The sequence below is a fragment of the Drosophila montana genome, unplaced genomic scaffold (genome assembly GCF_035044405.1).
Source record: "Drosophila montana isolate Dmon_TW-CO22-7 unplaced genomic scaffold, ASM3504440v1 contig_2583_1, whole genome shotgun sequence".
Taxonomy (NCBI): domain Eukaryota; kingdom Metazoa; phylum Arthropoda; class Insecta; order Diptera; family Drosophilidae; genus Drosophila; species Drosophila montana.
In genome coordinates, this window is record NW_026997446.1 from 430,604 (window position 1) to 533,998 (window position 103,395).

The 103,395-nt window shown below is 42.0% G+C and overlaps 4 protein-coding genes across 4 annotated transcripts; all 4 read right to left on the reverse strand.

The window, feature by feature from the left end:
- Positions 1–30,101: 30,101 nt before the first annotated feature.
- Positions 30,102–42,701, reverse strand: Rh50. Its single transcript, XM_064683272.1, has 8 exons — positions 42,159–42,701; positions 39,292–39,460; positions 38,827–38,992; positions 37,076–37,337; positions 32,126–32,316; positions 30,748–30,942; positions 30,583–30,676; positions 30,102–30,522 (listed from the first exon to the last, which is right to left on the reverse strand). The coding sequence occupies exons 1-8, from the start codon at positions 42,325–42,327 to the stop codon at positions 30,419–30,421; spliced, it is 1,350 nt and encodes a 449-aa protein (XP_064539342.1). The 5' UTR covers positions 42,328–42,701; the 3' UTR covers positions 30,102–30,418.
- A 6,324-nt stretch (positions 42,702–49,025) lies between these two features.
- On the reverse strand, positions 49,026–51,731 carry hoka. Its single transcript, XM_064683223.1, has 3 exons — positions 51,649–51,731; positions 50,125–50,208; positions 49,026–49,370 (listed from the first exon to the last, which is right to left on the reverse strand). The coding sequence occupies exons 1-3, from the start codon at positions 51,692–51,694 to the stop codon at positions 49,108–49,110; spliced, it is 393 nt and encodes a 130-aa protein (XP_064539293.1). The 5' UTR covers positions 51,695–51,731; the 3' UTR covers positions 49,026–49,107.
- A 275-nt stretch (positions 51,732–52,006) lies between these two features.
- LOC135429055 (uncharacterized) lies at positions 52,007–53,631 on the reverse strand. Its single transcript, XM_064683231.1, has 2 exons — positions 53,521–53,631; positions 52,007–53,248 (listed from the first exon to the last, which is right to left on the reverse strand). The coding sequence occupies exons 1-2, from the start codon at positions 53,629–53,631 to the stop codon at positions 52,061–52,063; spliced, it is 1,299 nt and encodes a 432-aa protein (XP_064539301.1). The 3' UTR covers positions 52,007–52,060.
- Positions 53,632–55,249: 1,618 nt separating this feature from the next.
- Positions 55,250–102,318, reverse strand: Dnah3 (dynein heavy chain 3, axonemal). The gene is made up of 53 exons (XM_064683191.1): positions 101,988–102,318; positions 101,473–101,676; positions 99,382–99,423; positions 99,017–99,286; positions 98,806–98,957; positions 98,052–98,149; positions 97,836–97,983; positions 95,738–95,854; positions 94,681–94,847; positions 94,328–94,619; positions 93,856–94,275; positions 93,633–93,798; positions 93,360–93,574; positions 91,210–91,400; positions 90,345–90,529; positions 89,445–89,562; positions 88,542–88,689; positions 88,315–88,472; positions 87,465–87,531; positions 85,340–86,230; positions 85,159–85,263; positions 84,925–85,095; positions 84,491–84,638; positions 84,330–84,431; positions 84,157–84,271; positions 82,476–82,644; positions 77,014–77,207; positions 75,642–75,844; positions 74,435–74,622; positions 73,112–73,282; positions 71,842–73,050; positions 71,642–71,785; positions 69,106–69,288; positions 68,604–68,809; positions 68,203–68,517; positions 67,357–67,588; positions 64,962–65,087; positions 63,801–64,867; positions 63,424–63,735; positions 63,215–63,362; positions 61,816–62,026; positions 61,628–61,762; positions 61,322–61,494; positions 60,542–60,709; positions 59,453–60,012; positions 59,216–59,390; positions 58,967–59,139; positions 58,232–58,714; positions 57,985–58,164; positions 57,761–57,920; positions 57,291–57,700; positions 56,741–56,951; positions 55,250–56,111 (listed from the first exon to the last, which is right to left on the reverse strand). The coding sequence occupies exons 1-53, from the start codon at positions 102,214–102,216 to the stop codon at positions 55,761–55,763; spliced, it is 13,176 nt and encodes a 4,391-aa protein (XP_064539261.1). The 5' UTR covers positions 102,217–102,318; the 3' UTR covers positions 55,250–55,760.
- Positions 102,319–103,395: the final 1,077 nt, after the last annotated feature.

A 103,395-nucleotide genomic window follows, 5' to 3' on the forward strand; every position in this document is an offset into this window, starting at 1 on the left:
TCTGGAACCGGGCGCTCTCCTAGCAGTTAAGATTGCTTTTTAGAAATAAGCCAAAGACATACACATACACTCTGCCCTTCGCTCTGAGCCCTGCTGCTTGAGAAAGGGTATCTGCAGCCTGCAACTGTCGCCAAATATTTCCATTTCCATGAGCTGAGAGAAATTCTCATTCGAATCGCTTAACTTGAACTTTTACTTTCGCCGCACACACAACCAGACAAACTAAGAGAATATAAATAATTCAAATAAAATTGCGAATTTAATACTCTCTCATTTGAATTGATTCGAATTTTAGCAGATGGAATAATAATATGAAAAAAAAAAGAAAGCAGAAATATGCATAACGATTTTTGTAGCTTAAGACTGAATAAATAAAGGTAAATTATGCTTATACGCCATATAAACACATATATATGCACACATATAGATATGTCTGTATATGTTTGTGTATGTGTATATGTATTGTACGTTTAATTGTATTGTAATAAACGCAAGCTGGGGGAAAGGGTAATTCAATTTATATAGAGCACGCGAATCGAATATCGAGTAAATGAAATCCAAAATTCATGCATAAATGCACACACACTCATAAATACATAGAGAGTTAATATACATAAGTGCATATTTGCAATTTATTTAAGCTCGTCGATAAATTTATTGCCAATTTAATTATGCACAAAATATATATATAATTTGCATATGCAAAAACCGAAACGCTGAATCTCTACCACGTTTGATTAATGTCTGTGTTTTCAAGAACAAAATACAAGTAAATAATATGATGAATAAAATACAAAAACCAATTGCGAATTACAACTAACTGTAATAAAAAAAAGAAGATAACTCAAATAGAGCAGAAATAAAACTCGACAGCATTAGAAGCAAGCATAGTTTTTAGTGGACAATCAAGCAGATAAAAGAAGGAAAAGCGCAAAGCGAAAAGGAAACGGAGAAAACTGACACAGAGAGAACGTGGAAAATTGGTCAATCGCCAAAAAAAAAGTGAATAACTTGAACAGTTTAGCGGCGAAAATTGAGCAGCACGCAAAGCAGAAACGTAGACAAAAAAAAAACACACACACTTCAGCTAAAATTAAATAAACAAAAAACAAAATATATATATACAAAGAAAAAAAGGATTAAAAATATAAAGAAAATTAAGTTTAAGCTAAATGTATTTAGAGTTTTCATTAGAGCTAAGCGCATCGGAAAGTTTAAATAAAAGTGCAACAAAAACAAAAAAAAAAAAAAAAAAACGAAAAGTGAAACTTGATTAAAATTTCCAAGAAGCAAACAGCACATTTTACTGGTGTTGTTTGCGTTCTCTAGAAGCATTTTTTAACCCAAAATTCAATTATGTTCCCAAAAGTTTTCTAGCGTTAGATGATCTTTCATTTGGTCGAATTCGCAAATGGCCTCTAAAGTAAACTTGATTAGTTTAGTGACTCGAATCTAATGCATTAAATGCTTTGTATTTTGTAATAAATTAAACTTAATTATTATTTCATATTTAGCCTTAAGCGTTCTTAACCAAAGAGTCTTGAGTTCCTGATGCTTGCCAGTTTTGTTTTAAGTACGCTTTACTATTTATATATATATATATATATATGTTCTATCTCTCAGTTCGAACTACTTATAATAATAATATGAATGGCACCGAGTAACGTAATTTTAAATATTTAACAATTTAATGTAGCTTACATAATTATTTTAACTTAAATGTACACAACAAACGATACAGTGAAATATTTACCAGAAAAATGCATTGTAAAAGAAATACCAAAAAAAAAAAAGTAAGAAAAAAACATAAATATATAAAAAAAAATATACTTATATAAATGTACTTGATGTAAGAAAGTTTGCTAAAACGATAAAATGTCAAGAAATTCCCCCAAAAAAATGAAAAGCTGGCCCCCGTCTGTGGCAAATGTGGGCGTTGGCGCAATGAGGGCGTGGCGCAATAGCGAAACGCAAAAGAAAAAGAAAACCCGAAAATAGCACCGACAACAAACATTCCAACTGCAATATTTTGTTTAACATTTTACCTAGAAAAACCCTAGAAAGAAATCCTTGCGCTCATTGCGCCCCACATTTGCGTGACAAAAACAATTTTCGAATGGAAAAACGTCTAAATATATTTAATGTATAAAAAAAAAATAATATATGAAAATTTGTGTTTTCACTTCCACTCGACAGGGATGCGCATGCAAATTAAAATCAACAAGAAAGCGAGACAAAGCTGCGGCACGCCGAAGCTCAAATACTCTGTAGACAAATAGATAAATGTTTTATGGCCTCAAAGATCATATCATTCTGTGCGTTACATATTTCATTTAAAATGCATAATATCCTTTGTTAGGGGTAGAATAAAGGCCAGCGTTTGCCCTGTTTTATGCACATCCGCAATTTAATCGCGCGCGCGCTGAAAAACATTTTTTTGGCACGCGGCAAAGTATGCAACATATTTTGCAATGTAAAGGACACAAAGGCTGGCGCCTAAACGACAAAGTATGCGCCGCAGGACATGCACCGCAGGAGCAATATTTTGTTAAATTTCATTATTGATCGATTGACGGCGGTTGCGGGATGGTGGGGGGTGAACGGAGGGGGGAGGGGTGGGCGGTGCGAGGTGGGCGTGTTGCAACGCTTTGCATAAGAAATTGCTGTAAGGCGTGGGCGTGCCTGTACAGTGCAGCGGGGCGGGAGTGCGGGGGGCCATAATGCGACACACACATTACTCATACGCCGCGTGCGTGTGTGTGCGTGTGTGTGTGCCTAATGAAGTTGTATTGCATATGGAGCGCGAATAAGCTACCAATCGGCGACGCCTGTTTGCCACTTCATAAATGGATGATTGTCGGGGCGCGGGGGCTGGGGCGGGGGCGTTCTTCCCCTGCTTGTGGGCGTGTCGCTGCTTGTCTGTGCGGTTGGTGGTACAAAAAAAAAAATAGTGAAAAGTCTGCAAAGTGATAAATTGGATTCAAACAGTGGAGCAGATTTATTGATTTCGTTGCAAGGCACAGGCAGGGGGGAAAGGGAAAGGGCTACCGGCGCAGAGCCCGTCAAATTGAATGTACGCCATAAGCGACAAAAATCAAAAACAGATATGCAAATATGCACACACAGACGAGCACACACACACAAACACGCACACACATGCAAGAAAATGGCGCTGAAAAATGGCAAAAACTGGGAAAAGAGCAGCCGAACGCGTTTTTTTTTCGCCAAACCATGTGCGACGTGTCAAATTTTTGCAACTGATTATGCCAAAGGCGAGCGCAGAGTGGGAAAGAGAGGGGAAGAGAGTGCACTGTGCGTATGTGTGTGTGCGTGGCAGACGCGTTGCTAGACGACAATATCAAGCAAAACGACAACAACAACGAAAACAACAACAGTCGCAGTCGGTGCTTAGTGCCCGCGGCTCAAGCTGAAGTGCCCGCGAAACCAGGAGCCAAGAGTCAGCCCCACCGAATTCTGGACTATTATAAAGCGGTTGTGTGCCAGGCAACGGCCACGACGAAGTCAACAGTAAATGCGGCGCAAAAAATCAATCAAGCGTCCAAAAACACTGGAAACAAGAAAGTTGCGTTTTCCTCTGGCAGCAGAAGATAAGATACGCTGACAAAAAATACGACAGACTTGTGATCAGTTTCTGTTCTTGGCTAAAAGACGCACTTTTCATACCTTTATGGAAGAGATTTCCAATGGGAGCTCTTGGAAGAGCAGGTGGCCAACGGCGCGTATGAGTGATAAAAAGCATTGAGCATAGAATTCATTGCATACTTTTTGGGGAATTCAGTTTTCTATACGGAACTGGAAAGCATTAAGCTTAAAAAGCACAAAAAAGGTTGACGCATATGTTGGGATTTATTTGGTTATTATGTTGTTATTTGTTAATTTTTAAGTTGAAGCTTGTAATTCTCAACAAGTTAAGGTTTCGTGATCTTAAAACGTTCTGCTGAACTTTAAGCTATAAATTCTAATATAAGGCTGTCAGGATTGAGCTCAATGTTGTTTATTTATTTGAAATATATAAATTATTCATTAATCAACAAAGTATAGGCACATGCTGAGAAAAAAGCACATTGTCTGCATACCCATTTCAAAAACATCCCAGTTCTATAAAGAGTAACACTTTGCTATCGATCCCAGGATTTCACACGCCGTGTTCCCTTACAAAGCTTCAACTTGTTGAGAATTGCAAGCATTTTACATTTTCTGTGCACTTTCCCAAGAGCAACAACTGTGCTCGTATTCAGTTTATTCGATAAGAATTGGTATATATACTTTATGGACTCAAATTTGTCTCCTTCTCCAACTATCTGCTGGTCCAACTAAAGCTGCGTTACATAGCCCCAATCCACCTGCTAATTTTATAAAAGCAGCTAGATTTTTCGCCAAGTGTAACGACAGCGAATTGCAAGCCCAACGTCCATGTTCCATGTGGCTTATGGCGACGAGGCTTTCAGCTCGTACATTTGATTGACATCTGTCTGGGCGGCGACTAGGCAACCTGTTCTGCGACCTGCGTGCCTTTGTAACCTGATTGTTATTATAATTTCATATATATGTGTGGCAACCATGTGCATTGGCAGTGCTCGCTCGCAAATTGCGAATTGCAAATTGCATTCCACGGCAGTTGAAAGCAACCTGCTAGCTAATCAAATACAACAGACTGTCGTATCGATGGCGGCCCCATATGGCTATTTTCCAATAGCATGTTGTTGCCTTTGCCAAAGGGAGGAGTGGGAGGGGGGAGGGGGGTGGCACTAATAAAGTTAACATGGCAAACAACTTGTCAATGATGTGAACTTTATGCTAAATGTCCTTTGATGCATCGAGCCAAGCATCAAACGAGGCACGCTCCACCAGCTACGTCCAGCTAAAAGCTTTTTGCCAAAACGCACAAAGACAACAACTTGCAACAGTAACTGTAGCTGCAGCTGCAGCTGCAGCTGGAGAGGTCAAATGTAACGAGCCAGGTGAAGCGTATCGAAAAAAATGAAGAAGTCACGTTTAACTATGCCAAAGACCAAATACACTTGTTGGCATAAAGTAGATATGTGATATCGTCTATACTTTGCCAAAGAACTGGGTTGACTATGTGCTGCCGAAGACTAAATACACTTGCAGGCATAAAGTAGATATATTTCTATCCCATGCAAAAGAGCTGGACTTAAATAGAAACCGATTTCTGGGAGATTGAATCAGTAGGAACTTATAGTTATAGTACTTCGATTAAGGTAGGATTTATTTAATTTACTGACAGCACAGTTCTGCTCATTCTTACCTATTTTATCTGAATATCTAAATATCTGAAAAAACACACAAGTTGATCTGATTGCAATCAATCCGTCCAATACTGGATATATGGTGGTCCGATCTGCCTGAATGCGACCTATTTATTGCCTGCTTTATAAACTGATAAAGCAACAGGCAGCGAGCCTACTTTGACTTGGCTGTTTATGCTTAACAAGAAAATTCCTTATATTTTATACTTTGCAAAAATAATTACCCGGCATTCCCCGGGTGACACAACCAGTACATTCGTCGCCGAAATTGTTTTTGCAATTTTGAGTAAACTTCAGGCATAATCAAAACCCGGTCAAATTGATAGCACGTCTCTATACAATCGTTCCATTGATGTTTTTTCTTTTAAACTTCTTTTCCCGAAACTTCTCGTTTTTAGAAAACGTTCTCCAGACGTATATATAGATATGGTATCTTAATTTTATGCTGTTTTTATTATCCTGAGTGAACAATAGAACATTCACAAAAAATATACAAAAATTCAATATTTATGCTGAATTTGAACCAGCGACTTCACGCAACTTAGTTCAACGCTCAGGCATCAAGCTGCGTTATCGTTGAGGTTTTGTCATACGACCTCAGACCACACACTTTTCCCACTAGGAGTTCGAGTTTTTCCCTGTCCTTTATTCACACTTTCGATCCAAAATAGGAGTTCAGCTTAAGTTCAGCTTCGTATTTCTTACGGCTTGGGCAGTTGGTCATCAATGAGGACAAATTCTTTAATATATAGTGATGGGAAATGCCTTCCCCTGAGATAAGTTGAAGTAAGTTGATGACCAGTCTAAAGTACCCAATTGAAGCGTATTAAATACGCAAGGCAACTGCAAATGTTAAGTGAAAATTCCGTTTATAGCTGCCTCACGTTCACTATTCAATTATACAAATTCTCGGACATATGTCCAAATCGTTTAAAAGGTTGCCGAAGCGAATCGTTTCCATTTTTCGGGCAATTGCAATAGTTTGTTAATGGACTTGCCAAATATCCAATAACGTATACTTTTGAGCCTGCTTCATGTGTTTAATATATTGTCAAATTTTGTTTTTTTTTTATTGGCATTTTTTAAATTTACCCAACTTTTCTTGCTGCACACCAAAACTTTACCAGTCAATTTTTTGCAGCTGCAGTTGTTCTTGTTGTTTTTGGTAAGTTCAAACTTTACTCATTGGGATTATTTTATAGCTGCAACTATAACCCGATTTGTTTGAATGCACATGCACAAAATGCTGCGGCATGTCCGGACAGTCCGGCATTGTTTTGTTTAAATTAAAACCGCAAAGTGTTTGGCAAAAACTGAGTTGGGCCTCTGCCAATAAGGGGAAAACGCTTAGAAATGTCTCAAAAATGCAAAATCGACAAAATACAATATGACCACAATTCCGAAATGTGGCCAAGCAGCCAGTCAGCCAGACGGGCTCAGCCCACAGAGGCCGACGCAACAAAACAACAAAAGGAGCCAAGGGATCATGGCCCAAAAAGGTTGTCACATAAAAAGCTAACAATGTAAACAAACTACTTAGCCACTTATCGGAGCATATTTATACCCTGTGCCCGAAGCGATTGGTAAAAAATACAAACAAAAGGGGGATATAATACACTGTAAGAAATGATAAAGTATTCCTTGTAAGAAGCTTTGAAAAACGTACATGATTTGGATAAATGTAGGCATTTAGTTAGCCAATTGTTGGCCCATATTTATACCCTGCGCCCAAAGCGATTGTTAAAAAGGGAACAAAAACAAACAAAAGGGTATAATACACTGTAAGAAATTGTAGAGGTTTTCTTGTAAAAATTTAACTGATTTGGATGAATGAAATAAATTTACTTTGCCAATTGTTAGCCCATATTTATACGCTACGCCCAAAGCGATTGGTAAAAAGGGAGCAATACACTGTGGGAAATTATATAGAATTCCCCTTAAGTATGAGAAGCTTTGCTGAAACTTAACTGATTCGAATAAATGAATGCATATTGATAATAAGTTGTCTTCAAGATTGGCTCTACATTCATTTGCAATTTGTGCAAATGTATGTAACAGGCAGAAGGAAGCAACTCCGACCCCATAAAGTATATATATTCTTGATCAGCATCAACAGCCGAGTCGATCTAGCCATGTCCGTCTGTCTGTCCGTCTGTTCGTCCATCCGTATGTATGAGCGCAAGGATCTCAGAACCTATAAGAGCTAGAGACCTGAAATTTTAGCTGTAGGTCCTCCTAGTCCATGCGCAGATCGAGTTTGTTTCCGATATTCGATAACTTGCCCCGCTTCCAAGTTATCGATAAAAATCGATATCGAAATCCTGTTTTTTGAGCAATTTCGGCAAATATGAGCAAAAGTCACCAAACTTGACATGTAGATTCTAGAAGTATATATATATAGTATATATATATTCTATAGTATATATATATCAAGTATATTTCATTTTATCGCTTATCGCCTGTTGGAAGAAGAGGGTCCAGGGTATCCCCTAGTCGGGAGCTCCCGACTAGAACCTCTTACTTGTTTTAACTTGGAATATTACAATTTTGTTTTTAGTCGATTGTGGCTGTAATAATTAGAATAAAATGATTTTCCAAAGAAGATTCTGAAGGAGTCAGAATTTGGTAAAAAATCAAGTCAAAGATGGGTAAAAATATTGGCTTGCAATGTCCCGTATAAATTTCAAGGTTCAATGATCTTGATATATTTCATTTTGATTCTCACGTTTGATGGCATTTTGCTTATGTTATTACCCAAATATTCCATTGGAATATTATTATTTATTTATTGTTTAGTTGTTCTTTCAATTTGTCTGTGTGTGGTATACTTGACATTTTCTTGATACATTTCTTTGCTTACCATTTTGCTCGGCTCTTGTGAAAGATATTTAATTATTTGTGATTTCGTTTGATTTTATGGGAGCCCCCCTGCCGGTCGGCAATATTAATAACCTTTTTCACAGTTGCCAGGGCAGCAAATCGAAACTGGCATCTTAATTAGGCGCCAACTGACAGGAACAGGCCGTCCCTGAGCATTGGCAGCAAATAGCCGACTGCCACTGCTAATGTGTCTAATGAAGTCCTTGGCTGATTGATGGCCAAGCATTTCAGGCAGACCCGAACGGGCAAGACACCATACGATTAATAGATGTGACTCAATATGTTAGGCCGGGCCTGCATGGAGGCGCCAATTCTCGAAAACTAGCAACTGGGCCACGACTCGGTCCTTGCACAGTTTAATGGCCCCCAACTTGATGGCCTGTCCGTCCATTGGCCAAGTTTATTACTTTAAAATCGCAAAATGCACCATAACATTAACATGAGCTGCCGATGCGTGGAGGCGGCGGGGCCTACTGCGAGGTTGCCAGCTCATAAAATGGCTTTTAAAGGTCATAAATATAAATTGAAATTGCGTTGACGACAACAAAAAAAAAAACATTAAAAGAAAAACACCAAAAACAAAAACAAACTTTATCACTGGCCACTCAAACAGCGCAAAACGCGCACGAGCACGACTTAGAGCGGAATTTTTATATATATTTTTATTTCACACTTTATATACTCTTATATGTATATGATGTACGCACATATACTTAACAAACATGTTTCACATTATTAATCAGCATACTCAAAACAAAAGTTAATAAAAATATGTTACTCTTGCTGAGGGTAGTATAATTTTGTCACGACATGTGTAACACATTGAAGGAGAGGTTTATAGAAAGTATATATAAAGGTGTGACCCCTGACGAAAACATAGTATTCTCATGGTGTGTTTTAAACTTTGACATTTGATTTAGTTAATAAAATTGTACTTTACACAATCGTTAGTTATATATTGCCCTTTGTACCCATGTCTATATACGAATCCTATGGGTAAGATTTTGACATGTGTTCCGAGTCCAAAATGTGTGGTCAGATTTAAATGCCAGATTATTTAAGAGGGAAACCCATGCACAAAAATCCAAGCCTTATCAAAATCGGATGATTTTTGACTGAGTTCTGCGATTAGGAAATTTGGACCCATGTCTATATGCGAATCCTAGGGGTAAGATTTTGACATGAAATTCGTCTAAAAATTAGGTAGTAATATTTAAACGCCAGATTATTTTAGAGGGAAAACCATGAACAAAAAGCTATTCCTCATGAAAATCAGATGAGTTTTGACCGAGTTATGGGGATGGGAAATTTTGACCCATGCCTATATACAAACCATGACATGAATTTCGACTCAAAAATGTGTGGTCAGATTTAAATGCCAGATTATTTTAGAGGAAAAACCGTGAACAAAAAGCCAAACCTCGTGAAAATCGATTGAGTATTAGCCGAGTTATGGGGATGGGAAATTTTGACCTATGTCTATATACAAACCTAGAGGTAAGATTTGGACATGAATTTCGACTCAAAAATGTGTTGTCAGATTTAAATGCCAGATTATTTTAGAGGGAAAACCATGAACAAAAAGCCAAACCTCGTGAAAATCGATTGAGTTTTAGCCGAGTTATGGGGATGGGAAATTGTCTTGTACAAACCTAGTGGTAAGATTTTGACATGAATTTCGACTCAAAAATGTGTGGTCAGATTTAAATGCCAGATTATTTTAGAGGGAAAACCGTGAACAAAAAGCCAAACCTCGTGAAAATCGGTTGAGTTTTAGCCGAGTTATGGGGATGGGAAATTTTGACCCATGTCTTTATACAAACCTAGTGGTAAGATTTTGACATGAATTTCGACTCAAAAATGTGTGGTCAGATTGAAATGCCAGATTATTTTAGAGGGAAAACCGTGAACAAAAAGCCAAACCTCGTGAAAATCGATTGAGTTTTAGCCGAGTTATGGGGATGGGAAATTGTCTTGTACAAACCTAGTGGTAAGATTTTGACATGAATTTCGACTCAAAAATGTGTGGTCAGATTTAAATGCCAGATTATTTTAGAGGGAAAACCATGAACAAAAAGCCATTCCTTGTGGAAATTGGTTGAGTTTTGACCGAGTTATGGGGATGGGAAATTTTGACCCATGTCTATATACGAATCCTGGATATAAGATTCTGGCATGAATTTCGACTAATAATTATGAAGTCAGATTTAAATGCCAGATTATTTAAGGGGGAAAATCATGAAGAAAAAGCCAATCCTCGTGAAAATCGGTTGAGTTTTGACTGAGTTATGATAATGGGAAATTTAGACCCATGTCTATGCGAATCCTAGGGGTAAGATTTTGACATGAATTTCGACTCAAAAATGTGTGGTCAGATTGAAATGCCAGATTATTTTAGAGGGAAAACCATGAACAAAAAGCCAAACCTCATGAAAATCGGTTGAGTTTTAGCCGAGTTATGGAGGTGGCAAATTTTGACCCATGTCTATATACGAATCCTGGGGTGAGATTCTGACATGATTGCGGACTAAAAACATATATTAAAAAAATATATTATTATTTATATGATTATACTTCTACGTATCATCTATATAATATAATACATAATACAAATAAGCTTTGTCACTCGGAATTTCTTTTTTAATTCAAAGTATTCCTGCTGTAAATGATGTTCAGCCTTTTGTTGTATTCAGATAGTTTATTGTGTGGATTGTGAGGCAGACTGACATTTGAGATGCTTTAAGCGGTTTTTCACGCAATTTCCTTTATTAAGTCGCCGTACGGCTGGCAGTTAGATTTTATTTTTAGCAAATAAGCCCAGACAAATAACAACAGCGCAAAGGCTTACCCGGTGGACACCAATGGCAATGGCAACCAATGACCCTTGCCTGGGAGGTTGCCTGGTTACGCAGCTGCGCCCCGCCCCCCCTCCACCCACCGATTCGACGAGCAATCATTTCTACGGTCATTTGGCCGGGCGCCGTGAGCGCTGCTCAGCCTTAAAATTGGAAAAATGTGTTGGCCAAGGCTACGCCCAGCTCGAGCTCCAGCTTCAGCTTCAGCATCCGCGTCAGCTCCAGCGCCAGTTCCATCTCCAGTGGCGGCTTACTGCTCGTCGCTTTTTATGACTGGCGTTAAAAATGTGCAGCGCGCCCGTCGGCTCGAGTGCAATAAAAGTAAAACACATTGCCAAAGCAGCTTGCAGCAATATTTGCGCAATATGCCAGCCCCGGCTCCCGCCCACTCCTGCTGCAATGGTTTAGCTAGCTCTCTGGCTGGCATCCTTCGTTTGCTGCGTTCATTATTTATTTTATTTTATTAGAAATTATTTAGTGCAGCAGCAGCAAATGCCGCCGCCTACTACCACAGTGCTTCATTTTGCCATCGCTGGCCGGATTCCTTTTTATTGTTATCTCCCAGCCATTCAGCATGGTGCACTGCGGCCGCAGGACGAGGCGGCGCACCCGAAGTGCATTAAAGCTGATTAATTTTATTACTAGTGCAGCCAGCTGAAGGAAAGCCAACTGCGATTCAAACCAAAACAACAAATCGGCCTAGCAATAGAGATTTAAGTAGTTGGCTCGAGATTCTAGCAGATGCCCATCAACAGCATAGTCGGATATTTTCTGATATAAAGCAGCAAGTGCTACCTGTTGTCCTTGGGCAAAGAATTTTCCATAGAAGTTGCAATAGGCTTTCTCCCTGGTATACTTTGAAATTTACTTTAAAACCAACCAGAAAACAGTTTAACTGTCGTCTTGGAAAACTTGTAGTCACACAATTTCCACCCATCTGAAAAGTGTAAATCACATCTTCAATTTTCCCCTTTCCAGGTGAAATTTTTGATAAACTTCACTTCTGCAGTTTTACATACACAACAAAATCTAACTTTTGTGTAAAATTCAGCTTTCTAGCACATGGGGCTTAGGCTGTGCGTTGATCATCAATCAATCAGTCAGTCAATCACTATCAAATGCTTGTGTATATTGAGATATTTCTTGTAAAGTGTATCCTCATTATAGGATACAGAAATCTTAGCTATCTGTTAATTTTTTATATATATAATTAGAAATATATATATCATCAATCATTCAGTCAGTCAATCAGGAGAAATTTTGTATATATGCATAGAGTTTGATAATATTGCATATTTCAATTTGATTATTATACATATATTCAACAAAGAAATATTATTAAATTTTGACTGTAGATTGATCATTCGATTTTTCAGCAATCAGTCAGTCAGGTAAAATTGCTAACATATATAAAGAAGCTTGAGAATATCTAAATTTTAATTTAATTTAAGGAACACATGTTAAATTCATAATAATTAGGCTCAAAGTTGGCCTCTAGATCGATCGTCAATCAGTCATTCAGTCAATGAGTAAAATATATACATATATATATATATACATGACGTTTACCTGTGATGGACACCTGCAACTATTCTTACTATTTCTACACACATAACAGGGTACAGAAATATTTGCTACTTGAAAATGTAATTTATATTTAACTAATGATATTTTACATCAATCAGTCAGTCAGTCAATCAGTGTTTATTATTATGAATATATAGATAAGTTTGAAATGTCTTCTATACATATATTCAACATAAAATAACTTGATATTTGAGCTGTAAGTTGAGCATCAATCAGTCAGTCAGTCAGTGTAAATAGATAATGTTTATCTGTGGTGCACACCTACAAGATTTTTCGACAACTTTTTTACGCATTTCCATGGCTCAGAATATACAAATATTTGGTATTTTATTTTTAAATAAAGTGCTCTTTAATTTATTGGGCATTTCTTTCGTTTGCGCCCATTTATTGGCAGGCAACTTTGTGTTTTTTTTTTATTAATTACTTTGCCAGGCCGAGTTGCCGAAGACGTAAGTGGATCAGACCATAAAAATGCCATTCAGTCAATTTGCTGCCTCTTCTGAAATATATTTAAAATGCCTGGCATCATTTGCATGTAATTTTCACTTAACAGCCGCAAATCAGTTTTGGGCTGTGGAAAATCGCGAAAATCGCCCCATCATAAAAACGGCAGCAAGAAGAGGCGCCGCGGCGTCTGGCCGCAAACGCGATGTTGTTATTGTTGTTGTTGTTGTTGTTGTGCATTTGGCAAGCCCGATTTTGGTGATTGTCATCGATACGGATGCGCATTATGCCGGCTCCGGGTGCGTTGCCTGTCCGGTGCAGCCAATCAGCCGCCGGAAACGGCAATTGCCAATTGGGCGCCATTTTACAGTGCAACACATACAAAGGGACGACAGTAGCCCGAAAAAAAAAAAAGAACCTCATCATTTGTTTCCATTTGTCTGGGGCTCGGGCAACGTTTATGCGCTTGTTTGCGCACATTTGCGTTGCGATTCTTGCAGCACCACGCACTCCATTACAGTCGCGCACAAAAGTATGCAACAGTCATTGGCAAACGGCGCCGCTTTGATATTTAGCCAAACGTTCCATTTGACGGACGCCGGCTACGGCTGGGACTCGCATTCAGCTTTGGTTATTCGGGTTGCGCACCTGAAAATGACCATAATTAATTGCATGTACTACCTGCGGCCATTGGCCCCCATCGGCTGCCAATTAGCGCCAGCTGAACGGGCAGCATGAGCTGCAATTCTGTGTCTCTCTTTCTCTGTGGGTTCTTCTGGCGCCCTATTCACAAAGTTTCAAACGGGCATATTGGCTTCTCTCTTCTTCGTCTGGTGACTCAAAGATTTGAATATGTTCTCGCGCAAAGGTTTTTTGATAATGTAATACGAAATCCTAGGAGTGCCTACCAAGGATTCATCTAAGCCTCTCGCAGTTTTGAAACTATTGCTGAACTTGGCAAGCAGCTAACTTCACCTTACTTACCTTACAGTTTGCGAGTCACCAATGCGATAATCAAAGAAATCTCATTCAAAATAAATCAAGTTTACACTCAAAAAGCCACTTCCTTGGCCTTAAAATTTGAGATTCACCAGCGAGTTTCTAGCAAACTCTTCTTCAACACTTCTCAACTATTTTAAGCTGTAAACAGAGTATGGCGCAGTCGACTACAGCCCAATTAGTACTTGCTTATGCCACTTGCTGCATTGATTGATGGCCGAAACCGTCGCGGCGAGGGGCAGGGCTGACGAGATAAAAGACACTGACCACTGCAACTGGCAGCCCATTCAAATAGTGCGCCTCATTAGCTGGCCTGGCATGCAGAGCAGCGCAGTTGGCTCCAGTTAGAGTATTGGCATGTCGGTCACACACACACACACGCACACACACGCACACACACACATTCGTGCGAGTGTTTCGCAATGTTTTACAACTTAACAACACTTCACTTGGCCACACTTCACTCGGCCGCATATTTTCATTAACAAAAGTGGCAGCCACTTGGGCACTTTTTTTTCTGCCCAACAGCAACACACACACGCACACGCATACGTATATGTACAGCACTTGAGCATTGTGTTGTAGCATTATAATCGAAGCAGCAGCAAATCGGTTTCGCATGAAACGCAATTGTCTATAATTACATTATCCCAACTATCAATTAAACCAAATTGTCTGACGGCCGCGCCGGGGCCTAGCCCCGGAACTCCGGCAGACACAACGCATAGCCCATGAGCAATGCTCATTTCCCACACTCCACACACACACACACACGCACACACACACACGCACACTCGTTTACTCACCGCACACACCACAGCTGCAGCATAATGGAAGGCTGTTATGTGTATTTGTGATTGTATAACAAGGCCCCAGTGCGTGTGTATCCTTCTGAGTTTCAGTCTGTTTATCTATCTCCGTGTGCGTGTTTGTTTGTTTCTGTGTGTGTGTGTGTGTGTGTGTGTGTGTGTGTGTGTGAACACTCGTAATCCCCGCACACAAAGGCATTTAAATAATTTTACTGGTGCTGTCGTCGCAGAACGCTGATATCGGAGTATTTTTCAAGTAATTGTTATAATAACAAGCACAAAAACAACAACGCACACACAGTCATGGCAATTACATGCACACACACACACACACACACACACATACACAGGCACATTCGCATTGAAATATGGAAGTCACAATTACATTTAGGCACACGCACACAAACACACTGCCAAAAAAACAAAGTTTATGTTTATGCGCCGCAATTCGCAATTCCCGCAAATTTCGCGAATTACTCAATTTTTATTATGGCTTTTCCTTAGAAAATGTAACAAAGGGGTTTAATTATATACATATATAAGTTTAAATAGAACTTAAGAAATATGTTTGGAATCAACCGAATTGAAAGTTCCCTATATTATTATAAAAGTTAACTACTACCACATCCAATTAGTTCTTACCTTCTGAACAGTGCCTCGATCATCAGTCAATCAATCATTCAGATATTTTCTGCTAATTCTTTAAGCAAAATTTTGGAAAAACCAGTCTTAGTATTAATAAATGGTTTCTTCCTAGTTTTGACCTGCTCATTAGTTAGTCAGTCGCTCAATCAGTCCATCAATCAATAAGTTTTTCAAAACCTTGTCTCGATATTGATAAAAGGTTTTAACAGCTAGCTAAAATCATCAATCTGTCAGTCAATCAATCAATCAGTCAGTCAATCAATCAATCAAACAGTTTAACAGTCAATTGATACTGAAGGAGCGAACCCGTCTTGGTATTGTATGTGCCTCAATCATCAGTCAGTCAGTCATAAATGCGTCAATCAATCAATCAATTTAAAAAAAACCCTCTCTCTCGAATGTTTCTACAGCCAAACTCTACCAAGCTCTTCCGATGGTGATCAGTCAGTCAATCAATCAATCAGTCAATCTTCCAGTATAACAATTATCTTTTTCACGGTTTTGAGCCGCATAAACTGTTTTGGCCAATTGGTACTGAAGTAGCGAACCCGTCTTGGTATTGTATGTGCCTCAATCATCAGTCAGTCCGTCAGTAATACAATGAGTCAATCAATCAATCAATTCTTAAAAATCCCTCTCTCTCAGAGATTTTTACAGCCAAGCTCTAGCGCTTCGGATGGTGCTTAGTTAAACAACCAGTCAGTCCATCAATCAATCAGTCAATCTCACAGTATGACAATTACCTTTTTCACGGTTTCGAGCCGCATAAACTGTTTTTTGGCCAATTGGTACTGAAGCAGCGACGCGTTTGTCGTCCAACTCTCGGGCGGAGTGCGAGTGCGAACAAAGTTAAAATTTGTTTTGCTTTCACATTTAATTGAAATTTACGCCGCTTTGTCGGCGTCTCGTTGTCGCGACAAGCGGCGACTTTTATCATTTTAAAAGCCGCCCGCCCGCTGTGCTGCCCGCCGCCCCCCTGCTGCTGCTCCTGCTGCTGCTCCTGCCATGGGCGCTGCTGACGGTGCCGCCGCGACTGGAGCCGTGCCCGGAGCAGCGCCTGGCCAGTGTCTGAGGCCCGACAGTCACTTTTGCAGCAAATTAAATGCATTTTGCACGCACGCGTGTGTACGCGAGTGTGTGTGTCAGTGTGTGTGTGTGTGTGTCGGTTTGTCATTTAATTTTAAAAAGTTTCGCTGCACGAGATTTACAGCGCCCGAATGACTAAAGAGTTTTCACACACACACACACACACACACACACACACACGCACAGCCTTCAACGGCTGCTCCCCTCTTTAATTTCACTTAATTGAGAAGTTGTTCGACTGACTCCGCCCTGCAGCTCACCTCACCTTGCCGCCAGGTGAGCGAATTGCTGACAGCGCTGCAATCAATAAGAAATTTGTTTACACAATGGCTAAAAAATAAAATGAAATTAAAAAGGAAAAGTGCCTGCTCAAGGATTAAGTCGAGCCAATATGTTTTATGGGAAATGAAATTAATACGAATTTCCTTCAAATAACATAAGTATTTCCTATATTTATGCACTGCGTGGAAATCCAAGGCTGCATTTTATAATGAGCAGCGCAGCAAGCCAAAGAATGTAGGTCCCTTTTTCAGTTCACAATTCGAACCAGCTTCCTGCTTTTAGGTTCGATTGATGTACTTCGTTTTCCACATGCACGAACCCAGCTTTTAGTTAAAGCCAGAATTAAGGAATAAAATAAAATTATAAAACCTTTTGAAAGGCGAAACAAATTTCAACCTTGTCCGAATTTCGACAGCGTTCATACATGCTTAAGCTTTAAAATTCTGCACTCTTTTTCTCAACATTCACAAGCCTCTTAAATTATTAGGGACTTTTATTGAATATTTGATAAATCTCTTAGATCTTATATAAAGTCAAATGCAGGCGCCCCAATGTATGCAATACAAGTACAATAGGCAACACACACACACACACACACACACTCACACACACATTGGCACACACACAAAAATGCAACAAAGGCAAAGTGCAATGTTGTTTGTGGTCAAATACAAAAGGACATGGACTGCGACTGCGACTCCGGACAGCGGGTGATGGTCAAACGTTGCCTAGGGCGGAAAATGCTCTAGCCACATTTTACGCATTTGCGCCGGGAATTTATGAAATTGCAAAGGAACAGCAGAGCAGCAGAGCAGCAGAGCAGATCAACGCACAGGTCCTGTCGAAGGGACAATGGACTGCGGCAGTGGCAAAAACAAAAATGCCATTTATTTGTTAATTTACCCACGCAGCATCAAATATGTGAAGTCAACAAAAACAAAACAAAAAGGGGGGCGCACCTGGGAGCTCACCTGCGACTGGATTCAGGAAGCGAATCACAAAACAGAAACCATGGACTCCAGCCATGGCAACGAGGAACAACCCCGCAAGCGTTTTTAAGCTACTTGTTTGTTGGTTTGCTTAATCCGCCCCCGGACTGGGCTCCATACTACTGGGCTTATTTACGTCTGGCTGAGACTCTGGACGGGATCTGTCTGTGTGTGTGTGTGTGTGCTCTCTCTAGTTTATTAGTCCACAAACCAAGCCAGCCTAATGATGCCTGTCCACAACAGCGGCCTAGGCATCCATTTGAGTTCGTTTGATTCGGTTTGTCTGTCTGTCTGAGCAGCCCTTTGCTTCACGCTACAATGGCTACACACGTTATACCCTGCCATTGAGCGGGCATATGCCCAATTGCAGCTGAGTGCGGTTAGCATATTCCATATTCCACATTTAAAGATTCCCTTTCATAAAATCTGTTTGACTTGGGCAAGGTATTTGTTTAATTTATAAAGGCCCTCCATTTATGCCCTGTATTTATTAGCAGAAAGGGTATATTTCAGTCTGTGTATGGCTAGCAGAAGGAATCATAGGAGAATACTCGCAAAATATATAAAATCTTGATCTATATCGACAGACGATTGTTTGTTCAAACTTGGTTTGAAACAGGAATCTCACATTATTTCTTACTACGAACAGAACTTAAGCCGGTTATCCCAATATTATCCAAATTGTGAGCCGAAGCGAACCGCATAGAAAATCCTTTCAAAGCGTAGACCGAACCGCCGATCATTTAATAGCCGTGTCTTTCGGTTCATCCATTCTTCAGTCCCTTTAAGACCCTTCGATATCAGCGACTATAACAACTAAATACTTTCAATATAGAAGCTATCGAATATCATACGAACTCCAGCTTAACTCTTTTGTCGATAAATCGATAAATATCGATTTCGAATTCCCAGTTGTAAGGCGTAGCTGAAGGATTATAAGTCCAAGAGGCTTCAAATTGAAGCTTATCGCATCGTAAACAAAGCCCAAGAATTTTCACTTTTCGAATACATCGAAGACCCTTCGATATCAGAGACTATAAGAAATAAGCACATTCAAGATAAAAATTCTCGAATAACATTCGAAGTCGAGCTTATCTCTTTTTCAATATAAGATTTCTCGAATATCATACAAAGTCAAGTTTATAACTTTTGTCAATAAATGAATAAAAATCAATTTAAATACGTTCGATATGTAAATATCGAGTTAAAGTTATCGGTTAAAGGGTATCCCGCAACTGTGCATACCCGCCCGAGCAGTTTTACTTGTACTTGTTTAGGTTTTTTGTTTTTTTTTAGCCGATGTTAACAATGTTTTCAACTTGTTGCCCGTTCTCTGTTTTTAATTTACTTTGGCATTGTATAAATATTTAGACAAGCTGCCGGGCCAGCGAGCGCAGCTGCTGCCCCCCACTTGATTTATGCAGAGCGAGAGGGCGGAATGGAGGTGGGCGTGTGTAGCTGGTCTGGTTGGCGGGCATCAGCCCGCATCTAATGTTGATTTTGCGTCTTTTTGCGCTCTCAAGGCGAGTCGCGGCGCGCAATGTTTGTGCAAATGCTTTTTCAACAATTGCATGCCAGGACTCGCTGATCCCCCAGAGATTAACGTGACTGCCAGCGTGTGTGTCTATGTGTGTGTGTGTGTTCGCTTGTTAGATAATCCAATTAATATGCACACAAAAACGCAACTAGACAACAATAACTAAGCGCCATGTTGAATATCTGGCAAACCGGAAGCGCTGCAGCAGCAGCAGCAGCAGCAGCAGCAGCAGCGGCAGCGGACAAAGAGCTGCGGCGCGACTGCGGCAGCGGTGAAAGCTGTTCAAACATTTATGAGCCTGGCTGGTGGTTAACGGCAGCTCGGCAAACAGGCTAAAGGCTGCCGGCTACAGTCTAAAGGCAACAGGCAGCGGAGCAGACCGGGCACACATCCTTGCCTTGGAGTAACCCTCGCAGGATTCGCTGCGGCGCCGAGTCGAGTGCAATGCATAAAACTAATTTGCGGCCGGGCAATTATGCAGCAGCAGCAGCAGCGGCAGCAGCCGAAGTTTAGCCAGCGTGAAGGTGCCTGCTGCCAGGTGCAGACGACCAGGCCAGCTGCTAATTTCTTTATTTGGCTCCCATTGAGCCTGATCCTGATTCCCAAGCACATGAAAGTGCAGTCAATGCTAAGCAGCAGGCGAGGCGAATCATTAAATCAACTGCAAACAAGTGTTAATGTGGCGCACAACTGCTTTATACTCTGTTCACAGTGTGAAGATAGCTGAGAAAAAAGAATAATTAACAGGGGACTCTAAAACTGTATGTCGCAACCAGTCACTGTCAAACTCTGTTCACAGTGTAAAGACCGCTGAACAAAAAGGATTAATACATTTGTTCTCATTTTTTAAGGTATGTGACTCTAAAACTGTAAGTCGCAGACAATGCCTCTCAAACTGTGACGAAGATTTAACTATTTATGTCATCTTTTTGGCTTCGGCTTTAGAGGCATTTCAAAACTGTTGAATGCAGGCCCTGACTTTCAAACTGTGACTAAGATATGTGTATTTTTGCTATTCTTTTTGGGTCCAGCTTTGGAGGCTCTAAAACTGTAAGCCAAAGACAAAGACAACAATATTGTACACACATTTTTGGATCGAGCTTAGGAGAATAAATAGTATTCAAGTTTTATGAGAGCGTGACTTTCAAACTGTAAGCCACAAGACAGGGTCTCTTAATCCAACCCATTAAAAGGGTTGAATTAAGTCTATTTTAATTGGGTGACTCCAAAACTGTAGCAGCCTTTCAAGCTGTGCCCAAGAAGATTGAATAAATTCATTGGCATATTTTCTTGTTGACTCTACCACTGTAAGAAACTGAAAGCGACTTTCAAACTGAATAAATCCAATGTCATATTTTTGTGGTGACTGTAAAACTGTAAGACACTGAAAGACACTGAAAGCAACTCCCAAACTGTATTTAGGGTGCATCAATTTTGCATCAACTTTTCTCTCGAGTTCAGAAGGAGAAGGAATCCATGTTTGTCATGGAGCGTGACTTTTAAACTGTAAGCCGCTAACAGTGACTCTTAAACTGTGACCTTAGGAAGTCTAGCTCTACAATTGTGCGAGACGTAGATTGTAGCGATTATTGAAGACCTCTGGACGACGTCTCCAAATGTTTTGAATTATTAAACAAACAATCCATGAAAAAAATTAATGATAGGGGCTTCGGTTCGGGTTAAGGTTTGGCTCACGGACTCAACAAAGATTCTAAGAAAGTCAATATACTCCTCTTGCAGTTAGCGAACAGAGTATAAGCCAGATATATCATATTCTGCTGAATAGCGACCATTTCCTTTGTAAGCCGACGCACACATGAGCTCTCCATCTTCCCAGCGCCTTATTGTGTACTCATTTTCTATGCCAGAACTCCCCGCACACACACACACACACACACACACACACACACACACTGAGCTCTCTTTCACATACTCTCGACTCTTGCATTATCTAGATTATCTTGTCAGAGAGAGAGAAGTTAATTTTTCTTTCATTAGCGCCTGACATCAGTGTCGCCCGCTGCTTCCATTTAGCAATGAAACTTTGCTTATTATAACTATGTGAAAGTGTCGCTCCCCCCTCTCAATCCCTCCCCCCTCCCCTCACACACACACACACACACACACACTCGCGGTATTCATTCAGGCATATTCTAATATCCATGGCACAGCTGGGGGGCGGCTGGCAAATGCAAAGCCGCACACGTATTGGCGTGAAAACTTTTTATTAGCGTCGAAAGTGCCCCACCACACTCCTAGCACTCGAAAAATCACAGAGCGAAGTCTGTTTAGCGGCACGTTGCGTATGATTAATATGCTGCACACGTATCACCGCAAATATTGATTTTTAAATAAGCTGACGCCACGAATGTGGGCCAAGAGCAGCAGCAGCAGCAGCAGCAGCAGGAAACTTTGTTTGTCCAAGCAATGGCAAAATCAACAACGAAATTATATAATTTGCAGTGTAATCAGCTAAGTTTAAATGTGAAATGTGCGGCGGCAGCAGAGGCGTCGTGATTTCGACTGATGGCTGATGCGGCGTATGAGTAATGCCCGCCTATAAGATTACTCATACGTAAAAGCCGCAAAAAAGTGTTCGTCATATGACGACGCCGCCGCCGCCGCCGCCAAGCACTTTGACAAATGAAACATGGCCAAAACAGGAGGAGCTGCCTGGCAAGGGGTTGGACCCGGACCCGGATACGGGCATGGGTATGGGCTGGAAAAAGGAACGCCGTAATGCCATTGATGGCTTATTTCAGGTTTACGACTTTGTTTTTGCTACCTAGCCAATGTTTGCCTCCCTTGGCAGTCTTCTGTCCGTCTGTCTGATCGGCGGCATTCACTCACGGTGCACGTTTGTAACTTTTGACTATGGCAACCCCCCGCCAGCAACCGGTTCCCCCCGTCCCCCCATCAAACAACAGTCGTCAGCGACTGAGAGTATGCTTGAGTGGTTTTTAGGCGCAGTTGTTTCTATTTTCTTTCTGGTTTTTTCATTTTTATTTTTCTTTATTGCTCTGGCGAATTCCACGCTTTTTATGGCAACTCCATTGAAGTCAGGCAGGCATTGAACTGTTAAGCTTTTTATTGAGCCGCATGCCCTGTAAAACAAAAGGGATTCAAGTTGCCCCGCAACGACAAAAAACGGATCGCGCATTATCTTTCCTGACTTTCGGAGATATGCGTGGGGCTTAGAAATGTGGAGCAAAGCTAATAGAATATTCTGGCTACAAGGCTTGGGATCAGCTAAAGTTAAAGTTCAAGATAAAGTTAAAGTTAAAGGTAAAGTTAATGTTAAACTTAAAGTTAATGTTAAACTTAAAGTTGAAGTTAAACTTAAAGTTGAAGTTAAAATTAAACTTAAAGTTAAAGTTAACGTTAAAGTTAAAGTTAAAGTTAAAGTTAATGTTAAAGTTAATGTTAAAGTTATAGTTAAAGTTAAAGTTAAAGATAAAGTTAAAGTTAAAGTTAAAGTTAAAGTTAAAGTTAAAGTTAAAGTTAAAGTTAAAGTTAAAGTTAAAGTTAAAGTTAAAGTTAAAGATAAAGTTAAAGTTAAAGGTAAAGTTAATGTTAAACTTAAAGTTAATGTTAAACTTAAAGTTGAAGTTAAACTTGAAGTTACAGTTAAAGTTAAAGTACCAGTAAAAGTATTTCTCTAGCTTATAACATAGACTAGTACAAAAGTAATCTACCCATTTCTTAATCAACCTCATATAAGCACAGGGTAAAGAATATATATGCCTTTCTACGATATAATCTTCTGTCTAAAACATGCACTGGGGTCGCAGCATTCTACCCATTTTTTACCCACTTTTCAACAAGTACAGGGTATAAAGGCAGCAGTATACTTACCCCTTCATAAGTTTCATATGAACTCAAACAAAGATATCATATCTAGCTTATAACATAATCTGGCAGCACAAAAATTAATCCATTTCCTACCCAACCTTACAAAAGTACAGGGTATATATGCTTAGTGATAATTTAGATATCATCCTCTGTCTAAGACATGCACTGTGATCGCAAGAATACTACCCAATTTCATACATGAACAGGGTATAAAAAAAGTTTACTATGCAGCAGTCAACTTTTCCCTTCACGAGTTTCATATAAACTCGCATGCCGGTAAACTCTATTGGCAACTGTCTGTCTGTCTACCTGTCCTTTCTGTCCGTCCGTCTGTCTGTCTATCTGTCTTTCCTTCCTCCTGTCCGTCGTCTGTTCGCTCGACTGTGTCTGCGCTGCCGGCGGCTGTGCAACAGCATGTTGCATGCTGCTGAGCCGCTCAGCCGACAACAAATTTTTATTGTCAGCATATTTTTTATGTTTTAAGCATGCCACACGCTCCGCACACACACCCCGCACACACACCACCCGCCCCGCACACCCTCCCACCCGTCGGCTTGTCAGAGAATACAGACTGAAGCGCTTCTGTGTGATGTGACGAGCGCGGCGTGCACATTGACATTGTCTGCCTCTGCCTGTCCCTTGGCTCTTCGGGTTCTGTCTCTGCCGGTAAATAAAATATCGTTTCATATAAAAATACAAGTGCTTGCCCCTCCCCGCAGACAACCGCCCGCCCGCCCGCCGTTGCATCGATTAAGCGTGTCTAACCGTTGGGGCATGGCCCCAAACCCCGCGCGATTCCCAATCCATCCCAATCCTTTCGCAGCAGTCAACAGGGCAGAATATTTGTTGTTTTCCCTATACGTAAAAAAATAGATATATTTTTTGTTCCCTTTTTGATATCCGTCTTTTTTTTATTTTATATATATATTTTGTTGGTTGAAATGGAACACTACACGTGTTGGTAACATATTTTTGGACATTATTACAATGGTTGCTTTTTGTTATGCCCCGCATCCGCAACCCGCACATATTGTGCCTCCCCTCATTCTCTCTGACAGTGTGGATTTTATGTGTGTGTGTGTGTGTGTGTGTGGACTTTTTATGGACACTTGAACGTATTCAAGTTCGCAGCGTGTTTTGAATGTGTTTCGGGGTGGCCCCCAATCCCCGAGCTGGCACAGACAAGTGGCAAATGCATTTTATTCACTGCATATTTGATTCGGACGAAAAATTCCAGCAAAGGTGAAGTCAAGTGCGTTGCGATGCCATGAATCAGCCTTGAATGGAGGCATCATCGAAATGTGCGCCCAACAAAAAATTGAATGGCACAAATATGTATACATTTTTTTGGGCCCAAACTTGATGATGGGCATTATCATTTTGCATACATTATAACGAACGGAATCGTATTACATTTATTAAAATAAATTCAATACTATTCACATTTATATGCACATAAAGGAATTTGACATGTCTGTCTGGGAGTTGAACTAAGAGGCAGCAGAGCGCTGGCTCAAATTCAGTTTACACATTTGTTTAAATTCGCTTAAAGAAGAAGATAATTTATGGAATATATACAGGTGAATCGGGCTAAGCATGAGCTGAACTAGAAGAAGTTTGAATGATTTCTTTTTAAGCTCAAAATATATATTCATAAATTATAAATTAATTTAAATGAATTTCCATAAATTGTCTCGCAAATATGCATTTGCAAAATTGCACATTTCAACCCGTCGATGCCGGGTAATTTCTGTAATTATTTATGATATCGAATGCCTTTCACATTTTATTTTTGTAATATGAAAATTGAGACGGCAAATGCGAACAGATTAAAATGCAGCTATAAAATATACAAATTTATATGAGCCGCCTTAATGAAAAGCGCTTACGAAAGCATCAACATTTCACAGATGCGACAACGAGCTGGCGAATGTTCCTGGAGCTGGAGCTGGGGGGAGATGGAGAAGGAGGAGCTGGAGGCGGAGGCGGGGCATCCCAAACCGAATTTCATGCTTAAGCTCTGTAAAATTAACATTTAATTGAAGCCTACATTTCGGCGCCACGGGCTCTGCGTAAAATTAACAAAAAATAATGCCACGCCCACGCCCACGCCCCCTGGCATCCTGGCCAGGATGCGCAAGGCAAGTGCAAATCCCTGGATACAGTCCAAACGATATGCAGCCCAGGCGGACGGACGGTCGGACGGACGGACGGACGGACGGACAGGCCGCGGTGAGTGCATGTTTTGATAGCGTAAATTATGTTATAAAATTTATTTAATTTCACTTTTGCTGCTGCTGCTCCATCCGCACGCTGAACGTTTTGTTGCCAGGCCCCGCAGCCAAAATGGGCGCCTGCCATGCGAGGCACACACACACTCCACACACACACACACACACACATGACCCTCTCAACTGGTCGCCCTCTGTTTTCCCCAGTGTATTGCAAATTGTGCAGAGTCCTCTGCCGCCTGCCATTTGCCCCTTGCCCCTTGTTGCCCCGGCTTGTTGCTCCCGGGTCCAACTGCTGCTTGGCTTCGCGTGCCCGGCGCGCATATTTATGTCTGGCAAGAAACATGCAAACATTTCGTTGGCATTGGCCAGAAATGAAATGGAAAGCGCAGCCAGGTGAGTAAACAACACACACACGTGTGCGAGCATGTCTGTGTGTGTGTCTGTGTGTGTGTCACAGATATTGGCAATCCTTAACTGCATGCCTTAATCTCTGTGCGACGAGAGCCAGAGATGACATCGTGATCTTGTTGCTCTAATCAGGAATAACTCCTGGTGGTATCTCATCTCTTCCCCAACACGCCAATTTTATAAGAGCTCATATTTTACTTAACTTATTTGATTAATCTGTCAGGTTTCTCCCTTTGCTGTCAAAAACTTCTCGATAATTGAACTCTAATTAATTTAAATTAAAACAAAAAATACTTTCTCTCAGTAGGAGGCTATCTTCGAGGACTTCGAACCAAAAGAAAGCTTCAATTAGCTCGTCAGTTAGGATTAAAACTCTTTTGCTTATACAGAAGAAATGTTTCCAGATCTTAACTGTACTCAAAGTACACTCATTCCGTCCACTCTAATAAAGGACAACTCCTTGGTCCGTGTTAGTTCATCTCTTTTTGGAATGAACAAACAAATTTCTCGTGTCAAACATTTTACTCTAATTGGTCTCTAATTTATTTAAGTTAAAACAAAAAATACTTCCCCTCAGTAGAAGGCTGTCTTAGCGTTTGCTTTCGAACCAAAAGAAAGCTTCAAAGAGCTCGTCTTTGAAGACAAACTCTTTTGTATATATAGAAGAATTGGTTCTACTCTCGTCTTAGGATAAGAACTCCTTATTATATATAGAAGAATTGTTTCCACTGTCCAGATCTTCACTCCATTCAAAGTATTCGCATCACGCGCTCATCTCTAAGCTGGGCAATCGTTCAGCTGCTTTCGATTGGGCGGGGCGCAGGGCTTAAACGACTGGGGTCCGTTTAAATAATTAAATACCAATGACACTTAAACGTAAATCATGAATTTTGCAAGGGTTTCACCGAAGGGCCACGTGCAGGACACGCTGCTGCTCGATAAGACACATTTACGAAATGGCAAAGACGTGGAGGTAGCTCCAGTTTTGGGCCAGCTCGCCGGACCGTTAACAAAGACGGAAAATGTCAACGCCGCCGGAAACAACACCACCAAAAAATTACTGTTGCAAAATGCTGGACAAGTTTCCGCTCCCAGCTCGGAGCTTCCTGCAACGGCAACGGCAACTGCAACAAATCCCCAGCTGCTCAGCTCTAACATTCCATGCAACAACAACAACAACAACAATGGCAACAAGAGGCTCTAGTCGGGAGCTCCCGACTAGGGGATACCCTAAACTCTCTTCTTCCAGCAGGCGTATAAAATGAAAGATACTTGATATATATAAGCAATTCTAGAAGCTACATGTCAAGTTTGACGACTCTAGCTCTTATAACTTACGAGATTTGCTCAAAAAACAGGATTCCGATATCGATTTTTTTCGATTACTTGGAAACGGGGCAAGTTATCGAATATCGGAAACAAACTTGATCTGCGCGAGCACTAGGAGGACCTTCAGCTAAATTCAATTTCAAGTCTCTAGCTCTTATAGGTTCTGAGATCCTTGCGTTAATACATACGGACGGACGGACGTACGGACAGACAGACGGACAAACGGACGGACGAACATGGCTAGATCGACTCGGCTAGTGATGCTGTTCAAGAATATATATACTTTATGGGGTCGGAGATCGGACGGACATTTGCACAAATACATTATACCCCCTTTACTCATTTTCAATGATTACAGGGTATAACAACAATGTGTGTGTGTGTCCAACAATTTGTTGCCGCAGACAAAGGCAAAGTCAATGTCGCCAGAGTTGTCAACGTTGTTGAAAGTTGCCTTAATTGCAGTTGTTGTTACTGCTGTTCTTTTTACGGTTGTCGTGCATAAAATATGCTGCATACTTCGTGGGCCCCCCCCCCCCCCCCCCCCCGGCGCTCGGCAAAAAAGGTTGCCACTGCCATTGGCGTTGCCACCGTGTCCGCAGGCCGCCTTTCATGCTGTTAATTATTATTATAGACGTGCGAGCGTCCATCTGTCTGTCTGCACAAGCACAAGCGACCACATGCAATAAAACAGCACTTAGACACACACGCACACACACACACGCACACACACACACACACACTTGCACACACACATGGACATGGGGACAACTACATGGATGTCTAGTCCGTTTGAGCCATCGCCCAGGCAAATAGCCAAACGGCGCACCGGGGAATACTTTACCAAATTGCACTACCCCTCAGTCTCACAGTCTCCCCCTGCTCCCGCTCCAGCTCCAGCTCCAGCTGGCATCCTTTGGCCAACTCATTTGACTGCACGCTTTTGTCGTCCTTTCATCTCACTAAATATTTTTGCTCATAGACGCCTTACACGTGTGCGCCCGTGTGTTTATTTGTGTGTGTGTGTGTGTGTGTCTGCGAGCTGCTTTTAGGCATTTAACTTCTTTTTTTCTGTTGCTTTAATATATAAGAAGAAAGAACGAAGATGGAATACTCTTAAAAAAAATTTGACTTAAAAGTTCTAAGATTCATTTTCGAGCGATATTTCCAATAGTTTCCATATTATATATTAGACCGATTTAATAGGGCTTTGCTGATAGTTGCCAAGTTCGGATTGGATATCTTGAGAGTCAAAAAGTTATTTATGTATATAAAAACTCTTCCTTCGACCGATTCTTCCCAAGGCAGATATATAGTAGTATAGTAGTATAGTATATAGATTATATAGTAATCCATTCCTGATACGATTTTTCTTATATTCAAAAAACAGAGTAAAAACAATAAACGTCAAGTTTGGTCAACATACCCACATAAAACAAAACAATTTTTCATACAATAACTTAATTTTCGACCGATTGTTCCTAGGGCAGCTATATGATATAGTGGCCAAATTCGGCCAATTCCGACAAGTGTACTCCCAGCTACAGATGAACGCAACAAAATTTTTAATTTCATCAAGACAGTTTCAAAAGCTGAGTGTCAAAACAGTCGGGGCTGCTCTTGATACTGATCAAGAATATATATATTTTTATGGAATTAGAGTTCTGGTTTAGCATTACAATATCCAAGATCCCTCTGTTACATCCTAATTAAAGCTACTTTGGAACCTGCGGGAAGCAGGACTATTGCTAGGCATTCCAGAATTTCCAGGAATCGACTAAAAACTGTATGAAAAATGTTAAAACTCAAATATCTCGGATAAATAAGGAACGATTTTCGAATGCATTTTGGAAATATATATATATATCACGGAAATCGATTGACATTCAAAAACTTCCATTCTAAAATTTGACTAAATTTGATAAATATATCAAAGGGGTTACATTAAAAATTTTGATTAAATTGAGTCGTTTCTGAAATGAAATATTTTTTGATTTCTATATATTCCATAGTCTTACGAGTCCAAAATGACATATCTGTCCAGGATCGGACCTCTAAATTGAAACATTTTTAATTCCTTTATATTCTATAGACTCTTACGAGTCTAAAATGCCATATCTTTCCCAAGATCCGACTTCAATTAAGCGAGTTGTGTACACTTAAAGTTTTTCTAATTATTCGAATATGTCTCAATCTAATTGATTTATTTATTTTATCTATAAATAATTGTAATTTCCACTGCCTCTCCAATCCGTCCAGTCTGCAAGGTGTGCTCCAATCTCTGCTGATCCACTCGAGCCTAGGTCTTGGGCGCAAATCCGTCTAAGAAGTTGGCTGCCAGCTTATCATGAGGCGAGCTGCTCGGAGAATAAAAGGGGGATTGCATTTAAAAGACATTATTGCGTTTGCTTTTGTTTTATTTGTGGATTTGCTGCAAGGTGCGCTAATCGCCGGCTAAGCTGACCCGGAACCGAGCAAGTGGCTAAGCCAAAAATCAGCTAATTAGCTGACACTTTGTCTTCGGGGCCACTTAATTAGCCGCTGCTTGGATTTGCGTCCCGCACCTACAGTTGGTTGGCGGGGACAATTGCATTCCAGTTGCGTAACAGAAATGGGCGCCAATTAAAGTTGGACCCAACTGACTCCCAATTGGCGCCAGACAAAAGTTCGTGGCGCATATTCAAACTTTTTGTGTGTGTGTGTGATTTAATTCCATTAAAATTTGCGCGCAGCATGAAAAAAAACGCATTTACAAAAATAACAATTGCGCGAGAGAAACGAAAGAGAGAGGGAGAGAGAGAGAGAGAGGGAGAGAGTCAGTTGAGACCGTTGTCAGAATGAAAATATTTCCATTGCTAATACAATTTTGGCTCGTATTTTATACAGATTTCTCGTTTGCACTAATTAAATGTGTAAATTTTGCAACGTTTTTTAATTGAATGCGACAAAATGTCTACAAAAATTAAGCGAAACAAATTGCGTGGACAAAGTATTGTCCGATTCGGCTAGTAAAATTGTTGCAAATGTTAACAAAAGTTGACAACAATTTCGAAATGCTAAGCAAACATTTGGTGCGCAGGCAAGTGCAACTTATGCATTAGATTAGTTAGAATAGAATGTTATAAAAAAAAGAGAATAATATTCGACAGGTCAGACAATAAAGCAGGGTATACAAGCAAAAGTTCCTCCTACTATTCCTCCTTGTTCTCCAGCGCCGGCACCTCCCAGTACTGTTCGTCCTGGTGCTGCTCGTCCTTTTGCAGATTCCGAAAGCTGGTGTACTTTAAGACGGCACCTGTTTCGGTTACCAAAATTTAATTATACGCTCCTTGACGTTAACTAACTCGCTACGCACCTGTCAAAATGCCGCCGCCGATGGCTATGAGCAGGGTCAGGGCAATGCCGAAGAGTTGATAGCCCGCCTGTGTGCTGGCATTGCGTCCCAGGCCCTGCAACATGGTCGTGGATTAGCTTGTGTTTGTGTGAAAGTAAATAACAATTGCAGCTGGCGCCAACTTACGCCCATAATTTGGCTCGACGTGCTGTTGCTGCCGACCATGGCTGGGAAAATGTCCTGCAGCTCCGATTGATAGTCGTCCGCGGTGGCCAGCGAGGCGTAGATGGCCGAGGCGATGGCCGATATCAGCGCCGGCATGCCGTGCAAATTGTGTACGCCACACGTGTCATGTAGTCGCAGCTGGCTGGTCAACCACGGCTGCAATTTACAGAGTATAACATATTAGATTAGGGTATAACATATTAGATACATGCGTTCTATGAAAGTTCTACAAACAGATGTCTCCCAATCTCCCATAATTCATATACAAATTGCACTAGCAACAATTAGAGCTTTGTTCCTTTGTCATTTATCCCCAACATTCATAAGAATATTCACAAATTTGAAGCTTAATTATTAATTTGACTGAGAATGTGAAGTATGTTCTGCTAAAAGGACTTTTGGAATGCTAAGCAAAGTTCTTTAACCCCGCTGCTGCAATGCATGTCAAAGTTCAAAGGGAATCTACCATTTCTTTTTGTGCCCCGAACTGCTTAAAAGGGGTAGCTTGTTTTTGTGCTAATTTATGTAACAGACAGAGGACAGCAAGTCATAAATATAGGAGGAGGCAAAGACTTGACATAAGAAATATATATAATATCTTATGACAAAAGCATTACAATTATATTTAGAGGTCGTTGGATCTTTCCAGTTTCGGATTAGCATTAAATATTTTACAGCTTGGCTTTAAAGACATGCCGAAAATTATAAGACACAAGCATGTAGGTTAGTTTGGGTTCCATATATAAATAGGAGTATAATTGGAGAAGCTAATCAAGAACGCATTTCCCATGATGTGGGACAAAGGGAAAGCTGGCTAACATGCTTGCAACGGCAGCTTGGCCCGGCTTGGCCTGGCTTTAGGGTACCTACTAGTCGAGCATACCCCTACATGTTCACTTTGGCGTCTAATTAAACGTTATTAAAGTGCAAAATGTGCAACTGGACCGCGGCCGTTGGTCATTTATAAAAGTGTGTACATTTATTTACACACACACACACCTCCGCCGGAATGGCACAGCGCATACGGACGGACAGATGGGGGGAGGGGGATGCAGCCGAGGCCGGCGGGCAACAAACTTTACTCATTAGCGTCACACATTTTTGCTAGGCGCACTAATTAAAACGCAACAGACGACACCACGGTCCAGTTCCAGAGTGCAGCAGAGCCTAATGTTGGTTGCAGCCAGCTAGCTTCCCTTCCAGCTGCAGACTCCATTTTGAATAACGCCTCGTGTTTGCATGGATTACATGCATAGATAGTCCAGGTGTTCCTCCTCCCATTAGTGTGCAGCTTTCTCTCTGAATTCTTTTTTTTTTTTGGTGGGGCAGTTGAACTTACGGTTAAATAGCGATAGCCGAGCACCGAAACCGTGCCGGCGATAATGCCAATTAAGACTGCGCCGTGCGCGCCGAGCAGCAAGTTGCAAACGGTGCCAACGGCAACGCCGCCGGCGAGCGTCGAGTTCTGCACGTGCACCATATCCAATTTATTCTCATGGCTGACAAGTGCCGATACAACGAAGGTGGTCACTGCAAACGGAAGAGAGAGAGAGAGAGAGGGGGTTACAACAACATACAACAGAAAGGCGCACATCAACTCCACTCCAGTATTTCAAGTGTCCCAGTCCCAGTGAGGCTATGCCTGGTGTAGTTTTCATTGTTTTGGCCCCCAATTCATGCTGCATCTTGTTTAATTTTTGAGTAGTTTATAAGTGAGCATCCAATTTCAATTGAATGCAATGCAAACACATTTTCAACGACTTTTGCAATTTTGGCGTTTTCGATTATTCTGCTATGAGTACTTATTGGTTTTTGGCCACTGTCGATAGTTTTGCACGATCATCGATAGTTGTTTGGCAATAATAGTAGCGTGTGCTCTGGTCACACTGTTTCGCTCTCTCGCTAGCGAAAGAGCGGCTTAGCCGCCAAAATTATTGTTAATGGCGCGATTTATAGTGCGTGAGTGCTTTTAAATATTCAGTTCGCTAATTTATCTACGATTTCGGGCAAAATAGGGATTACATCGGTGTAAAGCTTTCTTACTGGACATCAGTAGAGGCCATTGCAGGCTGTGGTTGTGTAGTGCAAGCCGCAAAATATAATTAAAAGTGCGTAACGGCGAATGTGTATGTGTGTGTGTGTGTTTTTTTTGTGTATTTTTTTGTGTGTTCATTAATTGGATTAAAAGCAAAGTAAATAATGTCTAACTGCTGATGCCTTATGGGACAGTAATGAAATATGAGTTGATGGTAAGTTCTGATAAGATTGTTTTAAATATATAACTTATTAAAGCACAAGCCTCAAGAGGTATGGATATATATGTATGCATGCATGTACATATGTATGTATATATGTGGTACATACTGGAAGGTGTCTAATGGGAATGTGTGTCTGTTATTTTTTCGTATCCATTAATTGGATTAATAGAAGCACAAATATTATCTTATTGGGAAATGCATGTCTTATTGGCGAACGATGTTATGAGCATGTTGAGCATGGCTAGTTCAGATAAGAAACTTGAAGATTATCAACTTTTTAATGTGAATTTGTATATGTGTGTGAGTGTGAGGCTTATAAGCATTAATAAAATAACAAATATCGTCCAATAAGAAAATGGACTGGTAAACTTAAAAATTATGAGAATGCGGGCTAGTTCATATAAGATTGTTTAAGATTCGCAACTTTTTAATGTGCATATGTATATATGTGTGAGTGAATGTATGTAAATGCTTAAGAGCGTGAATGGGAAACAGAGTTGCCAACTCAGCTACTTTCTGATTAGCAGCCCTGCTTATTCCCAATATGTGTTTTCTTTAGTATTGGGTACGGCTATTTTTTGTAGCGACAGTTGGCAACAATGTTGCCTCAGCTTAGAGTTGGGAGTCTGTCGTGTTTTTTTTTCGTGACACGAATTGTTTGGGGCTTAATATTGAAATTTTCGAGCATCTCAGATTAGTTGACTGCGTTGCTTATCGTATTGCTGCGTGTTTCCCAACTTTTTTGTCGTCTTCTAAAAATACCTTAATGGGCGCCATCTCTAGCTGAGCTCCATTTGGTAACGACAGGATTCTCTCTTAAATCATCCAAGCGAAGCAAATGGGAATCACAGGCCACAATGCTCGATGCCACAACCGCAGTTCATAAACACAAAACTAATAAAAATGTAAACAAGGCAACGGACGAGTCCCCGTCCTCCTCTCCGTCCCTGTCCTCGTCTCCGTCTCCGTCCCTGTCCTCGTCCTCGTCCTGTGTCCGGCTGTCGTCCGGGCAACAACAGCAATGGGGCACACTTCAGTTTATTGGACTGGCAAACATAAATCTCCGCAAAAATAACACTAAATACTTAAAAATCTTCATTTTATGGCGAAACATATGTTGCAGCAATAATAATTTGCATAAATTAGTTAATACGGGACACCGCTCGGTTTCTGTGGCAACTGCAAATAAGCAAATCACAGCCGGAGCAGCAACAACAACAACAACAACGAGAACAACAACAACAATCCGAACCGCAACAATTTTAGAAACAGCTTTTGACATTGTCCAGGCGACACAGAATTACGAGTACTGCAAATTCTGGCTTAAAAATCAATTAAACAGTATTTTTACTGCCGGGTGGGGCGAAAAGCAAAGTTAAACCAGAGCCAAGTCGAGATTTCGGGGCGTCAGTTGTTTCTAACTTGTTGTTAAAGTCCATACCCCTTGAAAATGGACAACAATCGGGTATGTTGCAGCTGGGTTAAGGTATGTGACAGGCCGAAAGGCGACATTTGGCACTACGAAAGTTATATATATTCGGGGTCAGACGGATCGAAGACTTTAAGAACTGGAAATAACAATTTTTAGAGTATAAATCCTCATTTATAGAGCATGTGAAGCATACGCATTTCCAGGGTATTTTACTTTTTTAAGGGCATTAAAAATAGCCTCCAATCAGGGAAGAATATTGAATGTTACAGCAGCTCGAAGTTGTGTACAGGGTATGCCCTAGTTGAGCACTGTCGACTGTTGTAAAAAATACATATTTCCAGGGTATTTTACATTTTTTCAACATATTAAGATTTATCAACAGTTGGAAAGTAATTTATATATGTTACAGCAGCTCGAGGCTGTGTACAGGGTATGCCCTAGTCGAGCACTGTCGACTGTTGTAAAGCATACAGAAATCGAGGGTGTTTTACTTTTTTCAGGGTATTGCGAATTTTCGACAATAAGAGAAGAGAATAATATATGCTACAGCAGTTCATAGCTGTGTACAGGGTATGCCCTAGTCGAGCACTGTCGACTGTTGTACAGAAATCCAGGGTATTTTACTTATTTTCAAGGTATTCAGAATTTTCTACAATAAAGAGAAAAGAATATTATATGCTACAGCAGCTCGAATCTTTTTACAGGGTATGCCCTAGTCGAGCACTGTCGACTTGTGTTGTTGTTGCCTGCATATTTAACAATTTAAATTAACGCCAATGGTGTCACTTGTGACTATAAAATGTGTTTTGCCCAATGCGGGCGACGGCGACACAAACTGACCAGGACTCGGACTAGGACCAGGACTTGGCCGGGGACGGAGGGAGGGAGGAGGGGTCCAGAACAGGGCGGGGCGGGGCCCAGGCTCGTTTTGAAGTTGGTGTGAAAACAACAACTGGGGCGTATTTTGCTGTTGGCGCCGCATTTGAACACCAAATGGCGTCGTCTGCTGTGCATGTCGCAGCGCCCGCATACACACACACACGCACACACACACACACACACACAGACACACACACACACACGCCTCTAATTTCAGCATTGAACTGAATGCCCAGCTTTAGTTTAATTAAGGCAACAACTAGCGAGCCAAGCAACCAGCCAGCCACTGAACGGTGGGATACGGCCCAAAGCGATATGCCAGGGTCCACGTTGACTCAACTAATCGCACATCCTTCCGCATAAAATGTCCTGCTTGCCACGCTCATAGACACTTTTTACAACATTACAATGGGGTACATAGAATACTGTATGCTCTTTGTCTTAATCAATTGTGATTTTTGACTTGTTCTTGGAAGTGAAATTACTGCGTGATTCTTTTGATCAATGGACATTATTATTCAGTATATTGAACATGAAATAAATAAACAAGTTTTTGGTAAATAATTGTGTATGAAAAACTGAGTTTCATATGGAAAATCAGTGAACAGGAGAAGGCGGAGTATTTCTTCGAACTGTGAACTGAATTATAAAACATTTTAGTTTAGCCTAAAAACCAAACGCATCTAAAACTGAACAGAAATATATTTCTTTCAAAAAAACCTGCCTTTCAATTAGAAAGCTTTTTGGGGTAGATTTCTTGATCTTTGTTAGCTAATTTTCAACTGAATTATTTAATTTCAACTTAGGCTAAATTGAACGGAAAAGTTCTAATCAAACGAACATTTTTATGTGGAAAACTAAGCACACAAGCCGCTCGCTTGGGGGAGGTCTTAAAAGTGCCTCGACCTGCCGACAGCTTTTCCAAGCCTTAAAAGAGTATTACAAGTGCGTTCTGTCTGGTTCTCAGTTTTCCTTTAACTTGTGCTCATATGGTCTATTGCGCTGTTTAGGTGTCGCCTCCGTGTTGCTGTAACGTGAGGGCTTTAGTGTCCATGGCAAGGATCTGGCCACAGACGCCCCAGTGTCGCCGCCAGAGAGAGTGAGCCGCAATTTCAGACCAGAGTCCCAGCTCGGCTTATCTCAGCTGCTGTTGCTCCACTTGCTGTTGTTGTTGTTGTTGTTGTTGTTGTAGTCATTGCCGGTCGCCCTTTGTATACATTTAATTTGTGTTTTGTTATTTACATTAACCAAGGCAACGGCCAGAGCAGAGACTGCCCACCAACCAAACCCCCAAACCCAACCCTGGACTTTGGCTCTCGGGTTGTTTTTGCTTTTAGCACATTTTCTATATGTTGTGTAGGACATGGCCATAGTTGACCCACACACATACACCCACAGGGATAAACACAGGGAGCTAAATGCTGGACAGAGGCTCCTGCCCTTCGGGCCGTTTTTATGTGCGCTACGTGCTCAAAATAAATTTTCAAATGTGTTAACGAAACTATTTGACATTTAATTAGTTTGTGAGTTGCATGCATAAAGATTTGAAGAACGTAGCTCGGGACCTTTTCAATTTTAGCGGCTGCCGCCTTAGTTAATAGCTGCGCCAACATTATAATTAACGCGGCCCACGAATATATATATGCAGAACTAGAAGACAGTAGGCCGTTACTTGAGCCAGCTAATTGCTGACTGGGAATCGCAGTCGCACGTGACTCACCTGTTGCCGCGGCTAATGCGAGAAACGTGTTCAAAATGGCGCGCTCGCCGCCGGAGCCCGAGGCCAGCACCGAATTGAAGCTGGGCCAGTATACCCAGAGGAAGGTGGTGCCGATCATAGCGAATATATCGGATGCATAGTTGGCACCCTCGTGCTTGCCGGCCTCGTTCTGGTCACTCGATGGGCGCAGCATCAGGGCCACGGCCAGGCCAAAGTAGGCGCCAAATGCGTGCACCGTAATGGAGCCTCCACAGTCGCAGATCTGTCGAGTAAATGCAAATAATTAAAGCGCTGATAAGGGCTCTATTTATACTCTATTCATACTCTAGCAGAGGGTCTTTTAGTTTTGTAACGACTTATGTAACCTTTGGAAGAAGACGCATGCGATATTTTTCGACAATCCTGGCTGGATCTATCGAAACTCGATATAACATATTTTCAAATAATCCCATCGAGTGGAATTTTATTTTAAAAAATCTTTCTTCATTTGAGACGTGTTTCACATTTTGTGAGAAATTTACCTCCGAATGAGAAAAGTATGAAGAAAAGGTCAAAGTTTGTAGGCGCAAAGTTTTCTTTCAATTAACTTTATTTTATTAGAGTTAATTTCAAAACTGAATTTTGGGCATTTTGTGAATCCCATTTTAAGAGATCTTTGTAGAGCTTCATTTGAGACGTGTTTCACATTTTGCGACAAAATTTACCTCCGAATGAGAAAGGTTCGAAGTTTGAAATTTGAAGAAAAGGTCAATGTTTGTAGGGGCGAAGTTTTCTTTAAATTAACTTCGTTTTATTAGAGGAAATACCAAAACTGAATTTTCTGGAAAATAAATGAAATTTCATGATAAATATATTGTCTATTAATGGAATTAATATCCTCACATCTAGTGGGAAAGTCATCAGGGCGAATCATTTTCAGGATTGTTAACGCATTTTCAAGTTTATTTTCAGTTTTGATAATGAATGAAAAATGGTATATTATTTATCTGATATGTTGTTTGACTTGGAGCTTATTTATTTATATATTTTTTTTAAATATTTCACTTTTTATTTTGCACTGGAATGGATCAGTACCTTCTGATCTCTAGCAAGCGAAGAAGTGTACTGTAGTGTAGTGTATATCTTGTAGCCTTTGGAGGCGCATCTCTCTCTGACTTGGACATTAATGTAGCATGACTGAATGGGAAATCTGTAAAATCTGACTACGTTCTCGATTAGTATAAATAGTGGAATAGTAGTAGCCAGACGGTCTACTTTATCGCATAGCTATATCCCATCAAACTTACATAGGAACAATCGGTTAGAGATTAACTAACTGCCTACCTACGAATAACCTTTGAGTTATTCAATAAAGCCCAACAAAACTCACCAATTTAGAGCTTCATCAAGCTTCTATAGTCTTTAAATTACGCTATGCCCTTTCAGTTTTTATATTAATACATTGCTGTTTATTCAATTGATACATTTATGTCTTATTGAACGTGGATAAGTTTTCCTATTACACTAAACGTCCTAACCCGACCTCCTAATGCCCTAATGCTCCTCTTATCACGGTCTATTGCTTGAAATGTGTTTTGTCAGCCGCTACAGGCTCTAGACGATATCTCCATCCGTCAGAGTTACCAGCCCTATATATCCATAATCATAATATAATCTAAATCGAAGAGAATTGTTCAGATTGCAACTGCAAGTGTATTTGATATTCGGCAAACCGAAGAGAACTGCTCTGTCTCTAATCTCGTTTCACTTACGCTGAGCACATTTAGGGCCAGATATTCGTTGGCCGCAAACAGGGCCACCTCAAAGATGGACATGCACAGCAGCTGAATGGGCGTGGTCCGGCCCAGAAGTGCGCCCATGCTGATTAGCGGCACGGCGGCGGCAATGTCCGCATCGATGATGCTCTCCAGCGAAAGGCTGCAATGAAAGACGAGCGTCAATACGGCAAATGGAATGTAAAGCAAATAGCTAAAAGTGTGTTTTATTTATTTTATTTTTTATTCACAAGACCTTGCCCCCTGGCCGTGTTTGCTGTGGCACTTAGTCGGAGTACGTCCGCCTGGCCCGACTCAAGTTAAAGTAATTGCATGAATTCATTATATCTTGGGTATATATTTTTCTCTTAATTTCTTTAACTTATTGTTTGGCGGGGGAAGCAACCCACACGAATGCAATTAATTAATGGGCAATTACTTAGATTAGAGTTGCAAACTCACCTGATCTTGCCGCCTTCCATGTGCAGGAAACCCTTCATCAGGACGGACCATTGCACGACCAGGGCGGACATGAACAGCGTATAGCCCGTGGCGCTGTAGCCGTATTTGCGCAGAAAGGTCATCAGAAAGCCAAAGCCAATGAATATCATGACCTGAACATCCTGAAATTCTGTAAAGAGCAAAGGTTTTCCGGTGGGTCGATTAGTGAGACGAGACGGCACGGCACGCCTTGGCACGCTTATTAATTGAGTCAAGTCGTTTCAATTAGTTGCCCAATTGTCTGCTGCCAAAAGTCAATTGCATTGAGATTGATGTCACCGGGCCCGGCGGAGTCGCAGCCAGAGCACGGCGCAAGCCCGAACACGGACACGGACACGTTAGCCGATCGTGTGCATGTGTGCGGGTGTGTGTGTGTGTGCGGGTGCAATTAGTGTGAAATACGTTTTAATTTATTTATTATGAATTGCAACAAGTTGTTTACAGACGCATTTGCATAAATTGAAATTAATGACTTTAATTATTCATTTGTGTGTGTGTGCGGCTTCTCGTTCAATTTCTGGCTGGCAAAAGTAATTAATGCAATTGCTGCCGCGGCACTTTAAGGAGACTATGCGAATCGAAAAATAGCTTTATTTATTTATGAAATGCCAGCACTTGCCAAATGCATGCCACTCACAACTTATTCGCCAACATATTTGTGTGAGATCTTTGGCATGGGTTATGGGCATCTGACAGACCCAAAGCTATTTTAATATGTAGGCTTAACTGAAGCTGGGGCCTTGCTCTTTCTTTTAGTTGTAATTAATTTTTAAATATTATATTAAGCAAGCATTGCAAATTATTTTTTATGCTACCTACGCCCAGGGAGTAGTAGGTGATTTTGACAAAGTACGAACTGACGAATGTCGGAACATGGGTCGAAAGTCATTTCAGATATTCAGAGGGAAGAGCTGAACATTTTGGAGGATGATACGCGTAGGCTTTGCCTTAAGAGAGGAGAAATTGCAGAGCACATTCTGGGAAGACTCTCTCAGCTTGGGGTCAAGTTCTTTAAGCTTACTCTCTCTCATGAGATCTTTTTATTCGGCGAAAATCAGTGCACCTTTGCTTATGATGGGACAGCACAAAGGGCTATATCCATTCTATATCGATTCCAGCGAAAAATGAAACATATTAGAATGCTTAAAAAAAAGATAATTTTTTACAAGGCAAAATGCATCCAAGTGTTCGCATATTACCTAAATTTGCAAAACGTCAAAGTTTGTAGGAAAATATCAACAGCTACGTGGCTTAGATGTCTGAGCATCGGACTATTGAGAGGTTGCTGGTTCTAATTGTAAAGAAATTGTAGATTTTTATATAAATGTGCTTTGCGGACGCCAGCGTGGCTCAGACATCTGTCTGAGCATCGGTCAAAGAATTGAGAGGTTGCTGGTTCTAATTGTAAAGCAATTGTAGGTTTCCTATATTTGTTCACTTAGTTTGTTATGCATTTATTTATTTATTTATCTATTTATGGTTGATAAAAACGAGTGTCTCCCCAATTATTTAATACATAAAATTATGAAAATTAAATGCAAAATCTTGATGGAAGTTTCATTTGCCCGTCTGCCCAGCCTGTTCCCTTTTCACAGCTAATTTTGTCAGTTACGTTATTAGAGCCTACAGCTAAGAAAGAAGCTGTTAGTAGAGAAAATATTTACAAGCCAAAAAGTAAACTAACATATTTATATGAAAACCATATTTTTATTCACGTGTTGTGAATTTGAGCTGTGTTATGTGCTTCCCTAAAAAAAAGCGTGAAAAACACAAACAATTTTCATACAACTTCCATTTTTAAAAAAATTCATTTGATCGCGTCTCTTGTTAATTCTCTTAATAACAATAATATATCATATGAGGATTTTTGTTTCTTTTTTGTTTGGTGACAGCGAGCTTCTACCTTCTAGTGCTCATAAATTCTTGGCGTTACATTTTTCTTTTAATAGTTATCTGGCTGTGCGCCCATTTAGTTGGTTGTGTCTCTCTCGGAAATTGTCCATAAAAGCTTATCAGCTATAGATGTCACGCAATCGCATCAAGACAAGTGGCGTTGATATTGTTGCCCCCATTGACTGACAGCTCCCCCGGACCGGACCGGACCGGACCGGACCGAAAGTAAAGTGCGGATAAAATGCCAATCTTGCTGACAAGTCAACATTAAGTCACCAGGCTCAGTCATTAGCGGTCACTCGTTCCGTTTGTCCCCCTTTTCTGAGTCGGCCGCTTGTCAATTAGCTGTTGATTATAAACTAACTATTTATGTGTTGTATCAGCTGGAAATTGTATATAGGGCATGGCGAGGCACATGGAGCATATTCTTGGTCAAGTTCAAATAAAGTTTCTTTCTCTAAAATTGCCTCTTGGTATATACAAAAGTTTGTGTGTCACACGAACACATGGAGCATATAGATTTTTGATCGAGTTCAAATAAAGTTTCTTCCTAAAAAATTGCCTCTTGGTATATACAAGACTTGAAGGTCACACGAACACATGGAGCTTATATATTCTTGGTCAAAATCAAATAAAGTTTCTTCCTCAAAAATTGACTTTTTGCTTTACTCTATACAAACATTTGACTGTCATCTTTAAGTACTGCAATCGGACGACAGGAGAAAGGTTTTCCTTCAGAGCTGTCTATAGGGTATCTGCTAGTCAAATACTCTCCCTTAAATCACACTCACTTGTGTTTTCAACGCGCTTAGTCACATTATGAACAAACTTTAACGTGTTGCGTCTAAACAATGAGTTGGCGATGACAACAGGCGGTAACAGGTGCAACCGGAGCACAATAGAAACAAATGGAAATTGCGATGATAGCTACTCACGCGGATATTTTGAAACGTGTTCGTTTGCTGATCCGGCGTCTTCAGCGCCGAGCTGCGACGGCATGGCGGACTTTTCGTAACGCACGAAAAGCCAGAATAGCAACAGGAAAACTATTTGCACAATCAACAGGACAACGTAGCCCGACACTTTTGCAGCCGGCGTATGCATGTCGCAGTTCGTAAAACGTAAAGGAAAAAAAAACACGAAAAAAAGTGTACAATAACCCGCAGCGGATGCCGTTGGAGTCGTTGTCGATTGGAGTTGTGCTGGTTCAAATCCGCGTCGTAGCCGTTGCAGCACGCGTGTGGATACGCTGGGGAATTAGCAGCAGACAGGAAGTCTCTCTCCCTCCCTCTCTCTCTCTCTCTCTCTCTCTCTCTCTCTCTCTCTCTATCTCTCTGTTTCTCTGCCACAAATATTTTTGCGCTGTTTAGTTTTCGCACAGCCAAACGCGAGGGACTGGAGGAGGCGGCGGAGGAGGCAGCACGTTCTTTACATGGACGATCTGCTGCCGCTGAGCGCAAAGCGTGTACTGATGCCCAGCGCTTGGTGCGAGCCTCGCAAGTAGAGTTGGCTGTCCGTTTCCGTTCGAGGCAGCGCTGCTTTTGCGCTCGACGGGGCGTATGTGCGATATATCCACGGCGATTTATTCGCATGATATAACTATTTGATTTCATTTGCCGCCGCTTCAGCCTCAGCTACAGCTACTGCTACTGCTACGGTTGCCTCCATTTCTGCACTCGCTGAATTATTTAGCGCAAAGCTCCCCCTCCCCGCTCAAAACCAACCCCCTGGCCACAAAATTTACATTGTACGTTCGCGTAGCTTCTAATTTATTTAAATTGTTTTGTTTTAGTTGCATTCTAATTTCAATTTGAAATCGTTGCGTGGTTGCCTTTAAATGAAAAAGTGGTCATGTCTTTGCGGTGTTGGCACACTGCGAGAAAAATATAGAGAATTCTCTTCCCAAATCAAGTTCGAACTTTGTCAAAAGTAAGTCCAGTTCGTCTTTACTTGGGCTGAGCATGAAATTTAAATGCCAAGTCCATTCTCATAGAGTTCTCTGAGAGTATCTAAAGAAGAGAACAATCTCATCTACTGAATTAATATTCTTAGCTGCTTTTATCTTATCTTCAGATTCTCGTCTTATATGGCAAACAATTTTGTCTTATCTTCGAGTTCATGCTGTTTTTTGGTCTTCTGCAAAGCACTTTATCTTTCTTATTATTACCCACGAAGTGAGGCATTTTATGGCACTTAAAAACAAATTAGTTTCAGTTAATTAAAATATTCTTATATCATAAGAAGGGTATGATGCTTTTGGGGCTAATGATGTAACAAGCAGACTGAAGCATTTCTCTGAACCCATAAAGCATATTTAATCTGGATCAGGGGGATCTACCCATGTTGTACTACCGTCAGTTCTTTTCTGAGACCAAAGCAGTTTTGTTAAATTTTGCATCTCGATCTCAATCAAGTTTTTCTCTTAGTGTATTAATTCGTCAGGCATGCGTGCAACTTGCAACTGCTTAAAGTTTGATATTATGATTGCCGTGGCCCAAGGAAAATTTCGCTGCCTTTTGCCGGAATCGACAAAGAGACTCAGCTGAGCACTTGCTGTGGTTAGATCTAATCGCATTGTTGTCTTTGGCTGCTCGCCACAAGGCAATTAGCAGGCTGTCAGCAACAATTGCCCATAAAGTGCTTTAACTACGGCGCACAACTGGAGCAGCTGATCGGCCATTGATGATGAGAATGCTCCACAGACGGCGGGCCCCCTCGCCAAGCTGACCAGCCCAGCCCAGGCCAGCCGTGCCCCATCCCCGAAACAACAATTGTCATTAACAGTTTTTAGTAGTTTAGTGCGAAATTAATGGGCACAATACAGCCCGACCGAGTCACACATCTATGCGAAAGAGCCGCGAACTCAAATTGGGTTTCGGGCATAAATATAAAACCTAATGTGTGAATGGGCTACAGTTGGCCTTACGAAAAGATATCGTATAATAAATATTTTATGAAGTTTATAAATGAGATAAGCTAACATAAAGTTTATATAGTTTAGCAAAAAGAATATTACATTGGACTAGAGCAGAAGCATAAATATCGGATCAATTGGCCGAGATTAAAGCCCGAGTGGTATTAATAATCCCTTCCTTTTATAGTCATCTATCTATATCGGAGTGTGTTATCAGAGATAGTTTTATACCCTGAACCCATTGAAAATGGGTAAAGAGGGTATAATGTATTTGTGCAAATATATGCAACAGGCAGAAGGAAGGAAGCATCTCCGACCCTATAAAGTATATATATTCTTGATCAGCATCAACAGCCGAGTCGATCTAGCCATGTCCGTCTGTCTGTCCGTCCGTCCGTATGAACGCAAGGATCTCAGAACCTATAAGAGCTGAAATTTTATCTGAAGGTCCTCCTAGTGCTCGCGCATATCGAGTTTGTTTCCGGTATTCGATAACTTGCCCCGTTTCCAAGTAATCGATAAAAATCGATATCGAAATCCTGTTTTTTGAGCAATTTCGGCAAATAATAAGAGCTAAAATCACCAAACTTGACATGTAGCTTCTATAATAGTATACATATATCAAATATCTTTAATTTTATACCTATCGCCGGTTGGAGGAAGAGGGTTCAGGGTATTCCCTAGTCGGGAGCTCCCGAATAGAACCTCTGACTTGTTTCATACAAAGTTTGATCACATTTTCTCACTTGCAAGTCGAATTTTCTAGGCACCATTTAAGTGCCATTTTTTTTGTACATATAGAATATTTAATTAGATTTCTTTATTATTATTCTATTGCATCCATGGCCTTCGGCTAAAACAATAACCCATCCATATACTCTAGCTTGGGACTCCCAACCGAAACCGGAGCCTTTTTGTTAATTTCTCATATTTGCTTTTCATTATTTCTATCTTTATCATCTCTGCGAACTGCTCTCTAATATATTAATAGCACTTATATAATGGACTAATGATAAAAATCAACAACATTTAACTAATTACCAAAGAAAATAGTATAAAAATTAAAAAGTGCGCGCTAAAACAGAAATAAACTCAAACAAAATAACTTGTCGCAAGCCAAAAAGGGGGAAGAAGCTTTTTGTGTGGGGCTGCTGCTGGGGCGTATGATTGATATTTATTTTTTCAACAAACACAAGCACCTGTGCTAAAAATTGAAATTCTCATGGCAGGGCAACAATAATAAATAAAAAAAAATAAAGCAAAGCAAAGCAAATCGAGAAACCGACATAAGAAAATGTGTGAAGTTGGCGCAAAAACCGCAAATGTTGCCAGGCACGCGCTGGTAAACGCTCTCGGATCTGTGAAACCGAGCAAAAAAAAACCCTAAAAAAAGAAAAGCAAAGGCAAAGCAGGGTAGTTGGTAGAGAAGTGGGACTTGGTGTACTATATCAGAGCCATTTGGTTCTACGTTTTGTCTGTGTGTGTGTGTGTGTATTGCTCCGGCTGCCTACGCTACATACTTGGGCAAAAATTTGCATCCGCAATCACTTTAAATGTTTCCGTTTGAATACGCAAATAAATCGAAAAGGATTTCCAATGAATGCTTATGAGTGTGCGCGTGCCCCCCTCATCCCTCCTCACCACAACTCTGGCACCTGCCCCTCGCTTGAAACCCTTGTTAATGTTGTTGTTTACAACAAGTGTACATGGCTAAATCCGTGCCAAAGCACACCAACAACAACAGCAACAAAAATTGATAACATTGTAAAACGGCTGCCAAACTGTCAGCTGCTGCTCTGCTCCAAGATGCAGCCCCCCGTCGCAGCCCCCCTCTAGCTCCATCTCCATCCACATCTTCATGCGGCTTGTGGTCAGTCTGGGGCTAACAAAAATATATGTATATACTTGGGGGCTTATGCTGAGCCATAAATAAATATGAGCGAGTCTTTCCTGACATTGCAACGGGGGCCAGCAGCAATGTTGACGATATGTTGATAAACTTTAACACTACCGGCTCAGAGACACACACACTCACAAACACACACACAGCCTGGCAGAGACATACAAAGGGTATTGCGAGTTGCCATGCCTCACGTAAATCGACATACATATACATATTTAACTTCATTTTTCTACACTTGCTGAGGCTAATAAATTGTTAAATGTGTAACGTATATAAGAAAAGAGCTTGGATATCATTATCTATATATTTTTTTGAGATCTGACTACTTTCTCACCATATAAAGTGTTCGGCAGAACTCTTCTCTCCAAAATCAGAAGTTTGCTCTGTCGAGTTTTCTTACCAAAGAACCAACTCGAGCTGAGGATTTCTTTGCCAATCTTTCTGGTTCCGAAGAGAACGGAATGTAGTCTACAATGGATCCATATTGGTCTTACTGAGTCGAGAGTAAACGGCCTTCGCCTCATGTGTTAATCAAACCTGAGCTAGGATCAGTTTTTAAAGTCTATTATGCTGAAACTTTCAATACTCGTATTACAAAATCCTCCCGAATGATCTGATGTACCATATAGATTGTTTAATCATGATTGGAACAGAATTTTATATCAAAAACCTTTGTTTTCAAGATATCCAAAAGTTTCTGAACCTTGCATTCACTTGTATAAAAAGATTCTCTCATAAAGGACTGCCTGATCAACGCGCATTTTACTGGGTCAAGTGTATGAGCGCCGGACTAACGAAAAGAAAGTCGCCGATTCGAATCCAATAGCACATATGTCACATATTGGAGAAAAATTCGTATATAGTAAAAAGAAATGTTAGAAGTATCAAGCGTTATGCAAGCACTTGTCCGTGAAAGCGATTGTAAAAACACGTTTGGCTATTTTTTAAAACGCGCTGCAGCTCTTACCATAGCACAGCAGCATCCGTCTATAGCAAGAGCAACAAGAAGAGGAGCATCAGAGCCAAACATCGTCGCCGATGTGCAGGGCCAAGTCTTTTGTGTGGCTTTGTTATGCCGACCCAAAGTATCCTTCAGGCTCTCGCTGCCTGACTGGCTTTGCTGGCATTTGTATCGCCGGCTCTTTGCCCTCTTTTGGGGCGGGGGCTTTTTGGGAACTTGGCTCCGTTACACAAATTTCGACTGGCCCCCAGACTCTGCCCCAGCGCCTGCCCCACTGCCTGCCTGCATGTGTGTGTGGTGTAGCCTGCTATTGTGGCTGCTTCTGCTGCTGCTGCTGATGCTGCTTCTGCGGGTGGTTGCGCCTAAACGATTTGCTTTTTGTCTGTTTTGTGTCAATTTGAAATCCGCTTTGGTTATGCGGCTGCAGCGGCAGCTCTACCAGCCACGCCCCTTTCGGGCCCCCTTATCCCTTGGATGCCTCGACGATGTCGTGTTGCCATAGCAAAGCTTTGTTGGCATTTACAGCTACTTGGCTGCCATGGCAGCGCATACTCTACTCCAGCTTCAGCTTCAGCTTCAGCTGTAGCTCAAGTGCCGCTCGGGGATTTATCAATTGCGTTTATAACAAATTTCGATTTGTCAGCGCAAAGCGGGCAACTTGCGTTCGTTTACAGCCAAGTGCCGTCGAGTGCCCGCCGCAAGTGGCATCAGTATCGGGCGATGTTCCTCCCACGGATCAGTGTTGCCCACCAAAGCTGTACCAGATGCAGCAAAAATGCTTAGCAACAATCTATGTATAGAAAAGAGTTTGTACTGACTGACTGGTGATCAACGCAAACTAGGGAGTAGGTCGCTGGTTCAAATCTAGCAGCAAGTTTCTTATATGTTTACTTAAATTGATAATAATAATGATTAGGCGTATGGAGGCTCAAGAGAAGATCGTTTAAGCAATTCCTCCAACTACGACAGAGGAGACAACTTACGTGACGATGCAGTCTTATTCAAAAAAAAAACCTTAACAAAAAAAACTTTTGACCACGATAAAGCCTGAGGACCCAACCAATCTTGGCGAAACATAACCTCAGCCAACTTTGTTGTTATAAAAATGTATGCTATTTTTGATCCAATACAATAATAATTTAAAAAAAATATAAAAAAAAGTATGGTACATTTTTGAGCAGCTTTTTAGTTGTCTGTAGCTGCCGAGAATTGTCCAAGCGATGCCGGGTAATTTATTTTACCATTAAATATAAAGGCTAGAATATGATCTTAATAAACTTACATCAATATATATGGTAATTCGTTGGTCCGGACTGATGTAAAGATTGACTGACAGATTGATGTAGATTGTATGCAATTTGATTGGTTTTTCATTTAAACTAATTTTTAAAGATCTACAGTAAATATTCGTGAATAATTGCTTAAACGATTTTGGGTGGAAATAGTTCAGAGATTCAAGAAACTGCGCTAGCCCGTGGAAAACCAGGCTTAACTTCTTTTTGCTTGGCAAAATAAATGCATTTATATTTATTAGCTCACCCAGCTTGAAAAAAACATTCAGCTATAAGCTAGCTGATGTGTCATCTCTGATTTGTGGCTATCATATACAGTGGCGCTCAAAAGTCTGCCACGAATTGCGCCAAACTTGAAGGCAATTTTACTGGCATCCGCAACTTATGCCACGGCCTAAGCCAGAGCAAGTCGAGCGAAGACCAGTTTCAGTTGACAACAAAAAGCACCTCAATTAATAGTTAAGACAACTTTCAATCGGTCGCTTAGAGACGATACACATATACGTATATATATATATAGATTAGAAGACAAACTGGATCACAAATCGGTGCCGTTAAATAGCATCAATAAAAATATCAAAAGCCAAAGCAAACTGAAGAAGCCCCAAACAAACAAAGCGTCAGCTGGTCGATTAGATGGCCACACGATTTACATATTATTTGTAACAAAAGTTTATTCGATTTATTAATAAGACAAGCGGATAATAAAATAAAATAAAAAAACGCAAAGAATTTACGAAACGTGTGACGTACATTTGTATATTTATGTCTACTTTGGTTTAGTCAATGACAAGAGGTCTAGCACTTCCGGCTTCTAGGCAATGCTTGTGGCATGCGTTGGCGCCACCTGTACAGGTTGCACGGGCTGCACGGCATGTGTTGTGTCCGGCTGTACGGTATGTGCCGGCTGCACGCCCGCCGACGAATCGTGCGTCGGGGCGGGCGTATAGGTGCTCGCCTGCTCCGGCTCCTTGTCCAATATGATCTTGTACATGGCAAAGTAGAGAGCTGCGCCCAGCAGCAGCTCAGCGACAGCGACGCAGGCAACCACGACCCAGCCGGGTATGGCAAGTCCGGCTGCAAAACGAATAGATTGGGATTCGATTAGTATTGTACTCATATGTAAGAACGCCTAATAAAATGTTGCTATTATCAAGCATGTTTATTGGAAGAAGTTAAGGGGTCGAACTCCTGGAAAGACGGACTAACAATGCGCTGGTGAATGCTTAGTTGCATTTAACTAAAGCGACTTTGTATATGCCTTTATAGTTTTTCCTAGTTCCTTAAACTTGTTCTTTATATGAGAAAGGAAAAATTAAGTATAAATTACTAAATGCTTGCTGGACAGGCTATAAATTTTCCCCCACCGGGTCGGTGATTTCCCACCACTATCTCTTTATCCTATCTACTTAACACTCTATACATCTAGTATAAGGGCTCTAATAGATTCATTGACAAAATTAACTGAAAAGGGGCCTAGCTGGTCGGAGGGGCAAATAAAACACCTCCATCGTGTCGCTGATGCTTTTAGAAAATTGTGTATTCTAATAAGGCTTTTAGCATTGAATTTTTTTATAATTTGATGTATTGAATAAATGGGTAGACACTCGTAAATAGATAATTAAATGAAATCAAATTGTAAGAGTTAATATATGACAATTACCAGTATGAGTACCATAATTAAAGAAGTTCCTGAAATGTGAACTACGTTCTCTTAGAATTTTGTGGTTTGTCTTTGACTTTGTCGTGGATATATGTTCACTTTTTACCAAATTTAAGTTAAATGTTCTCAATTTCTGACCAGATTTTATACATATTTTGTTTGACTTACAAAAGTATCTGCGTGTGAGAGTGCGTCGTCCGCGATTCACGCGTCGCGTGGCCTCCGTTTCCTGCATGAAGCATGCCAGTAGAACTGTAAACAAATCGAAAATAACAAATTATATTTAACACCTTGTCGAATACGCAAAAAACAACAAAAAAAAAATACATAAATATTTGATGAACGCGCTTTGTGTGTGGTCCATCAAACGGAGCGAGTCGCTAGAACGGAACTCATTGAAAGCGACGGCTGAACATTCATCAAACGGATGGGAACTGGCGTGCTTGTTATTTGCTCGCCGACTTGTTTAAATATTAATAATTAATTATTGAGAAAAGATTAAACAGCAAAGCGAATAGCAAAATATGATTAGCAAAGACATAAACAAATAGAGAGATATATGCGCGCGCGCTCGCTCTTAGATCGATGATAAATCAGTTTGAGCTCAGCGCGCGAGCGGGTCGCTGCTTGAGGGGGGTTCCCTATTTTGGCATATAGTCTGCTATTGTTTCATTGCGGATGTCAGTTTCGATTATTATTTTTGGTTTTTTTAGAGATTCTCCATATGATTTTGGTTGACATTCAGCTTTGTGCGCCTTTTGAAATTGAATTGTACAGTAAAACAAATAAAATGCTTGGTCCAAAAGGAATGCCAGACACCGCGACCAATATATATACATTGGGCCGACCGCTTAACCAAAAATAATTGTTTTTGCCCGTGTATTTCATAATTTATACGGTGTAATAATTATTGAGCTTAGGCCACATCCGGCATTAGCAACTGTGCATTACATTAAGCTTTAAGCAAATAAAATATTTATCAAATAAATTGAAAATATGTTCGGCGCAAACTGTAATTAATTTTAGTCGTTCGCTGGCAAATTATCTGCGCTTGCATCTAGATGTTATAAATTTACAATGAAGATGTTATTGTGCCTAATTTAAACTGTGCCCATTACTCATTGCCAACAAACACGATTGGGTCAACGATGAGTAAACCAAGCTTATCAGCTTTCGCTTATATCGCAAGGCAACTGATAAGCGCACATTTTTCCAGAGTCTACACAAATTGTGGACTCTATTTGTGACACACACACACACTCACTCCACTTTTTTTGTTACTCATAGATACGCTCCCCTGTTGGGACTTTAGTACTTTACACAATTTGTGTGCACTTTGTTGCAGCTCACAAACTTATTAAAATTTCATGACTCTGCACTGTTCCCACACTCGCGAAGTTTTGTTCTTCAAAACTTCAGGTACATTTCCTTGATATTCATCAAATTATTATGAAAAATCCTTGAGTTCAATAGCAATTTATTGTAAGAGTTTATATGCTTGAAATAAGCGAAGAACGTTCACTATTAAAGCACAAAATTATTTTGATAGACTCTGCTGTATTTGAGCTTAAGAAACATTCACAATTTTGGCTGGACTTAGGCAATGTTTTTACTTAATTTAAGCACACAATTTCTAGCATTTCTTCAGAGTGTAGGCAATCTCTCGCATCACATTCCCTGACTAAACTTTACCCAAACATATCACCAAGTAGGTGGAGCACTTCTTGGGCCACATCATTTTCGTTTTGTATCGTGTTCGTCGCTAATTGTAAAATGAAACTGAAATACGCTGCCTGATTTTGCCGAGCTACAGGTGCGTGTATCTTATCTACAGACCTCTGACGGTATTAAATTGCCAGTGTCAGATAAGATAAGATAAGCTGGGCCGCACACAATCTTCGGAGTTTGCGCAACGCAACCAGAGAGCAGAGATAAAAGAAAGAAATGTTTTGTTTTTTTTTCTTTTACATGTTTTATTGTTGTCTCATTTTTTGTACTCGGACTATTGATAACTCGTTCTCATTGACTAATACGCTTACGTTAACTTCAAATGACATTGCCATAGCCTTTTTTTCTGGCAAGCTCGATTCCTGGGGCGGTTGCTTTAGTGGCGACGGAACTTCAGGCGACGCACAGTCTTGTAGCGGTAGCCATCATCGGCCAGGATGTTCTGCTCTGCGGGCACATCGATCACGGCCTGCTCAACTGGGGGCAGGTATTCGTTGGCCAGCTCGCTGACGTCACGACGACGACGGACAACACGGCGGACGGTCTTGTAACGGTAGCCATCATCGGCGAGAGCTGCGGATTCCTGGACGGGAGCCTCGATAGCGAAATCCTGGGAAGCCTCAGCAACAGGAGGCAGATATTCGGAGGACAGCTCACGACGACGACGGACAACACGGCGGACGGTCTTGTAACGGTAGCCATCATCAGCCAGGACAGCGGCCTCCTGGACGGGAGCCTCGATCGCAAAATCCTGCGAAGCCTCAGCAACAGGGGGCAGGTACTCGGAGGACAGCTCACGACGACGACGGATCACGCGACGGACAGTCTTGTAACGGTAGCCATCATCAGCGAGGACAGCGGATTCCTGAATGGGAGCCTCGATAGCGATATCCTGGGAAGCCTCGGCGACAGGGGGCAGGTACTCGTTGGCCAGTTCGTTGACGTCACGGCGACGACGGACCACACGGCGGACGGTCTTGTAACGGTAGCCATCATCAGCCAGAAGAGCGCCTTCCTGGACGGGAGCCTCGATAGCGAAATCCTGGGAAGCCTCAGCAACTGGGGGCAGGTACTCGGAGGACAGCTCACGACGACGACGGATCACACGGCGGACGGTCTTGTAGCGGTAGCCATCATCGGCAAGAGCAGCGGATTCCTGGATGGGAGCCTCGATAGCGATATCCTGGGAAGCCTCAGCAACAGGCGGCAGATACTCGGGGGACAGCTCGTTGACATCACGACGACGACGGATCACACGGCGGACGGTCTTGTAGCGGTAGCCATCATCAGCAAGGGGTGTCTCAACGGCGATTTCCTGGGCGGCCTCAGCGACCGGGGGCAGATACTCGTTGGCCAGCTCGCTGACATCGCGACGGTGGCGCAACTTGAGGCGGCGGACGGTCTTGTAGCGGTAGCCATCATCGCTGAGCAGACCCTGGTCGACTGGTGCATCAATTGATTCGACGCCGACTTCGAGGTTATTGTCTACGGGCGGCAGATACTCCGTGGAGATGGATGTGGCCGCAGCAGCTGCGATCACAGCGAAGGCAATAACAAAGAATTTCTGTAAGAGAACGCCACGAAAGGCAAAGGGTTAGTCCTGTGTGATCCAGAGTGTGGGCCAGGCCAGACTAACCATGATACGTAGACGATGCTCCCAGACGATGCGTGTCTATGAGATTAATCCAAATTTGATTCTGTTTTCAAACCAGACCTTACGACACTATTTATACGCAGCAAATTTGCGAAAAGTTCTCGCCGGACAGCGGCAGCAAACAGCGGACAGCGGCCAGCGCCATTCACTTTAGAGACGATCCAAAAAATGAAACCGGTTACTGATCGATCGATCCATGCGGCTCCAACTACCGCATCATATGTAGAGTTTTGGCTGCCGATGTCGATCGACTGCTTGGGCCCCGCCACTTCAACTCCATTGATGGCCGGCATTAGCCGCGCTTTTAGTGGTTTGTCTTGTCTAGTTGCTATTGTCAAAAATTGTATCTCAAGACGCGCGCACACACATCAATTGTACGGAGACACAAGATACTAATAATGCAAATACATATACATATCTAGAGCTATAGACACAAAAACGAAAGTCAACAATGGATCGCGAGACCGAAAAACTTCTACCAACAACATCATGTTGAACGTGGCGGCCACGATTTTTGGATTGTCTCAAAACGTTGTTCGGCAGAATCAACAATGGTCGAGGGCTCTTTGCTCATTCTTCTCCGTGAGCTTTGATAGTCTCGATTATTTGTATCAAATTATGGTCCGACTGTATTGCATATGAATAGCTGGGGTCAGTCCAATGAGCCATCGCCTGGTAATTGCAAGCGGAAGTTGTTGTTATTATTATTTTTCGTTGTTATCGTTATGGCCGCGTTTCTTCAGTTTTATCGGCTGATGGACAGCTGCGTGTGTTTTTTTTTTGGCGACTCTCGATCAACGCTTAAGGCCAAGCTGTGTGTGCCATGATGGACACAAGCTCAAGCTCTTGACTGTTGCTATTTTCGGTTACGCCACATTTGGCGTCTATTAATAGCCAGATGATATAATGGATCTTCAAATCGCAATCTTTGGCATATTTAAATTTTTTTCGCGTTTTCAAATATATGTGTGGCAATTTAAATTTAAATTTAAATCTTGTGCGCTGCTCCAATTGTACACAAAACACGCAATAAATCTCTCAAATGTTTTGCATGCTAAAACCGATTATCATCATCAATAACAACAATCACATTATTATCATTGTCTCAACATCTAAGCCATTCGGGTAGGCGGCTTAGAATGTCGAGATGCGAGTGTGGGCTCCATTAGCTTAGAATGTGCTGAAGCATTGTCGATCGCGTTGAGAAATCGCGTTGAGAAATCTCGTTTAATGGGATATTTCTGGTGCCGAGACCTTGACGCATCTATTTTTGCCCAATCTAAAACTATATATTCTCGATATGATGTGCATATGGATGTGATTGTATCCACATTTGCAACCAGTTTGAAACGTAACAAGAGGTTCTAGTCGAGAGCTCCCGACTAGGAGATACCCTGAACCCTCTTCTTCCAACAGGTGATAGGCGATAAAATGAAAGATACTTGATATATATATATACTATTCTAGAAGCTACATGACAAGTTTGGTGACCCTAGCTCATATTATTTGCCGAAATTGCTCGAAAAACGGGATTTCGGTATCGATTTTTATCGATTACTTGGAAACGGGGCAAGTTATCGAATATCGGAAACAAACTCGATCTGCGCGAGCACTAGGAGGACCTACAGCCAAAATTTCAAGTCTCTAGCTCTTATGGGTTCTGAAATCCTTGCGTTCATATATACGGACGGACGGACAAACGGACGGACGGACAGACGGACAGACGGACAGACAGACGGACATGGCTAGATCGACTCGGCTGTTGATGCTGATCAAGAATATATATACTTTATGGGGTCGGAGATGCTTCCTTCTGCCTGTTACATACATTTGCACAAATACATAATACCCTTTTTACCTATTATCAATGGGTACAGGGTATACAAATAAATCTAGTAAAAATACATGCTACCGTTTTTATTTGTCATTTATTCATTTGTAAATGGCGCGCACATAAAAAATATATTTATTTTCAACCATTGCTATACAATATTCTGCATATTTAATTTATATCTGGCAATCAACATCATCATCAAAATGCCACTGCCCGCTGCCGCTGCCGCTGCCCAATGCACAACGACGCGCTGCAACGCGAAAAAACGGACAAAAATAAATAGAATCGCAGTTCGCTATTGGCATTTCCTGGCAGCGCCCCATCGAGCAAAAAAAAACAAAATATATATATATACACACATATACAACACAAGAATCAAAGTATATCTGGATATGTTTGGTTCCCAAAAAGGTCTGCCGCTCCTTTGTGCCAGTAAAACATGCTTTTTATAACGAATAGGCAGTCGCCCCTGTCCAAGCTCAGTTTCAGTTTCAGTTCCAGTTCCCATTCCCATTCCCCTTGCCATGCCCCCATCCCCACATCCGGCCCTCGACTCCGGCCTGGAGGACGACGCCCGCGGGTCAATTTTCAATCATCCAGCTGGCACAGGCAAGCGGTGCCACGATTAATCCAATGCATCGCATTCTGGGAGCATCTCAGCTGCAGATACATCACAAAATTCGTCGAATGGCCGGTTGTGGACAGAATGCCACGACGTTCGCTCGTCTTGTACACGGGACAGTCGTAAATTGGAAGGGTATCGGTGCCGCCGGTGTCCCGCTGCATCTGGGCACCGCCGCTGCTGCGCGGTATCTCATCCGGCAATCTTAACACCGGACGCAGATAGATTACCGGCAGGGTATCAAACAAAATTTTGGAGAACGATTCATCCACTTCGCGCGTCTTGCGATTCCAACGCGCGCCCTCTATGAAAATGCCCTGTGTCAAGCAATAAAAAAATGAGATATTAAAGAAATGTTCACAGATTAAAAGTGAAGTCAAAACCACTTGTAGTCTAAATGAAAAAGAGAATGTGCTTTCGTTGTGATTGATCAGAGAAAAAACCAAGAGATGTTTAAAGATGTTTATAGATGAAAAGTAAAGAATATTACCTAATGTATAATATTTCTTTTATGCTTAAATTAATGGTAAAGAAAAGTATCGAACGGAAGATGTGAAAAAACTAAAATGAGATATAAAAATCATGTTTACAGATGAAAAGAAGTAAAGTTAAAAGAACTTCTAAATTAAAAAGAGAATGTGCGTTTCGTTGTGATAGATCAGAGAATAAACCAAGAGCTGTTTATAGATGAAAAGTAAAAAATATTACTCAAGGAATTTAATCTCATTTATGCTTAAGAAAACTATCAGACGGAAGATGTGAAGAAACAAAAGTAAACTCGGAATTTAATTTGAATTCGACGCAAAGTCGTTCTTACTTGTATGAACTTTGTCTCATCATTTATCTCTTTCTGTTCCTAACGAGTTCATTTAACAAATATAGATTTTATGTGTGTTACGTATCTTTTCAATATTATTTTGAATACGAGAAAACTGCTTCGACTTACCCTGATATAGGCGCCCACATCGGCTAGCTGTGCGGTTTGATTCTCAAATTTGGTGACTGCAAATTCAATGAAAATCATGTCAATCTGAAAGCGATTCTTGCGCGAATAGTTCTGCAGGACGCCCGTAATGAACGATTGGGTGAAGTAGAAGCCAGATATCCAGTAGACATTCGGCTCGCCGTTCTCTAGCCAATCCTGAAAGAAGGCCAAGCTGGACGCAACAGAAAATGGCTAGATGAGTTATCTTATTTTTCAATTTGTTAATAAATATTAAATATTTGATCACAAAGGGACAAAGCACGGGCAGCAGCACACAAACAGCGTCGTCCTTTGATGTCAATGGCAAATAAGATTTTCGCTATGAATGGCAGCAGCCGCATTGAACATGGACAACAAGCAGGGGGGGGGAAAGGAAAGGGGGAGGGGATTGCTCATGTGTGCCATACACATTTATTATATTTGCACAATTGCAGCAAAGGACGTGGCTGCTGCCCGGGATACAATGGCCATTGATGGCTGCAAAAATAGAATTGTGACATGGGGAACTCACCGCGCCAGAAAGTCGCTCACGTAGCTGCCCAAAGACTTGAGCGAGGGATAGCTCTTCTTTAGCCAATCCGCCGGCAGTTTGCCTATAATCATCGAGGCATGCGTCCGCTCCAGTTCGGGTATCATCGCAATCTGGCCGACCACAGCCTTGCTCACGTTCACCAAACTCTTTCGTATATACGACAACAGACGATTGAAGCGTATTAGCTCCTGACGCAGCACCGTGTTCATCGAATTGGTATAGATAACCGGATACTTCTTGGACACCTCATCCAAGTTGAACTCTTCGGGCAGCCGACTCAATAGCTCCTTGCATATGGCTATGGCGGGATCCTCCTTAGCCCCACCCGCCGAGCTCGCCTTCACCGATGCCATCAGATCGGTCTGCGTGAGCAGCACGCCGTTAATGAGCTGTCAGGGGAAGATATATACTATATATAATATACGAATGAAGTTTTTTTTAAAATTTACCGCATTGGTTTCCTTCACATTGCGATTGATGTCCGCATTCTCATGCAGACCGTATACCTCCGGCTGTGGGCTGAGCGGAAATGTGGCTATGTACTCAATGGAGTTAAATTTCGTTGGACTCAACGGCACGCAATAGTTGCCCGACTGCGACAGAGCATAGCTATACGAAAGGATTTTAAATAATTAAATAAATGGGCAGGGCAAACGATAGCACATTGTCTTACTTATCGCTTTCAATGGTATTGTTATTGTAGATCATATTTAGGAGGGACAATATAAGACGACGATCCTTGTCGTCGGTCACACGACCACCATAGTTGCATTCGCCGGTGAGGTAGACATGGCCACGGAACGGAATGCTGTGGCTCTGCGCAATGAACATCTTCAGCTGCAGCAAAGAGATTCTGCGAGGAGAAGTCAATGTTAGACATATGAGGGTCGGCAGTTTCTCCTAAGCTAAACACAACTCACTTGAGATCCGACTCATTGAACTCGTATGGGATATTCCAGCCTAGGGGACCGAATTCGCGTCGCTCCTGGACGACGGCATGGAAGAAGACCAAGGCGAAGACGCCCCGCAGCCAGCACTTATTAGCCTGGTCGGAGAAGAGGAACGCGTTTGTGAAGAACTTGTCGCGCATCAGCGGATCCGACGTGAACGAGCGATGCATATTGGCGCGCAGACCCTTCGGCGGTTCGTTTGTCATCTTCACCGAGTTCTGCAGCACGGAGACGGGAAAAACAGAGCTCGGATATGAGGTGCACCACAGCCGATAGTCGCTGTTTGCGCCATCCGTTAGCGTTGTGTCATTGCAAATTCGCTCCAGGTCGCCCATCCAGCTGAAGGCGACATGACAGTTCTGCAGGACGACCCACTGGCCGTGACGCGCCGCCTCCGTGATCATCTTTTCCGCGCGCGGTCCTTGACCCTGACCCAGCGAAATGGTTTTCAATCTAAACGACAAGAGAGCAAACCACGCGCTTAGCATAAATTCGGTTTAAAGCTGCAGCGATGTCCAATCGTTGCCACTGCTCCTCCCTCACATCCCCCCCGCCCGCCCGGGCTGGAGAGTACATGCAGCCGGTACAAGGCGCACATGTCGCGCTTAATCGAAAACAAGCCGTCCCCAGCAGCGGGGGGAGGGGGGGGGGGGGGGGGGGGTACACGGAAATATGAGGCACTCTCCTGCTCGTTAATTAACTTACTTTTCGTACATGTTGCGCTGTTTGGCGAACATGAAGAGGCTAGCCATGGGATCAGAGCCAGCTGATAGCAGAAACACTAGCGGAATTTTCGGTGAGCTGTCCGCGAACGAGGCGCCCAAATCGAACGGCGGCGGCTCCACAAACGACTTGTCCAGGTTGCGCGTGATGAAGGCCTGTGCCAAAACAATGGAAAGATATGCCCGTGAGATATGCACGTGCCTCTGGCGCGGAGGGTATCGATGTACTTACACGCACGGCGGGCACCAGCTTGTCGGGTCTCATGCTCTTCAGTATGATCAGGTGCAGCATTTCGCTGACCTTATCATAGGGCTCCGGCAGTGGCAAATCCTGCGGATTAGCTGTATCGTAATAGTCATGCCAGGCCTGTATGTTGCTTTCGATTTTACTATGGAAGTTCTTCATGCTGCCCGACAGAAATATCAGCTAGTGAATGGAGGAATATATATATACCCTATTATGTCTTACCCGTCTAGATCGCTGGCGCGATAGATGCCCGCCCAGGCCTTGTCTGGGAGCCATTCCTTGTACGGATTGTTTATGATACTCTTGAAGCCAATGCCGCCGGTGAGGAAGAACAAAAGCTCCTCCCTGGCCAGACGACCCTGCGAGACCAGAATGCCCAGGCACATGACCAGCGAGATAACCAGTTTATCCTTCTCGAACAGCGAACGGCAGACATTCGTATAAATGGATTTGGTAAAGTAATCGTTAAGATTGTTTAAACGCTCCGCAAGCACATTTGACTTGGGCGCCTTTAAGATGGTATTCACGAAGAGATTGAGAAACCAGGCCAGCGAATATTGGTACATCGGATCCACATTGGCCAGCTCGCTGATGCAGAAGAACAGAATGGCCGAGTGCTTGGCCACGGGAATATATTGCTGTCGTGCCGCATCGATTTCAATTTCAGTGGCCACGGCAATAACCTGCTTCTCCTGTATATCCTCCGATAGGATTTTACTCGACGAGAGTATGTTGATGGCGTTCTCATCCTCCAGCACATTGCCCTCTGACGTGGACAGCACCTGTGGATGTGCGCAACGATGAGCATAAAGAACTAAATAAGTTTTCAGATTTAAACGATTTTATTTCCAGTTAATTGAATTGTCATTGGCCGGGCACGGAAACATAAATAAAATGTGTGTTCCGGCTCTAATTGAAACGCTGTAGCCAATCCAAAAGGATGCTACAAAGCAAACAAGTCGCAGTGCTCCAATCGGGCATGCCCGACCGGCAGATGCTCTGGATCAAGCGATGAGCTGTACCTGAGCTCCACACTATGGAAAGTTCCGATAAACATGAAATGTTCTGGACTATAATATGGCACACAAAAGTGTACATTCATCCTCCTATTTCTAGCTTTCTAATAAAGCCTCTAGATTTTGTAGAAATGGACATCACAGACATACAGAGGGATATAGATAGATCGTTCCGATCAAGAATATATTCCTTCTGCCTATTACACACACTTTTTAATGAAAGCATCATACCCTTCTTACCCATATTAAGGGTATAAAAACATAAACTAGGATTGGGACTGGGAGTGGAACTTACCTCTAATATCTTGGATTCAATGGTGTACAATGCATCACGATTCCTTGCGGATTCAATAATCAATTGTTCCTTCTTCTCTTGCAAATCGGGACGTTCGTGTGCCACAACAATCGCCAGCAATTGTTCGCGTAATCCTTGTTCCGTTATCATGAAATTTAATACGGTTACCTAAACAGGGAGCCGGAATGGAATAGCACGTAGTAAAAATGGGCAAAATGAAACTCCAAAATAAGCACACACACAAACACGAAATGTGCCGCAGCAGGAAAAATAAAGAAAACGTAGAGAAAACTGCTGACAACAGTTGCAGCATAAAAAGCAATGGAAACGCCAACAGAAGCGAAATGCTGGAAAATTTTATAAACACGCCATCGGGCAGAACTGCGACTGGGACTGGGACTGGGACTAGGACTAGGGCATGGGTTTGGGTTTGGTTATTGAGACTGGGACTAAGACTGGGCTGCAGCCAACAGACAACCGTCAGCCTCGCACGTACATCAATGGAGAGTCCTCAACATTGTCGTCCTTCCTTAGCCTCGTCGTCATCGTCATCGTCAATGCCATCGAAAATTTGCATATTGCCAGCGCCTGCTGCGCTGCAGCGCATTTTCCAAATATCAATTTAAGTTCGTCGTTTTATTACACAACACACTAACGTCATCATTGGCTCGGCTTGCCGCAAGCTTCCAGCTCCGGGCTTCCAGCTCCCAGCAGCAGGCACTGCCGTCTAGTCCCAATCCCCCCTTGCCTATCGCTACTTCGATGCATATGTCAACTTACCATAACCATCACTTCCGGCGGATAGTGCGGATTGCGCAGACAGGTCGTTATGTAAAGACGAAAGTCGGGATTGTATTCAATCATTGTGTCGCCGCTTCTTATGAACAGCCCGCCCTTGTGCTTGATAATGTTCTTCTCCAATATGGGCGTCAGATTTGAGTCCAGTTTCTCGCCTAAGGTGGGAATATATGATTAGAAAGTGAGACTAAAATTGCTTCATTGTGATGCTGCAGTAAACTGTTGCACCCCCATTTCCGAGAAAATAAAGGAACACCTCCATCTCGTTGCCTCGGCGCCCTGACTCACCCACGTTCTCAATGAGCACCGGCTGACCGTAGGTTAGGGCCAGCTCGAGCACTTGCATATAGTTGGAATCACTTTGCTTGACCACCTTCAGATGATTGTTCTTCTCCATATTCTTGATCCACTTGTTCGCTTGCACTATAAACCATAGATTATCACATGGATTGCTCAATGTCTGCCCCTGTACTTACCCTGCGGATCGATGAGCAAAGAATATCGACTTGAATTGGTCACAATTATGCCGTTCTCCACGGAGAAGTTATCGGCCGGCAGTCCGGCCAACGACCAGGCTCTTATGGTCATCGGATGACCCAGCGTGGTCGCCAGCGAGAACGTCTCGCTGCGGGGTATATGCCGGCGTGCGCATACCGCCATCCATTCATCCAAGATGTTAACGCGGTACTAAAGATATTGATATATTAAAAACAAGTAAGAACAGATGCCGAATATTAAATACCCTAACTAAGTATATACTTCTTTACACGTCCAAGAAACTGTGATTTTAAGCAAGAACTCAATAACTGACCGAATTTGTAACCATGACTGATTTATAATTAACTGGACAGATCCTATACACTCTTCTTTATTGTGTTACATACTTAGCTAACAAGTTGTAATACCCTTTGTCAGGGTATAATTAGAACAAAACAAATTGCATGGATTTTTTGCCCCTGTTAGGTGTTTGATAAAGTTAACAGATCTCATACTTTCTTTATCATCATGTTACATAATCTGCTAAGAAATCGTTATACCCTCAGCCAGGGTATAATAACAACAAAACAAATTGCTTAGCTGGTTAGGGGGCGACGTTTATTTGAATATTAACATGTCAGCATTTGTGCATTTTCTGCGAGCTTCACATACAAAATATCCCCATATACTTTATTCATATACTATATATACATATACATATATGTATGAACTATGTATAAAAATGTCACGTCAGCCGTAAAACTAAGCGCAGGGCAAATTGAAAAAACAGCGCGAAAAGCAACAAAAATAAACAAAGACCGGGTTAGATAGAGTGTGGCATCAGGAAGTGTGTATACCCTATTTGTAAAACTGTTTGTCATGATGATATTGTAGGGTATTTATCAGTTGTGATTTATGTGAATAGGAATAAGAAAGGATTTTGTAAAATTTCTTCCCCCAATTTTCTCTACCTCCTTGAATGAAAACTGGAGGATTAATGTAGTCTGGGGCAAAGTTAACTTTTCTTTTATCGATTGGAAGAAAACCAACTCAAAGCTTTTTCCAGTAATAGACATGTTCACATTTATTAATTGAGACTTCAGCCTATGTCGGGGCTGTCCAGGACATAGTCAGGATAACGACTGATATGCTCATCAGTGAAGCTACTCTATATATTTTTATTCGCACCAAGTATAGACAGAAAAAAATAAGAGAGAGAGTGAGAAAAAAAGAAAGGAAAATCAATGCAACGTGCTCATGCATATTAAAATCCTTTATGGAAACTCGCACGGACCGAGCCCGACGGCCATTAGCTGTACGTCGGAAAGCGCACAGATTTTAGTTTTTCCGCGGTAATGGGAAAAGAGCAGCATTTGCTGCAATGTTTGAACAACTCACCTCGGTGGTAAAGAAGCCCAGGTAAGCGGTGCAGCCGCCAGCAAGCAGCACATCGCCCACAATGTTGCTGATGGACTCGTGCAAATTCTTTGCCGCCTCAGACCAGCGCGTCTTCTCACCTCCCAGGCCGCCCAGCAGCTTTTCGGCTCTGCGTTGAACGGAGAAATTAGTAGGCGAAAAAGAAAATGGAACCAAGAGTTCCGACCCACCTTGTTAGCTTTTTCTCGCAGTTCTCGATGTCGTCCTCGAGACGTTTCTTCTCGCGCGACTTTTCCGCAAAGAAATCGTTTAGCTTCTGCAATTTGTCCAGAATGACCTGCAGCTCGGCGCGCTTGCCATTGAGCTTCTCCATTTGCTGAGACAGGTCACCCTCGGCCTCGGCCAGGGCCGCCTTCTTGGGCATGACAATGCGGGCCACCTTGTCGTAGACATCCATGGCGCGCACCCAGCGGCAAATGCCCTCGCAAGCCATGGACGCCGCCTTGATCTTCTCCGGCACAAAATCTCGATCAGCTATATACCTAAAATTATATAGAAAACAGATTAATATAGAACATGGCATGGTCGGGTCGGCAAAGTCACGCACTTATCGCGAATCTTTTTGATGATGGCCGGCGGAATGTTGTCCTTGTCGAACGCCTTGAGCGACTCGAGGAACTTCATGTCGCTGAGCATGCGCATGGACGCGCCCCAATAATCCTCCACCATGTGTCCGCTGGCATCTGGTTTGCGATCTGGCTTAATGCCCTTCAGCACGCACACCGCCTCCAGGGTTAATTTGACGCCATAGGGCGGATTCTTCATGGACTTGACCACACCAATGTCAGCCGGTTTCAGTGTGTTGAGCGCCTCGAGTGCCGCCTCCATGGCGGGTATAGCCTCGGCCAGATCCGTTTCGCAATCATCCTTGATGGCCTGAGCCGCGGCAGCTGCCTCATTGGCCGCCGCTTCATCGGCACCGACCACCTCCTTCTTCTTCTCGGCCTCTGCCGTCTCGCGTTCTATGTTTACCATAATGCGATCCGTTTCCTCGGACAAGACCTTCAGCTTGGGCTGCAAGTCGTACAGATTGGCCTGCATTTCACCCACCTGACTGGCGGCAAAGTCCAACTTCTCCAGGCCCGTCGTGTATCTGTCGCGCAGTCTTGTAATCTCGTCCAGCTTGCGGGCGTAGAAGGTGCGAAAGGCTTTAAGCAACTCCAGATATGCTGAGGGCGTGACATAGTTGCGTCGACTCAACTCCAGATAACACTTTTCACTGGCATCCACCACAGATTGATGGAAGTACATGACACAAAAGACCAAATCTGCCTCCAGTTGGGTTAGTTCACGTTCCACCTCGCCCATGGTCTCGCGCTTTTCGCCCTCCTGCACTACGGGTACTTCCTCAGAGACACGTGGCGTTTCCTCTTCGTGCGGCTTGTTGAGATTCATGGAGATAACAAAGTAGGTGCCCACGCGGGAAAGTGCCTCCTCCGGCCAAGGCATATACCAGTCGATGGTGCAGCAATTGATCAGCGAGGGATACACACGAATGCGCTCCTTAAAGGAATCCCCGATGGGCGAGAAGGCGAGTGCAATATGCAATTGCTCCCTAATACGCTCGATATAGTAGGCATACACCTCGCTCGGCAGCGAGTCCAGCACTTTGCCCTGCAGTTAGGTTGAAATATAAATAAATGCACATCGAGAACGAATTCCATTGAGCCGGCCAAGCTGCCTAATGATGCCTGCAAACGCTACTCACCACTTGCTTGGCCACATTTGCCATATTCTCCATGATGGTTGCCTTGTCCTCCAGTTGATAGAGATTGGGCAAATCACCGGTATTAAGTATGCCATTGATATCCTCCACATAGCCCTCATCCGTTGCCTGTAAATATACGAGTACCAAGAGAATTGCCATATTGTCCCAACTACATTTTTATACCCTGAACTCATTGAAAATGGGTAAAAAGGGTATTATGTATTTGTGCGAATGTATGTAACAGGCAGAAGGAAGCATCTCCGACCCCATAAAGTATATATATTCTTGATCAGCAGCAACAGTCGAGTCGATCTAGCCATGTCCGTCTATCTATCCGTCCATCCGTCTGTCCGTATGTATGAACGCAAGGATCTCAGAACCTATAAGAGCTAGAGACTTGAAATTTTATCTGTAGGTCCTCCTAGTCCCCGCGCAGATTAAGTTTGTTTCTGATATTCGATAACTTGCCCCGTTTCCAAGTAATCGATAAAAATCGATATCGGAATCCTGTTTTTTGAGCAATTTCGGCAAATAATATGAGCTAGACTCACCAAACTTGACATGTAGCTTCTAAAATAGTATATATACATATATGTATATCAAGTATCTTTAATTTTATACCCATCGCCTGTTGGAAGGAGAGGGTTCAGGGTATCCCCTAGTCGAGAGCTCCCGACTAGAACCTCTTACTTGTTATATGCAGAATTTGGCAACAGGCTGCACAAATGCAATTGCAACTACACCTGCAGCTCGAGTTGTTACATGCATTTTGCATTCGGTCTAAGTGCCATAGGATTTGATTCTACCAAATAATCCACACTGAAATTTGACAGCCACAGTCCCGAGGCGGAGTAGCAATCGAATCGAGAGTCGGACTCGGAGTCGGAGTTGTAGGCTCTTTGAAACATTTTAGTGTAATTGTTAATTAATGTGTGCAGCACCGAGATTTGTGTGTGCACAACGGACGAATCACAGCTGTGAGGGGGGCTGGGGCCCCGGGGCGAAGGAAGCCCAAATACGGCATTGATTGATTTGCCAGGGAGTAGCTGAATTTGCTCATCGCTTTCATTTGCACAGGTTGCATTCAAATGTTGCTTTAGCCAAGCAAAAGGTATACATAATCACTTTATCATCATCAGCAAAATGCAGTTGAACATATCGCATTTCTGGCCTCGGCTCGAAGGCACCAATAGATAGCCACAATTAACATTAAAGTTGCAAATACCCGTAGCAGACAACTTTCATATCAAATGAAGAACAGTTGCCTGAAGATTAATTACCCTTGCGATTTATTCTTAGACTAGCCACGGGGCTTTAGTACATAAAAGTTAATTTCCGGTAGATTGATGCTACATGAAGAGATTGTGGTCCAATGTTGGGAGCTCAATATCTTTACTGACTTTGATTTAAATACTCTAAAAAAGATATATGTACATACTAGAAAACAATATTCAGACCGATATGAAGGGAATTACACATATATACCTAAAACTATTTATCTTGACGGACTGAACGCCCAAACCGAAAGAGTTTAATTTCTGGAATCTTTCTTCCAAACTTTAGGAGAACGTTGGGCAATGTTTTCTATGAGATATCATAGCCATATACACGACCGGGGCTTAGGTGTCTGGGCGTCGAACTAGCAAGCGACAGGTCACCAGTTCGAACTCAGCATTAAATATTACACATGTTCTTTTCATTTTATTAAATTATTTAAACATGTATGAGTGCTCTTGTAATGTTTTAAAAATCCCAAACATTTTTAAAACCAAACCTGGAAAGAGTATTAAAGTTTCTCTATATTTATGGCTATTAATATGTTGGTATATAATTGTACATCGAAACTAACACAAATGTATTTGCAATTTCGTAAGTATTGTTTTATCGTATCGATTGGGTTTTTGGGCATGTTATTTATTAGCTTTTATTCTGATTATGAGCTGCGCTCAAATCTTGTATGCGCCGCAAATGCTCTTCATTTTGGCATAATTGATAGCTGCTGCGTATGCAAATTATTTGGCAATAATCAAAGTTACATAGTTCAACAATTAACCTAATTATAAATGTAAATTTTGGCACAAACAATGATGCTTGCCTTCCGCTTGGCTTACAAGCCCAAAATTTAATTTTTGCTGCACTTCAAGTGTGTGTAAGTGTGAGTGTGTGTGTGTGTGTGTGTGTGTCACGCCTGACTATCGTCAGGCATGTCAAGAATATTAAAATTAATTTAGATTAATTTCCAGTTCCTATCGCCGAGATCTTTATGGGTTTGTTGTACCCCGCTGGCATTGATGTCAATTCGGTTTACAACATTATTAAAATGTTTTTATGGGTCCAACTGGTTGTCTGATGTTTATGCAGATAGTTTTGACTAATGGGTCGAGCCACCACTCACCTGGGCGTCGGAGAAGAGAAAGACGGTGTGATTCAAATTGAAACTAGCGGCCATTAGTATTTTCTTGAGATCATCGCGCCAGTCGGCTATGGTATACGACTTGGACACCTGCACGGTCATCAGGCGACAGTCGGCTATGTGTGCGGCCAGCCGGCAGGAGCTGCGCCGTCCGGAGCCACCCATGCCCACCATTAGGATGTTGCCTCTGGGCATTTGCAACACACGAGAGACCCTGCAGGATGGATGATAATTAAAGTAGCACTTTCAGAAATCAAGAAGTCAAGTAAGGTCTAGTAAGGGTCGATATTTATAAGGCTGAGAACATTATTATGACCAAACCATTAGAATTAGGTATAAAGGGTATAATGGCTTATTGAAAATGTATGTTTCGGACCAGAAAGAAGCATCTCTGATCTCATAAAGTCTACATATTCTTGCTCAGCATCAAAAGTCGAGTCGATTTAGCCATGTCAGTCTGTCTGCTCTCCGTCTGTGCATAGTACAAAAGTCTGATCTGAAAGTAGATCTTCCACAAAATCGACAAAAATCGATTTCCAAACCCTGTTTATTGAGGCAAAAATTTGGTGTATAAACTCTGGTATAGTACACAGATTCATAATACATCCCCACGTTCTCCCCGAAAAAGAAAAAACGTATTATTGGAGGTATAATCTTGGGAATTGATATAAACACATATTTGGAAGATATATGTATGCCCTGAAAATATTATAAATATCAGACAATAAGCACCTAAGTTTATGAAGAATGCATTTCAAATAGTGTGTAATAGAGGTTAAAAGAAGCTTAGCAAATTATTACCTTTTTATTCAACTCAATTTAATTTACCTGCTGACATGCTCGATGGCAAAGCGAAACATGACCAGATCCATGGGCGTGCTGGAGAACGAATTGTAGTCGCGCAGATAGTACTTCATGAGCTTCTCCAGTTTGTGGTAGCTGTCGCATTCGTCATAGAACTTGGGCTCGGCATCCGGTTCCATGTAGTTGCCGTAGAAGAGATTGCGCAGATCATTATCGCTCAGTTTCTCGCCCGGTTCAATGCGCTCGGCAAAGGCGGACTCCAGCGAGAAGCGCAGACAGTTCTTGCACGCATCAATGGCCATGACCAGGAGACGGTCACGATCCAGCTGGTCGACCAGACTGCAAAATTGGCGACAGCCAGACGACACAATAAAAATCCACGGACAGCGGGTCATAAATGGCGATTCGGACAAAAGGTTACGTACCGGTCATAAAACACACGATATGTTTCATGCGCCCACAAACGACCCAGCTTTTCCGGATCCGGCATACGCTTCGGCGGCACCATCACGATGCCCTGAAAGACGCGCGTTATATCCCGCAAAGAAAAGGTATAGTGCGACTTGGCCGGCGTGGGCAGGAAGATGCGCATTGCCTCCCGATAGACGCTGACCATTGCCTCCGCCAGGCCCTGCAAGGGTCACACACACACATATGAAAATGTAGGCACTTGTACAAATGCAGCAGCAGGAGCAGCAGCAACAACAAGAAAAACAGATACACGCAGGACACACAGGACATGGCCAGTCGAACTTTTTGCGAAATGAAGTTATAAAATTCGCCATTTTAATTTTATTATGCGCCAGCGCCTGGAAGCGAGCCAAAAATGAAGGCGGACAGTTGCACAAAGATTCCCCAGTGTGTGGTTGTTTTTGCTGTTGTTGTTTTTGTTGTTGCTGCTGTGGATTGTGGGTTGATATAACATACGCGCGATAACAGTCCCACCTTCTCGGGATAGCCCTTGGCAAAGTGCCAATCACCAATCGTCGTGAATATACGTATGATGGTTGAATCCTCAAAGGAGTCGACGGCCACAACGAACATGTGCCGATAGAGACGCGGAAAGATAAAGTTGCTGCCGCCCAATGTGCCCATCGCACACACCAGCGACTGTTCGCATGTAAAGGAGAGAGAGAAACAGAGTGTGAGTGTGAGAGAGAGAGAGAGAAAATCACAAGTTATGGTCTGTTCATAGAGACAGGATATTGTCGACATATTGCCGTCAACTATTGACGGTTGAAGCATATTAATTGTGGATGCTGCATCAGACCAAATACAAATATCTATAAATATTCGTCAAGAAAAGGATCTACAACAAATACAAAGTCTAAACCGAAGAACCGACATAGGTCAATATTTCCCACCCCAGTAACTCAGTCAAAACTCATCCGATTTTCACGAGGTTTGGCTTTTTGTGCATGGTTTGGCATTTAGATCAATCTGGCATCTAAATCTGGAAACGTCATTCTTGGTCAAAATTCATGTGAAAATTGTACCCTGAAATATCCTATATAGACATAGGTCAATATTTCCCACCCCCATAACTCGGTCAAAACTCATCCGATTTTCACGAGCTTTGGCTTTTTATGCATAGTTTGGCCCTTAGATCAATCTGGCATCTAAATCTGGGAACGTCATTTTTGGCCAGAAGTCATGCGAAAATGGTACCCTCAAATATCCTATATACCAATAGGTCAAAATTTCCCACCCTCATAACTCGGTCAAATCTCATCCGATTTTCATACGGTTTGTCTTTTTATGCATGGTTTGGCCTTTAGATCAATCTGGCATCTAAAGCTAAGAACGTCATTTTTGGTCAAAATTCATGTGAAAATGGCACCCTCAAATATCCTACTTATATAGAAATAGGTCAATATTTCCCACCTCCATAACTCAGTCAAATCTCATCCGATTTTCACGAGTTTTGGCTTTTTATACATGGTTTGGCCTTTAGATCAATCTGTCATCTAAATCTGGGAACGTCATTTTTGGTCAAAATTCATGTGAAAATGGTACCCTCAAATATCCTATATAGACATAGGTCAATATTTCCCACCCCAGTAACTCAGTCAAAACTCATCCGATTTTCACGAGTTTTGGCTTTTTATACATGGTTTGGCCTTTAGATCAATCTGTCATCTAAATCTGGGAACGTCATTTTTGGTCAAAATTCATGTTTCAATGGAACCCTCAAATATCCTATATAGACATAGGTCAATATTTCCCACCCCAGTAACTCAGTCAAATCTCATCCGAATTTCACGAGGTTTGACTTTTTATACATGGTTTGGCCTTTAGATCAATCTGTCATCTAAATCTGGGAACGTCATTTTTGGTCAAAATTCATGTGAAAATGGTACCCTCAAATATCCTATATAGACATAGGTCAATATTTCCCACCCCAGTAACTCAGTCAAAACTCATCCGATTTTCACGAGTTTTGGCTTTTTATACATGGTTTGGCCTTTAGATCAATCTGTCATCTAAATCTGGGAACGTCATTTTTGGTCAAAATTCATGTTTCAATGGAACCCTCAAATATCCTATATAGACATAGGTCAATATTTCCCACCCCAGTAACTCAGTCAAATCTCATCCGAATTTCACGAGGTTTGACTTTTTATACATGGTTTGGCCTTTAGATCAATCTGTCATCTAAATCTGGGAACGTCATTTTTGGTCAAAATTCATGTGAAAATGGTACCCTCAAATATCCTATATAGACATAGGTCAATATTTCCCACCCCAGTAACTCAGTCAAAACTCATCCGATTTTCACGAGTTTTGGCTTTTTATACATGGTTTGGCCTTTAGATCAATCTGTCATCTAAATCTGGGAACGTCATTTTTGGTCAAAATTCATGTTTCAATGGAACCCTCAAATATCCTATATAGACATAGGTCAATATTTCCCACCCCAGTAACTCAGTCAAATCTCATCCGATTTTCACGAGGTTTGACTTTTTATACATGGTTTGGCCTTTAGATCAATCTGTCATCTAAATCTGGGAACGTCATTTTTGGTCAAAATTCATGTGAAAATGGTACCCTCAAATATCCTATATAGACATAGGTCAATATTTCCCACCCCAGTAACTCAGTCAAAACTCATTCGATTTTCACGAGGTTTGGCTTTTTGTGCATGGTTTGGCCTTTAGATCAATCTGGCATCTAAATCTGGGAACGTCATTCTTGGTCAAAATTCATGTGAAAATTGTACCCTGAAATATCCTATATAGACATAGGTCAATAGTTCCCACCCCCATAACTCGGTCAAAACTCATCCGATTTTCACGAGGTTTGGCTTTTTATGCATGGTTAGGCCTATAAATCCATCTGGTATCTAAATATGGCAAAATTAGTCTTAGAAAAAGTGATGAATAACTTCATATAAATAGATTTCGGCGTTCAATAGATTCCGCCAGCCACTGTGATTCGTTCACAGCCCTTAATTGCCACTCACCATGTCAACCAGCTCGATTTTGGTCGTATCCACTAGATCCGACCAGTAGCCGTGATCCAGCCAGGTGCGCAGCAGCTCCAGGGGCGGCTGCGAGCCGTACGTGTCCTTGGAGGGCATGGCCACATCATCACAGAAGACAATGCACTATATGGAATGGATGCAAATAAACTGAAACTAGATTGTGCTGCATTTCGTAATACCTTCTTGCCTAGCGCTGGACCAAAAACACCCTTACGCCGGCGATCCAGTTTGCTCATGATGGTGTCCTGCACCATTTGAGCGGAGGTACGCGCCGAGAAGTTGATGATGTTGATGAGATTCGCAAATTTGGGCATGGCCAGCAAATTGCTGGTTATGATGGCGCTCTTGCCGGTGCCCGTCGGTCCGACGACCAGCATGCCATACGACTTGGATATGCAAAACTCCTGCCAGTAGGATATGTAGCCCGTCTCCTTAGTTGGCACGATCAGCTCGCTGATCTGAGCATGCTCCGGAAAGTGTGCGCTACCCGATGAGGGATCATCGGAGGACTTTTGCCAGGTCCACCAGTTTTCGGCCTCATCGAAGCGATAGTCGAGAAAGACTTGCTTCTCGGGAAACATTTGGCCGCGATTCAGCGAGAAGTACTTGGGCTTGGGGAAGTCCTCGTTCGAGCCATAAATCACCTTACGCAGCAGCGCGTCAAAGGTGCGCTGGCCGCTGCCCGTCAGCGCGGAGCAATAGGCCCAGGCATAGCAGAAGAGAAACATTTGCTGGAACCACGTTTGATTGAACACCTTGTGCTTGTCAAGGAAGTGCAGAAAGAAGCGCGAGAATGTCTGGTATTGATAAAGCGGCGACAGTTCCAGCATTTGCTTGCAGTGTGGCAGAAACTCCAGGGCGGCCGGTATCAGCCACTCGATCATGTCCTCAAAGAGATTCATATAGATATCGTTGAGGCCGACGACATTGATCAGGACATTGCAGAAGCTCTTGTGGAAGGTGCGCCAGCCCAGCTGCGAGGGTTCCATGTAGATCATGCCGCAGCGCGATACGGTGGCCGGTGAGGCCTGCTCCAGATCGGCGGGCTCGAACATCATGTTCATCATCTTGGTCATTTGCATTATCTCGCCGGACATAAGGCACAGCTTCTTGTTATCGTCCAGCACGGTATTCAAATTCTCAATCCAGACCGCATCCACAGGCCCATCGAACATGACCCAGGCGCGCTCATATTTGGGACCTTGCACCTGCTCGCGAAACGTTTTGGCCAACACACCGTCCGACCACTCATGCGAGACGGGATCGAAGCGTCCATAAAGCTGACCCATCGTTATTGCCTTGGGATTAATAATGCGAAAGACCACCGGATACTCCTTGAGCGTCGCATCCTCATCAGTCGACACATTGCGCAACGTCAGCGCGAGCATCTTGCATAATGCAAAATTATTTAGTTGCTCCCAAAAGGCTGCTCACCCTTCATTTACTCACCTGATAGGCTGTGGTCTTGCCGCCCATGGAGCCGCCCACTATCATCAGTCCGTGCCGCACCAGCATCATTTCGTATATCTGTAGGATTTTTTCCAAATACCAAGGCGTTGCCTGCAGGTTACGCTCCGCCAGATTAATACGCAGCCACTTGAGTATGTCATCGCGTTGTGGCTACAAGCAGCAGGAGACAGGAGGAGAAGTCAGTCAAATGGCAAAGGAAAACAGGTGTAAATGAAATATGAAAAATATGCAATGAAATATGCGAACAAAAAAAAAGAAAAAAAAAGGTTGAATGGGCATTTCATTATGGCCACTCGCAAGGAGCTACAGCACATTCTTTATGCAGTTCGTGACACAAAAGGCTGCATTTATGACAAATAAAACTCAGTTGCTGGGCATAAAGATGCGCATCAATCAATCTACATCAGTCCAAGGCGAAATCAGTCAATCATAAGCACAAAAATACACTTCCCTATTTATGCAGAATTCCAAATTAATATCAGACTTATTTATTATCAATCCATATAAACACAACAATTTGTCGTGAGTGATTGACTGACTGACTTACTGACTGATTGATTGAAAAACAACGCACAGGCAACTTCCTTAGTTTATGCTAAGCAGAATCCCAAATTAATATCAAACTTATTTATTATCAATCCATATAAATACAACAATTTGTCGTGAATGATTGACTGACTGATTGATTGAAAAACAACGCACAGGCAACTTCCTTAGTTTATGCTAAGCAGTATCCCAAATTAATATCAAACTTATTTATTATCAATCCATATAAACACAACAATTTGTCGTGACTGACTGACTGATTGATTGAAGAACAACGCACAAGCCACTTCCTTAGTTTATGCTAAGCAGAACTCCAAATTAATATCAGTCTAATTTATTATCAATCCATATAATCACAACAATTTGTCGTGAATGATTGACTGACTGATTGATTGAAGAACAGCGCACAGGCCACATCATAAGAGCGCTGAGGCGCGAACTGAAGCGTTTGGTTCAAAATTTCTCCCGAGAGGGAATTTTGGGAAATGGGAGGCAAACTTGTTTTAAATTTAATGAACAAATATTTGCCCAGGCGAATCACTATAATACTCGGATCGTATTAACTGACTCAACATGCCTAAAAGGGTATTTGGCCTTCGTTATGGCACAGAGCTTGTCTGATTTTTAATATACTTTGCTATCGGGCATCTGTCAACCGGTTATCGCATTAATTTGCTGTACTTAACTGCGTCGCTTCCGCCTCATTACACCTGAAATTTAATGAATTTCTATATAGTGGGAGGAGGAGGCACTTACCATGGGCAGGTCGACGCCTGGAAACAGATCCATATAGATGCCAATGAAGAGGGAAATATCCTGTTCCAGGAATTTCGGCAGATTGACATCAACAATGGCGCGCAAAACAATCTCTGGCTCCGGCAGGTCAACATAAAGGCGACGCAGCGATGCGGAGGCCAACAGCACAGATTTCACGGCGCGCATACCTGCAAAATTGAAGAAGCCGAAAGGGGCGTGGCATTAGCTTTAGAGAGAGTTATGTAGTGTATTTTGGGCGGAACGCATAACTCAGCTCCGGTTTTGATCTCAGGCACGCAAAAGCAGCGGATGCGCTCAATATGGGCAATACCTGAACATTACACCGGAGCTTCATTACAGGCGCCGCTCGGAGAATGCAAAAGTTTTGCAACTGGTCAGAGGCGAACAACAACGAGAACAACATCGGCAACTAAATGTACAAATAGTTTTTATTATTACTTTGCAAAACAACACGCACACCCACACACATACACACACACAACATTGTGTGTGGCATTTGTCTCGCACACACGCAGCACAAAGCGCAGCAAACTTGCAAGAAAGTTTTTCAATTTAAACTCAAAATAAGATACTGATCAAATGTACTTTGCACATAAACTTGCACAGCTGCCAGCCTGCAATTGCAGTCATCGGCCGGACACAAACACACGCACACACATAAACACACACACACAACCTTACAGACATGTTGTAATGTCATATGACATGTTATGTCGTAAAAGCGAGCAATATCTTTGCCTTGAAACAAGAAAGAAAACAAGTGAAAAGAAAATGCACACACACATAGATGCCGGATGCAGGATGCAGTAAAACAGCGCAGGATGCAGGACAGGCACAAAGTTGTTAACCCCAATGTTGGGGTTGCGTCAATTTTTTGTGCCCTATTAGCCAGTTGAAATAGTTGGCCATAAATATAACACATCGCTAAAGGTAATCAAATCAGGAAGATATATGTTGGAGTATCTATATAAGAAGCCTACCGAAATGCGTTACGATTACTCAAACAATATTTCTCGGATCGAACTGTTCGAGTTGCAGACTCGAATAGGTCGAACTTGGCTTGTATGAATCTCTTTGACTTTTGTGAATCAATTATGCGAACACTGTTTAGCTTCATACTAGAAAGCTCGATTCTTTCGGTTCGTTTGATTATTCGATTTGTCTGTAATGTTTTTCAAGTACTTACCGTAATCGTAATGCGACTGCGAAGACAGCTGCTCCGAGCACAATTTGTAGGCCTGCACAATCTTCTGGGATAAAACGCGCGCCATATCGAAGCCGTTGGAGTAGAGTGTTATCTCGCCAATCATTGCATAGTCCGGCACCATCATGGCCACTGTGCGGAAGAGAACCTTCAAATTATCCGGCAGCTCTGTGCGGCCAGCGTAGCTGTTTAATGGCAAGGCAGCAAAAAGAGGGTACAGATTAAAACGATTCCAGAGCAATGGCCAATCAAATACATCAAATTGCAAGTGCTAATGGCATAAATAGTAAACCCAGTCTGGAAACCAGGCAATAACCAATATGAGTGACTGCTTTTAGGCCCGTCTGGCTGATTGACAAATTGGCAAGCCAAAAGGCAGTCACACAAAAAAACTAGAAACGAGAGTTATCTTCGGGATGCCGGCAATTAAATACCCTGTCAAATCTTGCCTACATAGATTTAAAAGATTTATAGTGACAGACGGATCAAGACTATGCCTTGGGAATAGGAGATTTTAATTCTGTATTCTATATTCTGATTTTATATCTGAGATCGTCGAGTTTTCTACATAAGAAAGATAGTCGTGGGTACAATAACTCAGCTCAACATCTTTATCAAAATTATAAATAATTTCTGGCCTCGACGATGTCATCTCCAATACGGAGCATAATTCACAACAATATTAATCTACCCTGCCACAAGGTTATGAAAAGGAGTAAACTTTCTGTCCGGAATGCCTGTTGGCCGAGTAAAAAAGAAGCTGGCCAAACGAAATTAAGACCTTTTCTGAATGGCACTCGGAACACTTTGGCACAGTCTGACTTTCAGTTCTGACTGCGAACACACGTTGCGTGCGGAAAGACCGGGAGAGGGGTGGGAGGAGAAATTGCAGGGGCTAGGCCTAATATGCATGTTTGTCGCAGCTGTTCCACATGCATGCCAAAGCAATAAATATCCGCAACCGTATGGGCTAAAATCTCCAATAACGCAATAACTACCAATATCGTGACCATGCCCAAAGGCCCGCCAGCCTATGGTAACTAATAGCCTCAGCCCGGACACCCAGTCACAGTCGCAGTCGCAGTCACAGTCTACCGGGCCCTGTCAGTGACAGGGTGTCCCCCAAAGGGGCATGGCACTGTGGAAAAAGGGGGCATGGTGGACATAGGCCGTGTCGGCTTACAAAGTAACTAAATGCATTTTCAAATGCACAGCTGCAAAAAGAGTTGGGCCATAAAAAAAAGGCGCTGCGTGAAACCGCAGCTGCTGCTGCTACTGCTGCTGCTGCAGCTACGGCTACTGCTGCTGCCGGCTCAGCTTCGTCGGGTCTCACGTACGGGCCAGTGCCACTCACCCAGGATTCATGGTTATGAATATGGAACAAGTTGGATCCAGTTTGAGCATCGTGTCCTCAAAAAAGAATTTCACAACCTTGCGTCCAATCGCCCGCTGGATGGTCAGAATCTGTTGCGCGACCACCGACAGCACTTCCAGCTCTATGCGATTGAACTCATCGAAGCAGGCCCAAGCTCCCGACTGTGCCAGGCCCTGAAAAGACAGAAAACAAACAAAAAGCATGTAAAACATCGAAAAAAATAAGTGTCAATTTGGTCGTCGAAAGTCTCCGACTAGTAGATACCATACACTAAGCTCCGAGAATCAAGGTGGCCGAAAAAGAGGTAGCAAATTATATGAAAAACACAAATAATGCAATCAAAGGCGGATTGCGTGGCTTAGCTGTCTGAGCGTTGAACTAACAAGCGAGAGGTCGCCGGTTCAAACCCAGCGGAAATTACAAATTGGCCAGTTCAAACCCAGCAACAATTACAAATTTCTATATATATAATAAATTAAACCGGACAGATGAGCGACGCCGGGTAATTTCATTTAGTGTAACAATTGATTATAGCTAGAGTTGAACTAAAAAGCGGGAGGCCGCCGGTTCAAACCCAGCGGAAATTACTAATTGGTATATTTATAAAAAATTAAACTAGGCAGACGACCAACGCCGGGTAATTTCTCCTAGCATAAGTATAGATAAGATCTAGAGACTCTCTCATTTCGAATACACTTTAATTTCTAACTTTCATAATCCCGAAAAGAGCATGTCCACTCGTCGAATGTAATACACCCCACATATATGCCCGTTAATCACAAGGGTACAGGGTATCAAAAGAATAGAAATACATACGTGGCAAGGTTGCGTGGGCAAGGGGTGTATGTATAACAAAACGCATTCAGCAGAGAAATGGCAAAAATAGCAAAAGCAAACAGCAGCATAAACATTATTTTCAGTTTCTCATCGCTCGGTTCTCGGTTCTGTTCCTTTCGGTTACGGTTCGATTTCGTTCCGAATGTGTGTATCTTTGTGTATTAGTGTGTGTGTGTGTTTGTGTGTGTAGTTGCCAATGCCTCGACAAACGGCAAAGGCACAAACATTGCAACAGGGTTTACAGAGATGTACACGAGGAATCGCTGTTGCGTGGGCTGCCCTACGGTATGTGGTTCCGGGCGTTGGGGTCAGGCGAGAGTGGACTGAGTGGACTGTGTGGACTAGGGGACCAATACGAATACGTACGCCCTTTGATATGCTTTTCTTTTGCATGTTGCAATAAATATGCAGCTTTATGCAGCTGCATAGCTGCGTACTCGAAGTGCTCGTAACATATGCCAACTGACTGTTGTGCTGTGCTGCACAATGGACAGAGGCTGGGCCAGAGTAGCAGAAAAGCGCTTCTTCAACTAATTTTATAGATGTTTAGGTATAAGGATAATTCTGGAGAATATGAGAATAGAAGCGGATTTAAATTTAAAGACTTTGCTGTCTTAAGACTGACAATCATCCGACTCTGTTATGTTTAATAGTTTCTTCAAATCGACCTTTAAACCAGGCTATAAAATTGTATAAACTTTTTATAGATCTTCATTTAAAGTGTAGATATAGAAGATTGACATCTTCGATCTCATAAAGTATGCTATATACTATATACCTAATTAATTATGCATTTTAGTCTGTCTGTTTTGCACAAACTAGTCTCTTTTAGTCTCCAGTCTCGCTTATAATGATAAATTGACGATCGACTTGATTCGACCACATTATGATATAGCTGCTATCAGAACACGCAGTCGAAATTGAAGGTTTTTTTTAGAAACTTGTTTGTTTTTCAAGATGTATTGACCAAACTAAGCAATTAAGAGCTTAACTAATCTCTCAAAATTTGAGTTTAATGATATAAAATAAAATATAAAAAAATAGATTGAAATCGCAGACGTGATATCTGGTAATCATTAGCTTTTGTTGACCCTATTATTACCCAGCTATAAACGGGCAAATCTTCTTCGAATTCTTGTAGATTTTGTGTAAAACACGTCTTAAATACATTTTTACTAAGATCTTTGAAACTGTGTTTGAAGCCGGTCGGCTGGTAATAACAAAAAGTTCAATGCAGCCGTTTTCCGCGAATTTTCCACGCTTGCGGGTGAGTTTTTAAAAACCTCGTCGAAGCGTGCATTCTCCGGCTTAGACAAGGCTTTAATCACCAAAGCGTCAGTAAATCGGCCAAGACAACTAGTTATATGCACATATAGATGCGCATCTTTAGTAAAAGGTTGTTTTTCTTAATCTAAATCTAAAAAAATAGCTGAACAAGTCAGAGAATTTGTGCACAATTTCTTTGAAATTTTAAATATTCCTCGAAGTAGCTTTAAATAGAAATAGCTAAATCAGTTATATAATAGTCAGAATTGCAGACACCTGTAAATTTCAACAGCTGAAAATAGCCAAAAATGTAGCTAGAAAATAGCTCTTACAGCAGAAGAAGCAGCACAACCGTATCGATGTGGCAACTACACTCAAAGCCTGTTTTACATGCTGTTGCGCGTTCGCACAGTTTTTCTAGTCATAGTCCATGTTCCTATTGTGCAATTAGCGCCAGCATCAGCATGTGTGTAGAAGTGCGTGTGTGTGTGTGTGGGCCTTGTTTGTGCCTCTTTTTTCAGTGCTGCGCCTTTGCACACAGAACGCGTGGCAATTGGATACTTTGAACTCCATCAAAGTGGTTTGTTGCCATTGGCAGCCGGAATACTCGCGCATCGAGTTGGCAGCTTCCTTTTTGTTCGTGGTGGTTAGCAGCACTCCATCCGCTCATAGATTCATAGACATTGAGAAGTTTTGCCCAATTCATGCGATATGCTGCCTTTTGTTTTTGCGGAATACCCCTCGAACAACAACATTGTGGCGAGCATTTTATGGGCATTTCCATTTTTACTGGGGAGACGAGAGAGATGCAGCCAGACCAAAAATGTTTCTGGCAAGCATGTTTGCCATACATATCTGGGCAGGCATAAATCGAAATCGAAATAGTTTGAATTGTTTGCCAATTGCAAATTATTTTATTGCTTGCAAAATTGTTTTGCCCTGACAAAACTGCAGACTGCGTGCGGAAAATTTACGACTTCCGAAACATTATGACAACAGACAGACAGAGGGAGCCGAAGCTGAAGCTGAAGCTGAGGGGCGCAGGCGAAATGGATGTGAGCAATCAGCATGAAAACATAGAAACTACTTTCTAAAACTAGGCAGCAATAAAAACAAATAAAAAAACACATCCACAAATAAACATCAGCTTAAAGTGAATAAATGGCAAGCAACACGCTTGGCACTAAAATAAAACAAGTAACTGGTTCTACTCGGGAGCTCCCGACTAGGGGATACCCTAAACTCTCTTCTTTCAACCGGCGATAGGTATAAACTGAAAGATACTTAATATATATATATACTATTTTAGAAGCTACATGTCAAGTTTGGTGACTCTAGCTCATATTATTTACCGAAATTGCTCAAAATCGATTTTTATCGATTACTTGGAAACGGGGCAAGTTATCGAATATCGGAAACAAACTCGATCTGCGCGGGCACTAGGAGGACTTACAGCCAAAATTTCAAGTCTCTAGCTCTAGGTCTTCTGATATCCTTGCGTTCATACAAACGGACAGACAGACGAACAGACGGACGGACGGACAGACGGACAGACAGACATGGCTAGATCGACTCGACTGTTGATGCTGATCAAGAATATAAATACTTTATGCCTGTTACATACATTTGCACAAACACATTATACCCTTTTTAGCCATTTTTATGGGTTTAGGGTATAATAAATTAATCTAAATCGAAACTCGAACGTTCAATTTTCGGGTTCTTCGTGTTGTTGTTGTTGCTGTTGTTCTGTCTGTGCTCGATTCGCGCTAAACTTTGCCATTATTTTCGCATGCAAATTAACGCGAAACCCATACCCAGTCCGCATCTGATGATGATAGGGGGGCTCTAAGCCATTATGCAATTAGGCGTGCTACAGAATTAAGCGATTAGTGGCTTAAAACACGCATTAATTTTACTACAAAACTACAGCACCCACTTAAGATGTGTGTCTCTCTCTGTGTGTGTGTGTGTGCGTGTGTGTAAATATGCGTGTGCGGTTAACGACCTGCTAATAAAAATTTGCATAGATTTGAAGTGAGGCGCTCACGAAAGCTTTTTGGCTCAAGTCCCACACACTTGGCTTAGTTCGTGTTGACCAACTAGTCGCCACGGCGATTACTTTCACAAACTGCCTAATTAGTCAGCCCATAGAACTGCATAAATTTCCATATAACTCCGTATCTAGTTGTGTGTATCTCTTTGTGTACATTCGATATTCTTAGCCACAGGCAGCAACTGGCGAACGGCGAACGGCTCCGCTGTGTCTGGACACGAAAAACGCAAATATATCTGTATCAATTTACACTGGCAGAAAAGAAGGGCTTTAGATGTTGCCTACTAAATGTTACAAACATTTGCCCATTAAGGGTCGCAGCTTCATAAACTTAATAATATTTCTCTCTGTAAATCATTCTAGATTTTTTACCTTGCCTTTTAACTTGGTTAGGCTTGGATAATGAAAAAGAATTAACTTAATTAGTTCTCATTGGTATTCCAAAGGTTTAAGATTGAGAAACTTAAGCGTCAGAGTCTAAATATACTGGACAAAAAATAGATAAATTGTGTTTTAATAAAAGCACAAATAGATCCCAGACATAGATACAAACAAATCCTTAGACACAAATAAGACGTATATTAAAATAAAATATAGGTCAAAGTTATACAAATATAAATATCGAGCTCAGCTAAACAAATTCCAAACTTAGAAGGTTAACAATCTTAGCCACAAAATCTATGTAGGGTATTTTTCTCAGTGTATTCCAAAAATTGGAAAATCGGAACATAAAAAGTTTTAAAAATATTAATATCGTGCTCAGCTAAACAAATTACAAAACTTACAAGATTAACAATCTTTACCACAAAATCTTTATAGGGTATTTTTCTCAGTGTATTCCACAAATTGGAAAATCGGAACATAAAAAGTTTTAAAAATATTAATATCGTGCTCAGCTAAACAAATTCAAAACTTAGAAGATTAACAATCTTAACCACAAAATCTTTATAGGGTATTTTTCTCAGTGTATTGCACAAATTGGAAAATCGAAACTTAAAAAGTTATAAAAAATATAAATATCGAGCTCAGCTAAACAAATTCAAAACTTAGAAGATTAACAAACTGGGCTAGTCAATATATGTATGTAGTGTATTTCGCTCAGTGTATCGCGCGCGTGTGTGTATACAGAAAGTCATCATAGCTGCGCGTGCCAGTGCCTGGGACAGGTTCTTTTTGATTAATGTTGTTGGCCAACATTGGGGGCCATCAATTAGCTGGCCGGGCGAGCGGGACAGACAGCGCGACGCAGTTCTCGGAATCGCAAACCACACACAAAACTCACCTTGAAGAACTTGCCGAGCGCCTTGTAGTCCAGGCCGTCGGAGCAATTGAAGACGACGCACTTCTTGGCCACGGCCTTGGCCAGATCCTTGCAGGTCTCCGTTTTGCCAGTGCCCGCAGGTCCTTCGGGCGCGCCGCCCAGGCACAACTTCAAAGCGCCCATCAAAGTGCTACGCGAATAAAAAAAACAGAGAATTAGAAAAGAGGTTTCACAGTCAGATGTGTGTGTGTGTGTGTGTGTGTGCTGCGTTGCGTTGCAGGAGGCAAAGCGCCAAAGTATGTTTTTAATATCTGTTTGCATTTTTTTGCAGCTTAAAAAATTGTCATTTATGGGTATTCCTTTCTTTTTTTTTGCCTGCTAACAGCCCGTTTTTATGCCCTGCCCAGGGGAGAAAAGGGTATAATAATGCTGGGCGAATGTTTGTGACAAACAGCAGCGAGACATCTTTGAGCCTATAAAAGATGTACAGTGGTCGCTCGCTAATTGGAACGAATTGGCTCCAGATGCGAACCGGCTCAAAAACGGATATGATCTTTGTTGATTAGTTCAAATATTTTACTATAAAGCCAAATAATTAAAAATTGATTAAATGGATAAAGAGAAAGCCATGCTCACGCGTTATTCTTGTTCGCCGACTTAAAGCCAGGGTGCTGGTTCGAACCCTAAGCCGAGTCTCTTACCACTTTCAAAAACATCGAAACTTTAAGTTTTACTTATATATTCAAAAACCAGGAAGCATACGTAAGACTTTAACTAACGTTTCTGGGATAAGGGATATTATTTTGAGATCATATTTCCATCTACTTAGCAAAAATTTTCTGTCCTGAGCTATATCCAAAAGTTCTCAAAGTTTCTCTATCAACTGAGTTTGTCAACACTTTTGCTTATATTTAAAATATTGCTACTAGGGTATTATTATTTTTATTTTGCGATTATATTTCCGACTAGCACAAATTCAATCCCGAGCTAAATCTAAACCTTCTCAGAGTTTCTCTATCGACAACTTTTGTCAACACATTTTTGGTTATATATAAAATATTGCTGCCAGGGTATTTAATCTTCCACACGACAAAAGCTTTTTGCCCCGCTGTAATTTTTATTTTTTCTCTACTTCATTTTTTTTTTGCCTGTGCAAGTTCATATTTTTATCATATTGGCAGCGCTGCCAGCTTCGCGTTGGTCGGTTGTATATTTTTTAGCATTTCCGGTAAATATCTATACTCTCGTTTTTTAACTATGCATGTGTGTGCGGGTGTGTGTTTGTGTGTGAAAAACTGTCCAACATTGATTTATTTGTTTAATATAAAAGTTTTATCGGAAACCCCATTAAAATGTCCTTTCTGCCAGCTTGCCAGCAGCAACGGCCTGGCTATGTCCTGGCTGTGTCCTGCTGTTGTTCGCGTTTGTCGCAGGCAGCTTAAACATCGCAAAAAGGTTTTCAGCTCTTTTTGGCGTATTTTGTTGTAAAATGAAAATAAATTTAAAATGCAGCGAAATAAAATAAATATTTTTCCAATAAACGTTTGCCTTTCATGACTTTTAGAAGGCCGCGAGCCAACGCCGTGCTTTTGGCTAAAGGCTCAGCTGCTTTGCAAACGTTTTGTCAATTAATATTTGCATGTGTGTGGGAGTGTGTGTGCGGGTGTAAGCAGGTGTGTGTGTGATTAAATTTGTTACCCACCGGTAGCAGCGATCTGTGAGAGGCGTCACGACCAGACGCGGCAAATTGCCCAAGTATTCCATGCCATACTTAACCTCTGTGACGACCATGCTGACGCACACCCAGTCCTCGTTTTCTGCAGGGCAAAAAAGAGAGTTCAGTTTTACTTAAGTAAATTATGCAGGGTAACCTACTACTCTCATCGACCTTCCAATAGTAGCGCAGCTGTGAGATCCAATCAAAGTCCTGCAAGCTCGTCACCCGCAAGTCCGCCAAATACTTGACCACATCGCGCGCTGTATTAAATAAATTAGCTAGTTCTTAAGAAATGGGGATCTATCCAACTACAACTGACCATGCACATCCAGGACAATGAGAGCCTCCACAGCAATGCGTACGCCAGCCTGAAGATCTGTGCGCACGAGCTGAACAAGGTCGCCAATTTGGGTATTCGACTTCTCCAAATATGCCGGCAGGAGTTTCTTCTCAATGGCTTCCTCCACCTGGCAAAAAGTAAATAGCATAAAGTGCAGGAAAAACAGCAGCAGCAACAGCAGCAGCTGCGGCTTTGCTGGGCAAGCAAATAAATGGCAAAATATGATTTTCAATTTTAAACAGAGAAACACGCTCAAAGCCCAGAAGGGAGAAGCGCCGCACAAAGAGCAGCAGGCGGCGGCGAAGGAAGCGTGGCTAATCGCACTGTCAGAGACAGAGAGTGACAGCCAGCTGTCTGGGGGGCAGCTGTCGTCTTTGTGGTTGATTTTGCGGTTGCAATATGGAGTTGCTTACCTCATAGGTCCAGGCGGCGCAGGAAATGCCCAGAACAACCTGGCCAGGCCAGGAAACCACCCAGGAAATGCGATCCACCAAGGCATAGTCCTCCCAGGCCTCTTTCATTTGCTCCATAACGCTATCCAGCATCACAAACTCCACCTCCTTCAGCCAGATTTCAACCAAACCCTGTGAAAAGTCGACTTTAGCAACGGATTTGTGTCAGACAGGCAAACCTCTCCCCCAACATACATTTGCCGCTTGTGGATTGATTTTGCGCACGAGAGAAACGCGCTCATCCTCATCGCTAATCATGTGCGTGATCTCCATGTTGTCGTCAAAGGTCAGCGTGCCAATCTGAAAGGATTTAAAAATTATCATCATAAACGCCGAACCAGCAACTGGCAGTTCGCCGGTTCAAATGTATGCTCACGCCCTCAAAGCACTTGCGCAAGTGCGGCTGCACACGCATGGGATCCTTCGTCTCGGAGAGTATCTCCAGCAGCTCGTCGTTGGACAGAAAGAAGAAACGGGCAAAGAACAGACGCTTCTGTTCCAGATATGTGTTCAGGCCCTTCTGCACCGTTTCCAAATCCTCAATCGCCTTGGTGAATATCTCCAGCATATTGGGATATTCGGTGGCGGCCATAGCGTGCCTATCCTTGAGCGTGTTCTTCATGATGCGCCGCCAGATTTTGTCCACCGCCTTGAAGTTGCGCCCCTCCAGCGGCATTTGGCGCATAATATCCTCCGAGCTGAATATGGGCTCCAGATACATCCAGGTGACCTGCACATTTGTCCAGGCATCAATGATGTTCTGGATGAGCAGCAGTCGCTCCTCCCAATCGTCCGCCTTGGAGCCAAGCGCCACAATAAATGGCGAACGCTTCATCGCCTGCGTGCGCATTATGTGGTCATCCAGCAGCGTTTGGATATCATCTATGGACGCCAGGATATGCGTGTCCGAATCGCGATACTGGAGCACCTCAAACATGACATCCTTCCAGTCATTTTGCATATTCTTCAGGCCCATGTTCAGGTCGTATTCCTTGCCAGCCGCATTCGCAATCTCCTCCAGCTCCGGCAATATGCTCATTATATCGGCATCAATCATATCCTTAAGCGTCGGATACAGACGCGGATTGATCTGGCGACCCAAAATTGCCGATATCTTATCCCAGTGCCGTTTTTCCAGCCCATGCCGGCATATGGAGTCAAGGACTGGCAAATAGACGCGGAATTTTTCAATTTTGATGCGCATCTGCTCTGCGGCACGTTTCGCAACCGGATTGTACGAGAGCTGCCGCGCCAGCTTGTGCATAATCTGATGGGGATAATGATGGCCATGATGATGATTAGTGTAGAGTGGGCAAGAAACGCACAGAGTCAAGTGTCAAGTGTGTGGGTGTGCATGTGTGTGTGGGTGTGCATGTGTGTGTATGGGTGTGTGTAGCGTTGATTCTTTAAAGTCAGCTTGAAATCCGACTCCCTGTGTCTGCTAAGCCGACTAAATGGGAACCGAGAGCCCCTCCCGCTTGCTTTCTATACGCTGTTCAACAAGTGCAAACGAGCATATTGGCTTTTGTTAAATTGCAAAAGTCTATATCATTCACAGTTACCAAATCCGACAAGGATATTGTGAGAGCCTAAAATAGATCAAACGCCACAAAGGTCCCAAAATTCTAGGGTATATCTGAAATGATTTTTTAAATTGTTTCCTAACTTATTTCTTATTTTCGTGTGATTTTCAAAAATTCAAAAACGGACGAAGACACCTTATGATAATTCACAATGAGAATGGAAATGTTATCCAGAAGTAAGAGAAATATTGTGGTTTTAGTTAAAGTACATAAGTTCTGGGATCTACATAAACCTAGATAGATTTTTCAGCTTGGCATTCGATTCAATCTCTCCTATCGTCTGTCCGCTGACTTCACGCGTTGCACAGAGTATTATGCAGTCTGTTATACCCGACTGAAATGTGTTTAGTTGTTTGCTGCGTGTCTCCACTTTGCTGCTTCAGCTGGGCCAAAAAATTCAATTCAGCTGCCGTTGCCGTTGCCTTTGCGCTTTGAGCTACATTTTTTTGTCAATGCTAACCACCTAATACACCCACACACACACACAGGCACACACACACACACACACACACAAGGCACAGCCGCTCGCTTAGCTGGCCAAGTTGCCGCCAAATATGTTGGCATTTTTTTCGTTGCATACTTTTCGGCATGTTTTTTGTGCTAGGATAGCCGGTGCCGCCGGAGGCTTGAGGTTTTTAGTTGCATTTTAGCTGCTACATTGGCTTACGAATGGAACCGGGGCACATGGCGGCACAGACGGAACAGAGACAGGCACAGAGACAGGCACAGAGACATGCATGGCCAGCGCTGCAAAATGCGACAGAAGCAACAGAAATGCGACAAGAGCTCAAACTTTGCCCCTGCTGTTGCTGCTACTGTTGCTGCTACTGTTGGACTCGTTGCACGCTGCTCGTTTTTATTTCCGCCTGGCACTGCAATGACAACTTCAACTTCCGATTCCGACTTGCAACTACTTACCTTGAACATGGTCTCGATCTGCTCCCGCACGCCATCCGCATTAAGGCATTCGAAGCGCTCGAACATCCTGGCAAAAGATGTAAATAGAAATATATACAAAACTGCAGTAGAAAAGTGAAACGAAAAGAAAACAAGTAAAAGTGCACAAGTCGGGGGTTAACCGACGTGGAAATCACCCTGCACCCTTGTTCTTGAATAACTAAAGTGCGTATAGTCTGATTTTTTGGGTAGAAATATGGCATTCGACTGTGTATAAATATGTATTCAAAAAACAGGATATCGATATCGATATTTATCGATCATTTATCATCATTTATCATTCAAAAGAAGTAATATATCGATGAAGTAAACTCGATCTGTGCGGGCTAAAGGATGAGCTAGATCCAAGCCTTCTTCTTTCCAAGCTCGGACAGATGAACATGGCTAGATTGACTGGACCTTAGTATTCCATAATACCCTTCCTTTCACACACTGCTCAATTGGTACAGGGTATTAAAAAAAAAGGCTACCAGTACAAGTTTTGTGCAACAAAAACAAAAACAAAAACAACAACTAAAATCTGGCTATTTTCCGCTGCACTTCAAGTCAACTTTCTGCTGGCATTTGCATTGCGGATTTGAGTCAGGCAATGCTAGTGGAAATGCCCAGCCCGACTGCCTGGCTAGCTGCCTGACTGGCTGTTTGGCTGTTTGTCTGTCTGCCTGGCTGGCACTTCAATTTCAAATATTTTGTCATTTGCGACAAGTGCCCAAAGGAGCCAAGAGCTACTCAGGCTGAGACCATGTCGTTGTCGTTGCCGTTGTCGTTGTCTGAAATAATTGCAATCGTTTTGAACGTTGCCATTGCTTACCAAATGAGATAATCCTTTTCGAATTCGTACGATGTCTTCCATAGTTTCTCAATTGGTTCCATTTTCTCAATGATTTCGCCCAGCAGCGGAAAGGCGGAGATATCAATTTGCAGCAGACCCTCCTCCACGTTAATGGCCTTCGCCTCGCGGCTAAGATTCTGCCGGCGCAATCAACACACCAAAAGATTATTTTCGCAAATAAACCCCACCTGTCCCCCCGCACTCACCTCTATGGTATTAAAGAGCAGGTCCACAGTATCCACACGCTCCTTGAGCTCATCCAAAGTGAGCACATCGCGTATTTCCCTGATGCGGAAGCCATCCATGGTACGCTTCTCCTGGATGAGCAGCTTCTCAAACTGCAGGCGGCGTTCTCTGTGGCATTAAAAAGCAATGTATTCAGAAATATGCGTTCCTAGTATGATATTTTACCCGGCCTTGCCCGGTCAAGGTACATTGCTTAATTAAGAGTCAATTTTATCCTCAAAGTTTGTCTGAGTGGGTTGCACTTTTGATTGCGGATATACTAGGTATTGAAAAATAAATTCCTACTCTTAAGTCGACGTACTTTCATTATATGTAAAGTCAGTTTTAGTCCCTGTGGCTTGGCTTCTCCATAATCAGACACCCATTTCCCAGCCATGGTTCTCTTCTAAATTTTCACGAAGATGAAAACGAGTTTAAAGTCAATCAAATAGAAACCTAATATTTTTCACAATACCAACTTTCCTGCTTCGTTTCATAGTCGATATACATATGTATTGAAAAATATATTCCTACTAATAAGTATTGCTCGGCCTTGCCCGGCCACCGTACTGTCATTATATATAAAATCAAGGATTTTGGCTTTTCTATAAACGGGCATGAAACCCCCATAACCTTGCCCGGGGTCGTGGGAAGTTTCGAAGAGTGTAAAACACGTCTCTTAAAAATGTTCACGAAGTTGAAAACGAGTTTAAAACGAACCAAACGGAAATCTTAAATGTTTCACACAACCAATTTTCCAGCAGCTAAGCTCTTATGGTTTGTGATGTGCTTTGATCGTCAATCAATCATGTCAATTTGTCAGTCAGTCAGACGAAAAAGTTGTTTACATATACTTAGATATATTTTGAGGTACGTAAACTTACCTCAATGCCATCTCCAGGTTATCACGCACCACAGCCAGGCGCGCGGCACTCAGATCTAGAACCTCTTCCAGTTCACCGGGCAGTATAAATGTGCGGGAATTCAGATGAATTTCATCGCCTGTTGGACAAGTGGAATCACGTGTTTACTCTCTCTCTCTCTCTTACTCTCTCTCTCTCTCTTTCTCTCTCTTGTGCTGTTCTGCATGCTCCTTATTAACTGTGCTTAACTCTTAATTAATTGGCAACGCGCGTTTTTCGGGCAAACTAATTAATTATGTGTACTACACGAGCATCTTTGATGCCCACCGACAAGTTTGCCGGCTCGCATTTGGTGTGACAAGTTCACAGACAGATGGACAGATGAACAGATGTCGGAGACAACTTGCACACGTTGTAGCTCTTTGAAAGATACACACGGCACTTGACGATAAATCGCAATTGTCTGGCTAGGCAGCTGCTCTATGTTCGAGTGTGTGTGTGTGTTTTTGTGTGTGTGTTTTTGTGTGTGTGTGTGTGTGCTGGGGCGGCTTTGTCTGCATTTGTCGGTTGTCAAAGCAACTTTCACACATTCATGAATTTGTTGAGCTCATTAAGCTGCATTTTCGGGGCTTAGCGCAGCTCAATGTTTGGTGTCTCACCGCAAGTAATTATAAAACCAATTAGTAGACTCAGCTTGTTAGTTGAGGTTAATTATGTTAAGCGCACCCCAAGCTCCTCGCTCTCCCTCTCTCTCGCTCTCCCTTGCAACACAAGCAGTAACTGTCTAAAACAAACTAACGCCAGCTGCACAAACATTTGAAACTTTCATACCCTAGCCCCAAAACTGACCCCTGCGCCGGCCCCCTCCCCCCCTCCGACCGGCCAACCTGGCTCCTGCTTTATATGGTCATCATCACTTACTGGTCAGGTATGCATGTGTCAGCAGGAATACGACACGTTTCAGCACAAGCTTGATTTCATCTTTTATGGCAAATATGCGCATCTCACGGCATTCGGTTATATAGTTCTGTAGGGCAACCACTTCCGGTGTTTCCTCTGGCCGTTCGCCAGCTTTCATGGACATCTCCTCCAGTTCCTCGCAGATGCTGCAAAAAAAAAAAACCCGCAAGTGGCGAGCGCATATTAAAAGTAATCTATTAAGTAAAAGCCTTGCCCAATGCCAGTCAGCAGAAAACCTTTGAATGAAAGGCATTTGCACTTCATTTAGCTTCGGAGAAAAGAAAACCAAGAATTTTGCACTCAAATCAAGTAGAAACAAAGTCAAAATCTCACAAAGGTTGATTATTCTTAAGCGCAAAACTAAATCTTTCTTTTTGGGAAGTTTTGTTTTAATGTTGAAATCCTGCTGGGCTCAAACTAAGGTGGAAACGAATTCTTATTTCAAGAAATGTTATTTTATAGGAAATTGTTCTCGATAATTTTGTACTCTACTTGGTAATGATTTATGCTTTTTTCGCTTCTATTAAGTATGCAAAATCTTTTTTTGAGAAAACGTATTTCTAAGAGATATTTATGATTTTTAACCTTTAAGCGAAATTCTGCTGTAAGCAATTTAATATGAAAAAAAACTGAACGTAAAAGCGAATTAATTAGTTCCAGAATTGCTTTTTATCTAGAAATTCATTTCAGAACGTTTTGCGCTTTTGCACGAATGCAAATATTTGTTCTGAGAATGAATGAAAATAAAAAAGTGAATGCCATATGATATCCAGAATTTTGAATTAAATTCTTTTCTCCGAATTCTATAGCCAGGGGTTTTACTTACGCGCGATTCTCGTTCATGTTGAGCGCCCGATAAAAATCAATTATAAAATCGTAGATATTTTTCACGTACATGCGCAGCGATTCTTTAACGTGACGATTATCCAACAGGAACAAATTTAACGGTATGAAATCACGCAGATAATAGGTCGAATCGCTGATGGCGTTCAATTTTTTCATTAATTCCTGAACAACCTGTTGGCGGATCCCATCCAATGCGATGCGATGCGATGCATCGTTGCAAATGAATATGCATTTAATAAAAATAAAATGCGTATATAAATTAATGTATATATGCACGCGTGTATGCGTGTGTGTGTGTATATATACTAGCTACAATAAGTAACAAGAGCGAACTGTTATCTGCGAAGAGCCGAACATTATATACTCTTTCATTATGTAACTGACTTTGCGATATGTGTCAATATGAGGACATGATTATATCGATGGGATGTTCACAATATAAATACTTTATACCTTCTTTATAGCAACATTATAATATCCTCTGCAAGACTTAAAAGATATTATAGTTCGTAGTCCTTTTAATATTCTCTATAATCTCTATATATAATCATGTCTCTTTTCTTAATTCCAGGATATACACCCATCAAATCCTTACATGTAAGTGCACCACAAATCTATTATATACTTTAAAAATTTGTTACTTTATATATCAAACGATATGCCCATTTTCGAATTCATAGTTTGCCGCAACTTTATTATAACACTTTTTTTCACATTTTGTGAGTGCAGAGCATAAAAAATAGACACAAGCTTGCATTACATGCATGAAAAAACTTGCAGCAACGTTCGCAATCGGAAGCAATTTTTATTTTAAATAAATTGCGCAAAAAACGAATATGTGGCATAAAAATTGTCGCACGCTGCATTCAGCTTAATGAATGTGAACTGCAAACGGCTGGCAAAAATGGGTTAATTGTGAGCTCTATAAACTGTATATGTGTATATAGGATATGTTGTTCATGCAGCTGTCTAACCAAATATTTTATGCACAGCCAATGACATGGCAAGTTTTGTGCAGTCGAGAGTCTTCGAATTAGCAATCGAACAAAGTTTAATTAACAATTCCAAACGAATATATAAGCCCCCCTCTTCAACAGCTGCCTTCATCAACAATGCAAAGGTCGGCGCCTACGACCCCAAAAAAGGAAACAGTTGACACTGATCCAGCTGAAAGTTCACGACTAGCAGAGTTCACTGTAACCAGCTATGCTATACAATTACTTCTCTGTAGAAAACTCTTTCTTTCTTTCTTTTGCTTGGATAATTATATTCTTAATCATATTCATAAGGGCTTGAGGGTATCTATACCAAAAAGCAGGACTGAACCATTTTGTTGTTGGGTGAGATTCGGGAAGAGGTATTCAAAATGAAATAATCCTTGACTTTCATCTACCATTAGATACTTCTAGCAATAGGAGAACTTACAAATGCTTGAAATATGAAATAGTTAGTCCGAGCTCTTATAGTAAAAAGAAAAAAAATATTACTATAAGTATATATTATAGTAAGAAGAAAAAAGGTATTACTATAAGCATATATTATAGTAAAAAGTAAAAAGGTATTACTCGGACTAACTATTTCGTATTTCAAGCATTAGTTAGTTCCCCTATTATTAGAAAATTCTGTGCGAGGTATCCAAGAAGTGAAAGTCCCATAAGCTGCGTAGAATTTACGAGAACCAGCATACCAAATATGACGTATCCTGCTCTTATATTCCTCGAGTAGTAGACGCGTGCTATATACCCTTTCTTTTAATAGTATACAGTGTATAACAGCGTAGACACAGCTGCAGATACACACAGATAAATGCACTCGTGCAACTTGTTCAATTACACAAATTGCCAGTCACTCCGACAGTCAGTCAGTTAGTCAGTTAGTCAGTCGAGCTGCCTGTCAGCAGTTTATTAATATTGCATAATGAAATTTTATGTTAATTCTACGCATCATTGCGTATAATCAAATCGAAATAAATAATTAAATTCATTTCAAGGCGAGACGCAGCCAAGCGCCCAAAGGCATTGTGAGCATGCCGAATGTCAGGGATGCCAAACGGGCTTCAAATTAAAGGAGTATATAAATACACACACACATACACACGCACTTAAATAGCCACTCAAATTTCATACGCACCAGCAATTCCGGCAGAGTATTATCAGTCCATATCTTCTCCACCATAGGCATTATCATCTTCTTGAACAAGCCGTAGTAATACTTGTAGATGGGCTTCAAGTAGACGCTTACACCACGAAAATTGATCTTGACTATTTCCTCGACTTTGGTGCACAGCGACAGAAAGTCCACATGATCCTCATCAATGAAATTGAGGGTGCCATAGGTATCAGGCACTGTGAATAAACATATACGTATAAGAATTTTAAATATTTATAGATTGTGTTAGCTTACCGCCACCGGACATGATATATTCGAGGCGTGGTATATCGTAGCCCACAGCCAAAATGCATTTAAATAGATCCCTTATAATGGCCGGCAGCTCCATCATATACGGATAGATATAGAGCTTGCAGGCATGATCCATTTCAAACACAGCCACTTCGTCCATATCAGGTCCCTAATCAAAATATTCATACAAAATTCCCTGATATATGCCATTGCAAAAAAATCTTACCATTTCTATAAACTGAGGCTGACCCGGCCCCTGAAAGGGATCCGCATCGTCGGCATCGAATTGATAGATATTCTCATCGTCCCGCACGCCGGGTCCAAAATCAATTGGCTCGTTGTCAAAATGGGCGCCAACCACGGACACGGTGAGCGTCATCAAGGGCCGGCGACGCAGCTTGGCATCGAACATGGAATACTCTTCGATTTGATTGCCATTCTTGTAGCCGCAGAGCACCTTGAAAAAGTACGCCAGACTCTTATTGATTAGACTCTCCAAATGGCGCGACATCAGGGCGTGCACGCACTTGAAGAGCGTGTCCGCGCGACCTCCGTACTTGCCCGTCATGGGCACCAGATCCTTCCAGCTATTGCGCATGAGATCCATCAGATCCGCACAGCGTGGCAGCCAATCGTTAACCAGAAGCTGTCAAGGAAAGGAAAAAGTTATGTATAAGCAAAGGAGCAGATAAACTCACATCTTTGATTTTGGCACAGCTGTCCCTGACAAAGCTCTGCACGACGTCCGCATCGAGGGGTCGTTGCGTGAGCAACAGCTTGGACAGATCGACAATAACTAGATCCCCGTAGAGCTGATGCCAGAGCAGATTGAGGGCCTGCACGGCGGGATGCGTGATCATGAGCATTTCGCCAATGCGGCTTTTCGCGAGCAGCAGACGTGAACGCCACGGCACCGGCGAGGTTATGGTCAGTACAGGAAATTCCGGCGGCTCCGGCTCCAGTTGCAGACGCTTGCGCTCCATATTGGATCTGCAATTGAACGGGGGGCAGCACTTAACATAATAAATGTTATAATAAATGCGGCACTCACTGCAGCAGATAGCGGAGAAAGGAGCGCTTGACATGGTAGCGAAAATCCTCCTGCAGATCGATGAGGCAAACGAGCAGGAGTATGGCAAAGTCTAGGCGTATCGCTCGCTCGCCCACAAACAGATAATCCAATAATATAACCTCGGGCGGCAGTTTGGGCCAATATTTCTGTAACGAGTTGATTAGGCAGTGAATCATGACGGCACAAGGTAGCATCAACTTTGCCATAAGCCCCCCGGCGTCAGCTGCGGCTGCGGCAAAACTCAAATCTGTGCAGACAGCAACTGTATTTAATACGCTTGCATAGGGTATGTTAGTTATGATACTCAATATGTCACAAGTGGAAGAATACGCTTAAAGTGGGAGATTACTCTGCACGAAATGTGCATGAAAAATCTCAAGAGGAACGCAGCTTAATACGTGGCCTTTGTTAACTGAGCGTCGGACCAATAAACGAAAGGTCGCTGGTTCAAACCTTGCTGCGACAAGTATTTATTGTAGCTCCAAATTAGGGAACTACGAGCTCATACCATTATATTTCAGAGTTCCAGTCGGATTCAATTCAATTACATTTTTTTTATTTAAGCACAAAGCATAGCTCTAGAGGTATACCTCAAGCTAGAGTATTTAATATTCGGCTTGTCAGACACGTTCCTGCTGCTCATTAACTTGGTTGCACTGATTTGCCAGTTGGATGGCAAGTGCTTGACTTGAGCAGCGCTTCTATACCAAGCCGAAAGTTTCTGCGGAGCACACGTCAAAACATCAACACGCGTTTCTTTAACCCCCTTTACCCCCTCTACTCGCCGCACCCCGTATACCCTATTCATGTGGCTGTAAGAGCTCGACATCCTCACGTCCGGGAGCGTGTTTAATATGTTCTCGTTGCTGACAAACTTTTGGGCCAAAACTTTTTGAGCGCGCGTTAAGTTTGCTAATAATGTTGACGCTCACGAGTCCCAGTCGCAGACGGAGACGGAGATGGAGATGGAGATGGAGACGGAGATGGAGATGGAGTCGGTATATGACTAGTTGGCAACGTGTTGACATGAACTTACCTCTTCCTGGAGTATGAATCTGTAGGCATCCTGCAGCACTGCGTTACGTGGATTGATGTGCCGTATGGCCTTACGTATTAGCCGTGAGGGATACGTCTCCAGCTGCAGCACGGACATCTGCAAATAAAGGACAGTATCTAAAGTTGCATATATGAAACTATTTGTCTTGAACGATTGACTGATTGACCGACAGATGAGGGACGTATGTGATGTAAATAAATACGAGGAAGGGTTATAAGAAATTCCGCCAATTAGAGTGGAATATTAGTGGAAAACGGTTGCATGAGGCGTTTATTGATTTTCATTTGATCTTCTTTAAGTTCATTTTTAAGGACTTTTTGTAAAATGGGTAGTAAATAAATACTTGGCCCGTGCAAAGCCGGATAATACCTGCCAGCTTACAATGATATAGTAAGCTGCATTTGTATCTGTATCTGTATCTGTATCTGTATCTGTATCTGTATCTGTATCTGTATCTGTATCTGTATCTGTATCTGTATCTGTATCTGTATCTGTATCTGTATCTGTATCTGTATCTGTATCTGTATCTGTATCTGTATCTGTATCTGTATCTGTATCTGTATCTGTATCTGTATCTGTATCTGTATCTGTATCTGTATCTGTATCTGTATCTGTATCTGTATCTGTATCTGTATCTGTATCTGTATCTGTATCTGTATCTGTATCTGTATCTGTATCTGTATCTGTATCTGTATCTGTATCTGTATCTGTATCTGTATCTGTATCTGTATCTGTATCTGTATCTGTATCTGTATCTGTATCTGTATCTGTATCTGTATCTGTATCTGTATCTGTATCTGTATCTGTATCTGTATCTGTATCTGTATCTGTATCTGTATCTGTATCTGTATCTGTATCTGTATCTGTATCTGTATCTGTATCTGTATCTGTATCTGTATCTGTATCTGTATCTGTATCTGTATCTGTATCTGTATCTGTATCTGTATCTGTATCTGTATCTGTATCTGTATCTGTATCTGTATCTGTATCTGTATCTGTATCTGTATCTGTATCTGTATCTGTGTCTGTATCTGTATCTGTATCTGTATCTGTATCTGTATCTGTATCTGTATCTGTATCTGTATCTGTATCTGTATCTGCATATCATTTCTCTAGATATATATCTGTATCTGCGTATGCATCTGTATCTGTGTCTGTATCTCTTATATCTGTCAAGTGCAGCAGTTAACAGCTTAAGAGCGTCAAGCCATAAAAGCGCCAACAAATCGTCACCTTTGACACTCTCAGACAGTTTCTCTGTTTATTTGCCTGCTTCTTTGTTTGTTTTCTTTTTTTTTTTAACAACTAATCACGTTATTCATAACTTTGGCCACGCCACAAACGCCCACCCATAATGTTTACGAGCTATGAATTATATAATTTTTATAAGCACGTTTCTCAGCCCAAAAGCCAACGCAGCTTAATTTACTCGCACGCACACATATTTACTTTGTATTAAGTTTATTATTATCATTTTTTATGTGCGTCTCGGACTTGGACCTCGGAGACGGAAACGGAGGCGGGCATCGCACTCGGACACGGACATGGACTTGAACACGGGCAAACGCATAAAAGTTATTTATGTTTGTCGGTGCTCATTTTTGATGAGCTTTTTATTATGCTGCCTGTGGGAGTCGCATCTGCGGATCTCCTCAGAGTCAACTTGCGGCATGTCCTTTTTAAGCATATGTTGGTCAGTTGCATAATTCAATAAATTTGACTATGCAGAAGGCAAGAAGTTTACTTAAGCCCTGCATTGAGTAAACCGAAAAGAGTTTCATATATTCGAATACATGAGTAGTAGTAGAAGCGTGTGAAGACCAACTTTTCGGTTCAAACGGTTCGAGTTGCGACAAAAAGTTGAGTCTATCGACTAAGCTCGATTTCTGCCAGCTCGCTTTAAACTCGACAAGTTCGATTGTGTTCGAGCTAATCGCCTTTTGTTGCGACGAGTATACAACCGATTAGCTCGAACATGTTGCTGACTCACTGAGCCGGTCAAGCTTCGTTTGATTCGTTTATTCAAACACGTCTTAGCTGAAGCAAGCTCGAGTCTGTCGGATATTCTATTACTTACGCTTTCCACGAGGCATTTGTATCGTTTCTGTATTGCCAATGTAAACTTGCCCTCGGCTATCGAAAGCTTGCGCTGATATTCGGAGAGTAATTTCAATTTCTGAACCTCCGGCTCCACTGGCTGCAATGGCGACATGTACGGGAAGCGTCTGCAGTGAAAAAAAAAGGGATAGCTTAGACTAGGAATTGGCACTTTACGGGCATGGAAATCACGTACGTGGCCTCCATTTTCTTTAGACATTGCAAAAACTCCTCGTTTGTGGCAAAGTTGCGACGATGAATGCGCTTGTTGACCACCTTGCAAATGGGCTTGTGCTGGAAGGATATTTAAAATAAGTGCAGTTCATAAAAAAGAAAAACTTCAAGTTTCAGCAGTTTGTTCTTGAAGGAAATATATAGAGACCAATTATAATGTTAGAGGCCAAGCGAAGATCGTATTTGGCTAGTTTGGTTGGTCTTAAAGCAAGAATATAAATAACCTTACGATCGATTATTCATAGAAAAGTCATATGATATTGTAGTTCGACTTGATATGGCTTGGCAGATATATGAAGATCACGATGAAGCTGGTAATTGCTGAGTTTGTTCAAGATATCTTGAAATTCAAAAAGTTGTTTCCTATTCTTTGAACAGCTTGATGATATAAGAGATCTAAGAAGATATTATTTTGATCATATCGCAAGGGCATAGTAAATGCCGAGTTCGGTCTTTTCCTATGTCGATTGTTCCTATGGCAGCTATATGATATTGTGGTGAGATTTGGCCTACTGCGACATAATTATTGCCCGCAAAAGAAGGCGAATTTGTGCCAAATTTTATGAAGACATCTTCAAAATTCAAAGACATAGAAACAGACAGACGGACTTGTCTATCGTCAGCTATTATGTTGTTACTGATCGGGAATATTTATATTAAATGGGCTCAGAGATATGTCCTCTTCAATTATAATACCCTTTGCAAGGGACATTTACCAGCTTGCGGTACGCCTTATTTTGTTCATCGCACACGCCTTCCTTTGTATATTTAAGCAAGCCGTGCTCCGTATTATATTGCGCCTGCTTCAGAACTGGATCAATCATCTCGTCAATCAGCTTGCCCACGCGCATCAGCTCGTTGCGACATTCTGTGAAAATGGACAGAGGGTATTACAATTGAACTAATTTCGGGGAGTTCATACCCCACCTTGTGGCGTTCGCAGGGCATAATGATCGCCCGCCTTGAATGTGGTTTTCTTGGTCTTTTTTTGCAGCGTCGTCACCCGTAGATGTCTCGCTGTGGGCGTATTATAGGCGCCTATCAGTTCCGAGGGCGTGCCGTACTGCCTGCGCAAATGGTTGGACCAGAGCGAGGAGCGTGTGCCGCAGTCAAAGTAGAAGATGCGAACGCGTCTCTTGCAGTAAATGTCCAGCAGTTTGTTGGTCATTTCATAAATTTCCTTCTCGCTGGGTACCACTGTGCGTGTGTATGCATGTGTGTGTGTGTGTGTGCGTGTGTGTCAAATTTTTAATAATGCTGTCGCTATGTAAATATAAAGATTTATTTATTACCGCCGGCCATCCATTTGTCAATCCAGGGAAATTGATTACAAGCTGCAAGCAAAAACAGTCCGCAAAAATGAATATGAAAATCGCATTTAATATTTGCACATGAACTTGATATGTGTACAATCAACATGCCTGTGTGTGTGTGTGCGAGTGTGTGTGCGAGTGTGTGTGTGTGTGCATTTCATATATTTGATTTTCTTGTTATTTTTTTATCGAATTTTTTTGTTGCGCTCGCTCAAAGGCAACACAAATGAAAATTGTTTTAAATAAAAGTCACCGGGCGCAGCCAAAGTTCGCTTTTAAAATGATTAAACTCAAATTAATTTTCATTCCTGCCGGCCATTCTGTTTGTGCCCCCTCCCCCACACATCCCTCTTGTCCAGCTGTAATTCTGCCTATGGACCTCGCACCCTCCCTCTCTCCCTCCCTCTGCTCCCAATGCTTCTCCCCTCCTCTTCAATGCCCCCCGGCGCTATTCCATTTGCTATCATGATGTTTGTCACATTTTTATGCTAATGTTTATCGACAACATGCTTTTATACCTCATATTATACAGCTGCATGTGTGAGTGGCCCACCGACCCATCCAACCGCCCCCCACTCTCCCTCCTCCCCCTCCCTGCGCTCTGTTTGCATTTACATCTATCCATGGCTGATATTAAATATTAAAAAACTATACGTAAAATGAAACATTTTTATCACAGAGCAACGACAAAGTCACCCTTTTGCCAAACAAGTTAAAATTATAAAAAAAAGGAGGAGTGTTTCAGTTGGGAATGCCCGACTTGGAGACACCCTAAACCCGAGCTACCTTTGAAGACTTGCTAACATTCTTCTACTCAAAGCCTCACACAATGGGATTCTTCCTTACTAAGCCCCACAGAAAGTTATATCTGCTATTGAAGAACTTCGGTGATTATAGTCCGATCTTAAGGACATTTTTAGGGCTTAAATGTGACATTCCAAAATGCCTATATTCCAAACCACAAGGCTCTATCTTTTGAAAGAGCTTTCTTTCAATTTAGATAGGAATTGGGGGAAGTTTAAGAACATAAAATATTTGAAATCTGCATATATTGTGTTATGATCATAAACAAATCACAAAATCGGTTTGTATATATTTTGAAAATAGGAGAAGATATCGAAAGGCAATGATGAACTAATTCTACGTATGATATATCAGAATGTTTCAATCTTCAAGTAGCATTTGAATGTTCCGAGAGCAAAGAGTTCATACGGAGAGACAGCCAGATGGGTCAGATGTCTAGATCGCCAACCTGATCACAAATATATATCTACTTAACTGGCTCGAAGATACTTCCCTCTGCCTGTAGCATACGTATATAAGAACCCATTATACCCCTTTAGGGCCTTTTTCAATGGGTTCAGGGTATAAATTTAATCATATGCGACTAATGTACACACTTCTAATAGAGCATCGACAGAAAATGCTGTCAAGAGCAAATAAAATATTTGGCAAACAATCTAATTTAAAATTTGAGGAAGTTAATTAAAATTATTACTAGTTAAACAAGTTTTCAACATGCCAATCTATTGATTAAAGGAGCGTACTTCACTCTGTGAAGAGTAGATGCAAAATATATATTCCATGTAAATGTTAAATAAAATACTATGATAAACATGTTACAAGGTCCATGGTTGCCATGCAGTTCTCGCATTTGGAGCCTGGTGCGGACTACATTCCCAAAGGATATTCAAATAAATGTCATACGCATTTGTTTTTTGGTTTTTTTGGTTATAAAATTTTATGTTTAAAGGATAATGTTTGAAATTTTTATGTTTGCAGGTGAACAATTTTCCAACGAGCTGCCACGCTGCGGCCCTGCTCGCAGCCAAAATTAGGCATGGACATGGGCGTGGGCATGGGCATGGGCGTGGTCGTGGGCGCGGTCGTGGGCATGGTCTGTGCTGTGTGCATGTTTTTCACATTTAATAAAGTATTAAGTGTTATGTTTCTGTGGTAAACTTTTCGCATGCTGTTATTGCTGCTGCTTATTGAATTTTGTTAAATGTTGTTAGGCCACTTTGTTATTTGTCTACCCTTTTTATATTGTTTTTGGCCCTCACAACTCACCCGTTGAATCAAAATTGTATTCATGATGTTTGGCATCGCGCAGCATTTCAAACTGTTCGGGCATCACAATGTCCTGCAGCTCCAGCTCCTGCAAGCTATCGTCCTCGCATTCCGTGTACTTTGCCTTCACATTCACCAGATCGTACTTGTGAAAGTCAAACTCCCGATTGCAGCGGCCAACAATCGTATCGTTTTGCATGTGGGCTAATGGGAATAATAAAGAAAATGTAAAGAAAGTTATACAAAAGGGGATGTCTCTCAATTTGGAAGAGGTTTGGGCTGTCTTTCAAGTTTAAAGAGAAGGCAAGACAGGACATATATCCATCCCAAGTCAACCCAATCCGACCGACAATAACTATCGCTTGATAGTTTCATTTTCGTTTCCCAGATATTCGCATCGTGAGCTTAACTATCGGACAGTTTATATATATTTATATAATTTTCTGCAAGTGTATTCCCAACTCCGGGAAACCGAACTACATGCCCCTTCTTGCTCTCTGCATCAACGGACTTACAGATTTTCTCCTGTAGAAAGTCCTTGATCGGATCGAGGGGCAGCTCATCGAATCCGTATTCCATATTGAAAAAGGGACAATCGTTGATCGGCCGTTTGCCGCTCTTCTTTGCCGCAACCTCGACGACAGGTTTTTTCAGGTGCAGCGTTCGCTGCCTGCGAAAGTTAGCATCGGCCAGGCGGGGATCACAGAAGGGCCGCCGTTCGGGCCCGATCTTCTTCGAGGACATGTTTGGGGGCGGCGACGTTGACGGCACGTTTGCAACGTTTTTTATGTTTTGTTGTTGTTTAAATGGGAAACAAAGAAATAAACCAAAAAATGTTGCTCTTGTTGCTTTTATTGCTGGGGCGGGGCTCCTATACTGTTTTTTCTGACATTGTTCGCCAGACAAAATACACGTTGAAATAACAAAAAAACTACAAAAAAAAACTCTAATAATAAAAGTTTACAGCACGGACATTTGTGTGGCCGGCGCGCGCTCTCTGATATACGTGAAATGTTTATAAACAAACTTCGGATCGGAGGCAATGGCAACAGCCCGGACAAACAACGTTGCCAGCGCAACCAGCAAATACCCAAACTCCAGCTGCGACTACGGCTGGCTGGCTTGCAAATGTGGTTATCGGAGTTAGACTAACAGCAGCTGGCGAGCAGCGCTTTGATGGAGAAGGAGACACGGAGCTGGAGCTGGAGCTGGAGCTGACACTCCATCAAAGCCCGCCCGCTCCTTTTCAGCTCAATAATATTTGATACTTGTGTGTGCTGTGTATAGAGACTGCAACCAGGCAACTGCTCCGGCTGCAGGTAACCCGGGCAGCATTTCTTGAATAGCGCACATTTTTTAATAAAGCACAACAAATACACGAACTCCCGACTCTATGAAGGATACACGTACACTTCCTGCCCTCTGCTCCTGTTGCCGATGCCAACCATTTTATGCCGGGACCTACAGCTGCTCTTTGCCCCCCCCCCCTCCTCCTCCCCCTCTCGTCTGGCTCACTGTGTATTTATTATGCCAACACATTGACGGCAGGCAACGTACTCGCCCTCCTCGTCATTCAACCTGATTATATGTTCTCAATAATAAATATAATAATAATAATAAGCCAAACGCGCGCCATCCCTTGCAACGTGTGCAATTCCCGACGGTGTTGTGCAACTTGGCGGAAAAGCCGCTAAAACTAGCTGAAAGTGCAAGTTCAAATGGAGAATAAATGCTTCTTAAAATGCAATTAGACATAGGTCAAAATTTCCCGACCCCATAACTCAGTCAAATCTAATCCAATTTTTGCCTAATTTGGCGTTTTCTTCATGGTTTTCCCTCTAGATTAATCTGGCATTCAAACCTGAACACACATTTTTTAGTCGAAATTCATGTCGAAACCTTACCCCAAGATTCGAATATAGA

Excerpts from the sequence above, each read along its gene's own strand:
- Rh50 (XM_064683272.1), bottom strand. The coding sequence starts at position 42,327 with ATGCATACGCCGGCTGCAAAAGTGTCGGGCTACGTTGTCCTGTTGATT. Across the intron at positions 37,338-38,826 it reads TGGCCCTAAATGTGCTCAGC|ATCTGCGACTGTGGAGGCTC; the intron begins GTAAGTGAAACG and ends TTTACTCGACAG. Across the intron at positions 30,677-30,747 it reads CGTCGAGCCAAATTATGGGC|GGCCTGGGACGCAATGCCAG; the intron begins GTAAGTTGGCGC and ends ACCATGTTGCAG.
- hoka (XM_064683223.1), bottom strand. The coding sequence starts at position 51,694 with ATGATGTGGCCCAAGAAGTGCTCCACCTACTTGGTGATATGTTTGG. Across the intron at positions 50,209-51,648 it reads CTACTTGGTGATATGTTTGG|TTCTACTGGCATGCTTCATG; the intron begins GTAAAGTTTAGT and ends ATTTGTTTACAG. Across the intron at positions 49,371-50,124 it reads TCTCACACGCAGATACTTTT|CCGGACTTGCCATACCCGGC; the intron begins GTAAGTCAAACA and ends TTCGTTTTGCAG.
- LOC135429055 (XM_064683231.1), bottom strand. The coding sequence starts at position 53,631 with ATGCCGGCCATCAATGGAGTTGAAGTGGCGGGGCCCAAGCAGTCGATC. Across the intron at positions 53,249-53,520 it reads CCGCATGGATCGATCGATCA|AAATTCTTTGTTATTGCCTT; the intron begins GTAACCGGTTTC and ends GTTCTCTTACAG.
- Dnah3 (XM_064683191.1), bottom strand. The coding sequence starts at position 102,216 with ATGTCCTCGAAGAAGATCGGGCCCGAACGGCGGCCCTTCTGTGATCCC. Across the intron at positions 60,013-60,541 it reads TTGAATCCAAGATATTAGAG|GTGCTGTCCACGTCAGAGGG; the intron begins GTAAGTTCCACT and ends GCACATCCACAG. Across the intron at positions 56,112-56,740 it reads ATGTGGGCGCCTATATCAGG|GGCATTTTCATAGAGGGCGC; the intron begins GTAAGTCGAAGC and ends TGCTTGACACAG.